Below are 106,727 nucleotides of genomic sequence, written 5' to 3'. Positions count from 1 at the left end.
TGTTGCTAAAGTTTAATTGTCTATTGATCAAAAATGCACATCAATTAAGGAGATAAATTTAAAAAAACCAAAAAAAAAACCATCAAGCAATCACTCCATTTCCCCCTTGTGGTGACGTCATCTGTCAGCACCGCCTGCACTTTTTAACATGACACATATTTTTTGTCGAAGACCTTCGATGCCGCTTTAACGATTATTTTTATTCGTTCTGTCTTGTTTTTTGTCTGTTCTGCACAGTTGACGATGTATGCTACAAATATGACAATTGTATCTGTACTTGGTTGCTGTAATTGCTGACTCTTGTGTCGTGTCCGCTTGGTTGCTGTCACAGTTACATTTTCCTCTTTATATCTGCATGTGTCATATTTCGCTCTACTTTCATTCACAATCTTGCTTTATATCACTTCCTTTCGAAAAATTACTTTAAGGTTCATTGCTGCTTCTTTTTCTTCTTATTATTTAAAAATGTTTTTATTTTTATTTTTTGGAATTTTATAAATCTTTAATTATATCTTCTTCTTCTTCGTATACGTTCTTACGTGGGTTTGGTCTGCGTCCTCTTGGACGTGATGACGTCATCATGCGTGATGACCTCACAGCGCGAAGGCGTCCCCAGTTCCACGTGCTTCTGTTATGACCGTTGGAGGTAAGTTGCAGTTTTCGCTCCTGTAAGTTGATTTAAATCATGTAAAGTTACTATTAAAGCTGAGAGACTTTAGGTTGCTGGAACTAAAGGTTCCCGTAGAGAATAGTTCATACAAATCAAGCTACGGTATATTTCTACGTTGTGAAACAGACATATTTATGATACTAAGGTGGAAGTAAATAACAGACAAATCAGTATAGATACTAAACGATGTTATTTCAAAAAAGTGTACCGAATTTGACATGAAAAGTCCGACTTTAGTCCACAGTGTAACATAAAGAGTACATGTCACTACACAAACACATTAGATTTAGCGTTAGTCTGTTAGCATTAGCTTGGGTTCACTGCGGTTGAGGCTAATAACTACACACATTGTGACACACGTTGTGACACACATTGTTACACACGTTGTTACACACATTGTCACACACGTTACACATATTGTTACATACATTGTGACACACATTGTTACACACGTTGTTACACACATTGTGACACACTGTGACACACATTGTGACACACATTGTTACACACGTTGTTACACACGTTGTTACACACATTGTTACACACGTTGTGACACACATTGTTACACACGTTGTTACACACGTTGTTACACACATTGTTACACACGTTACACATATTGTTACATACATTGTGACACACATTGTTACACACGTTACACACATTGTGACACACTGTGACACGCATTGTGACACACATTGTTACACACGTTGTTACACACATTGTTACACACTTTGTTACACACATTGTTACACACGTTGTGACACACATTGTGACACACATTGTTACACACGTTGTTACACACATTGTTACACACATTGTTACACGTATTGTGACACACTGTTACACACATTGTGACACACACTGTGACACACATTGTTACACACATTGTTACACACACTGTGACACACATTGTTACAAACATTGTGACACACATTGTTACACACGTTGTGACACACATTGTTACACACGTTACACACATTGTTACACACTGTGACACACATTGTGACACACATTGTTACACACATTGTTAGACACACTGTGACACACATTGTGACACACATTGTTACACGCATTGTGTGTAATATGTGTCCCTGTAATGTTACTTATTAATATTGTAGAATTTGGCACAATCTGTTATTGTTGTAGTTGTCCTGGCTTCACATGGACCAAATCTTTATGAGTTTTTTTATTTTATTTTTTTAATTTTTTAATTTTATTTTATAAACCTTTATTTATAAACTTCAACATTTACAAACAATTGAGAAATAATAATAAGTAAGATAAGTACAAAAACAGTAAAAATCTGCGGCAGGGAGTCCAAGTCTATGAGTTTTTTGTTGTTTTTTTTATTTGAAATGAACTTTATATAAAAGGCAATGATTGCTTTTGCATAATAAGATGATAATAATTAGAATCATTAATGATTGTAAAGTAATTAAATTGTGTAACAGTGATTATGCTATTATTATTATTTTTATTTTTTTAAATTTTATAAACCTTTATTTATAATTTTCAACATTTACAAACAGTTGAGAAGTAATAATCAAAGTAAGTACAAAACTGCGCCAGGGGGTTGTAAATTCAAAGTAACTAAAATACAATGCAAAATATTCAAGATTCAAGAAGTCCTTCATTCCACACTCCATCCAGCTGTATAATCACTCGCCATACAGCAATAGATGATATCTGCCTATTACCTGACACCTGACATGTTAGCTACTTCTCTTTGTTTTTAAAGTCTATTTTCTATTTTCTGCTGGATCTACTCTCTATTTTATGCTGCTGCTGTGACATATACTGTAATATTGTACATGGTAATTGTTATATATTGTATATATGTTATAGACATAATTAGGGATGTCCGATAATGGCTTTTTGCCGATATCCTATATGCCGATATTGTCCAACTCTTTAATTACCAATACCGATATCAACCGATACCGATATCAACCGCTATATACAGTCGTGGAATTAACACATTATTATGCCTAATTTGGACAACCAGGTATGGTGAAGATAAGGTACTTTTTAAAAAAATGAATCAAATAAAATAAGATAAATAAATTAAAAACATTTTCTTGAATAAAAAAGAAAGTAAAACAATATAAAAACAGTTACATAGAAACTAGTAATTAATGAAAATTTGTAAAATGAACTGTTAAAGGTTAGTACTATTAGTGGACCAGCAGCACGCACAATTATGTGTGCTTACGGACTGTATCCTTTGCAGACTGTATTGATATATATTGATATATAATGTAGGAAGCAGAATATTAATAACAGAAAGAAACAACCCTTTTGTGTGAATGAGTGTAAATGGGGGAGGGAGGTTTTTTGGCTTGGTGCACTAATTGTAAGTGTATCTTGTGTTTTTTATGTGGATTTAATTAAAAAAACAAAACAAAAAAAAACACGATACTGATAATTAAAAAAACGATACCGATAATTTCCGATATTACATTTTAACGCATTTATCGGCAGACCGATATTATCGGACATCTCTAGACATAATATAATATATCTGTATATATAATATACTGTACACATATGTATACATTCGTATATATGTTATATCGTTATATTTAGTCTATTTATACCTGCATTGTCCTTTCCATCCTTACACTTTCCATCATTGTAACTGAGCTACTGTGTTGAACAATTTCCCTTGTGGATCATTAAAGTTTGTCTAAGTCTAAGTCTATATATAAACAAAGTGCAAAGCCATAGGCTCACTCAATTTCAGTAAATAATTTTAAATTTGGAACACAGCATCATCGTTTTCACAGCTTTTTGCTTGTTAGAGGTAGAGAGTGTTTTAATGTAGAGTACTAATTATTTTTTAAAGGCACAGAAAACAGGTCGGGTATTGAGAAACTGACATTTGTGAATATAAAACTTAGCCAATAGTATAATGAGGTTGCAAAGGTCAAATTCCTTTTCACATTTTTTTTCATAGAGTGTAAATCCAAATAGCACATCTTTAAAACAAAGCACAAATGTGTCATGAATATTGTCCAGGATGAAGCCACAGATGCCTGCCATAGTGATGGAGTGCTTTCACAAGTCCAAAACAGCTGGTAAAAGTCTTTATGAGTTGTCTTTTATTTTGTAGTGGAGATGACGTCATCCTCAGTATTTGTCCAGTTCCTTGATGTCTTTGATAAGTTCATCTTCTCTCTGCCTGTGTCTGCCACACAGATGATGCGTCCAGGCATATCAGTGACCAAAGTCGGACTCCTTGCTTCTGAAGAAACCCAGAACACGTCGCAGAAATAAAAATGGATTCCACATGACTTTCAACATCCAAGTAACATTGGGAATTGCCATGACGCAGTCGGTTGTTGTCCAAGGTGAGTTTTCAATGGACCATTGTAATAAAATAACAACCTTTTTGCCAATATTGAATTAGATTTTGGATTTTTTTTTTTTATACAAAGTCCAATTTATATCTGTTCTAATAAGACCAAACTTTATAAAAAAAATTAAGAAGAATATTGCTAAGAGTAGTGAAGTGAATTATTACATAGCTAAAGTAAGATAAGAGTAAGATTCAGTGCACTACTAATGATTCGGGGCGGTATAGCTCGGTTGGTAGAGCGGCCGTGCCAGCAACTTGAGGGTTGCAGGTTCGATCCCCGCTTCCGCCATCCTAGTCACTGCCGTTGTGTCCTTGGGCAAGACACTTTACCCACCTGCTCCCAGTGCCACCCACACTGGTTTAAATGTAACTTAGATATTGGGTTTCACAATGTAAAGCGCTTTGAGTCATTTGAGAAAAAGCGCTATATAAATGTAATTCACTTCACTTCACTTCACTTCACATTCATCAAATTAAAGGGAAACTTGTTTGGAATTATCTCTTGTCATTTGTATTCATTGCTTTCTTTAAAAAGTAGGGAAAACATTTTTTGGACCAAAATAGAATTTTTTGGTCAAAAAATCTTGACAGTCCTAGTTTAACGTTTATTTTTCTCTTTTATTTCAATTGACATTTGTAATAATATTGTTACAGCTATAATCATAATACCATAGCATTATATCATGAAACCGGGATTTGTTTGCCTTAAGTTATACAAAGCCCAAAAGTAGTGAAGTTGTCAGGTTGTGTAAAAGGTAAATAAAAAGAGAATACAACAAATCCTTTTCAACTTATATTCAATTGAATAGACTGCAAAGACAAGATATTTCATGTTCACACTGAGAAACTTTGGTCTTTTTTGCAAATATTAGCTCATTTAAAATTTGATGGCTGCAACATGTTTCAAAAAAGCTGGCACAAGTGGCAAAAAAGAGTGAGACAGTTGAGGAATGCTCATCAATACACTTATTTGGAACATCCCACAGGTGAACAGGCTAATTGGGAACAGGTGGGTGCCATGATTGGGTATAAAAGCAGCTTCCATGAAATGCTCAGTCATTCACAAACAAGGATGGGGCGAGGGTCACCACTTTGTCAACAAATGCCTGAGCAAATTGTTGAAGAACAACATTTCTCAACAAGGAATTTAGGGATTTCACCATCTACGCTCCGTAATATCATCAAAAGGTTCAGAGAATGTGGAGAAATCACTGCAGGTAAGCCATGATATTACCCACCTTGGATCCCTCAGGCGCTACTGCATCAAAAAGCCACATCAGTGTGTAAAGGATATCACCACATGGGCCCAGGAACACTTCAGAAACCCACTGTCAGTAACTACAGTTGGTCGCTACATCTGTAAGTGCAAGTTAAAACTCTACTATGCAAAGCCAAAGCCATTTATCAACAACACCCAGAAACGCTTCGCTGGGCCCGAGCTCATCTAAGATGGACTGATGCAAAGTGGAAAAGTCTTCTGTGGTCTGACGAGTCCACATTTCAAATTGTTTTTGGAAACTGTGGACGTCGTGTCCTCCGGACCAAAGAGGAAAAGAACCACCCGGACTGTTCTAGGGTGAAAGGGTAAAAGGCAGCATGTGTGATGGTATGGGGGTGTATTAGTGGTCAAGACATGTTCTAGGGTGAAAGTGTAAAAGGCAGCATGTGTGATGGTATGGGGGTGTATTAGTGGTCAAGACATGTTCTAGGGTGAAAGTGTAAAAGGCAGCATGTGTGATGGTATGGGGGTGTATTAGTGGTCAAGACATGGGTAACTTACACATCTGTGAAGGCACCATTAATGCTGAAAGGTACATACAGCTTTTGGAGCAACATATGTTGCCATCCAAGCAACGTTGTCATGGACGCCCCTGCTTATTTCAGCAAGACAATGCCAAGCCAGGTGTTACAACAGTGTGGCTTCATACTAAAAGAGTGCAGGTACTAGACTGGCCTGCCTGTAGTCCAGACATTGAAAATGTGTGGCAGCTAAAATATGAGAAGGGAGACTGTTGAACAACTTGAGCTGTACATCAAGCAAGAATGGGAAATAATTCCACTTCAAAAATGTGTCTCCTCACTTCCCAAACCTTTACTGAGTGTTGTTAAAAGGAAAGGCCATGTAACACACTGGTAAAAATGCCCTGTGACCACTTTTTTTGCACTAAAGGGGGACCTATGATGATTTGAATCTACATTAGTGGTGGAGATATGATGTATTTGATGTGAGTGACAAGGTGAGTGACATTTTTCTCTGCTTCATAGTTGGACAGTGTGGAAACCAGATTGGTTGTCGGTTTTGGGATCTTGCTTTGCGAGAGTATGCCCAGTTCAACAAGGTAAGTGAATTTGTACATATTAAAATGGACTTTTCAGGTTGTTGAGTAAACTCATTAAGTCACCAGCTTCACTGTTTAGTGATGAAATATTAATGGGGGGACTTTATTCAAATACTTACTTAATTGCTGTATCTGATACCACACATGAACTATATTTCCACTTCAAAAAATATTGTGGTTGATGACTGAATCATTAAATAGACTTAGAGTGGCTTTAAAAAGTATTCATTATCCGTGAACTTTTTTCACGTTTCGACCACAAACATCAATGTATTTAAGTTCAAGTTCAAGTAGCAATGATTGTCACACACACACTGGGTGTGGCCAAATTATTCTCTGCATTTGACCCATCACCCTTGATCTATACAAAAATGATGTGATATATATTTACTCTCTTATTCAGAGTGCCTTATATGACGACGCCGTTGGTACATTTTTCCGTAATGTGGACTCAAGGTAGTAATGTTTGCTTTAATTCAGCTAGTGTTACTGTATTCATGTGCTGGCCATATGTCAACTAATGCACTTGTTCCCCCCAATTAACAGTGATGGAACACATCTGGCTGCTGGTGGAAGAATACAACTGCTGAAAGCTAGGGTAGGTTCCCAAAACTTCAAAAGATACTGTACTTTTTTTCTTTGGGGCTGTTTTCAGAGTGGCAGCAAAGGCCACTGACTTATACTACAGTACTGTACATTGCAAGTACAGTGTAGCCATTTGAGTGCCCATTTAAGTTCCATGTTTAAATGTCATAGAGCAGGGATGTCAAAGTGGTGTTCACTGAGGGCCACATGGCAGTTGTGGCTGCCATCAGAGGGCCACTTGTAACAGTGAATAAAGTAGGAATTTGACTCTGGATTTCATCATTAATTATATCAATTGTTCTAAGCAGATTGTCCACTTTACAGTAAAAACTTTACATTGACAACATTTTACAGTAAATATTGCGTATTTTGATTTTTTTTACAACATTTTACCGTAACTGGAAAAACAGTACCACTGTTTTTGGGGAGGTTGCCTAGTTGCCACAATTGTACTATTAAATTGACATAGGTTTTTCCAACATGATATTGTTCAACAGTACAAGTTCTTTTTTTGTTCTGGCAACTTAGCTGCCAGTTTTTCTACCGTTAAAAACAAATGTACAGTTTTTCCATTTACAGTAATACACCGTTAAAAACAGCAACCACAGATTTTACAGTCAAAAACTGGCAGCTCAGTCAACAGAATTTCAACGCAGAAAACAGTAGTAGTTTTTGTTCAATTTACAGTAATATGCTTTAAAGAACAACGTAAAATGTATTGTCATTTGTATTAATTTGATGGGTAGTTTGCTGTAAAGTTAAGTGTTTTTATTTAGACAAAAACATGTTTGGAAAGTATGATAATATACTGTAATATTTGTTGCAATATTGGATACTATTAAAGTTAGAAAGTGTTGTAAGGGCATAGGAAATGTTTATAAGTGTGCTTATAAAGATTTTAAATGCGTATAATATTCATATAAATCAAAAAATAGTGTCTCTACTTCAGGCAAATCCAACTGTGATACACATACCACTACAAAGAGAGTAAACAGAGTTGGTCCCCAACATGGCGCCCTGTAAACATGTGGGGGGCTATTGAACAATCATTTAGGAGATTGTCTGGCCATACTCTTCTCTGATTAGTCACTTGACTACAGTGCGCCATGTTGAACCAACTCTGAAAAGCAGGTGGCCATACTCTGGCTCTGCGACTGCTGGTACGTGGTCTCCATCTAGTGGTACGCCAGAGAAGTGTGAATATGTACCGTGTAATGGAGTATCATTGTTGATGATGTTTGTGTAATGTCACGGTGGCCAAAAATATTAAATATACTTGTTAAATAAAACCTCTGCTTTGTTTGTAATTCATACTTAGACCTCCTACACTATGTGCTTAGGCCTCCTTCACTACTGTAGTTTAGATTTGGTCATTATGGCGGTGCTTGGAGAGCCAGGTGTTTTCCGAGGTGACACTTATTGAAAACAGTTTGAGAAGCAGTGCACATATTTGTTAAGTTAGCTATTGACCTGTGCACCAGGAGTGTGAGACCCCTGTTAAGTTAGCTATTGACCTGTGCACCAGGAGTGTGAGACCCCTGTTAAGTTAGCTATTGTCCTGTGCACCAGGAGTGTGAGACCCCTGTTAAGTTAGCTATTGTCCTGTGCACCAGGAGTGTGAGACCCCTTTTAAGTTGGCTATTGTCCTGTGCACCAGGAGTGTGAGACCCCTGCGTCGTCACAAATGTTGTATGGTTACTCTTTTGCATTTTCTCCGCTGTTTTGAGACATTTTTGTTAATGGTATTTGTAGTGCAGATATTAATAACATTACATTTATTTCGCGTAGTGCCCTTTAAATAATTTTGATCACATCTAGGAATTGATATTGTGAAGATCTTGAGATTGTTTGCTTGGTGCTGCGATACATTGAACGCGTCATAATTTGCCGCCTCAGTAGTATGCATGTCCACCTCTGGCACAGTCACTAGAGAAAAACATGATGTGGGTTATGTATTATTCTAGGAAAAATGCTATGTGTGCTGGAATTTTCCAGCCTGGCGCTGGTTAGTTTTAGCTTAACTGACTCCTCACCCGGACTAACAGACTATGTAATTGCCTGTGACCGGGCTTGCTCTAGTGTAGTTAGTCAAGTGTGACTCAAACAATAATCTATGTTCCTAGGCAGGATGATGGCGTCTTCCTGGTTAGGGTGAAGGCCGTCCCTCCTCAGCAAGCCCGGTTTGCCCCAGAAAGAAGGCCAATTATCAATAAACGTTAGTCCCTGTTGTCTACAGAAACTAGTCAGCCACTTGTTAAGCGAGACTAATCTGCTATATTTCTCATCATTGCCTCTCGCAGGCAGGGGGCCAGAGGATGGCATCACTAGTTCTTGTTGAGAATCGATTTCTGGGGTTTGGATTCCTGGTAATCATTTGCCAGTTTTGTTAAAGATTCCCTTATTGATTCCTGTGGGCATAAACACTGGAGTACATGAAAAGTGGACATTCCATCAAGGGAGCAGCTCTGTGTAGAACAGGCAAGTGTTGACTAGATTGAGCACCTAGCTGCAGGTTTGTGGATGGTTCCAACATGAAAACTGAAGTGTAGTCCTCACCCATTATTTAAGAATTACTGTGTTAGCCACGTCATAAACGATGCATAAAGACAAATGCCCAATATTGTGTATTATATGATACTTGCAGGCAGTGCTGGTGGACATGGAGGAAGGTGTGGTCAGTGAGATCCTTCAGGGCCCTTTGAGAGATGTGTTCCACAGCACTCAGCTTCTCACAGATGTGTCAGGTGCAGGCAACAACTGGTGAGACACCCAATTTTATTCTGTAAACAAGCAACAACCAAATGGAGTTTGCATATTTCTACATATTTCTTCGGCTATTCCAGATTCCTCACACATTACAAAACATCCATGTTAGGCTAATAGGAGACTGCAGCTGGGATAGGCTCTACAGTAGCGAGGCCTGGGCCCATAGTCAATAAACCAATTCATCAAACAGTAAATGAAAATGAACTCAATAAATTTGTCGACGTCCATCATTTTTTACATTTTTTTTAAATGTTGTCCTGTCCAGCTACTCGGACAAATCATATAGTAGATGTAGATGATATATATTGGCTGTTCACATTTACTTCACACAAGAGAAGTGTGGGATACTTCTCTTATATTTGTATTTGACTTTATTAAATGTATTTATATTATCATTTGGTGCAGGAGGGGATAGAAAGAGGAAAAAAAGGAAGACCGAGGGGGTGTGGGGGGGGGGGGGGGGAATTGCGAGGGACAAGAGGGGGATAAGACAAAGAGACAACAACAGAACAACATCAGCAAATAGGGTATGTACAAACATGATGGTAAAAGTGATAGCAAAGAAGCAGTTAGTAAATATTACTAACACAGAAATGACAATGAACATTATTACACTACAAATGGAGCAATACAAATACCAATAGAAATAGCACTATTGATCATGAATAATAACAATAATTTACCTCTATTATCAACAATACAATTGTTCCAAATGCAACAATACAACAGTGGTGGTCAAAAGTGTACACTAGCGTTCAAAAGTTTGGGGTCACATGTAAATGTCCTTATTTTTGAAGGAAAAGCACTGTACTTTTCAATGAAGATAACGTTAAACTAGTCTTAACTTGAAAGAAATACACTCTATACATTGCTAATGTGGTAAATGACTATTCTAGCTGCAAATGTCTGCTTTTTGGTGCAATATCTACATAAGTGTATAGAGGCCCATTTCCAGCAACTATCACTCCAGTGTTCTAATGGTACAATGTGTTTGCTCATTGGCTCAGAAGGCTAATTGATGATTAGAAAACCCTTGTGCAATCATGTTCACACATCTGAAAACACTTTAGCTCGTTACAGAAGCTACAAAACTGACCTTCCTTTGAGCAGATTGACTTTCTGGAGCATCACATTTGTGGGCTCAATTAAACGCTCAAAATGGCCAGAAAAAGAGAACTTTCATCTGAAACTCGACAGTCTATTCTTGTTCTTAGAAATGAAGGCTATTCCACTAAATTGTTTGGGTGACCCCAAACTTTTGAACGGTAGTGTACATACACGTGTAAAGAACATCATGTCATGGCTGTCTTGACTTTCCAATCATTTCTACAACTCTTATTTTTTTGTGATGTAGTGATTGGAGCACATACTTGTTGCTCACAAAAAACATTCATGAAGTTTGCTTCTTTTATGAATTTATTATGGATCTACTGAAAATGTGAGGGTCAAAAGTATACATACAGCAATGTTAATATTTGCTTGGCAAGTTTACCTGCAATAAGGCACTTTGTATTGTCTATCAATAGTCTAAACTGAATGCAACTCTCACAAGCCCACACTTTCAATGACGCTTCGGTGGTGTATGTGTTGTTGAATCTCCTGGCAAAATATGAAGCGGTTACGTGCAGCGAGGCTTTGATACACGCTCCGTGGAAACACTCCCTGCACTACTCCACATACGCCTCAAAGCCTCCGCACATCTGCTCACGTCACTAACATTGGCACTTTAACTAACATTCAGCCATCCTTGGTGTTAATGACAACAGTGGCACTACAGGACTGGTTTCAAGGATGTTCTGGTAAACCAAGGTAGGGTTGTACGGTATACCAATACTACTATAGTACCGCCATACTAATGAATCATATTCGCTACTATATTGCCTTCAAAAAGTAGCGGTTACCCACACCCCTTTTTTTTAACGGGCATGATGGCGCGTTGTCACGTCGTGACATTGCTGGTTTTAGGAGCAGAGGAGCATGTTGGGCAGCGCACACACACAGAGTACTTACAAGCAGACACAGTGTGTAGACAGAAAAGCAGAGGAGCATGTTGGGCAGCGCACACACACAGAGTACTTACAAGCAGACACAGTGTGTAGACAGAAAAGCAGAGGAGCATGTTGGGCAGCGCACACACACAGAGTACTTACAAGCAGACACAGTGTGTAGACAGAAAAGCAGAGGAGCATGTTGGGCAGCGCACACACACAGAGTACTTACAAGCAGACACAGTGTGTAGACAGAAAAGGGAGAATTTTGGTGTAAAAAGTCAAGATAAAGGTGAAGTTATAACGCTGAAACACCCTCAGGAAGAGATGCTTTAACACATGGCTAACATCCATCCACAGTGTTTTAGCTACTTCTAAATCACTAATCCTGGTCTCCATGGCGACAAATAAAGTAAGTTTCTTACAAGTATTATTATCACTGGAGGAAGAGGAATAGCTAAACATGCTTCACTACACAGCGTAGGAGGATACAATAGCTCACCACCGTCACAATGTAAACAAATGCCATGGGTGGATCTACACCTGACATCCACTGTAATGATACCAAGTACAGGGGCGTATCTAGTCGATACTACTTTTTTTTTGTTAAAGTCATCGATATTTTTTAGCATCACAAAACCTTTTATCGTTTAAAAAAAAATCATATTATGTTTATAAACTCTGGACACATGAGGACTTTGAATATGTCAAGTATCAAAGAAGAGAAGAATAAGTGATTATTACATTTGAACAGAAGTGTAGATAGAACATGTTAAAAGAGAAAATAAGCAGATATTAACAGTAAATGAACAAGTAGATTAATAATGCATTTTTACAGTTTGTCCCTCATAATGTAGGAAAAATAATAGGTGTATAAATGACACAATATGTTACCGCATAGACTAATTAGGAGTCTTTGTTTGTTTACTTACTACTAAAAGACAAGTTGTCTAGTATGTTCAACATTTTATTGAAGGACTAAATGACAATAATAAACATTTGTTTCATGTACACTAACATTTTTTGTTACAATAGAGACAATAATGACATTTTTTGTGGTGCCCTTTATTTAGAAAAGTATCAAAGTATCAAAATACATTTTGGTACCAGTACCAAAGTATTGGTATCGGGACATCACTAGGCAGAGGTTGACTGAAACAATTGATAGCTTGACAAAAACAAAAAATAATCATGACTTCACTCACCGGAACAGCAACATTGCAACAATATCATTCATTTTTTAAATAATTCCGTTCATGAAAATGTCCAAAGCAGCTTTGATTGACAGCGATGAACACCAATCATTGCTTGCGCCTTCAATCGGGGGCTCCTAATTGGGTGGGGGCCTTTGGGCTTCAGCCCGGATAAGCCTGTGCATTAATGCGGCCCTGGGCATCATTTCTCTTTAATGCACGTTTCCAAAATGCAGAAACAATGTATTACTATCGACAACGTATCTACTCTTTTGTTCCTATCAGGGCCGTTGGACACATGACGTATGGGTCAACCTACAGAGACAAGATAGTGGACAAGCTGAGAAAAGCAGCAGAACAATGTGACTGTCTGCAGTCCTTTTTTCTTCTCAACTCTATGGGAGGAGGTAAGACCCTGAAACTCCCTGCTTGCCAACCACCACGTCCTGTCATGTGACTTAGAGGCCTACTGAAATGACATGTTCTAATTTAAACGGGGATAGCAGATCCATTCTATGTGTCATACTTGATCATTTCGCAATATTGCCATATTTTTGCTGAAAGGATTTAGTAGAGAACATCGACGATAAAGTTGGCAACTTTTGGTCGCTGATAAAAAAGCCTTGCCTGTAGCGGAAGTAGCGTGACGTCACAGGTTGTGGAGCTCCTCACATCTGCACATTGTTTACAATCATGGCCACCAGCAGCGAGAGCGATTCGGACCGAGAAAGCGACGATTACCCCATTAATTTGAGCGAGGATGAAACATTCGTGGATGAGGAAAGTGAGAGTGAAGGAATAGAGGGCAGTGGAAGCGATTCAGATAGGGAAGATGCTGTGAGAGGCGGGGGTGACCTGATATTCAGCTGGGAATGACTACAACAGTAAATAAACACAAGACATATATATACTCTATTAGCCACAACACAACCAGGCTTATATTTAATATGCCACATAACAAACACCTCCCCCCTCCCGTCCATATAACCCACCAATACAACTCAAACACCCGCACAACACACTCAATCCCACAGCCCAAAGTACTGTTCACCTCCGTAAAGTTCATACAGCACATATATTTCCCCAAAGTTACGTACATGACATGCACATAGCGGCACGCACGGACGGGCAAGCCATCAAATGTTTGGAAGCCGCAGCTGCGTACTCACGGTAGCGCGTATCCAACTCAAAGTCCTCCTGGTTGTGTTGCTGCAGCCAGCCGCTAATACACCGATCCCACCTACAGCTTTCTTCTTTGCGGTCTTCATTGTTCATTAAACAAATTGCAACAGATTCACCAACATAGATGTCCAGAATACTGTGGAATTTTGCCATGAAAACAGACGACTTAATAGCTGGCCACAATGCTGTCCCAATACTTCCGCACAATCCGTGACGTCACGCGCAAACGTCATCATACCGAGATGTTTTCAGCAGAATATTTCCCGGGAAATCTAAAATTGCACTTTACTAATCTAACAAGATCCCGGGTACAAGCGGCCCAAATGAGTTTCCTCCGCCGGGTGGCGGGTCTCTCCCTTAGAGATAGGGTGAGAAGCTCTGTCATCCGGGGGGAGCTCAAAGTAAAGCCGCTGCTCCTCCACATGGAGAGGAGCCAGATGAGGTGGTTCGGGCATCTGGTCAGGATGCCACCCGAACGCCTCCCTAGGGAGGTGTTTAGGGCACTTCCGACCGGTAGGAGGCCACGGGGAAGACCCAGGACACGTTGGGAAGACTATGTCTCCCAGCTGGCCTGGGAACGCCTCGGGATCCCCCGGGAGAAGCTGGACCAAGTGGCTGGGGAGAGGGAAGTCTGGGCTTCCCTGCTTAAGCTGCTGCCCCCGCGACCCGACCTCAGATAAGCGGAAGAAGATGGATGGATAGATGGATGGATGGATGGACTAATCTAACCTGGCCGTATTGGCATGTGTTGCAATGTTAAGATTTCATCATTGATGTATAAACTATCAGACTGCGTGGTCGCTAGTAGTGGCTTTCAGTAGGCCTTTAAGTAAAATATGTTGTGTACCATAAATGACTTCATATTCTTTACTGCTCACTAGTGTTACATATCTGAGTTATATGTGTAGAAATATGGGGAGATAAGTACAAAAGTACACTTCTTCACTTGGCATGTTAAAAGAAGAGTAACACATCATGAGTGGTACATACAGACATTACAAATACACCACACTTGACATACTTCACACAAAAGTCAAAATTTCTCTGTAGTTGTTGGTCCAAACCTAATACAGTTTCTGGCAAAATGAGGGTAATAAGTTGGTTTATTAGTTGTTTTGTTTATTTGTTTATTGGCCTGTCGGGTGCGTGTTAGAGTGTCTGCTAACTCTCTGCATGAATTCACACAGTGGATTGCATCAAATACAGCCGCAATATTATGTTTTGATGGAATAAAAGCATGTTATATTGTAAGTTTATAAGCTGGAGTATGTTTACAAATTATATTCAGACCTAGTATTATGGTTTATTTGGTCAGAACGACCGCAGTGGATGCTTCCAGGCACAGCCGCACGCATCCTTGGTAGCAAGGATGCGTGCGGCTGTTGTTTAGTTGGCTTAACGTTGCTCAAACGTTAATGTCACACAACACAACACACAAAATAAACATGTAAAGCTCACTTTATGAAGTTATTCCTCATCCACGAATCCCTCCAATTCTTCTTCTTCAGTGTCCGAATTAAACAGTTGGGCGGATACGGCATCCATGCCCGCTGCTGCTCTATTCCCGTGTTCTACTGCGTGACTGATCGTCTTAAGTTTAAACTCTGCGTCGTAAGCGTGTCTCTTAATTGGAGCCATTTTGGGGTCTTTACATAAACAAACAAATGGAAATGAAACGGCACGCCTCGCGCAGTCATATATCCCAGCATGCACCGCGCGCTTCTTCTACGGGGGAAACTTAAGACCATCAATCAATCAATCAATGTTTATTTATATAGCCCTAAATCACAAGTGTCGGGGGGAAAATGAAGTCGGCGGCTGCTTACCGTAGTTGCGATTGATTGAAACTTTTACCTGTTGGAGGCTCAATATTGGTCCATATATAAGGCGCACTGTCAGCTTTTGACAAAATTGGAGGTGTTTAGGTGTGCTTTATAGTGCGGAAAATACGGTAATTGAGAAGCACTGCTGTAATGTAACTAGATCAGACCTGGGCATTGTACGGCCCGCGGGCCGCATCCGGCCCTTTGCGCATCCCTGTCCGGCCCGCGTGAGGCCAATCATAAATTACAAAATAAATTTTAAAAAGTATCTATGTCGAGTGTGCAATACAACGGTGCTGCTTTTGTTTTGAAAAGCGTTATTTGTATTACTTCCGTGTGGACGTATGCGCGTGTGCGATTGTGAGTGAATTGAACGGCGCAATTACTAATTACAAAATAAAGTTTAAAAAACATCTATGTCGTGCGCGCAATACAACTGTGCTGCTTTTATTTTGAAATGTGTTATTTATGCCGTATGTCCGGAGGGAACCTGTGAGTGAAGGTGCATAGAGACAAGTGATGAGACGCTAAAAAATGAAAAGTTGATGAGGAATGGCGTGTTTCCAACAAGAGATGGACTGCCAAGTATTTCTTGACATAAATTAATGGTAAAGCCGTGTGCTTAATGTGTGGTACACAGCTTGCTGTGTTTAAATATCATTTTAATCGCCACTACACGAAGAAACACGAGGGAAAATACCGGAATGTGTCTGATGAAGCGCGCGCAAGGGAGGCTGATGCGTTGATGGTAAAACTGCAAACCCAACAAGGACTTTGTGCCATATTTCACAGCCCCAGAGATGCAGCCGTCAGGACAAGTTTCGTCATTTCTCACAAAAGCGCCAGAAAAAGTAAGGCGTTTTCTGACGGAGAGTTTATTAAGGAGTGCTTATTGGACTTTGTTGCGCTGATAATGCCCGGAGACTTGGACTGTTTTTCGCTAACTTTGGATGAGAGCTCTGATGCAGTCAATTAAAGAGACAAGCACAGGTAATGACTTGCTCACAGAGGTAAATGCGTGTTGGGACAAGCTGGCAGGTGTGACAATCCAATCCACTTTATTTATATAGCACATTTAAACAACAAAATGTTTCCAAAGTGCTGCACAACAATATTACAAACAATATTCAAATATTATCCTTAGCTCCACCAATGACTGAATAAAAAGAAAAAACAATTACATATAAAACCAATATAAAAAACAATATAAAATAAATATGATTAAAAACTATTTTTAACAACAGATGGTTGTCCAAATCTGATGGGGAAAAATGTTGGATAATGCAGGATAAAGTGACCATCAAAAGCAATCTGCTTTTGTATAAAGTTAAGTTAGGTTAAATTAAATTATTATTATTATTATTAATTATTATTATTATTATCATCATTATTATTTATCTTACGGTATATCAAAAATAATATTGAGCAAAATTTAGTTGAAATATTGTCGTGTGGCCCTCCAGCAGTGCTCGGGTTGCTTATGCGGCCCCCGGTGAAAATTAATTGCCCACCCCTGAACTAGATGGATCATCTAAGTCATTCAGTAGGTGATTCACTACACTAACTTCACAACTGTTTCAAAAAGCTACAGTAACTTGTAGTTACAACCTCTGTTTCTTTCTTATTTATTCCAACTTCTGCTCGTGTGTGTGTGTGTGTGTGTGTGTGTGTGTGTGTGTGTGTGTGTGTATGTGTGTGTGTGTGTGTGTGTGTGTGTTCGTGCGTGCGTGTGTGTGTGTGTGTGTGTGTGTGCTGATAAGTTTACACGACTGTTTTCACACGTGATCACAATGATTTCAGCTAGCATATTCATTTAATACCAAATTGAAGAGGGATGGGTCCCATATACAGTAATGCTAGCACAGGCCTGTATCAGATCAGCATACAGTGCAAAATGATCAGGAGAGATCCACGTAGGAATGTGGCCATATGAATCCCCTCCCAACTGTATGATTCATTAAAACATCAAGAAACCACATATTCTTTGTGACTCCAGGTACAGGTTCCGGGCTAGGGACCAAAGTGCTCTCCCTTCTCAAGGATGAATTCCCTGGAGTGTGTCGTATTGTCACCCCCGTCTACCCGTCCTTAGAGGACGATGTCATCATATCCCCCTACAACAGCATCCTGGCTATGAGAGAGCTCACAGAGAATGCAGACTGTGTCCTGCCTGTTGAAAATCAGGTTTGTTTTTAGACAAACATCACTTTATCTTGTCTGGTTTTTTAACCTGCTTCTCCTTCCTTCCTTCCTCAGGCACTGATTGAGATTTTGAACAAGATCACACATACGTGCCATGGCCAACAGTCCAGGTCCATCCCAAAAGGCGACGTCCTAGTGCCAAGAAAGGATGGGCTGACAGGGTCCGAGAGGCCTTTTGATGCCATGAATAACATTGTGGCTAGAATGTTGCTGGACATTACCAGGTACGTTTCCCCCAACACACTGTGCTGAAAGATAACCCTCTACACCAGAGCTGGGTGAATATTGGGACTTGGGGGCCACCCTGAGAGAAAAAATGTGTCTGTGGGGCCAATGTGTATGTGTGTATAAATGATATGTACACATTTAGCTGTAAAAACCTGCTGTACAGTATGTGTGTTTGGCTACCTTTTTTCCAGGAACACTAATACCAAAAGTCACAATGTCCCATAGAGTTCTAAAAACATTATGACAGACCACCTCAAAAAACCAGAATGGAATTTTACAGTTTTTTACTGAAATGTACATGAAAATAAAGAAAGTGGGATTTACAATATTAACTATGAACAATAAAAGAGTGAATATTAACAACATATTTGACTTCTCAGAGCAGCTCCTCCATAGTTGTGTATCTTTTACAATCAAGCAACAATGTAAGAACCAGCAAAATATGAATGCAAAGTGTAATAAACATCTACAATATGATATATTATGAAGTAAAAATGTGTTCCTGACACATGTGTTTGGGGCTGGCTGCTCTGCTTAGTTCCTGTGATGTACATTACAGTAATAACTCCTACAACACTCAAAAGTGCAGATTTCAACCATTGAAATACTTTCTAGAGTTCAAGACTTAATCATTTAAAAACATCATAATGGCAAATACACTTTTCATGTTAAAGCTGTAAAATATTGATGTAGAACATCCTGCGGGCCGGGTTGAAAATCTTAATGCGGGCCATATTTTGCCCAGGTGTGGTGTACAATTAATCATTCCTATCTTTGCACTTCTTGGCATGCACACATTTGTTGGTAATACCCAGCAGAAGTGGACAATAATGAGGTCAAGACGAAGAACTCAATCAAGCTCTTCTTTGATTCAAAAAAAAGTTTTGGGTGCAAAATTAAAATTACTGACTTTTGCTAGCATTTTTTTACTGATTAGAATGCATACAAAAACATTTGTTCTTGTCTTACATAGAGATGGTGATTAATAGGCAATGGAGATGTCTGATAATGTCTTTTTTGCCGATATTCCGATATTGTCCAACTCTTAATCACTGATACCGATATCAAGCGATAGCGATATATACAGTGGTGGAATGAACACATTATTATGCTTAAATTTGTTGTGATGCCCCGCTGGATGCATAAAACAATGTAACAAGGTTTTACAGAATAAATCAACTCAAGTTATGCCAACATGGCACTGCCATATTTATTATTGAAGTCACAAAGTGCATTATTTTGTTTAACATGCCTCAAAACAGCAGCTTGGAATTTGGGACATGCTCTCCCTGAGAGAGCATGAGGAGGTTGAGGTGGGATGGGGTAGCGGGGAGTTTATATTGTAGCGTCCCGGAAGAGTTCGTGCTGCAACGGATTCTGGGTATTTGTTGTGTTGTGTTTATGTTGTGTTACGGTGCGGATGTTCTCCCGAAATGTGTTTGTCATTCTTGTTTGGTGTGGGTTCACAGTGTGGCGCATGTTTGTAACAGTGTTAAACTTGTTTATACGCCCACCCTCAGTGTGACCTGTATGGCTGTTGACCAAGTATGCCTTGCATTCAATTGTGTGTGTGAAAAGGTGTAGATATTATGTGACTGGGCCGGCACGCAAAGGCAGTGCCTTTAAGGTTTATTGGCGCTCTGTACTTCTCCCTACGGCCGTGTACACAGCGGCCTTTTGAAAAGTCATACATTTTACTTTTTGAAACCGATACTGATAATTTCCGATATTACATTTTAAAGCATTTATTGTCCGATAATATCGGCAGTCCGATATTATCGGACATCTCTAATAGGCAATATTCCAAAAGAAGAGTGCATTTTCCCTTAAAGACTTGATCAGGTGGTTATTGATTGTGGCCATTCCTTATCAATGGCTGTGTGAAGTCCATAATGGTGTAAATGCCTCCACTTGACTTCCATATGATTTAGGGCTATATAAATAAACATTGATTGATTGATTGATTGATATGTATTTCATCTGAACATGACGAGTGTACTGAAGAACATGACGCAACATACACAACCATTTGGAGTTGATAAATAAGGTGCATGATTTGAAAGCAAAGTGAGATCCTAGCAGCTGAAAGGCAGTGGAGTACATCCAGGAAGTGTTTACACACACACACACACCAGTGTTACAGGCATAGCCTAGGACAGCTATTTACTTTTGGGGGCCCATGTGAACTTTAACATGTGCCGAGGGGAGGGAATACATGTTGTATAGTTCCAGACTGCACACTTCTTTTCAACACAGATGTAAGATCTTCACACTGTACCATGGCCACAAATACACACAAGATGTATGGAAACAAACACAAATATGTCCAGGGTGACACCCAAAAGGTGAAATACTCAATGAATGCTCGTGTCTGAGGACAACATACAAAAGGACTTTGACCCAAAACTACTCTTAATCTCAGAAACACTTCTCTCTAGTTTATGTCAACGGCAGATACAATGGCCAGTCCAAATATAAAATAGATCTGACAAATGTAAAGATACGTTAGCAATGTAGTATTGTAGCTGTATGTCAGGGGTGTCCAAACTTTTTCACCTGTGGGCAGCATGCATTGTGCTGGAAATTATTGTCTCTTCTTGACTTTACAATCATTTCTACAACTCTTATTTGTTTGTGATGTAGTGATTGGAGCACATACTTGTTGTGATGTAGTGATTGGAGCACATACTTGTTGTGATGTAGTGATTGGAGCACATACTTGTTGTGATGTAGTGATTGGAGCACATACTTGTTGCTCACTAAAAACATTCATGAAGTTTGCTTCTATTATGAATTTATTATGAGTCTACTGAAAATGTTAAAACAGCAATGTTAATATTTGCTTACTTGGCAAGTTGACCTGCAATAAGGCGCTTTTGGTAGCCATCCACAAGCTTCTGCTTGACCACTTGACCACTTTTGGTAGCCATCCACAAGCTTCTGCTTGACCACTAAATTGCTGCAGTTCAGCTAAATGTGTTGACATGGACTTGTTTCTTCAGCATTGTCCACACCTTCAAGTCAGGCCATTCTAAAACCTTCATTCTAGCCTGATTTAGCCATTCCTTTACCACTTTTGAGGTGTGTTTGGGGTCATTGTCCTGTTGGAACACCCAACTGCGCCCAAACTCCGATTTTAGCTTGTCCTGAACAATTTGGAGCTAATCCTCCTTTTTCATTGTCCCATTTAAAGCAGCAGTTCCATTGGCAGCAAAACAGGCCCAAAGCAGAATACAACCACCACCATGCTTGACGGTAGGCATGGTGTTCCTGGGATTAAATGCCTCACCTTTTCTCCTCCAAACATATTGCTGGGTATTGTGGCCAAACAGCTCCATTGTAGTTTCATCTGACCACAGAACTTTCCTCCAGAAGGTCTTATCTTTGTCCATGTGATGTCACATGAAACTACAAGTGAGCTGTTTGGCCACAATACCCAGCAATATGCTTGGAGGAGAAAAGGTGAGGCCTTTAATGGATGGCTACCAAAAGTGCCTTATTGCAGGTCAACTTGCCAAGTAAGCAAATATTAACATTGCTGTTTGTATACTTTTGACCCTCACATTTTCAGTAGACACATAATAAATTCATAAAAGAAGCAAACTTCATGAATGTTTTTTGTGAGCAACAAGTATGTGCTCCAATCACTACATCACAACAACAACAAGTATGTGCTCCAATCACTACATCACAACAACAACAAGTATGTGCTCCAATCACTACATCACAACAACAACAAGTATGTGCTCCAATCACTACATCACAACAAGTATGTGCTCCAATCACTACATCACAACAACAACAAGTATGTGCTCCAATCACTACATCACAACAACAACAAGTATGTGCTCCAATCACTACATCACAACAACAACAAGTATGTGCTCCAATCACTACATCACAAAAAAATAAGATTGTAAAGTCAAGACAGCCATGACATGATGTTCTTTACAAGTGGATGTACACTTTTGACCACCACTGATATATATATATATATATATATATATATATATATATATATATATATATATATATATATATATATATATATATATATATATATATATATATATATATATATGTATATGTGTGTGTGTGTGTGTGTTGAAATGTACATTGTAGAGGCTCCTGCTGTTTCCAATGTCAGATTAAAGTAAGTGTTTTTCTTATGTGTTCAACTTCATGACTCCTTGTTATTGTCTTGTCAAGGATTACATTGCAGGCTAACTCTGTTGCATGCTAGCTGATTTCCTGAGACCTTTATTTTGTTAGTGCAGGCAGGATGTAGCAGCACTTGTAATTATTTCTTGCACTTTTGTAGGTGTTAGGACAGAGATTCTGTTAAATAAGAACAGTTTCCTAGTCCCTGCTGGTCATTTCACACTGAGCTCACAGCAGCCAGCGGTCATGTGACACAATCCTCACCTGGCCGTGTTTGTCACTAGTGAAGACTGATAGTATTTGTGTAGTGGAGCCACACCCCCTTTGTATGTAGCTCATGATGTGTACATACTTACATGGTGAAATGTGCTGTAGGTGACACTATGATGTTGTTTGTCTCGTGCCTTCCAGCTTCCATGAAGATATATAATGCTGTCTCCCACAACAATTGTTTCTCCTTTTTCCAGTTCGGCACGTTTTGGGGGTACTCTAAACATGGATCTGAATGAAATCCCAATGAACTTGGTTCCTTTCCCTGGATTACACTACCTGGTACCAAGCCTTAGTCCGCTCTACTCGGATGTCAGTGGCCCTGGCAGAAGGTTTGCTTTTCCCCTTACTATAGATCAGGCATGGGACTTTTATTTCTATAGTCGGAAATCCAGCTTTTTTATCTCTGTAAAAATATTTTTAAATATTTTCAGTAGGGGTATGGGGAAAAAAATCGATTCGAATTCGAATCGCGATTCTCACGTTGTGCAAATCAGAATCGATTCTCATTTTTAAAAAATCGATTTTTTTCATTTTTATTTATTTAAAAATGCATTTATTTTTTAATTTTTTTTTTAATGAATCAATCCAACAAAACAATACACAGCAATACCATAACAATGCAATCCAATTCCAAAAGCAAAGCCGAGCCAGCAACACTCAAAAGTGCAATAAACACAGCAATTGAGAGGAGACACAAACACCACACACAACAATTGAGAGGAGACACAAACACCACACACAACAATTAAGAGGAGACACAAACACCACACACAGCAATTGAGAGGAGACACAAACACCACACACAACAATTAAGAGGAGACACAAACACCACACACAACAATTAAGAGGAGACACAAACACCACACACAGCAATTGAGAGGAGACACAAACACCACACACAGCAATTGAGAGGAGACACAAACACCACACACAACAATTGAGAGGAGACACAAACACCACACACAACAATTAAGAGGAGACACAAACACCACACACAGCAATTGAGAGGAGACACAAACACCACACACAACAATTAAGAGGAGACACAAACACCACACACAACAATTGAGAGGAGACACAAACACCACACACAACAATTGAGAGGAGACACAAACACCACACACAACAATTAAGAGGAGACACAAACACCACACACAGCAATTGAGAGGAGACACAAACACCACACACAGCAATTGAGAGGAGACACAAACACCACACACAACAATTGAGAGGAGACACAAACACCACACACAACAATTAAGAGGAGACACAAACACCACACACAGCAATTGAGAGGAGACACAAACACCACACACAACAATTAAGAGGAGACACAAACACCACACACAACAATTGAGAGGAGACACAAACACCACACACAACAATTAAGAGGAGACACAAACACCACACACAACAATTGAGAGGAGACACAAACACCACACACAACAATTAAGAGGAGACACAAACACCACACACAGCAATTGAGAGGAGACACAAACACCACACACAACAATTAAGAGGAGACACAAACACCACACACAACAATTGAGAGGCGACACAAACACCACACACAACAATTGGGAGGAGACACAAACACCACACACACAACAATTAAGAGGAGACACAAACACCACACACAACAATTGAGAGGAGACACAAACACCACACACAACAATTGAGAGGAGACACAAACACCACACACAACAATTGAGAGGAGACACAAACACCACACACAACAATTGGGAGGAGACACAAACACCACACACACAACAATTAAGAGGAGACACAAACACCACACACAACAATTGAGAGGAGACACAAACACCACACACAACAATTGAGAGGAGACACAAACACCACACACAACAATTGAGAGGAGACACAAACACCACACACAACAATTGAGAGGAGACACAAACACCACACACACAACAATTAAGAGGAGACACAAACACCACACACAACAATTGAGAGGAGACACAAACACCACACACAACAATTGAGAGGAGACACAAACACCACACACAACAATTAAGAGGAGACACAAACACCACACACAACAATTGAGAGGAGACACAAACACCACACACAACAATTGGGAGGAGACACAAACACCACACACACAACAATTAAGAGGAGACACAAACACCACACACAACAATTGAGAGGAGACACAAACACCACACACAACAATTGGGAGGAGACACAAACACCACACACAACAATTGAGAGGAGACACAAACACCACACACAACAATTGAGAGGAGACACAAACACCACACACAACAAACCAAAAGTAGTGAAACAAAAATGAATATTATCAACAACAGTATCAATATTAGTTACAATTTCAACATAGCAGTGATTAAAAATCCCTCATTGACATTATCATTAGACATTTACTTTATGAGATGCGATGCAAGTGTAAGTCACTGTGACACTATGACACTATGACACTATGACACTATGACACTGTGACACTATGACACTATGACACTGTGACACTATGACACTATGACACTATGACACTGTGACACTATGACACTGTGACACTATGACACTGTGACACTATGACACTATGACACTATGACACTGTGACACTATGACACTGTGACACTGTGACACTGTGACACTATGACACTATGACACTGTGACACTATGACACTATGACACTGTGACACTGTGACACTATGACACTGTGACACTATGACACTGTGACACTATGACACTATGACACTATGACACTGTGACACTATGACACTGTGACACTATGACACTGTGACACTGTGACACTATGACACTATGACACTGTGACACTATGACACTGTGACACTATGACACTGTGACACTATGACACTGTGACACTATGACACTGTGACACTGTGACACTATGACACTGTGACACTGTGACACTATGACACTGTGACACTATGACACTATGACACTATGACACTGTGACACTATGACACTGTGACACTATGACACTATGACACTATGACACTGTGACACTATGACACTATGACACTATGACACTGTGACACTATGACACTGTGACACTATGACACTATGACACTATGACACTGTGACACTATGACACTGTGACACTATGACACTGTGACACTGTGACACTATGACACTGTTACACTGTGACACTATGACACTGTGACACTATGACACTATGACACTATGACACTATGACACTGTGACACTGTGACACTATGACACTATGACACTATGACACTGTGACACTATGACACTGTGACACTGTGACACTATGACACTATGACACTGTGACACTATGACACTATGACACTATGACACTGTGACACTATGACACTGTGACACTATGACACTGTGACACTATGACACTATGACACTGTGACACTGTGACACTATTTTAACATGTAAAGCGACTTTGGGTACTTAGAAAAGCGCTATATAAATCCCAGGTATTATTATTATTATTATTATTGTTCATTTTTTGTATTTTTTTTAAAATTAATGTTTGTAATGATAATATCAATGAGGGATTTTTAATCACTGCTATGTTGAAATTGTTACTAATATTGATACTGTTGTTGATAATATTCATTTTTGTCTCACTACTTTTGTGTGTTTGTGTCTCCTCTCAATTGTTGTGTGTGGTGTTTGTGTCTCCTCTCAATTGTTGTGTGTGGTGTTTGTGTCTCCTCTCAATTGTTGTGTGTGGTGTTTGTGTCTCCTCTCAATTGTTGTGTGTGGTGTTTGTGTCTCCTCTCAATTGTTGTGTGTGGTGTTTGTGTCTCCTCTCAATTGTTGTGTGTGGTGTTTGTGTCTCCTCAATTGCTCTGTTTATTGCTATTCTGAATGTTGCTGGCTCGGCTTTTGTTTTGAAATTGTATTGCATTATTATGGTATTGTTGTGTATTGTTTTCATAAAAAATAATTAAATAAAGAAAAATAAAAAATAAAAAAATCGTTTTTGAATCGAGAATCGTGTTGAATTGAAAAAAAAAATTGATTCTGAATGGAATCGTGACCCCAAGAATCAGAATCGTGGAACACCCAAAGATTCCCAGCCCTAGTTTTTATATTGTTTTACTTTCTTTTTTATTTAAGAAAATGTTTTTAATTAATTTATCTTGTTTTATTTTATTAATATTTTAAAAAAGGACCTAATCTTCACCATGCCTGGTTGTCCAAATCAGGCATGTAGCGGCGACTCTTGCATTCAAAAAGTTTGAAAAAATAAATAAAGTAATGCAGAGTAGTCCTGAGGAGGAGGTCTTTCACTCACTAAATTCCTTACTCGCAGAGATATGTCCACATTCCAAATGATCACCATTTATTTTCACAAACAAAACATATTCTCCGTGGTTGACTTCAACATTATCAAAGTAACTTGTTTAGCGTGGCTTCAAAGTAACTTGTTTAGCGTGGCTTCAAAGTAACTTGTTTAGCGTGGCTTCAAAGTAACTTGTTTAGCGTGGCTTCAAAGTAACTTGTTTAGCGTGGCTTCAAAGTAACTTGTTTAGCGTGGCTTCAAAGTAACTTGTTTAGCAGTAAACAAAGTGTTTCCCTCCTTCAACATGATAGACAGACTAAGCTGTCCTGTCTTGTTAATCCTAGGAGGAGGAAGTGGCTGACCAGGAGCAGCTGAAAACAATCACAATGAAATCTAAAACATCCAATAATTCATCAACATTATCATTGGCATTATTTGATTTCATTGTCAAAACAATTCATAAATAAATAATATAGATAGGCTCATAATGTGTTCATTACACGACTGTATATATCAGTATCGGTTGATATCGGTAATTAAAGAGTTGGACAATATCGGAATATCACATATCGGCAAAAAGCCATTATCAGACATCCCTAGTAAATATATATATATATATATATATATATATATATATATATATATATATATATATATATATATATATATATATATATATATATATATATATATATATATATATATATATATGTCTATATGGAGAATGGGGAGTGCCCCATTATTTTAAATGGTTCTGAAGTGTTTACTTTGTGTGTGTGTGTGTGTGTGTGTGTGTGTGTGTGTGTGTGTGTGTGTGTGTGTGTGTGTGTGTGTGTGTGTGTGTGTGTGTGTGTGTAGCCTGGACCAGATGTTCACAGATGTGTTCAGTAAAGGCCATCAGTTGCTGAAAGTAGACTTAATGCACAGTCGCCATCTTGCCTGTGCCCTCATGCTGCGAGGGAATGTGCATGTGTCTGACCTGCGCAGGAACATTGACAGGTCAGGAACTTTACTCACTCTGCACAAATACATGTGGAACTTTACTCACTCTACACAAATACATGTGGAACTTTACTCACTCTGCACAAATACATGTGGAACTTTACTCACTGTGCACAAATACATGTGGAACTTTACTCACTCTACACAAATACATGTGGAACTTTACTCACTGTGCACAAATACATGTGGAACTTTACTCACTGTGCACAAATACATGTGGAACTTTACTCACTCTACACAAATACATGTGGAACTTTACTCACTGTGCACAAATACATGTGGAACTTTACTCACTCTGCACAAATACATGTGGAACTTTACTCATTCTGCACAAATACATGTGGAACTTTACTCATTCTGCACAAATACATGTGGAACTTTACTCACTGTGCACAAATACATGTGGAACTTTACTCACTCTGCACAAATACATGTGGAGAGTCAAAGTGTTATTGAAAGTGTGTACATGAAATTGACAAGGAGGTTAAATAAGTTAATTTTCCCCAAATTCCAGGAATTCCATAATACAATTTGTCAATTAGAAATGTTACTACTTCAACATTTCTCCACCCATTTGAAAAATTCCAACACCAACCAAAAAACCTCATTCAGAACATTCACTTTTTTTTCATCGTTTTCCCAAAAATTCCCCCTTTTCCCGAAATTTCCATCAAATTCCCATTTAAATTATACAAAAATTCCCGTATTTCCTAGAACTCCCAGTTTTTAGGGACATTTCCCTCATTCAAAATGAATGATCCATTTTTCAAAGTTCCACAACTCCCACATTCTTCAAGCCATTCTAAGCATTCCACCTTCAACACATTCAATTCATCCTGGAAATTCAAACAACCATTTTTCCACGTTCAACACATTTCCAGGAATTCCTGGGGTTTTTCTAACCTTATTTCCAACCTTTTTTAGTGTGATGACTCCTCTCACATTTTTCAACTGTCAAACATTCCTCTTAGTCAGGACAAAAAAACAAGTTGGTTTAAGAACTTGAAAAATTCCCTGTTTTCCCGAAATTCCGTAACACCATTTTTCAATTCAAAAAGTGTTACTACTTCAACATTTCTTGACCAATTTAAACCAATTCAGCTCATTCAGGACATCATGCTCCTAATCATTTCCAAAAACATTGCGCTTTTTGCAACATTCCCAAATTTCCAGGAAGTTTCCATTGAAATGAATGGAAAATTTTTCCAGGTTGCACAATTCCCACATTTGTCAAGCTATAGAAAGCATTCCAACATCAACACATTCCACTCATCCTGGACATTCTAACTAACACTTTCACAACTTACAAACCTAATTCTGCTTTTCCTGGAAATTCTAACTCTTCCTCCATTCATACTACATTCTGTCAGCATTCACTTCACCTTCAGCATTGGAGCATATATACATGGACCTGACTCATCTATATATGCTGTTGTTAGATGGAATCCTTTAAATGAGGGATAACCTGACTTAAATACTGATTGTATGTCCTAGGATGAAGCCTCTATTACCTTTTGTGTCCTGGAAGCAAGAAGGCTGGAAGACCAGTCTGTGTTCTGTTCCCCCTGTAGGTGGCAGCCAATCCCTGCTGGCCTTGTCCAACACCTGTGCTATAAAGTCCACATTTGTAGAGCTGAGAGAACGCTTCACCAAGCTTTACAAGAAGAAGGTACATGCCCACCTGCATCATTACCTGTATGTATGTATGTGTTGTGTAGGCACACCTGCATCATTACCTGTATGTATGTATGTGTTGTGTAGGCACACCTGCATCATTACCTGTATGTATGTATGTGTTGTGTAGGCACACCTGCATCATTACCTGTATGTATGTATGTATGTGTTGTGTAGGCACACCTGCATCATTACATGTATGTATGTATGTGTTGTGTAGGCACACCTGCATCATTACATGTATGTATGTATGTGTTGTGTAGGCACACCTGCATCATTACATGTATGTATGTATGTGTTGTGTAGGCACACCTGCATCATTACCTGTATGTATGTATGTGTTGTGTAGGCACACCTGCATCATTACCTGTATGTATGTATGTGTTGTGTAGGCACACCTGCATCATTACCTGTATGTATGTATGTGTTGTGTAGGCACACCTGCATCATTACCTGTATGTATGTATGTGTTGTGTAGGCACACCTGCATCATTACATGTATGTATGTATGTGTTGTGTAGGCACACCTGCATCATTACCTGTATGTATGTATGTATGTGTTGTGTAGGCACACCTGCATCATTACATGTATGTATGTATGTGTTGTGTAGGCACACCTGCATCATTACATGTATGTATGTATGTGTTGTGTAGGCACACCTGCATCATTACCTGTATGTATGTATGTGTTGTGTAGGCACACCTGCATCATTACCTGTATGTATGTATGTGTTGTGTAGGCACACCTGCATCATTACCTGTATGTATGTATGTATGTGTTGTGTAGGCACACCTGCATCATTACATGTATGTATGTGTTGTGTAGGCACACCTGCATCATTACATGTATGTATGTATGTATGTATGTATGTATGTATGTATGTGTTGTGTAGGCACACCTGCATCATTACATGTATGTATGTATGTATGTGTTGTGTAGGCACACCTGCATCATTACATGTATGTATGTATGTATGTGTTGTGTAGGCACACCTGCATCATTACATGTATGTATGTATGTGTTGTGTAGGCACACCTGCATCATTACATGTATGTATGTATGTGTTGTGTAGGCACACCTGCATCATTACCTGTATGTATGTATGTGTTGTGTAGGCACACCTGCATCATTACCTGTATGTATGTATGTATGTGTTGTGTAGGCACACCTGCATCATTACATGTATGTATGTATGTGTTGTGTAGGCACACCTGCATCATTACATGTATGTATGTATGTGTTGTGTAGGCACACCTGCATCATTACATGTATGTATGTGTTGTGTAGGCACACCTGCATCATTACATGTATGTATGTATGTGTTGTGTAGGCACACCTGCATCATTACCTGTATGTATGTATGTGTTGTGTAGGCACACCTGCATCATTACATGTATGTATGTATGTGTTGTGTAGGCACACCTGCATCATTACATGTATGTATGTATGTGTTGTGTAGGCACACCTGCATCATTACATGTATGTATGTATGTATGTGTTGTGTAGGCACACCTGCATCATTACATGTATGTATGTATGTATGTGTTGTGTAGGCACACCTGCATCATTACATGTATGTATGTATGTGTTGTGTAGGCACACCTGCATCATTACATGTATGTATGTATGTGTTGTGTAGGCACACCTGCATCATTACATGTATGTATGTATGTGTTGTGTAGGCATACCTGCATCATTACCTGTATGTATGTATGTATGTGTTGTGTAGGCACACCTGCATCATTACATGTATGTATGTATGTGTTGTGTAGGCACACCTGCATCATTACATGTATGTATGTATGTGTTGTGTAGGCACACCTGCATCATTACATGTATGTATGTATGTGTTGTGTAGGCACACCTGCATCATTACATGTATGTATGTATGTGTTGTGTAGGCACACCTGCATCATTACCTGTATGTATGTATGTATGTGTTGTGTAGGCACACCTGCATCATTACATGTATGTATGTATGTGTTGTGTAGGCACACCTGCATCATTACATGTATGTATGTATGTGTTGTGTAGGCACACCTGCATCATTACCTGTATGTATGTATGTATGTGTTGTGTAGGCACACCTGCATCATTACATGTATGTATGTATGTGTTGTGTAGGCACACCTGCATCATTACCTGTATGTATGTATGTATGTGTTGTGTAGGCACACCTGGATCATTACATGTATGTATGTATGTGTTGTGTAGGCACACCTGCATCATTACATGTATGTATGTATGTGTTGTGTAGGCACACCTGCATCATTACATGTATGTATGTATGTGTTGTGTAGGCACACCTGCATCATTACATGTATGTATGTATGTGTTGTGTAGGCACACCTGCATCATTACCTGTATGTATGTATGTGTTGTGTAGGCACACCTGCATCATTACATGTATGTATGTATGTGTTGTGTAGGCACACCTGCATCATTACATGTATGTATGTATGTGTTGTGTAGGCACACCTGCATCATTACATGTATGTATGTGTTGTGTAGGCACACCTGCATCATTACATGTATGTATGTATGTGTTGTGTAGGCACACCTGCATCATTACCTGTATGTATGTATGTGTTGTGTAGGCACACCTGCATCATTACATGTATGTATGTATGTGTTGTGTAGGCACACCTGCATCATTACCTGTATGTATGTATGTGTTGTGTAGGCACACCTGCATCATTACCTGTATGTATGTATGTATGTGTTGTGTAGGCACACCTGCATCATTACATGTATGTATGTATGTGTTGTGTAGACACACCTGCATCATTACATGTATGTATGTATGTGTTGTGTAGGCACACCTGCATCATTACATGTATGTATGTATGTGTTGTGTAGGCACACCTGCATCATTACCTGTATGTATGTATGTGTTGTGTAGGCACACCTGCATCATTACATGTATGTATGTATGTGTTGTGTAGGCACACCTGCATCATTACCTGTATGTATGTATGTGTTGTGTAGGCACACCTGCATCATTACCTGTATGTATGTATGTATGTGTTGTGTAGGCACACCTGCATCATTACATGTATGTATGTATGTGTTGTGTAGACACACCTGCATCATTACATGTATGTATGTATGTGTTGTGTAGGCACACCTGCATCATTACATGTATGTATGTATGTGTTGTGTAGGCACACCTGCATCATTACATGTATGTATGTATGTGTTGTGTAGGCACACCTGCATCATTACCTGTATGTATGTATGTGTTGTGTAGGCACACCTGCATCATTACATGTATGTATGTATGTGTTGTGTAGGCACACCTGCATCATTACATGTATGTATGTGTTGTGTAGGCACACCTGCATCATTACCTGTATGTATGTATGTGTTGTGTAGGCACACCTGCATCATTACATGTATGTATGTATGTGTTGTGTAGGCACACCTGCATCATTACATGTATGTATGTATGTGTTGTGTAGGCACACCTGCATCATTACATGTATGTATGTATGTGTTGTGTAGGCACACCTGCATCATTACATGTATGTATGTATGTGTTGTGTAGGCACACCTGCATCATTACATGTATGTATGTATGTGTTGTGTAGGCACACCTGCATCATTACCTGTATGTATGTATGTGTTGTGTAGGCACACCTGCATCATTACCTGTATGTATGTATGTGTTGTGTAGGCACACCTGCATCATTACCTGTATGTATGTATGTATGTATGTGTTGTGTAGGCACACCTGCATCATTACATGTATGTATGTATGTGTTGTGTAGGCACACCTGCATCATTACATGTATGTATGTATGTGTTGTGTAGGCACACCTGCATCATTACATGTATGTATGTATGTGTTGTGTAGGCACACCTGCATCATTACATGTATGTATGTATGTATGTGTTGTGTAGGCACACCTGCATCATTACCTGTATGTATGTATGTATGTGTTGTGTAGGCACACCTGCATCATTACCTGTATGTATGTATGTGTTGTGTAGGCACACCTGCATCATTACCTGTATGTATGTATGTGTTGTGTAGGCACACCTGCATCATTACCTGTATGTATGTATGTATGTGTTGTGTAGGCACACCTGCATCATTACATGTATGTATGTATGTGTTGTGTAGGCACACCTGCATCATTACATGTATGTATGTATGTGTTGTGTAGGCACACCTGCATCATTACATGTATGTATGTATGTGTTGTGTAGGCACACCTGCATCATTACATGTATGTATGTATGTGTTGTGTAGGCACACCTGCATCATTACATGTATGTATGTATGTGTTGTGTAGGCACACCTGCATCATTACCTGTATGTATGTATGTGTTGTGTAGGCACACCTGCATCATTACCTGTATGTATGTATGTGTTGTGTAGGCACACCTGCATCATTACCTGTATGTATGTATGTATGTGTTGTGTAGGCACACCTGCATCATTACATGTATGTATGTATGTGTTGTGTAGGCACACCTGCATCATTACATGTATGTATGTATGTGTTGTGTAGGCACACCTGCATCATTACATGTATGTATGTATGTGTTGTGTAGGCACACCTGCATCATTACATGTATGTATGTATGTATGTGTTGTGTAGGCACACCTGCATCATTACCTGTATGTATGTATGTATGTGTTGTGTAGGCACACCTGCATCATTACCTGTATGTATGTATGTGTTGTGTAGGCACACCTGCATCATTACCTGTATGTATGTATGTGTTGTGTAGGCACACCTGCATCATTACCTGTATGTATGTATGTATGTGTTGTGTAGGCACACCTGCATCATTACATGTATGTATGTATGTGTTGTGTAGGCACACCTGCATCATTACATGTATGTATGTATGTGTTGTGTAGGCACACCTGCATCATTACATGTATGTATGTATGTGTTGTGTAGGCACACCTGCATCATTACATGTATGTATGTGTTGTGTAGGCACACCTGCATCATTACCTGTATGTATGTATGTATGTGTTGTGTAGGCACACCTGCATCATTACCTGTATGTATGTATGTGTTGTGTAGGCACACCTGCATCATTACATGTATGTATGTATGTGTTGTGTAGGCACACCTGCATCATTACATGTATGTATGTGTTGTGTAGGCACACCTGCATCATTACATGTATGTATGTATGTGTTGTGTAGGCACACCTGCATCATTACCTGTATGTATGTATGTGTTGTGTAGGCACACCTGCATCATTACCTGTATGTATGTATGTGTTGTGTAGGCACACCTGCATCATTACATGTATGTATGTATGTATGTGTTGTGTAGGCACACCTGCATCATTACATGTATGTATGTATGTGTTGTGTAGGCACACCTGCATCATTACATGTATGTATGTATGTGTTGTGTAGGCACACCTGCATCATTACCTGTATGTATGTATGTGTTGTGTAGGCACACCTGCATCATTACCTGTATGTATGTATGTATGTGTTGTGTAGGCACACCTGCATCATTACATGTATGTATGTATGTGTTGTGTAGGCACACCTGCATCATTACATGTATGTATGTATGTGTTGTGTAGGCACACCTGCATCATTACATGTATGTATGTATGTGTTGTGTAGGCACACCTGCATCATTACATGTATGTATGTATGTATGTGTTGTGTAGGCACACCTGCATCATTACCTGTATGTATGTATGTATGTGTTGTGTAGGCACACCTGCATCATTACCTGTATGTATGTATGTGTTGTGTAGGCACACCTGCATCATTACCTGTATGTATGTATGTGTTGTGTAGGCACACCTGCATCATTACCTGTATGTATGTATGTATGTGTTGTGTAGGCACACCTGCATCATTACATGTATGTATGTATGTGTTGTGTAGGCACACCTGCATCATTACATGTATGTATGTATGTGTTGTGTAGGCACACCTGCATCATTACATGTATGTATGTATGTGTTGTGTAGGCACACCTGCATCATTACATGTATGTATGTGTTGTGTAGGCACACCTGCATCATTACCTGTATGTATGTATGTATGTGTTGTGTAGGCACACCTGCATCATTACCTGTATGTATGTATGTGTTGTGTAGGCACACCTGCATCATTACATGTATGTATGTATGTGTTGTGTAGGCACACCTGCATCATTACATGTATGTATGTATGTATGTGTTGTGTAGGCACACCTGCATCATTACCTGTATGTATGTATGTGTTGTGTAGGCACACCTGCATCATTACCTGTATGTATGTATGTATGTGTTGTGTAGGCACACCTGCATCATTACATGTATGTATGTATGTGTTGTGTAGGCACACCTGCATCATTACATGTATGTATGTATGTGTTGTGTAGGCACACCTGCATCATTACATGTATGTATGTATGTATGTGTTGTGTAGGCACACCTGCATCATTACCTGTATGTATGTATGTGTTGTGTAGGCACACCTGCATCATTACCTGTATGTATGTATGTGTTGTGTAGGCACACCTGCATCATTACCTGTATGTATGTATGTGTTGTGTAGGCACACCTGCATCATTACCTGCAAGTAGACGGGATGGAGGCCAGCTTGTTCTCAGAGGCCATGACTTCCCTCAACTCTCTGATAGATGAGTATCAACATCTGGACTCAGCAACATTCCTACCTGACCCACCAAGACTTAACATCGCTCAATAAAATAAAGCAAATCATTCCAAACAACAATGCATTCATTCATTCATTCATTCATTCATTCATTCACACTTGTCAACAATTGGAATGTACCTCTGTTGAAATCCACCATTTGTCATTAAAAATACATCATTTGACATTTGGAAGCATTTCAAAGGATGTTTTTTAATCATATTTGTCTCCTGAAGCAGCATATTTCCCCCACTAAAGAGTGTATAAGGCAGCTGCATGTTGGGGGGAAAACTATTTGTACATATATTAGCTGCACCGGACTATAAGGTGCAGATATATACGTTGTGAAATGACTTATTTACACAGGAATATTATGTAAATGTTTACATTAATTGTTTCCAAATGAAGCAATGTAGTATCTGTTAGTCTACAAAATAACATGCCCCCCCCCTATTTGGTGGAAGATTTCTGTATTTTCCAGACTACAAAGTGCACCGGTTTATAAGCCACGCCCACAACATTTTACAAGAAGCTGCACTGGACTATAAGGTGCAGATACACTACCGTTCAAAAGTTTGGGGTCACCCAAACAATTTAGTGGAATAGCCTTCATTTCTAAGAACAAGAATAGACTGTGGAGTTTCAGATGAAAGTTCTCTTTTTCTGGCCATTTTGAGCGTTTAATTGAGCCCACAAATGTGATGCTCCAGAAACTCAATCTGCTCAAAGGAAGGTCAGTTTTGTAGCTTCTGTAACGAGCTAAAGTGTTTTCAGATGTGTGAACATGATTGCACAAGGGTTTTCTAATCATCAATTAGCCTTCTGAGCCAATGAGCAAACACATTGTACCATTAGAACACTGGAGTGATAGTTGCTGGAAATGGGCCTCTATACACCTATGTAGATATTGCACCAAAAAGCAGACATTTGCAGCTAGAATAGTCATTTACCACATTAGCAATGTATAGAGTGTATTTCTGTAAAGTTAAGACTAGTTTAAAGTTATCTTCATTGAAAAGTACAGTGCTTTTCCTTCAAAAATAAGGACATTTCAATGTGACCCCAAACTTTTGAACGCTAGTGTATATATGTTGTGAAATGAGTTATTTACACAGGAATATTATGTAAATGTTTACATTAATTGTTTCCAAATGAAGAAATGTAGTATCTGTTAGTGTACAAAATAACATGGTTTCCCCCCCATTTGGTGGAAGATTTCTGTATTTTCCAGACTACAAAGCGCACTGGTTTCTAAGCCATGGCCACAACATTTTACAATAAATAAATGTTTTTCCATATATTAGCTGCATTGATCTATAAGGTGCAGATATATACGTTGTGAAATGACTTATTTACACAGGAATATTATGTAAATGCTTACATTAATTGTTTCCAAATGAAGCAATGTAGTATCTGTTAGTCTACAAAACAACATGTTCAATAATTGTGATTCAATAAATAAAGTGTGTATGTTGTCTATATCCAACATGATGTATTATTATAAGTCATCTTTTCATCAATTATTTCCCATATTTCTACACAATGAGTCAGATATGTAACACTAGTGAGCAGTAGACAATATGAAGTCATTTTCGCTCTAGAACATGTTTTGCTTTATTTATTATTGACGTGTTTCTTGTTACTTTATGTTGTATATTTTTTACATGAGATTTCATTTGATCATCTATTATTACACCCAAGATGTGTTTTATTTGACCTTTCAATGTCTACTCCGTCTATTTGTGTTTCTGTTTGACTTTCTCTTCTACTCTTACCAAATAGCATTATTTTACTTTTCCTGAGATTCAAAGATAGTCTCTTTTTGTCAAAGCATCTTTTTCATTTGTTATTATTAGTATTATCTTCTGTTCATTTCTTCTGTTATTATTAGTATTATCTTCTGTGTGTTCTCTCCTCAACAAAACACAGTTGTATTATCTGCAAATAAAACTAACTTGAAGTCCTTTGTAACTTTACAAATGTCATTTATATAAAGATTGAACAATTTTGGTCCAAGTATTGATCCCTGAAGGAGCCTCCTCATTGGCTGACACCATATATGGTGAAATGCGTACACAGTGTGAACTCGTTTGCCGAAAATCAGGCCTGGGCAATTATTTGGACTCAGAAGGCCACATTTAGAGAACAAATATCTATGTTTACTAATACAAAACCTCACAATAATGTCTGATTGAATGCTAACAACGTCATGACAGACCAACTTAAACGGAATGGAATTTTACATTTTTTTTACTGAATGACACCCAGAATGTACATGAAAATAAAGAATGTTACAATATTAACTATGAAGGATAAAACACTGAATATTGACAACATATGAAGGTCACACCCCCTCTCCATACACATATTTTACAGTTAACAAACACAGTGAAATATGAACGTGAAGGGACTTACGCTTTGAATTCTGCCCGGCGACACAAGATTGACGTAGCCCAGCTTGAATAAATATAACATCTTGAATCATTTGAGTGTGAAAGAAGACATTCCAAATAAAGGAGGACATAACGAGCACAAGTGTGAATCCTCAAGACAAACAAACACACACTTACTTTGTTGTGGTGTGTGACTCGGACTTACCCCAGCAGGACTCATACGTTGTGTTAGTCCTGAAGGTGGACCGCTTACATCAGGGGTCCACTAACTTTTTCACCCATGTTGGATTAATATCCATCCATTTTCTACCACTTGTCTCTTCTGGGGTCGCGGGGGGTGCTGGAGACTACCTCAGCTGCGTTTGGGCGGAAGGCGGGGTACACCCTGGACAAGTCACCACCTCATCACAGGGCCAACACAGATAGACAACATTCACACACTAAGGAGCATTTAGTGTTGCCAATCAACCTATCCCCAGGTGCATGTCTTTGGAGGTGGGAGGGGCCTATCCCCAGGTACATGTCTTTGGAGGTGGGAGGGGCCTATCCCCAGGTGCATGTCTTTGGAAGTGGGAGGGGGCTATCCCCAGGTACATGTCTTTGGAGGTGGGAGGGGCCTATCCCCAGGTGCATGTCTTTGGAGGTGGGAGGGGCCTATCCCCAGGTGCATGTCTTTGGAGGTGGGAGGGGCCTATCCCCAGGTGCATGTCTTTGGAGGTGGGAGGGGCCTATCCCCAGGTGCATGTATATGGAGGTGGGAGGGGCCTATCCCCAGGTGCATGTCTTTGGAGGTGGGAGGGGCCTATCCCCAGGTGCATGTCTTTGGAGGTGGGAGGGGCCTATCCCCAGGTGCATGTCTTTGGAGGTGGGAGGGGCCTATCCCCAGGTGCATGTCTTTGGAGGTGGGAGGGGCCTATCCCCAGGTGCATGTCTTATATATATATATATATATATATATATATATATATATATATATATATATATATATATATATATATATATATATATATACAGTTGTGCTCCTAAGTTGACATGGGAGAATGTATGATTTGTTGGCCATTCTTCAGAGAATATGAATGATAACACAACAACCTTCCTTCCACTCATGCTTAATGGTTGTGTGAAGCTATTTATTGGCAAACAACTGTTTACTCTTTTTAAATCAAAATGACAAAAGAAAGTACCCAAATGACCCTGATCAAAAGTGGACATCTCCCAGTGACTTTGATGTGATAACAAGCACACAAGTTGACACAACCAGGTTTGAATGACTAATCAAGGTTTCAATCCTCACCTGTGACATGTTAGTTTGTAATGAATGTGTGTGTATAAAAGCTCAGTGACTTTCTGACACACCATTGCATCTTTCATCCAGTGCTGCACACATGCTTCTGGATTCTGAGTCATGGGGAAGGCAAAAGAATTGTCAAATTATCTGCGAGAAAAGGTAATAGAAGTGCATAAAACAGGAAAGGGGTATAAAAAGATATCCAAGGGATTGAGAATGGCAATCAGCAGTGTTCAAACGCTGATTAAGAAGTGGGAAATGAGAGATTCAGGTAGACCAGCAAACATTTCAGCCACAACTGCCAGGAAAATTGTTCAAGATGCAAAGAAAAATCCACAAATAACTTCAGCTGAAATACAGGACTCTCTGGAAAATGGTGGTGTGGCTGTTTCAAGATGCATTTGAAGAAAAATGGGCTGCATGGTCGAGTGGCCAGAAGAAAGCCATCACTCCAAATGACTTTGTTCCAGAAGTTTTGAGGCTTGTCTCTGTGCTGTTTGGCGAAATGTAAGCGGGATACTTGGTGACATTTGCGCAGAAATGGCTTTCTTCTGGCCACTCCACCATGCAGCCCATTTTTCTTCAAGTGCCTCCTTATTGTGCATCTTCAAACAGCCACACCACCATTTCTCAGAGAGTCCTGTATTTCAGCTGAACTTATTTGTGGATTTGTCTTTGCATCTCCAACAATTGTCCTGGCACTTGTGGCTGACATCTTTGCTGGTCTACCTGAATCCCTCATTTACCACTTCTTAGTCAGCGTTTGAACAATGGCATGACGTGATGATGAGGTGAGGTGAAGGTCAGATGAGATGCAGGTGAGAAAACATGTCCCCTGACTGAGCACAAGTCTTGAGACACACACAGGAAGTGATCCACTGCATCTTCCACTCCACCCGAGTGCCACCTGAGCAGGTGAAGGTGACCTTGATGATGCGAGACTTGTTGGGTGAGCAGCATCGGTGCAGGTGTGTGCAGGTGCCACAGTAGGTAGGTGTGAACTTCCTGGTGCTGGTGCAGCCTGACAGTCTCAACACTTCTGCTCTTGTGGCCTGGAACTGAGCCTGGCATCTCTTACCTTTTGCCACCTGTGTGCCACAATACACTCTTACTTCACTTCTACTCCCACAGGAGACTTTTATTTTGCTAAGCACCTTAGTGCCGCTCCTGGTGTTCTTCCTGCACGGGCGCAGCTGACACAGGCGCCGCTCTTTGGTCATCTCACATTTGCGGTTGTCGTTGGTGACGCGCACAGAGATGCCCAGACCACAGGACTTGGAGCAGGGGCTCCAGATGGTGGTCTGGATCAGGCAGTTCTTCTTCCAGGCCACGTTAGGATCCCTGTAAGCTTCAGTCACAATTACACAACATCTTATTTGGGACTCATCTAAATAACAATGGAATAAAGTTACAAAAAATAAAAATGACAGTATTTTCTGGACTATAAAGGGTTCTGGTATATAAGCCACGCCCACTACCTTTTAAGGAGAACAATTTGTTCCATACATTACCCGCACCTGACTATAAGCTGCAGAAATATACCTTCATTGTTTACAAAGTGTCTGTAACAAGGCAGTAAAACGGCTGATCAGACAAAACAGAAGTCATGGTCATGGACCCACTAGCTGCGCAAGCTAGCTCTCTAATCAGCTAAACAGACTCAATAACTCCACGCTGACGTTTTGATGAATTTACTGAGGAATTTGTGAAACTGAAACAATACAAAAAGAATGTCAACGTACAAAAGCAGTGAAGTTGTCAGGTTGTGTAAAAGGTAAATAAAAAGAGAATACAACAAATCCTTTTCAACTTATATTCAATTGAATAGACTGCAAAGACAAGATATTTCATGTTCACACTGACAAACTTTGTTACTTTTGGCAAATATTAGCTCATTTGGAATTTGATGGCTGCAACATGTTTCAAAAAAGCTGGCACAAGTGGCAAAAAAGAGTGAGAAAGTTGAGGAATGCTCATCAAAGACTTATTTGGAACATCCCACAGGTGAACAGGCTAATTGGGAACAGGTGGGTGCCATGATTGGGTATAAAAGTAGCTTCCAGTCATTCACAAACAAGGACGGGGCGAGGGTCACCACTTTGTCAACAAATGCCTGAGCAAATTGTTGAAGAACAACATTTCTCAACAAGGAATTTAGGGATTTCACCATCTACGCTCCGTAATATCATCAAAAGGTTGAGAGAATGTGGAGAAATCACTGCAGGTAAGCCATGATATTACACACCTTGGATCCCTCAGGCGCTACTGCATCAAAAAGCCACATCGGTGTGTAAAGGATATCACCACATGGGCTCAGGAACACTTCAGAAAACCACTGTCAGTAACTACAGTTGGTCGCTACATCTGTAAGTGCAAGTTAAAACTCTACTATGCAAAGCCAAAGCCATTTATCAACAACACCCAGAAACGCTTCACTGGGCCCGAGCTCATCTAAGATGGACTGATGCAAAGTGGAAAAGGCAGCATGTGTGATGGTATGGGGGTGTATTAGTGGTCAAGACATGGGTAACTTACACATCTGTGAAGGCACCATTAATGCTGAAAGGTACATACAGCTTTTGGAGTAACATGTTGCCATCCAAGCAACATTACCATGGACGCCCCTGCTTATTTCAGCAAGACAATGCCAAGCCACGTGTTACATCAACGTGGCTTCATAGTAAAAGAGTGTGGGTACTAGACTGGCCTGCCTGTAGTCTAGACATTGAAAAAGTGTGGCAGCTAAAATATGAGAAGGGAGACTGTTGAACAACTTAAGCTGTACATCAAGCAAGAATGGGAAAGAATTCCACTTCAAAAATGTGTCTCCTCACTTCCCAAACCTTTACTGAGTGTTGTTAAAAGGAAAGGCCATGTAACACACTGGTAAAAATGCCTTTTTTGCAATGTGTTGCTGCCATTACATTCTAACTTCATGATTATTCACAAAGTTTGTCAGTGTGAACATGAAATATCTTGTCTTTGCAGTCTATTCAATTGAATATAAGTTGAAAAGGATTTGTTGTATTCTCTTTTTATTTACCTTTTACACAACCTGACAACTTCACTGCTTTTGCCTTTTGTAAGCTAATAACACACACTTGTAAATGTGTTAGCATATTAGCTAATGCTAACGACGCTAGCAGGTACAAATATGCATGAAAACACTCCTACACACACCACACATGGGACGCTTTAGTAAGTAAGAATGGTTTTAGTTATATTGTAAAACTTACAAATGTTGCTTGGAGGTATGAATGAAGAATCTATAGGAGTAGAAACGCTATGGACGGCTAGAAGACTAAACGGCACTGAGTTGGAGTCCAAAGCACTAAATGGAAGGACACTGTGCAAAGGATGGCACCATAGCACAAACAATAACACTTTTTTTTTTTTAAAGCAAAGAAAAATCCATCCATTTGCTGCACTGTTTTATAAGCCGCAGAGTTCAAAGTGTAGGAAAAAGGTTGTGGCTTATAGTTTGCAATTTACAGTAGTGCTTTTTTGACAGCAATGTGATGAGTCATTGACAAGTAGAGCAAAATAAGCCGTCTACATGAGCTCACACTGACTGCTACTGCTCTGGGTGCTGTTGACTATATTTGGAGGTCACCTGGAGCACACACCTGACATGTAGACAGTATCCTGGGCATGTTTCGCTGCTTTGTTTCCTATCAGCGGGGCGGGTCCCAGAAGAGCTGCAGGCTTCTGCAAGAATGCCGGAGTACATCCGATGGCTCCTGCGATGCACGTGCACTTGTACAGAGGACTGGGCTGGAACGCTTCTCCATTCTCATACTGGCCTCCATTCAGGTCACATCCAACCCCCATCAGGTCTACAACACAGACACATTCTCATCCAACCCCCATCAGGTCTACAACACAGACACATTCTCATACTGGCCTCATCAGGTCTACAACACATACACATTCTCATACTGGCCCCATCAGGTCTACAACACAGACACATTCTCATACTGGCCCCATCAGGTCTACAACACAGACACATTCTCATCCAACCCCCATCAGGTCTACAACACAGACACATTCTCATACTGGCCCCATCAGGTCTACAACACATACACATTCTCATACTGGCCCCATCAGGTCTACAACACAGACACATTCTCATACTGGCCCCATCAGGTCTACAACACATACACATTCTCATACTGGCCCCATCAGGTCTACAACACATACACATTCTCATACTGGCCCCATCAGGTCTACAACACAGACACATTCTCATCCAACCCCCATCAGGTCTACAACACAGACACATTCTCATACTGGCCCCATCAGGTCTACAACACAGACACATTCTCATACTGGCCCCATCAGGTCTACAACACATACACATTCTCATACTGGCCCCATCAGGTCTACAACACAGACACATTCTCATACTGGCCCCATCAGGTCTACAACACAGACACATTCTCATACTGGCCCCATCAGGTCTACAACACAGACACATTCTCATACTGGCCCCATCAGGTCTACAACACATACACATTCTCATACTGGCCCCATCAGGTCTACAACACAGACACATTCTCATACTGGCCCCATCAGGTCTACAACACAGACACATTCTCATACTGGCCCCATCAGGTCTACAACACAGACACATTCTCATACTGGCCTCATCAGGTCTACAACACATACACATTCTCATACTGGCCTCATCAGGTCTACAACACATACACATTCTCATACTGGCCCCATCAGGTCTACAACACAGACACATTCTCATACTGGCCTCATCAGGTCTACAACACAGACACATTCTCATACTGGCCTCATCAGGTCTACAACACAGACACATTCTCATACTGGCCTCATCAGGTCTACAACACAGACACATTCTCATACTGGCCCCATCAGGTCTACAACACAGACACATTCTCATACTGGCCTCATCAGGTCTACAACACAGACACATTCTCATACTGGCCTCATCAGGTCTACAACACAGACACATTCTCATACTGGCCCCATCAGGTCTACAACACAGACACATTCTCATACTGGCCTCATCAGGTCTACAACACAGACACATTCTCATACTGGCCTCATCAGGTCTACAACACAGACACATTCTCATCCAACCCCCATCAGGTCTACAACACAGACACATTCTCATACTGGCCTAATCAGGTCTACAACACAGACACATTCTCATACTGGCCCCATCAGGTCTACAACACAGACACATTCTCATACTGGCCCCATCAGGTCTACAACACAGACACATTCTCATACTGGCCCCATCAGGTCTACAACACAGACACATTCTCATACTGGCCCCATCAGGTCTACAACACAGACACATTCTCATACTGGCCTCATCAGGTCTACAACACATACACATTCTCATACTGGCCTCATCAGGTCTACAACACATACACATTCTCATACTGGCCTCATCAGGTCTACAACACATACACATTCTCATACTGGCCCCATCAGGTCTACAACACAGACACATTCTCATACTGGCCTCATCAGGTCTACAACACAGACACATTCTCATACTGGCCTCATCAGGTCTACAACACAGACACATTCTCATACTGGCCTCATCAGGTCTACAACACATACACATTCTCATACTGGCCTCATCAGGTCTACAACACATACACATTCTCATACTGGCCCCATCAGGTCTACAACACAGACACATTCTCATACTGGCCCCATCAGGTCTACAACACAGACACATTCTCATACTGGCCCCATCAGGTCTACAACACAGACACATTCTCATACTGGCCCCATCAGGTCTACAACACAGACACATTCTCATACTGGCCTCATCAGGTCTACAACACATACACATTCTCATACTGGCCTCATCAGGTCTACAACACAGACACATTCTCATCCAACCCCCATCAGGTCTACAACACAGACACATTCTCATACTGGCCTCATCAGGTCTACAACACATACACATTCTCATACTGGCCTCATCAGGTCTACAACACAGACACATTCTCATACTGGCCCCATCAGGTCTACAACACAGACACATTCTCATCCAACCCCCATCAGGTCTACAACACAGACACATTCTCATACTGGCCCCATCAGGTCTACAACACATACACATTCTCATACTGGCCCCATCAGGTCTACAACACAGACACATTCTCATACTGGCCTCATCAGGTCTACAACACAGACACATTCTCATACTGGCCTCATCAGGTCTACAACACAGACACATTCTCATACTGGCCTCATCAGGTCTACAACACAGACACATTCTCATACTGGCCTCATCAGGTCTACAACACAGACACATTCTCATACTGGCCCCATCAGGTCTACAACACAGACACATTCTCATACTGGCCTCATCAGGTCTACAACACAGACACATTCTCATACTGGCCTCATCAGGTCTACAACACAGACACATTCTCATCCAACCCCCATCAGGTCTACAACACAGACACATTCTCATACTGGCCTAATCAGGTCTACAACACAGACACATTCTCATACTGGCCCCATCAGGTCTACAACACAGACACATTCTCATACTGGCCCCATCAGGTCTACAACACAGACACATTCTCATACTGGCCCCATCAGGTCTACAACACAGACACATTCTCATACTGGCCCCATCAGGTCTACAACACAGACACATTCTCATACTGGCCTCATCAGGTCTACAACACATACACATTCTCATACTGGCCTCATCAGGTCTACAACACATACACATTCTCATACTGGCCTCATCAGGTCTACAACACATACACATTCTCATACTGGCCCCATCAGGTCTACAACACAGACACATTCTCATACTGGCCTCATCAGGTCTACAACACAGACACATTCTCATACTGGCCTCATCAGGTCTACAACACAGACACATTCTCATACTGGCCTCATCAGGTCTACAACACATACACATTCTCATACTGGCCTCATCAGGTCTACAACACATACACATTCTCATACTGGCCCCATCAGGTCTACAACACAGACACATTCTCATACTGGCCCCATCAGGTCTACAACACAGACACATTCTCATACTGGCCCCATCAGGTCTACAACACAGACACATTCTCATACTGGCCCCATCAGGTCTACAACACAGACACATTCTCATACTGGCCTCATCAGGTCTACAACACATACACATTCTCATACTGGCCTCATCAGGTCTACAACACAGACACATTCTCATCCAACCCCCATCAGGTCTACAACACAGACACATTCTCATACTGGCCTCATCAGGTCTACAACACATACACATTCTCATACTGGCCTCATCAGGTCTACAACACAGACACATTCTCATACTGGCCCCATCAGGTCTACAACACAGACACATTCTCATCCAACCCCCATCAGGTCTACAACACAGACACATTCTCATACTGGCCTCATCAGGTCTACAACACAGACACATTCTCATACTGGCCTCATCAGGTCTACAACACATACACATTCTCATACTGGCCCCATCAGGTCTACAACACAGACACATTCTCATACTGGCCTCATCAGGTCTACAACACAGACACATTCTCATACTGGCCTCATCAGGTCTACAACACAGACACATTCTCATACTGGCCTCATCAGGTCTACAACACAGACACATTCTCATACTGGCCCCATCAGGTCTACAACACAGACACATTCTCATACTGGCCTCATCAGGTCTACAACACAGACACATTCTCATCCAACCCCCATCAGGTCTACAACACAGACACATTCTCATACTGGCCTAATCAGGTCTACAACACATACACATTCTCATACTGGCCTCATCAGGTCTACAACACATACACATTCTCATACTGGCCTCATCAGGTCTACAACACAGACACATTCTCATCCAACCCCCATCAGGTCTACAACACAGACACATTCTCATACTGGCCTCATCAGGTCTACAACACAGACACATTCTCATACTGGCCTCATCAGGTCTACAACACAGACACATTCTCATCCAACCCCCATCAGGTCTACAACACAGACACATTCTCATACTGGCCTAATCAGGTCTACAACACATACACATTCTCATACTGGCCTCATCAGGTCTACAACACATACACATTCTCATACTGGCCTCATCAGGTCTACAACACAGACACATTCTCATACTGGCCTCATCAGGTCTACAACACATACACATTCTCATACTGGCCCCATCAGGTCTACAACACATACACATTCTCATACTGGCCCCATCAGGTCTACAACACAGACACATTCTCATACTGGCCCCATCAGGTCTACAACACAGACACATTCTCATACTGGCCTCATCAGGTCTACAACACATACACATTCTCATACTGGCCCCATCAGGTCTACAACACATACACATTCTCATACTGGCCCCATCAGGTCTACAACACAGACACATTCTCATACTGGCCCCATCAGGTCTACAACACAGACACATTCTCATACTGGCCCCATCAGGTCTACAACACAGACACATTCTCATACTGGCCTCATCAGGTCTACAACACATACACATTCTCATACTGGCCCCATCAGGTCTACAACACATACACATTCTCATACTGGCCCCATCAGGTCTACAACACAGACACATTCTCATACTGGCCTCATCAGGTCTACAACACAGACACATTCTCATACTGGCCCCATCAGGTCTACAACACATACACATTCTCATACTGGCCCCATCAGGTCTACAACACAGACACATTCTCATACTGGCCTCATCAGGTCTACAACACATCAAACCTTCATTTTAGCTCTCCTGCCCTCAATCACTGACTGAACACACACATACACTATATATGTGTATATATATACATGCAAACACATACATAAATGTGTATATAAATATATACATACATATACTGTACATATGTACATTTATACATGCGTGTATATCTGTTTATGTATATATATATATATATATATATATATATATATATATATATATATATATATATATATATATATATATATATATATATATATATATATATAGTATATATGTGCAATGTACAGCAACATGCTGGATGACAACCACCATCCAACCTGATAGAGGGAAAGATGAATGCAGCAATGTACAGAGACATCCTGGATGAAAAACCAACACTTCCCATCCAAGCTGATGGAGCTTGAGAGGTGCTGCAAAGAGGAAAGAGAGAAAGTGCCCAAAGATAGGTGTGCCAAGCTTATGGCATCGTATACAAAAAGACTTGAGGGTGTGATTGCTGCCAAAGGTGCACCAACTAAGTACTGAAGAAAGGGTTTGAATACTTATGTACATGTGATATTGGAGTGTTTAATGAAGGACTGTGCAGCAAAGTGTACATTTGTGTCAATAATGATGCTGAGTGTCAAAATGGCTGCAATGAAACATTGAAAGGTGAGTGAGGACTTACCCTACCAACATTATATGTGACAGTGTGTGTGCTACTATGCAGGTGTGACTATTACTTGTTGTAAGTACACCTCTGCATAACATTGTAGTAACACTGAAGGTCTCCCAGCATGGTTCCAGTGAAGCCACCTCATGTTTTTAAAAGTATGTCTCCTATCTATCTATCCATCTTCTTAACCTCCAACTGCTCTGCAGCTTTTATTCCACACATTTATTACATTTATCTATGACAATCTCTGTCTGTTTGCTTTTGTCTGCTTCAACAGCCACTGTAGTTAAATAAGAAGACTAAGTACTGATCCTGCCTCTTCTACTTATTACAGCTGGACTCTAGTGTTGTCCACATACCAATATTTTAGTACTGCTACCAACATGTATTTACATACTTTTATAAATAAAGGGACCACAACAAATGTCATTATTGTCTTTATGGTAACAACAAATGTTAGTGTACATGAAACTTGTGTTTATTATTGTCATTTAGTCCTTCAATAAAATGTTGAACTTGTCTTTTAGTAGTAAGTAAACACACAAAGACTCCTAATTAGTCTATGCAGTAACATATTGTGTCATTTATACACCTATTATTTTATACACATTATGAGGGACAAACTGTAGAAATGGAGTATTAATCTACTTGTTCATTTACTGTTAATATCTGCTTATTTTCTCTTTTAACATGTTCTATCTACACTTCTGTTCAAATGTAATAATCACTTATTCTTCTCTTCTTTGATACTTGACATTAGTTTTGGATGATACCACACATTTAGGTATGGATGTGATACCAAGTAGTTACAGGATCATACATTGCTCATATTCAAAGTCCTCATGTGTCCAGGGACATATTTACTGACTTTATAAACATTATATACATTTTTTTTTTTTTAAAGGAAAAAAGATTTTGTGACGATAAAAAATATGGATGTAATCATAGTAGTATCGACTAGATACGCTCCTGTACTTGGTATCATTACAGTGGATGTCAGGTGTAGATCCACTCATGGCATTTGTTTACATTGTGACGGTGGTGAGCTATTGTATCCTCCTACGCTGTGTAGTGAAGCATGTTTAGCTATTCCTCCTCCTCCAGTGATAATAATACTTGTAAGAAACGTACTTTATTTGTCACCATGGAGACCAGGATTAGTGATTTAGAAGTAGCTAAAACACTGTGGATGGATGTTAGCCATGTGTTAAAGCAGCTCTTCCTGAGGGTGTTTCAGTGTTATAACTTCAACTTTATCTTGACTTTTTACACCAACATTCTCCCTTTTCTGTCTACACACTGTGTCTGCTTGTAAGTACTCTGTGTGTGTGCGCTGCCCAACATGCTCCTCTGCTTTTCTGTCTACACACTGTGTCTGCTTGTAAGTACTCTGTGTGTGTGCGCTGCCCAACATGCTCCTCTGCTTTTCTGTCTACACACTGTGTCTGCTTGTAAGTACTCTGTGTGTGTGCGCTGCCCAACATGCTCCTCTGCTTTTCTGTCTACACACTGTGTCTGCTTGTAAGTACTCTGTGTGTGTGCGCTGCCCAACATGCTCCTCTGCTTTTCTGTCTACACACTGTGTCTGCTTGTAAGTACTCTGTGTGTGTGCACTGCCCAACATGCTCCTCTGCTTTTCTGTCTACACACTGTGTCTGCTTGTAAGTACTCTGTGTGTGTGCGCTGCCCAACATGCTCCTCTGCTCCTAAAAGCAGCAATGTCATGACGTGATGACAACGTGCTGTCATACTTGTTAAAAAAAAAAAGGGGGGGAGCGGTACTTTTTAGAGGTGGTATAGTACGGAATATGATTCTGGACATACAGATTATTGTAATGTTTCAAACCTTTGGGGTTGTTTGTTGCTGTGGATGTGCAGCACTCTTTTTTATACATTCTTTTCAAGCATGTGGCCTAAAACAAGGACATGTAGGACTAAAAGTTTACTAGAAGAAGGACATGTAGGACTGAAAGTTTCCTAGAAGAAGGACATGTAGGACTAAAAGTGTCCTAGAAGAAGGACATGTAGGACTAAAAGTTTCCTAGAAGAAGGACATGTAGGACTAAAAGTGTCCTAAAACAAAAACATGTAGGGCTAAAAGTGTGCTAGAAGAAGGACATGTAGGACTAAAAGTGTCCTAGTAAGGCTGAAAGTGTGCTAGAAGAAGGACATGTAGGGCTAAAAGTGTCCTAAAACAAGGACATGTAGGACTAAAAGTGTGCTAGAAGAAGGACATGTAGGACTAAAAGTGTCCTAGTAAGGCTGAAAGTGTGCTAGAAGAAGGACATGTAGGGATAAAAGTGTCCTAGTAAGGCTGAAAGTGTCCTAAAACAAGGACATGTAGGGCTAAAAGTGTCCTAGTAAGGCTGAAAGTGTGCTAGAAGAAGGACATGTAGGGATAAAAGTGTGCTAGAAGAAGGACATGTAGGACTAAAAGTGTCCTAGTAAGACCGAAAGTGTGCTAGAAGAAGGACATGTAGGGATAAAAGTGTCCTAGTAAGGCTGAAAGTGTCCTAAAACAAGGACATGTAGGGCTAAAAGTGTCCTAGTAAGGCTGAAAGTGTGCTAACACAAGGAGATGTAGGGCTAAAAGTGTGCTAGAAGAAGGAGATGTAGGACTAAAAGTGTCCTAAAACAAGGACATGTAGGACTAAAAGTGTGCTAGAAGAAGGAGATGTAGGACTAAAAGTGTGCTAGAAGAAGGAGATGTAGGGTTAAAAGTGTGCTAGAAGAAGGAGATGTAGGGTTAAAAGTGTGCTAGAAGAAGGAGATGTAGGACTAAAAGTGTGCTAGAAGAAGGAGATGTAGGACTAAAAGTGTGCTAGAAGTAGGAGATGTAGGACTAAAAGTGTGCCAGAAGAAGGAGATGTAGGACTAAAAGTGTGCTAGAAGAAGGAGATGTAGGACTAAAAGTGTGCTAGAAGAAGGAGATGTAGGACTAAAAGTGTGCTAGAAGAAGGATATGTAGGGTTAAAAGTGTGCTAGAAGAAGGAGATGTAGGACTAAAAGTGTGCTAGAAGAAGGAGATGTAGGACTAAAAGTGTGCTAGAAGAAGGAGATGTAGGACTAAAAGTGTGCCAGAAGAAGGAGATGTAGGACTAAAAGTGTGCCAGAAGAAGGAGATGTAGGACTAAAAGTGTGCTAGAAGAAGGAGATGTAGGACTAAAAGTGTGCTAGAAGAAGGAGATGTAGGACTAAAAGTGTGCTAGAAGAAGGAGATGTAGGACTAAAAGTGTGCCAGAAGAAGGAGATGTAGGACTAAAAGTGTGCTAGAAGAAGGAGATGTAGGACTAAAAGTGTGCTAGAAGAAGGAGATGTAGGACTAAAAGTGTGCTAGAAGAAGGAGATGTAGGACTAAAAGTGTGCTAGAAGAAGGAGATGTAGGACTAAAAGTGTGCTAGAAGAAGATGTAGGACTAAAAGTGTGCTAGAAGAAGGAGATGTAGGACTAAAAGTGTGCTAGAAGAAGGAGATGTAGGACTAAAAGTGTGCTAGAAGAAGGAGATGTAGGACTAAAAGTGTGCTAGAAGAAGAAGATGTAGGACTAAAAGTGTGCTAGAAGAAGAAGATGTAGGACTAAAAGTGTGCTAGAAGAAGGAGATGTAGGACTAAAAGTGTGCTAGAAGAAGGAGATGTAGGACTAAAAGTGTGCTAGAAGAAGGAGATGTAGTGAGACTCACAGGCACAGAGTCCAAGTTGAAAGGTGGGTGTGTCAGCAGAGAAGTCACAGTACATGCCCTTGTGAGGGTCACACACATCCCTCTCGTTGCACACATCTCCTATTTGTTTGGCACAACTCTTGCAGCAGCCACAGCCGTCCAGCACAGAACTCACCTGTGGAAACATTAGTGCACCAAACATCAACTCACCTGTGGAAACATTAGTGCACCAAACATGGATCTCAATATGTGTGTGTGTGTGTGTGTGTGTGTGTGTGTGTGTGTGTGTGTGTGTGTGTGTGTGTGTGTGTGTGTGTGTGTGTGTGTGTGTGTGTGTGTGTGTGTGTGTCTGTATTATGACTTGTCTGTGTGTAAAAATATATTTGTCTGTCCGTATTAAAAAAAAAGTCAAAGTAGCAATGATTGTCACACACACACTAGGTGTGGTGAAATTATTCTCTGCATTTGACTCATCACCCTTGCTCACCCCCTGGGAGGTGAGGGGAGCAGTGAGCAGCAGCGGAGGCCGTGCCCGGGAATCATTTTTGGTGATTTAACCCCCAATTCCAAGCCTTGATGCTGAGTGCCAAGCAGGGAGGTAATGCCTCCCATTTTTATAGTCTTTGGTATGACTCGGCCGACCTACCCATCTTTGCTCAGCGTGTGTGTAAAAAAAAAATCTGTCTGTCCGTATTATGATTTGTCTGTGTGTAAAAATATATTTGTCCGTATTTTGCTCAGCGCGTGTGTAAAAAAAAAATGTCTGTCTGTCCGTATTATGATTTATGTGTGTAAAAAAATAAAATATCTGTCTGTATTATGATTTGTCTGTGTGTAAAAAAAAAAGTCTGTCTGTCCGTATTATGATTTATGTGTGTGTAAAAAAAAAAGCTGTCTGTATAATGACTGGTCTGTGTGTAAAAAAAAAAATATTTGTCTGTCTGTATTATGATTTGTCTGTGTGTAAAAAAAAAAAAAATCTGTCCGTAATATGATTTGTGTGTAAAAAAATAAAATATCTGTCTGTATAATGACTTGTCTGTGTGTAAAAAAAAATATTTGTCTGTCTGTATTATGATTTGTCTGTGTGTAAAAAAAAACGTCTGTCCGTATTATGATTTGTCTGTGTGTAAAAATATATATATATGTCCGTATTATGATTTATGTGTGTAAAAAAATAAAATATCTGTCTGTATTATGATTTGTCTGTGTGTAAAAAAAAAAGTCTGTCTGTCCGTATTATGATTTATGTGTGTGTAAAAAAAAAAAGTCTGTCTGTCCGTATTATGATTTATCAATCAATCAATTATATTTTATATAGCGTTTTTCTCTAGTGACTCAAAGCGCTTTACATAGTGAAACCCAATATCTAAGTTACATTTAAAGCAGTGTGGGTGGCACTGGGAGCAGGTGGGTAAAGTATCTTGCCCAAGGACACAACGGCAGTGACTAGGATGGCGGAAGCGGGGATCGAACCTGCAACCCTCAAGTTGCTGGCACGGCCGCTCTACCAACCGAGCTATACCGCCCCAGATTTATGTGTGTGTGTAAAAAAAAGCTGTCTGTATAATGACTTGTCTGTGTGTAAAAAAAAAATATTTGTCTGTCTGTATTATGATTTGTCTGTGTGTAAAAAAAATGTCTGTCCGTATTATGATTTGTCTGTGTGTAAAAAAACAAACATCTGTCTGTATTATGATTTATGTGTGTAAAAAAATAAAATATCTGTCTGTATTATGATTTGTCTGTGTGTAAAAAAAAAAAAAGTCTATCTGTCCGTATTATAATTTATGTGTGTAAAAAAAAAAATCTGTCTGTATAATGACTTGTCTGTGTGTAAAAAAATATATTTGTCTGTCTGTATTATGACTTATCTGTGTGTGAAAAAAATATTTGTCTGTCTGTATTATGATTTGTCTGTGGGTAAAAAAAAATATCTGTCCGTATTATGATTTGTGTGTAAAAAAAATAAAATATCTGTCTGTATGATTTGTCTGTGTGTAAAAAAAAAAGTCTGTCTGTCCGTATTATGATTTATGTGTGTAAAAAAAAATATCTGTCTGTATAATGATTTGTCTGTGTGTAAAAAAAAAATATCTGTCTATATTATGATTTGTCTGTGTGTAAAAAATATATTTGTCTGTCTGTATTATGATTTGTCTGTGGGTAAGAAAAAAAAAAGTCAGTATTTTGCTCGGCGCGTGTGTAAAACATAAAAAAACCAAAGTGTGTGTGCGTATTTAGATGTGTGTGAAGCAGGAAGCCTCTTCTGCCGTGTAGGACTTGTCTGTACAGCCATTTGAACGCAGACAAGTCGTACACGGCAGCTTCACACACATCTAAATACGCACACACACACACACACACACCGTTTAAAGTACGGACAGATTTTTTTCCACACACAGACAAGTCAAAACACAGACGCATGACATAAAACACACACATGGATGTAGTTACACACACACACAAATGTTATTACACACGCACAGATTGAAATAGAGGTTTATAAATAATGTTGCTAGAATAAGAGTTGCAGACTCACCCCAGGCTGACACTGCGGGCGTTGGCCACACTTACAGGGCCAGTGACAGAACTGAAGCCTCTTAGCCGGACTCTTCGCCCCTCCTCGGGCCAGTCTCTGCCCATGGACCTCAACCCTGCTCACACCCTGAAGGAACATCATCTCTTAAATGCACACTTTCCTTCATGAACAGCAGGGGTCCAAACATTGGACTTGGGGGTCGCATTGATTGGAAAATTGGGCCGCAGCCCGAAAGCTAACTGCATGTAAAATAACAAACACACACACACACATATATATATATATATATCCATCCATTTTCTATCGCCTATCCCTATATATACATATACATATATATACATATACATATATACAGTACATATACACATATATACATAGACATGTTGGTCACAAAAAACATTCATGAAGTTTGCTTCTTTTATGAATTTATTATGTGTCTACTGAAAATGTTAAAACAGCAATGTTAATATTTGCTTACTTGGCAAGTTGACCTGCAATAAGGCACTTTTGGTAGCCATCCACAAGCTTCTGCTTGACCACTAAATTGCTGCAGTTCAGCTAAATGTGTTGACATGGACTTGTTTCTTCAGCATTGTCCACACCTTTAAGTCAGGCCATTCTAAAACCTTCATTCTAGCCTGATTTAGCCATTCCTTTACCACTTTTGAGGTGTGTTTGGGGTCATTGTCCTGTTGGAACACCCAACTGCGCCCAACCTCCGGGCTGATGATTTTAGCTTGTCCTGAACAATTTGGAGCTAATCCTCCTTTTTCATTGTCCCATTTAAAGCAGCAGTTCCATTGGCAGCAAAACAGGCCCAGAGCATAATACTACCACCACCATGCTTGACGGTAGGAATGCTGTTCCTTGGATTAAAGGCCTCACCTTTTCTCCTCCAAACATCTTTTGGACGAATTTGCTCACTGCAAGAGCTGCAGTGTCCTTCCATTTACTGCTTTCAACCGGAAGTAGAGTGTGGTTCAGATTTCTAGCTGTTCATAGCGTTTCTACTCATTTACAAGTTTCTGTTAGTATAATTACCGATTTTTTGCACTATAAGGTGCACTTAAAATCCTTTCATTTTCTCAAAACTCGACAGTGCGCCTTATAACCCGGTGCACCTAATGTACGCCATCATTCTGGTTGCGCTTACTGACCTCAAAGCTATTTTATCTGGGACATGGTGTAATGATAAGTGTGACCAGTAGATGGCAGTCACACATAATAGATACATGTAGACTGCAATATGATGGCAGTCACACACAAGAGATACGTGTAGACTGCAATATGATGGCAGTCACACATAAGAGATACGTGTAGACTGCAATATGATGGCAGTCACACATAAGAGATACGTGTAGACTGCAATATGATGGCAGTCACACACAAGAGATACGTGTAGACTGCATTATGATGGCAGTCACACATAAGAGATACGTGTGGACTGCAATATGATGGCAGTCACACATAAGAGATACGTGTAGACTGCAATATGATGGCAGTCACACACAAGAGATACGTGTAGACTGCATTATGATGGCAGTCACACATAAGAGATACATGTAGACTGCAATATGATGGCAGTCACACATAAGAGATACGTGTAGACTGCAATATGATGGCAGTCACACATAAGAGATACGTGTAGACTGCAATATGATGGCAGTCACACATAAGAGATACGTGTAGACTGCAATATGACGGCAGTCACACATAACAGATACGTGCAGACTGCAATTTGATGGCAGTCACACATAAGAGATACGTGTAGACTGCAATATGATGGCAGTCACACATAAGAGATACGTGTAGACTGCAATATGATGGCAGTCACACATAAGAGATACGTGTAGTCCGCAATATGATGGCAGTCACACATAAGAGATACGTGTAGACTGCAATATGATGGCAGTCACACATAAGAGATACGTGTAGACTGCAATATGATGGCAGTCACACATAAGAGATACGTGTAGACTGCAATATGACGGCAGTCACACATAAGAGATATGTGTAGACTGCAATTTGATGGCAGTCACACATAAGAGATACGTGTAGACTGCAATATGATGGCAGTCACACATAAGAGATACGTGTAGACTGCAATATGATGGCAGTCACACATAAGAGATACGTGTAGTCCGCAATATGATGGCAGTCACACATAAGAGATACGTGTAGACTGCAATATGATGGCAGTCACACATAAGAGATACGTGTAGACTGCAATATGATGGCAGTCACACATAAGAGATACGTGTAGACTGCAATATGATGGCAGTCACACATAAGAGATACGTGTAGACTGCAATATGATGGCAGTCACACATAAGAGATACGTGTAGACTGCAATATGATGGCAGTCACACATAAGAGATACATGTAGACTGCAATATGATGGCAGTCACACATAAGAGATACGTGTAGACTGCAATATGATGGCAGTCACACATAAGAGATACGTGTAGACTGCAATATGATGGCAGTCACACAAGAGATACGTGTAGACTGCAATATGATGGCAGTCACACATAAGAGATACGTGTAGACTGCAATATGATGGCAGTCACACATAAGAGATACGTGTAGACTGCAATAAGATGGCAGTCACACATAAGAGATACGTGTAGACTGCAATATGATGGCAGTCACACATAAGAGATACGTGTAGACTGCAATATGATGGCAGTCACACATAAGAGACACGTGTAGACCGCAATATGATGGCAGTCACACATAAGAGACACGTGTAGACCGCAATATGATGGCAGTCACACATAAGAGATACGTGTAGACTGCAATATGATGGCAGTCACACATAAGAGATACGTGTAGACTGCAATATGATGGCAGTCACACATAAGAGATACGTGTAGACTGCAATATGATGGCAGTCACACATAAGAGATACGTGTAGACTGCAATATGATGGCAGTCACACATAAGAGATACGTGTAGACTGCAATATGATGGCAGTCACACATAAGAGACACATGTAGACCGCAATATGACGGCAGTAAACACCAAAACTTTAAATATTCCTTAGAAAATATAGAACTTTACAGTGTGGTGAAAATGTTTTAGTAGGACTTTGAAAGCACAGTGCTTGTACAAACAATTAAGGCTTACATAGCAAACTGTCAAAGTTAATGATGAGTAAAAAGAGAAATGTAAGAAATGTTTAGAGATTACAATGTAGTGAATGTAAAAAGGTACCTGTAGAGTGATATGTAAAAAGGTACCTGTAGAGTGATATGTAAAAAGGTACCTGTAGAGTGATATGTTAAAAGGTACCTGTAGAGTGATATGTAAAAAGGTACCTGTAGAGTGATATGTAAAAAGGTACCTGTAGAGTGATATGTAAAAAGGTACCTGTAGAGTGATATGTAAAAAGGTACCTGTAGAGTGATATGTAAAAAGGTACCTGTAGAGTGATATGTAAAAAGGTACCTGTAGAGTGATATGTAAAAAGGTACCTGTAGAGTGAATGTAAAAAGGTACCTGTAGAGTGATATGTAAAAAGGTACCTGTAGAGTGATATGTAAAAAGGTACCTGTAGAGCGATGATGAGCAGGAGCACACGGCAGTGAAGAGCGATCATGTCCTGGCTAATTTAGCTAGTGATGTGCTGGAGGAGGACTGAAGGAAGTGAAGGAGTAGAGTGCAACATTTAAGGTGCAGGACGTGGACAAAGCATCCCTCTGTCTGCTGTGCCTCCACTTCTCTGCTCATAAGAGGAATATTCATGTTTCAAACTGCTGGAATGCTCAGAGCCCCGCCCACTTGTTTACTCTGCAAACCTCATTCCTGTGTGGCAACATCTCCAGCCGGCTTCACAACACCTCCAATACTGGACATACATTTCATCTTCTCACTTTAATTAATCATGCAGACAAAAACGAGTGAGTCAGATAGAAAGAAATATTAAAGAAAAGTTATTTCTGCCAGATTACTCTTTTGACTTACCCCTTGTACCTTTTTTGCCTCGGTGGCACACAAACTGTGCCAATTAAAAACAACTTTACTGTAAAACTTTCAACACAATACAGAATAAATAATCAACATGAGGTTGAAATGTGTATTTTTGATCAATTAAACCACAATAAAAAACATCAAGACATGATTAAAATGTGGATTTTTGCATTTTTCCCATCATGCATTGTAATGGATTGAAATGGGTGTAATTTTGTATTTTTATGGTGATTGGATGTATTTATGATATAATACACATTTCATTGAGCAGGTTGTGTTATGTGTGACCGTGTGTGTTGTTGCGCCATGACTAGGGAAGGTTGTTTGGATTGGGTCTAGAGATGTCGAAAAATGCTTTAAAATGTAATATCGGAAAATATCGGTATCGTTTTTTTTATTATCGGTATCGTTTTTTTTGTGTTTTTTTGAATTAAATCAACATAAAAAACACAAGATACATTTACAATTAGTGCACCAAGCCAAAAAACCTCCCTCCCCCATTTACACTTATTCACACAAAAGGCTTGTTTCTTTCTGTTATTAATATTCTGCTTCCTACATTATATATCAATATATATCAATACAGTCTGCAAGGGATACAGTCCGTAAGCACACATGATTGTGCGTGCTGCTGCTCCACTAATAGTACTAACCTTTAACACTTAATTTGACTCATTTCATTCATTACTAGTTTCTATGTAACTGTTTTTATATTGTTTTACTTTCTTTTTTATTCAAGAAAATGTTTTAAATGTATTTATCTTATTTTATTTTATAATTTTTTTTAAAAAGGACCTTATCTTCACCATACCTGGTTGTCCAAATTAGGCACAATAATGTGTTAATTCTACGACTGTATATATCGGTATCGGTTGATATCAGTATCGGTTGATATTGGTAACGGTAATTAAGAGTTGGACAATATCGGAATATCGGCAAAAAGCCATTATCGGACATCCCTAATTGGGTCATATAGGTAAATTGTGTGCCATTTGTCCTAGCCCCAAAAGCAGTGAAGTTGTCAGGTTGTGTAAAAGGTAAATAAAAAGAGAATACAACAAATCCTTTTCAACTTATATTCAATTGAATAGACTGCAAAGACAAGATATTTCATGTTCACACTGACAAACTTAATAATCATGAAGTTAGAATGTAATGGCAGCAACACATTGCAAAAAAGGCATGTTCACCAGTGTGTTACATGGCCTTTCCTTTGAACAACACTCAGTAAAGGTTTGGGAAGTGAGGAGACACATTTTTGAAGTGGAATTATTTCCCATTCTTGCTTGATGTACAGCTTAAGTTGTTCAACAGTCTCCCTTCTCATATTTTAGCTGCCACACATTTTCAATGTCTGGACTACAGGCAGGCCAGTCTAGTACCCACACTCTTTTACTATGAAGCCACGTTGATGTAACACCTGGCTTGGCATTGTCTTGCTGAAATAAGCAGGGGCGTCCATGGTAACATTGCTTGGATGGCAACATATGTTGCTCCAAAAGCTGTATGTACCTTTCAGCATTAATGATGCCTTCACAGATGTGTAAGTTACCCATGTCTTGGCCACTAATACACCCCCATACCATCACACATGCTGCCTTTTACACTTTCACCCTAGAACATGTCTTGACCACTAATACACCCCCATACCATCACACATGCTGCCTTTTACACTTTCACCCTAGAACATGGCTTGACCACTAATACACCCCCATACCATCACACATGCTGCCTTCTACACTTTCACCCTAGAACATGTCTTGACCACTAATACACCCCCATACCATCACACATGCTGCCTTTTACACTTTCACCCTAGAACATGTCTTGACCACTAATACACCCCCATACCATCACACATGCTGGCTTTTACACTTTCACCCTAGAACATGTCTTGACCACTAATACACCCCCATACCATCACACATGCTGCCTTTTACACTTTCACCCTAGAACAGTCCCCATGCTTCTTTTCCTCTTTGTTCTACAGTTCCCAAAAACAGTTTGAAATGTGGACTCGTCAGACCACAGAACACTTTCGTACTTTGCATCAGTCCATCTTAGATGAGCTCGGGCCCAGCCAAGCGTTTCTGGGTGTTGTTGATAAATGGCTTTGGCTTTGCATAGTAGAGTTTTAACTTGCACTTACAGATGTAGCGACCAACTGTAGTTACTGACAGTGGTTTTCTGAAGTGTTCCTGAGCCCATGTGGTGATATCCTTTACACACTGGTGTTGCTTTTTGATGCAGTAGCGCCTGAGGGATCCAAGGTGTGTAATATCATGGCTTACCTGCAGTGATTTCTCCACATTCTCTGAACCTTTTGATGATATTACGGAGCGTAGATGGTGAAATCCCTAAATTCCTTGTTGAGAAATGTTGTTGTTCAACAATTTGCTCAGGCATTTGTTGACAAAGTGGTGACCCTCGCCCCGTCCTTGTTTGTGAATGACTGAGCATTTCATGGAAGCTGCTTTTATACCCAATCATGGCACCCACCTGTTCCCAATTAGCCTGTTCACCTGTGGGATGTTCCAAATAAGTCTCTGATGAGCATTCCTCAACTTTCTCACTCTTTTTTGCCACTTGTGCCAGCTTTTTTGCAACATGTTGCAGGCATCAAATTCCAAATAAGCTAATATTTGCAAAAAGTAACAAAGTTTGTCAGTGTGAACATGAAATATCTTGTCTTTGCAGTCTATTCTATTGAATATAAGTTGAAAAGGATTTGTTGTGTCCTCTTTTTATTTACCATTTACACAACCTGACAACTTCACTGCTTTTGAATATAGGTATACATTTTCTGAACATAGCACACAATTGCCTATGCATTTGATTATTATTTTTTACAGACAGATTGGTGGATAACGTGCCTTAAAATCATAAGTCATGGAGACAGATATTTAAGTAGTTTTCATGATGTAATTGCATGCAGTACATTTTTGTGTCCAAATTTAAAGAACAACTACATTTAGCCAGAAAGATAAAGTACTTTATTGAGGCATACTACTATGTCTAGGCTTTTGCAGGCCACATGAAATAATGTGCAGATTTAGCCCCAGGCCTGGACTTTGACACCTGTGCGCTAGAAGAAGGGCCACTACCCAGGAGGCGGAAAAGCACCACCACATTACACATGTGGTGGTGTATTGGCTTGGCAGATCGGAGCTTAAGAATGCAGCATCTTCCCGCCAACAGAGCAACTAAGCATATTGATACATATTGTTTATTAATCTGTTGTGGACAGAGCAAAAAGTAGGACCATATGTATACACAAGTACCGTATTATTCGGAGTATAAGTCGCTCCGGAGTATAAGTCGCACCGGCCGAAAATGCATAATAAAGAAGGAAAAAAACATGTATAAGTCGCACTGGAGTATAAGTCACATTTTTTGTGGAAATGTATTTGATAAAAGCCAAAAGCAAGAATAGACATTTGAAAGGCAATTTAAAATGTCTAAAGAATAGTGAACAACAGGCTGAATAAGTGTACGTTATATGAGGCATAAATAACCAACTGCTATGTTAACCTCACATATTATGGTAAGAGTCATTCAAATAACTATAACATATAGAACATGCTATACGTTTACTGTCACTCCTAATCGCTAAATCCCATGAAATCTTATACGTCTAGTCTCTTACGTGAATGACATCAATAATATTATTTCATATTTTACGCTAATGTGTTCATCATTTCCCACATAAGTCGCTCCTGAGTATAAGTCGCACCCAAACTATGAAAAAAACTGCCACTTATAGTCCGAAAAATACGGTAAATGTCAGCATGCCTAATTTAAGCACACAACCATATTGCAGCAGTTTTTGTTTTGGTGGTCAATAATAAATCAAATATAGGATTATTAAATAGCAATAAGGACACTTCAATAAATATTTACTTTTTTAATAGGAAATAGAAACATCCATTTTTGATCTTATTTCAAACGTGTTGATTAGTGATCTACTCCTGCACACCTTCTACGTACTGTCTTACCTCCATTCCGAGTCAGCCTGCTTCTACTGCTCAAACTTCTCCACCTTCATTGGAAGCTTTACATCAGCGTTAGTATTGGTAATGTCACCATTGTCAGAGCAAGGCAAAGCTTGGCCCTCGGCCTTGTTCTTGACCAAGTCTGCAAGTCTGACTTGTCCACTGGCCAGGGATTTCAGCAGGATCTGCTTCTCAGCCAGGCGCAGCTGGACAGCTGCACGAGCATGAGGAGATAGACCGGCTTCCTCCAGCATGACACTGTCCTCCTGGAAGAGATGGAAGGATATACTAATGTCATCTCAAGTGTTGCATTTATACTCTCAGCAAGAACGCTTCACCTTGGTGGAAGTCTTATAGTTCTTGAGCAGGAGGGTGAATCTGGTCTCCAGAAAAGTCCACAACTTGATTTCATTGTCCCAGCTGACTGGATAGTCACTGTTGCCCAACTGGAAGACTTTATTGACAGACTCTCCAACAAGGTAATCTTTCAGTTCTTCTGCAATTACACAAAAACAGACACATTATTAGGGATAATATAATATAATATATACAGTATATATATCTCAGGAGCAAGGGTGAAGTATCTTGCTCAAGGACACAACGGACATGACTAAGATGGCCTTTAAAACAATAGCTGCGGGCCACAAATGGCCTCTGGGCCACACTTTTGACTCCCCAGCTATAGATGATCAAAAATGACATCTGAGAAGTCTATGGATGAGTGTTTATCATAATGCACAGTCAGCATCTCTGCTTCAGTAAACAATGAAGGTGATGACACTTGCTAGCTTGTCAGCCACTTCTTCAAGAGACTCCTTTTCAACACTCCTCGCACATTAACACTTCAAAAGGCACATATTTGTTGACCTACAAAGTATGTTTTTGGGATGGAGGAGTCTGGTCGGGTGCTGGTTAACTTGAAGCTAACAGCTAGCCTGTCTCCATCCTTGAACAATGACGATACAGAAGTTTCCATGGACTCACAAAGACTAAAACAAGTCATTTATTGGAGACATGGCACAGGATGAAGTTAAAAAGGTCGACTTTACACTCACCTTAGTGTTTACCATCAAGTCTTTCTTTTGACAGCTCCTGAGGCAGTATTTGTCATTGATAAAACTTTTGGCGAATCAAAATTTACGACCAATAAAAACGCAATAAACGGGGATGTAAATAATTCACGGCAAATATAAACAAAACAAAACACCAGCGGAAAGCGATAATCGATCAAATTAAAAAAACAAGCAAACTGGGTGTAAAAAAAAATAAAAAAATCTGCGTCCAGGTGACACGCGGGCTTCCGGAATTGTATTCGTAAAAAAACACAAAGTGCGTTAACGCCGACACTGTGTATATATTTATACATACGTGTGTGTGTATATATATACACATATATACACTAGCGTTCAAAAGTTTGGGGTCACATGTAAATGTCCTTATTTTTGAAGGAAAAGCACTGTACTTTTCAATGAAGATAACTTTAAACTAGTCTTAACTTGAAAGAAATACACTCTATACATTGCTAATGTGCTAAATGACTATTCTAGCTGCAAATGTCTGCTTTTTGGTGCAATATCTACATAGGTGTATAGAGGCCCATTTCCAGCAACTATCACTCCAGTGTTCTAATGGTACAATGTGTTTGCTCATTGGCTCAGAAGGCTAATTGATGATTAGAAAACCCTTGTGCAATCATGTTCACACATCTGAAAACACTTTAGCTCGTTACAGAAGCTACAAAACTGACCTTCCTTTGAGCACATTGAGTTTCTGGAGCATCACATTTGTGGGCTCAATTAAACGCTCAAAATGGCCAGAAAAAGAGAACTTTCATCTGAAACTCGACAGTCTATTCTTGTTCCTAGAAATGAAGGCTATTCCACTAAATTGTTTGGGTGACCCCAAACTTTTGAACAGTAGTGCATATACACACATATATATATATATATATACACACACACATGTATGTATAAATAAATACATGTATATAAATCTATATGGAATGATCTTCCACTTCATGTGAGACAGGCCCCTTCTTTGGCTATTTTTAAGACCCTTCTTAAAACCCATTTTTATTCACTGGCTTTTAACCCAGCATGAGACTTTAAACTGTTTTTAACTTTTAACTTTTTTAACTGCTTTTTATCTAACAAAATTGTTCTTAGGGTAATTTTGTATTTGCTTTTTTAATGTGTATTTTACTTCTGTTTTAAATTTTATTTTTTAGTCTGTCCTTTGCCTTTATTTCTTTGTGGTGTACAGCCCTTTGTTTTTCAACTGTGGTTGTTTTTAAAGGGCTTTATAAATAAAGTTGGTATGGTATGGTATGGTATATATACACATGTATTTATATACACATGTATATACTGTATTTGTACAGAAGGCGGGGTACACCCTGGACAAGTCGCCACCTCATCACAGGGCCAACACAGACAACATTCACACTCTAGGGACCATTTATTGTTGCCAATCAACCTATCCCCAGGTGCATGTCTTTGGAGGTGGGAGGGGCCTATCCCCAGGTGCATGTCTTTGGAGGTGGGAGGGGCCTAACCCCAAGTGCATGTGTTTATAGGGGAGTGCCTGTATGCATGTTGAGCATTGTGGAGATGCTGTTAAACAAGCACCATCACCAAGAACTGTGGTTGACATTTCACTTTCATCCCTCCCTCTCCTTCCTGCCTGGTAAATCTGGGTGGGCACGTTGGCGATTTCCCATCAAATTCATTGCACATATAAGTTTTTACAAATATCCACATTTTGAATTGAACAAAACAACAAAAACAGACACGTCAGTAAATGAAATTCAGGAGGGACTAAAACAAGTTGTATTTAGACTCAATCTTACCCTCGGTCATGCAGAAGACTCTTAAAAAAGCTAGTAGCTGGGGTGAAACTGGGAATTCATTGGCGTGCAGAGCAAATACATGAGACCTGCAAAGTACAAAAGAAAACATTTCAAATCAATGTCATTAAATTCATGTTTTGGAAGGACAAACACGGTTATTATAATCATTTATATGAAGCATTATAACGTCACATTTCAAACTTGCTTTTACTCTAGAAAAGAAAAATACTTGTAGTGTTGCCTTATTTGTATTTGACTTTATTCAATGTTTGGGTAGAATTTTATTTAACAAAAACTGTTTTCTTTCAAGTAATATAAAAAATGTTCAGAGCCGTTTATTTTTTGTTTAGTAGTTAATCATAGAACCGGCACCCAGTGTTATTTAAACTGTTTAGATTTTGAACTGAGAATCGTTTTGAATCGAGAATAGATTCTGAATGGAATCAGTACCACCAAGAATGGAATTGAATCAAGTGGCGCCCAAAGATTTACAGTCCTAATTGCACCCATGTGACCTGGAGGCACTTATGTGTTAGACTTGGTGGTCAACTATTCAGTATACTGTTGCTACTATTTACCTTTTTTAGCATATAAAAAAAAGGTGTGATTCAGTGAAATAAAAAAGTAGTTTTTTCAAATCACATATTTTGTCACTGCAATTTTCTTTAAAGTTATGTCAAAATATCATCTCGTTCCTGTGAACCTCATATTGTGTATCGCCTCATCAACTACGTGTATCGTCACACCAATACTGTATACGCCTACAAAAGCCTGCATAGTGCAAAGCGTGCAGTCAAATTATATTTAAAGGCCTACTGAAAGCCACTACTAGCGACCACGCAGTCTGATAGTTTATATATCAATGATGAAATCTTAACATTGCAACACATGCCAATACGGCCGGGTTAACTTATAAAGTGACATTTTAAAATTCCCGCTACACTTCCGGTTGAAAAACTCCTTTGGATATGATTTATGCGCGTGACGTCACAAAATCCACGGAAGTGGTTGGACCCCATCGACCCGATACAAAAACCTCTTGTTTTCTTCGACAAAATTCCACAGTATTCTGGACATCTGTGTTGGTGAATCTTTTGCAATTTGTTTAATGAACAATGGAGGCTGCAAAGAAGAACGTTGTAGGTGGGATCGATCGGTGTATTAGCGGCTAAGTACAATACTTACAGCAACACAACAAGGACTACTTACTACGCCTAGCCGATGCTTGCCGCCAAACCCACGGATGAAGTCCTTCGTCGCGCCGTTGATCGCTGGAATGCAGGTGAGCACGGCTGTTGATGGGAAGATGAGGGCTGGCTGGTGTAGGTGGAGCGCTAATGTTTTATCATAGTTCTGGGAGGTTTCAGGCACAACACCGGTTGCTAAGTTGCTAAATTAGCCTTAGCGTCGTTAGCAACAGCATTGTTAAGCCTTACCAGGCTGAGAATTTTTAACCGTGTAGTTACATGTACATGGTTTAATAGTATTGTTGATCTTCTGTCTATCCTTCCAGTCAGGGGTTTATTTATTTTGTTTCTATCTTCATTTGAGAACGATGCTATCACGTTAGCTCAGTAGCTAAGTGTGTCACCGATGTATTGTCGTGGAGATAAAAGTCACTTTAAATGTCCATTTCGCGTGCTCGACTCTCATTTTTCAAGATACGTCCATCACTGCCTCTCAAGTCCTTCACTGTAACGTTCCTAATCTACGAATCTTTCATCCTCGCTCAAATTAATGGGGTAATCGTCACTTTCTCGGTCCGAATCTCTCTCGCTCCATTGTAAACAAAGGAAAATTGTGAGGAATACTAACTCCTGTGAGGTCACGCTACTTCCGGTACAGGCAAGGCTTTTTTTTATCAGCGAGCAAAAGTTGCGAACTTTATCGTGGATTTTCTCTACTAAATCCTTTCAGCAGAAATATGGCAATATCGCCATATCAAGTATGACACATAGAATGGATCTGCTATTCCCGTTTAAATAAAAAAAAATTCATTTCAGTAGGCCTTTAAGTTTTATTTCCAATGGTATTATCTCCTGAGATGATGTACGGCTGCACTGTGATTTGAGATCTCCTTCAAAGTTGGTATAATAGTCAAGAAATAAGGGATTTTGGAAAGCAGTAGCAAAAAGGACAACATCAGTTGATGGATTATTTGATCAGTACAAATGTTTCTGAAACATGCTGTATTCTACTGGATTTATTGCCAGCACTTACAGTCATGACTGTATAATAGTGGCCTGATTAAAAAAAAGCGTATGCCATCTTTTTTCAGGAACAAAGATCAAATAATGACATATAAATAAAGTCAGATGCTTCCACAAAGCTTACCATAATGTCAAAATGCAATGTTATTCATGTATTAACTTTTTGTTTGGTAGTTAGATTTGGCCAAAGCGTGCTGTTTCATGTAGTCAGTGAACATAAACACTGAGTTCTAGGTATGGGTCAGCTGAAATGTAATTGTAAACATGACAGTAGTAGAACATTCTTAGACAGGACCTGAATCAGAACTGGGTAGAACATAAGTTTAATAAGAGACAAAAGGAAGTTCCACCTACGCTGGTAGACCAGCACGTGCCAGCATCTCTGCTTTCATGGCGTAGAGCCGCTCACTTTTACTGATGCCCAGCTTGATCTTCACCCGGTCATGGACGTTGTCTTGGAAGAAGAAGCCGTTATGGACCACAAATTCGGCATTGGATCTCGTGCCATAAAAGATGTAAATCTACATGGACAGAACACCAGTATCAGACTTCACTACTGTATCCAAACAAAGGAAAATAACTTGTCAAAGGTTCAGACTAGGATGGTTAGATCCAATATTGAATAGAACCCTTTAGTGTCATTGTCTGTTTTACAAACATCAGTGGTGCAACTCCACAAGGTGCGTAAAATGTCCTTGAGTCTGGATGTACGCCATCTGATGGATCAGTAGCAACCTGCCAGAGGGTAACATTTGGAACCTGTGGTCTCCCAGGTGAATGGAGTCTTTAGTAATATTCCTAGCTTTGCTAAAGAAACAAGTCTATGTCAGAAAAGCAACACATTTAGCTGAACTACAGCAATTTAGTGGTCCAGCAGAAGCTTGTGGATGGCTACCAAAAGTGCCTTATTGCAAGTCAACTTGCCAAGTAAGCAAATATTAACATTGCTGTATGTATACTTTTGACCCTCACATTTTCAGTAGACACATAATAAATTCATAAAACAAGCAAACTTCATGAATGTTTTTTGTGAGCAACAAGTATGTGCTCCAATCACTACATCACAAATAAATAAGAGTTGATTGTAAAGTCAAGACAGCCATGACATGATGTTCTTTACACGTGGATGTACACTTTTGACCACCACTGTAGACGATGCTAACTATATGAGTCTCAATGTGAGTCTCAAAAAGTAGCGTGGAAACACAAACGCGAACACACGGTCTTGTCTTCCCCCTCCCCTCCCCTCTGTCTCAAATCTGACCTGCTCCAGTCAGCTCCACATGTGCAGACAAGGTCAAATGGATTTGAATTGTTTTAATATTTATTATTGTAGCAATATGGTTATTCAAATTAGGGATTTCAGATCATTTGTGAGGGCACTAAAGGGACTTTCGTGTGTGTGTGCACACAGGCAGAGCTGCACATACTGGACAGTTTAACTTGTTGTGGTTTTGGATTGTCTAACCTTGTAACCTTGTATCACTGTCTATTAATCAAAAACTTCAAACCGGTCTATATTAGAGAGCTAATTGTCCCGAGACTTCAAACCGGTCTATGTTAGAGAGCTAATTGTCCCGAGACTTCAAACCGGTCTGTATTAGAGAGCTAATTGTCCCGAGACTTCAAACCGGTCTATTTTAGAGAGCTAATTGTCGCGAGACTTCAAACCGGTCTATTTTAGAGAGCTAATTGTCCCGAGACTTCAAACCGGTTTATATTAGAGAGCTAACTGTCCCGAGACTTATAACTGGTCTATGTTAGAGAGCTAATTGTCACGAGACTTCAAACTGGTCTATTTTAGAGAGCTAATTGTCGCGAGACTTCAAACCGGTCTATATAAGGGAGCTAATTGTCCTGAGACTTCAAACCGGTCTATTTTAGAGAGCCAATTGTCGCGAGACTTCAAACCGGTCTGTATTAGAGAGCTAATTGTCGCAAGACTTCAAACCGGTCTATATTAGAGAGCTAATTGTCGCGAGACTTCAAACCGGTCTATTTTAGAGAGCTAATTGTCCCGAGACTTCAAACCGGTTTATATTAGAGAGCTAACTGTCCCGAGACTTATAACTGGTCTATGCTAGAGAGCTAATTGTCACGAGACTTCAAACTGGTCTATTTTAGAGAGCTAATTGTCGCGAGACTTCAAACCGGTCTATATAAGAGAGCTAATTGTCCTGAGACTTCAAACCGGTCTATTTTAGAGAGCCAATTGTCGCGAGACTTCAAACCGGTCTATGTTAGAGAGCTAATTGTCGCAAGACTTCAAACCGGTCTATGTTAGAGAGCCAATTGTCGCGAGACTTCAAACCGGTCTATGTTAGAGAGCTAATTGTCGCAAGACTTCAAACCGGTCTATGTTAGAGAGCCAATTGTCGCGAGACTTCAAACCGGTCTATGTTAGAGAGCTAATTGTCCCGAGACTTCAAACCGGTCTGTATTAGAGAGCTAATTGTCCCGAGACTTCAAACCGGTCTATTTTAGAGAGCTAATTGTCCCGAGACTTCAAACCGGTCTATATTAGAGAGCTAATTGTCGCGAGACTTCAAACCGGTCTATTTTAGAGAGCTAATTGTCCCGAGACTTCAAACCGGTTTATATTAGAGAGCTAACTGTCCCGAGACTTATAACTGGTCTATGTTAGAGAGCTAATTGTCACGAGACTTCAAACTGGTCTATTTTAGAGAGCTAATTGTCGCGAGACTTCAAACCGGTCTATATAAGAGAGCTAATTGTCCTGAGACTTCAAACCGGTCTATTTTAGAGAGCCAATTGTCGCGAGACTTCAAACCGGTCTATGTTAGAGAGCTAATTGTCGCAAGACTTCAAACCGGTCTATGTTAGAGAGCCAATTGTCGCGAGACTTCAAACCGGTCTATGTTAGAGAGCTAATTGTCGCAAGACTTCAAACCGGTCTATGTTAGAGAGCCAATTGTCGCGAGACTTCAAACCGGTCTATGTTAGAGAGCTAATTGTCCCGAGACTTCAAACCGGTCTGTATTAGAGAGCTAATTGTCCCGAGACTTCAAACCGGTCTATTTTAGAGAGCTAATTGTCCCGAGACTTCAAACCGGTCTATATTAGAGAGCTAATTGTCGCGAGACTTCAAACCGGTCTATTTTAGAGAGCTAATTGTCCCGAGACTTCAAACCGGTTTATATTAGAGAGCTAACTGTCCCGAGACTTATAACTGGTCTATGTTAGAGAGCTAATTGTCACGAGACTTCAAACTGGTCTATTTTAGAGAGCTAATTGTCGCGAGACTTCAAACCGGTCTATATAAGAGAGCTAATTGTCCTGAGACTTCAAACCGGTCTATGTTAGAGAGCCAATTGTCGCGAGACTTCAAACCGGTCTATGTTAGAGAGCTAATTGTCGCAAGACTTCAAACCGGTCTATGTTAGAGAGCCAATTGTCGCGAGACTTCAAACCGGTCTATGTTAGAGAGCTGATTAATGTTAAAGTTAAAGTTAAAGTTAAAGTACCAATGATTGTCACACACACACTAGGTGTGGTGAAATTTGTCCTCTGCATTTGACCCATCCCCTTGATCACCCCCTGGGAGGTGAGTGGAGCAGTGGGCAGCAGTGGTGCCGCGCCCGGGAATCATTTTTGGTGATTTAACCCCCAATTCCAAGCCTTGATGTTGAGTGCCAAGCAGGGAGGTAATGGCTCCCATTTTTATAGTCTTTGGTATGGTAGGGGAGGGGGTGTCGCACTAATATACAATGAAAATTTCAACCTTACCCCTAACCTAAATAATAAATATAAATCGTTTGAGGTGCTTACTATGAGGTCCGTCACACCGCTACCTCTCGACCTGGCTGTTATCTACCGCCCCCCTGGGCCCTATTCGGACTTTATCAGTGAATTCTCAGAGTTCGTTGCTGATCTAGTGACGCACGCCGACAATATAATCATAATGGGGGACTTTAATATCCATATGAATACCCCATCGGACCCTCAGTGCGTGGCGCTCCAAACCATAATTGATAGCTGTGGTCTTACACAAATAATACATGAACCCACGCATCGCAACGGTAATACAATAGATCTAGTGCTTGTCAGGGGTGTCACCACCTCCAAAGTTATGATACTTCCATATACTAAAGTAATGTCCGATCATTACCTTATAAAATTTGAAGTTTTGACTCTTTGTCAACAAGCTAATAATAATAATAACTGCTATAGCGGCCGCAACATTAATGCTGTCACAACGATGACTCTTGCTGACCTACTGCCTTCGGTAATAGCACCATTCCCAAATTATGTCGGCTCTATTGATAAACTCACTAACAACTTTGACGATGCCTTGCGCGAAATTATTGATAGTATAGCACCGCTAAAGCAAAAAAGGGCCCCTAAAAGGCGCACCCCATGGTTTACAGAAGAAATTAGAGCTCATAAATTATCATGTAGAAAACTGGAACGCAAATGGCGCGCGACTAAACTTGAGGTTTTCCATCAAGCATGGAGTGATAGTTTAATAACTTATAAACGCATGCTTACCTTAGCTAAAGCTAAATACTACTCAAATCTCATCCGCCTCAACAAAAACGATCCTAAATTTCTGTTTAGTACAGTAGCATCGCTAACCCAACAAGGGACTCCTCCCAGTAGCTCCACCCACTCAGCAGATGATTTTATGAATTTCTTTAATAAGAAAATTGAACTCATTAGAAAGGAGATTAAAGACAACGCATCCCAGCTACAACTGGGCTCTATTAACACAAATACGACTGTATATACGACGGACACTGCCCTCCAAAATAGTCTCTCTATTTTTGATGAAATAACATTAGAGGAATTATTACAGCGTGTAAGTGGGATAAAACAAACAACATGTTTACTTGACCCACTTCCTGGGAAACTTATCAAGGAACTGTTTGTATTATTAGGTCCATCAGTGTTAAATATTATAAACTTATCACTTTCCTCCGGCACTGTTCCCCTAGCATTCAAAAAAGCGGTTATTCATCCTCTGCTCAAAAGACCTAACCTCGATCCTGACCTCATGGTAAACTACCGACCGGTCTCCCACCTTCCGTTTATTTCCAAAATTCTCGAAAAAACTGTTGCACAGCAGCTAAATGAACACTTAGTGACTAACAATCTCTGTGAACCTTTTCAATCCGGTTTCAGGGCAAATCACTCTACGGAGACAGCCCTCGCAAAAATGACTAATGATCTATTGCTAACGATGGATTCTGATGCGTCATCTATGTTGCTGCTTCTTGATCTTAGCGCCGCTTTCGATACCGTCGATCATAATATTTTATTAGAGCGTATCAAAACACGTATTGGTATGTCAGACTTAGCCTTGTCTTGGTTTAACTCTTATCTTACTGACAGGATGCAGTGCGTCTCCCATAACAATGTGACCTCGGACTATGTCAAGGTAACGTGCGGAGTTCCCCAGGGTTCGGTTCTTGGCCCTGCACTCTTTAGTATTTACATGCTGCCGCTGGGTGACATCATACGCAAGTACGGTGTTAGCTTTCACTGTTATGCTGATGACACTCAACTCTACATGCCCCTAAAGCTGACCAACACGCCGGACTGTAGTCAGCTGGAGGCGTGTCTTAATGAAATTAAACAATGGATGTCCGCTAACTTTTTGCAACTCAACGCTAAGAAAACGGAAATGCTGATTATCGGTCCTGCTAGACACCAACATCTATTTAATAATACCACCTTAACATTTGACAACCAAACAATTAAACAAGGAGACTCGGTAAAGAATCTGGGTATTATCTTCGACCCAACTCTCTCGTTTGAGTCACACATTAAGAGTGTTACTAAAACGGCCTTCTTTCATCTCCGTAATATCGCTAAAATTCGTTCCATCTTGTCCACTAGCGACGCTGAGATCATTATTCATGCGTTCGTTACGTCTCGTCTCGATTACTGTAACGTATTATTTTCGGGCCTCCCTATGTCTAGCATTAAAAGATTACAGTTGGTACAAAATGCGGCTGCAAGGCTTTTGACAAAAACAAGAAAGTTTGATCATATTACGCCTATACTGTATATACCTTTATATACATATATACATATATACCTATACTGGCTCACTTGCACTGGCTTCCTGTGCACTTAAGATGCGACTTTAAGGTTTTACTACTTACGTATAAAATATTACACGGTTTAGCTCCTGCCTATCTCGCCGATTGTATTGTACCATATGTCCCGACAAGAAATCTGCGTTCAAAGAACTCCGGCTTATTAGTGATTCCCAGAGCCAAAAAAAAGTCTGCGGGCTATAGAGCGTTTTCTATTCGGGCTCCAGTACTCTGGAATGCCCTCCCGGTAACAGTTAGAGATGCTACCTCAGTAGAAGCATTTAAGTCCCATCTTAAAACTCATTTGTATAATCTAGCCTTTAAATAGACCCCCCCTTTTTTAGACCAGTTGATCTGCCGTTTCTTTTCTTCTCTCCTCTTCTCCCCTGTCCCTTGCGAGGGGGAGTCGCATAGGTCCGGTGGCCATGGATGAAGTGCTGGCTGTCCAGAGCCGGGACCCCGGGTGGACCACTAGCCTGTGCATCGGTTGGGGACATCTCTGCGCTGCTGACCCGTCTCCGCTCGGGATGGTTTCCTGTTGGCCCCGCTGTGGACTGGACTCCCGCTGATGTGTTGGATCCACTGTGGACTGGACTTTCACAATGTTATGTCAGACCCACTCGACATCCGTTGCTTTCGGTCTCCCCTAGAGGGGGGGGGTTACCCACATATGCGGTCCTCTCCAAGGTTTCTCATAGTCATTCACCGACGTCCCACTGGGGTGAGTTTTTCCTTGCCCGTATGTGGGCTCTGTACCGAGGATGTCGTTGTGGCTTGTACAGCCCTTTGAGACACTTGTGATTTAGGGCTATATAAATAAACATTGATTGATTGATTGAGGTATGACTCGGCCGGGGTTTGAACTCACAACCTACCCATCTCAGGGCGGACACTCTAACCACTAGGCTTTGTCGCGAGACTTCAAACTGGTCTATTTTACAGAGCTAATAGATAGTTAGATAGTACTTTATTGCTTCCTTTCAGGAGAGTTCCCTCAGGAAAATAAAAAAATAATTGTCGCGAGACTTCAAACCGGTCTATTTAAAGAGCTAATGGCGTCTCGGCCATTGCTTCCGGGTTGGTGCTGTATATCTCCGCTATCGTTGTGAACCTTTTTGAACTGTTGATTGTGATTCACAGCAGTGATTTTTGTTTATAAATAGGACATGATGAGCGATTATCATCACACTTCAACATGCTGCTTCTTGGTCAGGTTCACATTGCAAATGACAATCTGTTCTTAAATGCCTTTCATGGCAAAAAAAAAAAAAAAGAAGTTAAATACGCTAGATAAAAAAATAAGTGTGTGTGTGTGCTAAATGTTTATATACTACATTACTCAGAAGGCTTAGCTCTGTGGAAGTGGGTCTAAGCTACTAGTTAACAACAATTGTGCCGTTTGAGCTATGGATAATTGATCTATTGTTACACCCTTCTGTCCTGGCTTCATTATTACAAAAAACAAAGTTTTGATTAGACAGTTTAAGCGCTGCTCCGATACAAATTCAATTGGCGAAAATGTGCGGGGCATCAGACACGGCCCACATAATTGGTAGGCATTGGGTGAATTGGCATAATTGCAACATTGCAAATTCCTCAGGGGTCTGATCAATGCCTGGTTTAAGATTGCATATTATCAAGTACATAGGAAGGAATGTTTCTGCTGCATATTCTTCTTGTTCATCTCTACGCACGCCGAGACCAGTTCTTTTGGCAAGATTGACACTCAAAAAAAAACAACACATGCAGGTTAATGTACCCAAAGTTCCGGAAATATCCGCTACTGTCCCAAATGACGTCATGCCCATTGATCATTTTACCATACAGGTGTACAACAACTTTTGAGGTATAATACATTTAGTATCAATTGTGCACATTTTATGGAGTAACCATTTTGAGGTGAAAGATTTCAAATGTTTGTTTTGTTAGTCCATTACTGAGGTCATGTGAAGATGCTGCTTGAAGACCATCATCATTGTTATTGCACAGATGGCTTACAATTCCAGGTTATTGTAGTCTTTGAGCCAAATAAACTTCTGGACCTCTCCCGTACCAGGTGAATGAATGCAAAGTCATATCCATTTTCGACGAGACTTGAGTGAAATGCAGATTAGTTAAAGATCAGTTAGCGTACACCTTACTTCATACTATGAAAACCAATAGTGAAAGCAAAACTCTTGTCTTTATAATGTTGTTGAGTAAATATGTAGATGACAGAACTATGTCTTCAACAAGCATGTGTAAAACTGTTGCTTAATATAAAAATAAAAAAACTTTGAGCAGAGGCCCTTTTCGTACCTGTTCACTCTCTTTACAATCTTGCAGTGCCACACATTCACAACGGTCATCCTCCAAGTTGTAACCAGTGGTTATCTGCAAATAATCAGACGTTAAATACATTTAGATTGTTTATTTTATGCTTTCTCTCCTCTTTCAGGAATTAAAAGAATGCATACATTGTCAAATATGATATATATTAAATTTCCCATTCAACAATATTCCCCTATATGCCTGTATGTTACCTTCTAAGGGAACACTCAAAACGGACTCTTTCCCCCAGACATTAGGCAATGTCCACACAAAAATATCAATATTTTCAAAAACGCACATTTTACTCACTCCGATTTGTATTTGTACCAGCAGAGTTCAAATACATCTCTTTCCACATATAAACAGAGAACCTGTAATAGCTGTCATGCACATTTGACCAATCAGAAGTCTGATAAGAGAACCACAGCTAACTTGGACGTACACTACAACACTTTTGTTTGCCAATAGCCCCTTTTCCATCAAAAACCAGGAATGTTACATTCATGGAAATAAAAGGTCCCCATGACCCTGTGTGGTTGGTGTTTCCACCACAACTTCAGTGTCATTTATTCTAATCACGCTGATGATGTATGGCTGGCTTACTCAACTGGCGGCCGGTGGGGCACCTCCGGCATGCCGAATCTTTTCATTTGGCTCACCAAACATCACCCAAATAGGCTTAATGGAGCCATTCTGTCAGACTAAGGTGACTCATTCACGCTAAAAGAGGACATGAATTCCATCGATCACTTTATTATGCAAAACTCTTTATTGTCGGCCATAAAAACATGACCAAAACATTGGTAAAAAGTTTTTATCTAGCATAACTGCTCATTTTCTGCCGTACAAACCAAAACCAACTTTGTCACATCAACAGCACCCGCTCGCTCTTTCTCACGTGCGCCAACACATGCACATAAGGCACTTAGCCAGTGATGCGTTTACAGTCACACAAAAAGTCAGACAACTCCAACACCACACATTTTGTGTAATTCCAGGTCGTTACACAATGATTTACCAGTCAAATGTGTGCTTATTCTACTGTCATTTGTTAAGAATCTTAATTGATAAATATTAATCATGACATGCTGTTAGAATATTAAAGAAATACAAATAAAAATATATATTTTGCAAACAGAAAGTTACAGGAATGTACACATGATCCAAAGCTTACATCTCATTGTGCAACATGTGAATGTTTTAATGGGAACTAAATTCGATATCTGAAAGGGTACACATTATTTCCAAAGCAGGATCCCCACCCAGACATACAATTCTAGTACACAGCTCATGAAAAACTATATTTTGTGTTATTGTCATTGTAAGTGGACCAAAACACTTATTAGAGAATAATCTCATGGAAATGACTGCTGTCATTTGATTATAATAATAAGAAATGTAACTTATTTAGTCAGCTTTGGGACAGGTGTGCTGCAGGTGTGGTCACAGTGTGCACGTCTGATGTCACTCACATGTGCTCCACTGAAGGCTCAGGGAGTTTTTGTGTTTGCTCACACACATGCACAATTAGAGGGAACATTGCTATAGACTCTAAAAAAAAAAAGACAAATATGAAAACAAGACAGTGACATTTCTTTGACTTTTTTTTTAACCTGTGCTGTCCAACCGTGTGGGGAAATAATATTGTTACCGTATTTTTCGGACCATAGAGCGCACCGTATTAAAAAGCGCACTGCCGATGAGCGGGTCTATTCAGGTCTTTTTTCGTACAAAATGCGCACTGGATAAGGCGCATTAAAGGAGTCAAATTGTTATTATGATTATTTTCTAAATGTAAAAGACTTCCTTGTGGTCTACATAACATGTAATGGTGGTTCTTTGCTCAAAATGTTGCATAGATGATGTTATACACATCATCTTCAACTCACTTTCTGACAGTCTCTTCAGGATGCGTCTTATTTTCGTGCCTCCACTTGGACAGCGTCATCTTTGTCGTAGCGGTGTAGCGTGCAAGGACGGGAGTGGAAGAAGTGTCAAAAGATGGAGCTAACTGTTTTAATGACATTCACACTTTACTTCAATCAACAACGGAGCAGCATCTCCTCATCCGGAAACAACAACACAGGAAATGTGTCCCGGGAAAAACTGTCCGACCGGAACTCTCTAATAACTGAAGTTCCGTGAGTGCATTATGTAAACCCACTACAGTTTTTAGTGCTTGGATAGCTAGTCTACTGACAGATATAAGTAAGAACTAGAGATGTTCGATAATATCGGCCTGCCGATATTATCGGCCGATAAATGCTTTTAAATGTAATATCGGAAAATATCGGTATCGTTTTTTTTTATTATCGGTATCGTTTTTAAAAAAAAAAAATTATTAAATCAACATAAAAACCACAAGATACACTTACAATTAGTGCACCAAGCCAAAAAACCTCCCTCCCCCATTCACACTCACTCACACAAAAGGGTTGCTTCTTTCTGTTATTAATATTCTGCTTCCTACATTATATATCAATATATATTCAGTGTTTCCCATAAACTGCCAAGATACCTGTGGTGGTAGGGCGTGGCTATGGGCGTGGTCACCATGACATCATCGAGTAATTTGCATAATTTACTACAATATGATTTTCTCTAAAAAGGCTCAAAAAATATATACTTACTAATTAATAATAACAGTTTTGTTTTAAACGTCCATCCATCCATCCATTTTACAATATAATTACAACACTTTATGAACATATTTATATACAGATTTGAACAATAAGTTATTCACTGAAATATATTTATTAATTGTGGTTCTTACAAAAAATATATCTTATAAAATATAAAAGCTAAAATGTCTCTTAAAGCTCTGCCCCTTTAATTAGTGCATACTAAATAATTTAACTTTAGCCTACTACTACAAGCATATTATTTACCAGCAACATAAAGTGAAACAGAGGCAGAGGTGTCCTGCCACAGTCAGTAACAAATAAACAGAAAACAGTAGTGGTCAAATACAAATAAGGCAACAAGAGAAGTATCCTACACTTAAATGATAAATGATAAATATTCTCTTTTGTAAAGTAAATCTGAACAGCCTATATGGGCATCTACATCAACTATATGATTTGCCTGAGAAGCTGGACAGGACAAAAAAATAAAAAAAAATAAAAATAAAAATAAATTTGTGGCGGATGTAATTCTTTCGTGGCGGGCCGCCACAAATAAATGAATGTGTGGGAAACACGGTATATCAATACAGTCTGCAAGGGATACAGTCCGTAAGCGCACATGATTGTGCGTGCTGCTGCTCCACTAATAGTACTAACCTTTAACACTTCATTTTACTCATTTTCATTAATTACTAGTTTCTATGTAACTGTTTTTATATTGTTTTACTTTCTTTTTTATTCAAGAAAATGTATTTAATTTATTTATCTTATTTTATAAATTTTTAAAAAAAGGACCTTATCTTCACCATAACTGGTTGTCCAAATTAGGCATAATAATGTGTTAATTCCATCGGTTGATATCGGTATCGGTAATTAAAGAGTTGGACAATATCGGAATATCGGATATCGGCAAAAAGCCATTATCGGACATCCCTAGTAAGAATTTTACACTACTTTATATTAGAAATGGCAACAGTGGAGGATGAATGTCACATAAGAAGATAGAGAAAAAAAAGAAGATTATCGACTACAGCGTTGGCACGGACTACAATGGCAAACCCGCGCACATTTTCAGGACTTATGCAGATCCCAAATATAGATCAGCAGGTACCAGAAGGTAAGAAAAGTTGGTTTTGCATAATATTGTGAAACAAAGCGCCAGGTAATATGCCTGCTAATAGGTGCCATTTTGCGGTCCTTTATATACTTGTATGTTTAATGCGCCAACAATTTATCAAGCGGTGTGGCTTCATAGCTAACCAAAGTCCAACTAAAAACATTTTGACAGATTTTTGAGCGCCGTGTGCAATGTTCTATATTTTCAATGGAACATTTAAAGTTTTGGTATTGTTTACTGCCATCATAGTGCAGTCTACACTTATCTCTTATGTGTGACTGCCATCTACTGGTCACACTTATTACACCATGGACCAAATAAAATAGCTTTGAGGTTAGTAAGCACAACCAGAATCATACCGTACATTAGGTGCAGCGGGCTATAAGGTGCACTGTCGATTTTTGACAAAAATAAAAGGATTTACGGTAATCTGATGCCTTGTCTCCTTACAAAGGAGAGTGCAAGTGTGTATGCGCGTATGTGTGTAGTGTATGTCACTGAGTATGTGAGGAAGGTGGGGACTTCCCCCACGATGCAGAGCAAACCCCGCCCCAGACAGCAGGCACCAGAGAACCCCTCTCTGCCCCCAGGGAGACCCGGGCAGTGGATATAGGACACCCAGCACCTGCTCTGCCATAGAAACATGCATACAAACAAAAACAAACATACCGTATTTTTCAGACTATAAGGGGCACTTAAAATCTTTTTTACCCTCAAAACTCGACAGTGCGCCTTATAACCCGGTGCGCCTAATTTACGGAATCATTCTGGTTTTGCTTACCGACCTCGAAGTAATTTTATTTGGTACATGGTGTAATGATAAGTGTGACAAGTAGATGGCAGTCACACATAAGAGATACCTGTAGACTGCAATATGATGGCAATATGACTCAAGTAAACAACACCAACATTGTATATGTTCCATTGAAAATATAGAACATTACACAAGGCGCTCAAAAATCTATGAAAATGTTTTAGTATGACTTTGGTAAGCTATGAAGCCACACCACTTGATGGATTGTACTGTGCTTCAACATAGGAGTATTACTATGCTGTGTGTATAAGCTAAGACATTATCTGGCGTTATGCAAAACCAACTTTTCTTACCTTCTGGTACCTGCTGATCTGTATTTGGGATCTGCATAAATCCTAAATCCGCCTTTGTAGTCCGTGGCGACACCATAGTTGATAATCTTCTTCTTTTTCTCTATCTTCTTGTTATGTGACATTCATCCTCCAATGTTGCCATTTCTAATATAAAGTAGTGTAAAGTTTTTACTTATATCTGTCAGTAAACTCACCATGAAAGCACTAAAACATACCGGTATAGTGACTTTACATTATTCACCCAAGGAACTTTACTTATTAGAGGGTTCCGGTCGGACGGTTTTTCACGGGACACATTTGGGGTGTTGTTGTTGCACTAGTGAGCCACGGATGAGGATATGCTGCTCCGTTATTGATTGAAGTAAAGTGTGAATGTCATTAAAACAGTTAGCTCCATCTTTTGACACTTCTTCCACTCCCGTCCTTGCACGCTACACCGCTACGACAAAGATGACGCTGTCCAAGTGGAGGCACGTAAATAAGACGCATCCTGAAGAGACTGTCAGAAAGTGAGTTGAAGATGATGTGTAAAACATCATCTATGCAACATTTTGAGCAAAGAACCAGCATTACATGTTATGTAGACCACAAGGAAGTCTTTTACATTTAGAAAATAATCATAATAATATGACTCCTTTAATGCGCCTTATAATCCGGTGAGCCTTATATATGAAAAAAGATAAAAAATAGACCATTCATCAGCAGTGTGCCTTATAATCCGTTGCGCCCTATGCTCCGGAAAATACGGTACTATGAATACGATAATTTTAATAGTTTTATGGGTAAAATGCCTATTTCATTCCTCTTTAAATTTCAAAATAATGTAAATCAAAACTATTTGGCTAAACAATGTTACCATGTGATTATCCAGGCCTTGGTATGTACAAGTGAGTTTGAAAAGCCCCTACCAGTCCATGTATGTGGTTGCACATGTCCCAAAGAGGAATGAGGGCCTGTGTGATCTGGCTGCCATCCTTAGTGGGGATCTGGTTCTGACGGGTCATGACAGAAGACACAGCCCACCTGTAAACAAATCCCTGTTATTGTTTATACACTGCAAACAATGCTTAGCAGATGTATTACACCACCTGGCATAACAACAAGAAAACACATTATACAAATATTTGAAAAACGGAAAAAAGGAAAGGAATTAATTTAAAATGATATTGCTTTTTCATACCCACTAGGAATGCAACAATACACCGTACAGGACAATACACTTTATGGACCGCAGTTCTTCAGTTTGTGTGTGTGTGTGTATTTGCTCGTGCACTTGATCCAGGGTGGCGAAAAGCCCTCCCTTGACATAATGTCTCCGCCCTCACATTGTTACAAATGGAGCAAAGACATCCATCCATCTTCTTCTGCTTATCCGAGGTCGGGGCACGGGGGCAGCAGCCTAAGCAGGGAAGCCCAGACTTCCCTCTCCCCAGCCACTTGGTCCAGCTCCTCCCGGGGGATCCCGAGGCGTTCCCAGGCCAGCCGGGAGACATAGTCTTCCCAACGTGTCCTGGGTCTTCCCAACGTGGCCTCCTACCAGTCGGATGTGCCCTAAACACCTCCCTAGGGAGGCGTACGGGTGGCATCCTGACCAGATGCCCGAACCACCTCATCTGGCTCCTCTCCATGTGGAGGAGCAGCGGCTTTACTTTGAACTCCTCCCGAATGACAGAGCTTCTCACCCTATCTCTAAGGGAGAGACCCACCACCCGGCGGAGGAAACTCATTTGGGCCGCTTGTACCCGTGATCTTGTCCTTTCGGTCATAACCCAAAGCTCATGACCATAGGTGAGGATGGGAACGTAGATCGACCGGTAAATTGAGAGATTTGCCTTCCGGCTCAGCTCCTTCTTCACCACAACGGATCGATACAGCGTCCGCATTACCGAAGACGCCACCTGTCGATCTCACAATTCACTCTTCCCTCACTTGTGAACAAGACTTTCAGGTACTTGAACTCTTCCATTTAGGGCAAGATCTCTTCCCTGGCACTCCACTCTTTTCCGGGCGAGAACCATGGACTCGGACTTGGAGGTGCTGATAGGCCCCATGTAATAAAATTAAATAAGAGACTTCCAAAAAGCTAGCAAATCTATTCTGATCGCTTTAATTTGAGACACCTGGAAACCTCCAGACTAAAGCACCATAATGCCAGTCTGAATGAACTATCAATAAGATCATTAAAGATGTCTGGAGAACAAAGGAGGCATGCTAGTTCACTGTCTCAGCTCCCTCACACACAAACTGGTCAAAACAACTCTAGACAAGCAACTTGGGGAACTCCTCACGGACTATCACAAGCAGTTCAACATCAGGGTGAATAACATCACGGTGGCTCAGAGTAGAGGTTGAGATCATCACAGGCTGCATGATCTCTGTGACCATTTGTGCCTTGATGATGGACTATATTTCAAAGTCTGTTGAAACTAAGTGCGTAGTTTGTCGTGACATGCCTGAAGAAGCTCTGGCTTAAGCAGTGCCACTTCAATCGTAAGCTAAATATAACACATTCGCATGATACTCATGTATTATTTCACAATTTGATTGACAAACTCGTGTATTTTATATCCTCACAACAGCGCCTGGGAGATGTTTAATTCAGTGGGAAGGTCAGTAAAGGAAGTTGGCAGCTATAATGTCTTTAAACCTGCTCACACACATTATTATGACACATTTGAGCAAAATGAGCCTGTTGTGTACATAGAAAAAGTTTGAGATCTTTCTTTTACGCTCATGAAAGATGGGATAAAAAACAAAAGTGTTGAGTATATCATTTAAGATGAAGGTTGAATAATTTCGAATGCAACAGTATACTGTTTATACTTCTGTCCGCCACATTTGGAACTGAATTAATTACAAAGCATCACTGAAACTGGCAACAAAAAACTATTTGACATGTTACTTTATTTCCCAACAAAGATCCAAACTAACCTGTAGTCATCAAATGTGAAGCTGTCCTTCAAAGGCAGACCACTGGCAGCAGGATGAGTCTGTCAATAATGGCAACAAGCGGTGGTTAGGCCATGTCCTCCACACGCCTGTCTGATTGGTACATCTGAGCTTTTGTGTTTGTTATTGACATCAATGAACGCTGTAGAATAATGAGTTATGTGGTCTAGGTTTACACTTTCAAAAGTTCATTCTACAGCATGCAGTATTATGAAGAAAATGCAGTGTCTTGGTAAAAAGCATTTCCCCGCTGTCATGCTGGATGTAACAGGAAAGAAGAACATACTACCGTATTTTTCGGACTATAAGGCGCACTTAAAATCCTTCCATTTTCTTAAAAATCGACAGTGCGCCTTATAAACCATGTGCCTAATGTACGGAATAATTCTGGCTGTGCTTACCGACCTCAAAGCTATTTTATTTTGTACATGGTATAATGATGATTGTGAAGATGGCAGTCACACATAAGAGATACATGTAGACTGCAAGATGAGGCCAGTAAACACCAAAACTTTAAATGTTCCATTGAAAATCAATCAATCAATCAAAGTTTATTTATATATCCCTAAATCACGAGTGTCTCAAAGGGCTGCACAAGCAACAACGACATCCTGGGCTCAGATCCCACATCAGGGCAAGGAAAAACTCAACCCAATGGGATGACAATGAGAAACCTTGGAGGGGACCGCAGATGTGGGGACCCCCCGCCCCCCTGGGAGACTGGTGCAATGGACGTCGAGTGGATCTAGTTAATAGTGTGAGAGTCTAGTCAATAGTGCATCTAGTTAATAGTGTAAGAGTCCAGTCCATAGTGGATCTAGTTAATAGTGTGACAGTCCAGTCCATAGTGGATCTAGTTAATAGTGTAAGAGTCCAGTCCATTGTGGATCTAGTTAATAGTGTGAGAGTCCAGTCCATAGTGGATCTAACATAATAGTGTAAGAGTCCAGTCCATTGTGGATCTAGTTAATAGTGTGAGAGTCCAGTCCATAGTGGATCTAGTTAATAGTGTAAGAGTCCAGTCCATAGTGGATCTAGTTAATAGTGTGAGAGTCCAGTCCATAGTGGATCTAGCATAATAGTGAGAGTCCAGTCCATAGTGGATCTAACATAATAGTGTGAGAGTCCAGTCCATAGTGGATCTAACATAATAGTGTAAGAGTCCAGTCCATTGTGGATCTAGTTAATAGTGTGAGAGTCCAGTCCATAGTGGATCTAGTTAATAGTGTAAGAGTCCAGTCCATAGTGGATCTAGTTAATAGTGTGAGAGTCCAGTCCATAGTGGATCTAACATAATAGTGAGAGTCCAGTCCATAGTGGATCTAACATAATAGTGTGAGAGTCCAGTCCATAGTGGATCTAACATAATAGTGTGAGAGTCCAGTCCATAGTGGATCTAACATAATAGTGAGAGTCCAGTCCATAGTGGGGCCAGCAGGAGATCATCTTGAGTGAGACAGGTAAGCAGCACAGAGATGTCATCAACTGATACACAGATGAGTGGTCCACCCTGGGTCCCGACTTTGAAAAGCTAGCGCTTCATCTGTGGTCACCTGATAACCTCTCCACGCAAGAGAGGGTGGCAGAGCAGCGCTCACACAACCTGGGCTGAAAAATCTGTCAAAATGTTTTAGTACGAATTCGGTAAGCTGTGAAGCCACACCACTTGATGGATTGTGGGAGCATTACGGCTACTGTAGACAGATGAATTGTGCTTCAACATACAAGTAGTATTATGGTGTGTGTATAAGGACCACAAAATGGCACCCAATAGCAGACATTATCTGGCGTTTTGTTTCGCAATATTATGCAAAACCAACTTTTCTTACCTTCTGGTACCTGCTGATTTGTATTTGGGATCTGAATAAGTCCTGAAATTTGCGTGAGTCCGCCTTTGTAGTCCGTGTCGACACCGTAGTTGATAATCTTTTTTTTCTCTATCTTCTTGTTATGTGACATTCATCCTCCACTGTTGCCATTTCTAATATAAAGTAGTGTCAAGTGCTTACTTATATCTGTCAGTAAACTCTCCATGAAAGCACTAAAACATACCGGTGTAGTGACTTTACATTATTCACCCAAGGAACTTTACTTATTAGAGAGTTCCGGTCACGGGTGTTGTCGTTGCACTAGTGAGCCACGGATGAGGAGATGCTGCTCCATTATTGATTGAAGTAAAGTGTGAATGTCATTAAAACAGTTAGCGCCATCTTTTGACACTTCTTCCACTCCCGTCCTTGCACGCTACACCGCTACAACAAAGATGACGCTGTCCAAGTGGAGGCACGTAAATAAGGCGCATCCTGAAGAGACTGTCAGAAAGTGAGTTGAAGATGATGTGTAAAACATCATCTATGCAACATTTTGAGTAAATAACCAGCATTACATGTTATGTAGACCACGAGGAAGTCTTTTAGAAAATAATCATAATAATATGACTCCTTTAATGCGCCTTATACTCCGGTGCGCCTTTTGTATGAAAATAGACCTGAATAGACCTGCTCATCGGCAGTCCGCCTTATGATCCGGTGTGCCCTATGGTCCGGAAAATACGGTAATTCATTCAAATGTGTTGAATGCATTTTCTTACCTGAAAAAGTCTGTAGAAGTAGGCGTACTGACGGGCTGTAATTCTAAACTGACTCAGGACATCCTGAATAGCCTGCGTGCCAAGGAGCAGGCGCACCTCATCTTGCTGGTAATACAGTGGGGTGCTGTAATCCTGAGGAAGACTTCGGATGTATGGCAGCCAAAACGATGCAGAGTCGGCCCGCTCGCAAAGCAGGTGGAGGGCCAGGGAAACATTGCCCATGGCCTTAAGAATACGATCCTGGCGGAGCAATGGTCCTGAAAAGCAGAAGTTTCATTATTCATCATTTTCTCAGTGCTGCTTTGATAGTGGCTTCATTACTCCTGTTTTAGCCTCCCTCCACTGGCTGCCTGTGTCTTTTAGAGTCCATTTTAAAATGATCTTACTTGTTTTTAAATCCTTACATGGTCTTGCCCCACCTTACCTCTCTGAGCTGCTCCACCTCTATGCCCGCACCCGGTCCCTCAGGTCAGCTGATCAGCTGATCCTGGAGGTACCCAAATCCAAGCGTAAGCTCAGGGGGGACAGAGCCTTCTCTGTTGCGGGCCCCAAACTCTGGAATGATCTTCCACTTCATGTCAGACAGGCCCCTTCTTTGGCTATTTTTAAGACCCTTCTTAAAACCCATTTTTATTCACTGGCTTTTAACCCAGCATGAGACTTTAAACTGTTTTTAACTTTTAACTTTTTTAACTGCTTTTTATCTAACAAAATTGTTCTTAGGGTAATTTTGTATTTGCTTTTTAATGTGTATTTTACTTCTGTTTTAAATTTTATTTTTTAGTCTGTCCTTTGCCTTTATTTCTTTGTGGTGTACAGCCCTTTGTCTTTCAACTGTGGTTGTTTTTAAAGGGCTTTATAAATAAAGTTGGTATGGTATGGTATGGTAAAGACAATAATGAGCATATTGATTAATTGGATGGTGGAAAATTCACATTCTAATACACCTTCTTTGAGTTTGGCTCAGCAGTATTAACATTGATCAAAATAGTAATATTTACCTCTATTATTGCCATTACTATTAAGTCCAATGAAACAATTATCAATCAGCCTTTTTTTAATCCAACAGGCCCATTTAAAACTGGTTATTTCAAATGGAGCCGCGCCTGTTTGTCTCTAGCATTGTGCCGCCCACGGTGCCATTTAATTGGTTAGGCAAAACACACACGGGTAAGAAGCAGAGCCAATCAGAAGCTTTTGCAGAGAAAAGTGGAGAGAAACTGTACGGATGTGTTGAAACACAAATAACTCTTCTGAAATTGTACAAAAGGCAAAAGCAGTGAAGTTGTGACGTTGTGTAAGTGGTAAATAAAAAGAGAATACATCCTCGTCACGTCTGTTGTGTCCTTGGGCAAGACACTTGACCCACCTGCTCCCAGTGCCACCCACACTGCTTTAAATGGAACTTACATGTTGGCTTTCACTATGTAAAAGCGCTTTGAGTCACTAGAGAAAAGCGCTATATAAATATAATTCACTCACTTCACCCTTGCTCCTGATGGGTCTTGGTTAGGGCCTTGCATGACAGCCATCAGTGTGTGAATGTGGAAATAGTGTCAAAGCGCTTTGAGTACCTTGAAGGTAGAAAAGCGCTATACAAGTATAACCACAACTAGTTTCCCATCGCAAAATCTAGGTGTGTTGATTCCATTTCAAAAAAAAAAAAAGAATCACAATCAGATTAAGGTGCTTCCATGTGTTGTAGAAACTTTATTTGAAGCCAAATTATTTGAGAAATCTGACCAATTTGGTGCATGGAAAGGTTTGGCAGAGAGGCACTCTAATACAGCGCCTACAGCTTTATTTATGGTCCCAAAATCTAAACAATGATTCCACATTAAAAACATTTAACAGGCTGTACATTCTTCTTCTCTGCAAACATTTTGGCGACATGGTGATGACCAGCCAGTAAGCCACGCCCCCCAGCCTCTTCAACTTCCAGACAGACAGGCAATAATGAGGGGCGGCACAAGACCCGTGTTAGCTTTGTGTGGAAATTTGGGGATTTTTACTCAAGTAAATCGAAACAAAATTGTAATTATAGAAAAAATAAAATTATGACACAATTTAATGGACTAATATAAATATGTATTATTCCGTTTTTTTAATTTTTCATGACAAGTGAGGCTCTGCCTTACCCGCCTACTCTGATTGTCCCTGTGAGCGGTCTTCAAAAGTAGTATATTACTGTAATTTGGGATGTAACGATTTGTTGTGACAAGATTTGTGGTTGCCGATACGATTCAGGGACCATGTTTTTTAGAGCGATACGATCTGAAATGATTCAGTGAGTTTAAATCAATTCAGTAACTTCTTAGCAAAAATGAGTGTGACTTCGGAATAAATATGGATACTGTACACTGCAAGTGAAGTTTCCTTTAGTCCTGTTATTTCTTGTAAGGGAATTACATATAAATGAGTTATGGATACAAACAGGCAAGTAAACAACTAGCAATGGCCAATGCATTCACATCTTATTTCAATAAAGTGAAACCAACACTTTAGGTTGAAACAGGAGGAAACACTTTTCAATTTTCAATAAAAGTACAGTAACCAACATGTTAACAATAGATTTATTCACCTGCTACTCTTGCTGCTGTTTTTCAACATGAAAGTAATACAATATCAATATAAAAAATAAACATATCTTCAGGTTGAATGAGCAGTAAGGAGAGAAATTAAGTGCAGGCATTTTTCCCCCAGATTAAATTAGCAGTGGTTTGATCTGCTACTACTCTCATTTTAATAAACACGGATCATCATAAAGACGTGATGGAAGTGACAGCGGACAAGTTTCGGTGACAGACGAACCAAATGGCAGAGGGTTTGATAAACGAAGTTGGAAAACTAGGTGAAGTGTGACCACTTTTTCAGTCATAAATATTCATATACATTTTGTCCGTCTCGTCCTTTGTGGCTTAAAGTTAAGTTGTGGCTTTATATTATTGTGTTGTTTTTATTTGTGGTGGCTTCTGCAATAGTGCTGTAGCTGAAAGTTTGTGTGTTGTAATTAATGATATTGTCTTGTGGCGTTTGCAGATTTCACGTCCTTATCATTCAAAATGCTAAACTTCATATAAAGTCTGCCATTTTTAAATCCAATGTTTGCATTTTTCTGGTATCCATAAAATCAATATATTGCCTTTTAAAAGGATGTTGGATTGACACCTATCTTCCGGAAAAGTTGCCAAGCACAGATTGATATCAATTTAGGAATATAAATCATTTAGGGCTGCAACAACTAATCGATTAAATAGATTAAAATCGATTATAAAAATAGTATAGTATAAATAATCGACAGATTAATCGATTATCAAATTAATCGTTAGTTGCAGCCCTAAAATCAATCTATCGATATATTGATCAGTTAATAATGTGACTGGATAATACAAAGCTGTTTCAACTATTACACCATTGACAAAAATATTTTATTAAAGGAATACAGAGTCCTTACCCAGAATAGAATTATGTGCCGATTCCACTGTCATCAGCATCTTCCTCGGAATGCACAAGAACATTTCTTCTGCCTACATTCCAAAAGAAAATACTGAGAGATTAAGTTGCTCAACCAGTGTAATCCAACAGGTAATACAATGCATAATCTTATCATTAAAATGTTTGCCTATTATACAAAGCCCAAAAGCAGTGAAGTTGTCAGGTTGTGTAAATGGTAAATAAAAAGAGAATACAATAAATCTTTTTCAACTTATATTCAATTGAATAGACTGCAAAGACAAGATATTTAAAGTTTGAACTGGAAAAGTTAATTTTTAGCAAATTTGATTGCCTGCAACATGTTTCAAAAAAGCTGGCACAAGTGGCAAAAAAGAGTGATAAAGTTGAGGAATGCTCATCAAAGACTTATTTGGAACATCCCACAGGTGAACAGGTGGGTGCCATGATTGGGTATAAAAGCAGCTTCCAGTCATTCACAAACAAGGACGGGGCGAGGGTCACCACTTTGTCAACAAATGCCTGAGCAAATTGTTGAACAACAACATTTCTCAACAAGGAATTTAGGGATTTCACCATCTACGCTCCGTAATATCATCAAAAGGTTCAGAGAAGTTCTGTGAAGGCAGCATTAATGCTGACAAGGTACATACAGGTTTTGGACAGTGTTGGCGTTAATGCACATTTTGTGTCTTTTTATGCATTGAAATCAGAAAGGAATTTCCGGAAGTTCGTGCGTGCCCTGGACACAAATTTTTTCTTATTTTTTGACCGCCCAGTTTGTTTTTTATCGATTATCGCTTTCCGCCAGTCTTTTGTTTTGTTTATATTTGCCGGGTTAAATTATTATTAATTATTGGTCGACTTCAAAGCATTGCACTTTCCGGTACAGTTTCTTAAATTGCGATTCGCCGAAAGTTTTATCGATCACAAATACTGCATTTCCGGTATTAGGACACCCGCGGGTTATTGTTGGTCATGGAGAGCAATAAACCCAAGAAATGAAAAGTGGCTTCAGGAGCCAGTTTTCAGCTGTACGTCAAGCAAGAATGCGAAAGAATTCCACTTCAAAAATGTGTCTCCTCAGTTCCCAAACCTTTACTGAGTGTTGTTAAAAGGAAAGGCCATGTAACACACTGGTAAAATGCCTTTTTTGCAATGTGTTGCTGCCATTCATTTCTGAGTTAAAGGCCTACTGAAAGCCACTACTAGCGACCACGCAGTCTGATAGTTTATATATCAATGATGAAATCTTAATATTGCAACACATGCCAATACGGCCGGGTTAACTTATAAAGTGACATTTTACATTTCCCGCCACACTTCCGCTTGAAAACGTCTCGGTATGATGACGTATGCGTGTGACGTAGCCAGTTTAACAGAGGTATGGCTTCCCCATTGAAGCCAATACGAAATAGCTCTGTTTTCATCTCATTATTCCACAGTATTCTGGACATCTGTGTTGGTGAATCTGTTGCAATTTGTTCATTGCATTATGGAGAAAGAAGCTGAGCAAGCAAAGAAGAAAGTTGTCGGTGCGAAGCGGAGTATTTTGCGAGGGAAGTCAGCAACACAACACAGCCGGCGTTTCATTGTTTACATTCCCGAAAGATGCAGTCAAGATCGAAGAACTCGGACAACAGAGACTCTAACCAGGAGGACTTTGACTTCGATACACAGACGCCTGTAGAGAACTGGGACAACACAGACTCTTACCAGGATTACTTTGATTTGGATACACAGACGCAGACGCGGTACCGTGAGTACACAGCTGCGCTTCCAAACATTTGATCGCTTGCCCGTACGTGCGTGTCACGTACGTAACTTTGGGTAAATATATAAGCTTTATGAACCTTGGGTTAGGTGAATGGTCCTTTGGGCTGAGTGAGTGAGTGTGTTGTGCAGGTGTTTGAATTGTATTGGCGGCTTATATGGACGGGAGCTAGTAGCTAGGAGCTAGGAGCTAGCATAACAAACACCTGTTTTTATGCAGGATTAATTTGTGGCATATTAAATATAAGCCTGGTTGTGTTGTGGCTAATAGAGTATATATATGTCTTGTGTTTATTTACTGTTGTAGTCATTCCCAGCTGAATATCAGGTCCCACCCGCCTCTCACAGCATCTTCCCTATCTGAATCGCTTCCACTCCCCACTAGTCCTTCACTTGCACTTTACTCATCCACAAATCTTTCATCCTCACTCAAATGAATGGGGAAATCGTCGCTTTCTCGGTCCGAATCTCTCTCACTTCTGGCCGCCATCACTGTAAACAATAGGGAACTTTGCGGAAATGTTCAACTGACTACGTCACGCTACTTCCGGTAGGGGCAAGGCTTTTTTTTGTCAGATACCAAAAGTTGCGATCTTTATCGTCGTTGTTCTCTACTAAATCCTTTCAGCAAAAATATGGCAATATCGCGAAATTATCAAGTATGACACATAGAATAGATCTGCTATCCCCGTTTAAATAAAAAAATGTCATTTCAGTAGGCCTTTAATTATTATTTGCAAGAAATAAGAAAGTTTCTCAGTGTGAACATGAAATATCTTGTCTTTGCAGTCTATTCAATTGAATATAAGTTGAAAAGGATTTGTTGTATTCTCTTTTTATTTACACAACCTCACAACTTCACTGCTTTTGGGTCTTGTGCATAATTAGGGTTGTCAAAACCTAAAACTTTTAATACAATTAATCAGTTAACAAATTAATTGATTATTCACAATGTGCAAATATGTCTGAAATGTGAATGAATGTTTAGAGTTTGTCTATTTGGAAAGACAATATAAATATAATCGTATTGTGTCATTGAACACACTGTGGGCCTGATCTACTAAGATCCAAATACCAAACGCTCAACAGCGTGTGCAGACTTGGGATGTAAGGACATGAAAATGTCATATCAGGGCTATTGTCAACAAAATGATCACGGTGTTGTTGAATGTGCTCAAATACTAATACGCTTATAAGTAAGTTGTATTTAAGGAATTAAATCAAACAAATAAATAGATATACTTTCTTAGGAGAAGTAATATGTTATATAATACTATTGTTCTGGCTACTTACTGTATATATAGATCTATGCTGACAGCAGTGTTTTGCTCACCTTAATGTCTCTGGTGGCTTGGAGGCCATAGCCTTCTTTTCCAAAGTTGGCAATTCTGAAAGCATCACAGGAGACGCCATTCTCTTTTGCCCAGGACACCAGATCCTGGAAATGGTCGTTTCTTGAACCGTCAAATAATATTGTCATACCTAAGAAAAGGAAGTTTATAATTGTATTTTTATGTACCATCCCTTCACAGACAGACATGAAAACACCATGACATTAAGTTCAATTATCTTTCAGGACTTACAATATTCATAGTAATAATAATGATAACGAGATGAAGACATTTCTGTAGAATGATGATGCAATGTAGAACAAATGTAAGAATAGTTTGAATGTTGAAGAGCTGACGCCGAACTGACACGCTATTTCAATGTATGATGAATGTAGAAATGGTTTGAATGATGAAATGATGTAAGTGTTGAAATGGTTTGAATGATGAAATGTTTAGAATGTTGAAGAGCTCACGCTGAACTGAAATTCTAGATGCAATGTAAAAATGGTTTTAAAGAAGCTGTACTGAAATGTATTATGAATCTTGAAATGGTAACTGTTGGTATAGTTAGAAGAGTTAGCATACCTCTAGAGGTTACATAATAACAGAACCTAGAAATGTTTGCTCTAAACGCTGGCATAAAAAAAGTTAGCATGCTAACAGGGAAACAGCTAGCATACTTCTAAGATTCCACCAAGTAACAAAATCTATGATTAGGTTCAAACGTACACATTTGCTAGCATAAATATGTTAACGTGCTAACACTAAAAAAGTTTGCATACATCTAAGATAGCGCCATGTAAGAAAATTCATGAGCTGCTGTTAGAACTAACTGAATCAGTCGAGAAATGTTGCAATTGTACAACTTTGAAAACATTTTCCAATCATTTCAATGGAGATTTCCTGGTTATTTGAAAGTTTGGGGAAAAGCGGAATTTATTTTTTTAAAATGATAAATAGCATGAATGTCCTGAATATGCTGAATTGGTTGGTGTTGGAATCATTTGACTTGGTTGAGAAATGTGGGAATTGTGGCGCTTTGAAAAAATTCCCATTCATTTTAATGGGGATTTGCTGGTAATTTGGGAATTTCAGATAAATTGGTCATTTTTTTAAGGTGATTAATAGCACAAATGTTCTGAATGAGCGGAAAAGGTTGGTAATGGAGTGTAATCGGTTGAGAAATGTGTTGATAGGTACAATTTACATTTCAGAATTAGTGTTAGAAATTTTCAGGAATTCCAGAAATTCCAGGAAAACCAGAATTTGGTTTGGAACTTGGGAAAGTGTTCATTTGAATGTCCTGAATAAGTGGAATAGGTTGGAGATGGAATGTTATAAATGGCTTGAGAAATGTTGTAATCGTGGCACTTTGGAGAAATTCCCACTCATTTCAATGGAAATGTGCTGGAAATTTAGGGATTTCAGGAAAAGTGAGACTTTTTTGAAGGCAATTAATGGCATAGATGTCCTGAATGAGCTGAATTGGTTGAGAAATGTGGGAAATGTGGAGCTTTGAAATATTTCCCATTCATTTTCATGGGAATTTCCTGGTCATTTGGGAATTTCAGGAAAATCTAATTTTTTGAAGGTGAATAGCACAAATGTCCTGAATGAGCGGAATAGGTTGGTGATGGAGTGCAATCAGTTGAGAAATGTGTTGATAGGGACAATTTACATTTGACAATTAGTGTTACAGAATTTGAGGAATTCCAGGAAAACCAGAATTTGGTTTGGAACTTGGGAAAGTGTTAGTTTGAATGTCCTGAATAAGCGGAATTGGTTGGCGCTGGAATGTTGTAAATGGCTTGAGAAATGTTGTAATCGTGGCACTTTGGAAAAATTCCCACTCATTTCAATGGGAATTTCCTGGAAATTTAGGGATTTCAGGAAAATTGAGACTTTTTTTGAAGGCGATTAATGGCATAGATGTCCTGAATGAGCTGAATTGGTCGGTGTTGGAATTGTTTGACTTGGTTGAGAAATGTGTTAGTAGTTACAATTTATATTCGAGAGGTCACTGGTGTGAAAACTCTTGAGACAGTTAAAAAATGCATTTTTTAAATAAATTAAATATGAATATTAAAATAAATACAGTAAATATATTTTATGAATATATGTAATATATATAATACAATATAAATACTGAAAATAATAAATACATCAAAAATAAATCAAAGTGAAGTACAATAAAAAAAACACTTGCACTTGGCCAAGGTTACCTTTCTGCTTCTTTCGGATCTTCTCCACTAAACTTTTAATTTGAACATATTCCTCCCACTCTTCACTGGCAGATGGCGCTTCCCCGCTGCACTCTGGAAAGACAGATGCCATTAGAGTATAGCAAGGCCCTACACTTAGCTTTTGCATTGGGAGCACAAGGTTCCCCCTACATGAAAAAAATGAGGAGCATGATTGACATCAGGGGAAATCTCCATATATGGTCGAGATCTACCAGAGAGCTTTGCGGGAGTCCGGCATTGTAGTCCCATGATATAGTCAATAAGTTCCTTATTTCTGTGTGAAATCAAATGTAATAACATGTTTGTATATTAAATGCAAACATCCTCACATTTATTGGTGCAATACATCTTTGGACAATTTTGAGCAGTATTTTAGGTCAAAGTATAATCATTTTGTAAATGTTTCAATAAGTGCTTTATGTACGTTATGCTTGTGTAAGCTACTTTATTAAACCCTTTATTTTGTTAGCACAGTCAGACCGGATGTAGCGCACCGCGCTATTATTGTGAAGGGGACAAAGTGTGCTGTGCTGTTCTCAGCTTGACGAGTAAGGAGGCGACTCACTTGAGGTTAGGGTTGTCCCAATATTTTAGTACCGCTACCAAAATGTATTTAGATACTTTGTAAATAAAGGGGACCACAAAAAATGTCATTATTGGCTTTATTTGAACAAAAGAAACATATGTTTATTATTGTCATTTAGTCCTTCAATAAAATGTTGAACATACTAGACAACTTGTCTTTTAGTAGTAAGTAAACAAACAAAGACTCCTAATTAGTCTGCTGACGTATGCAGTAACATATTGTGTCATTTATACACCTATTATTAGCTACCGTATTTTTCAGAGTCTAAGTCGCTCCGGAGTATATGTCGCACCGGCCGAAAATGCATACTAAAGAAGGAAAAAAACATATATAAGTCGCACTGGGGAAATGTATTTGATAAAAGCCAACAGCAAGAATAGACATTTGAAAGGCAATTTAAAATGTCTAAAGAATAGTGAACAACAGGCTGAATAAGTGTACGTTATATGAGGCATCTGCGATGAGGTGGCGACTTGTCCAGGGTGTACCCCGCCTTCCGCCCGATTGTAGCTGAGATAGGCTCCAGCGCCCCCCACGACCCCGAAGGGAATAAGCAGTAGAAAATGGATGGATATATGAGGCATAAATAACCAACTGGTATGTTAACGTAACATATTATGGTAAGAGTCATTCAAATAACTATAACATATAGAACATGCTATACGTTTACCAAACAATCTGTCACTCCTAAATCCCATGAAATCTTATACGTCTAGTCTCTTACGTGAATGACATCAATAATATTATTTCATATTTGACGCTAATGTGTTCATCATTTCCCACATAAGTCGCTCCTGAGTATAAGTCGCACCCCCGGCCAAACTATGACAAAAACTGCCACTTATAGTCCGAAAAATACGGTATTCCTCGTCCTCCAGTGATACTGGTACTTGTAAGAAACTCACTTTATTTGTCGCCATGGAGACCAGGATTAGTGATTTAGAAGTAGCTAAAAACACTGCCGACTGCAGATGGACTTTAGCCGTTAGCTCGCTAGCCATGTCTTAAAGCAGCTCTTCCTGAGGGTGTTTCAGTGTTATAACTTCACCTTTATCTTTACACCAAAATGCATCCATTCTCCCTATTCTGTCTACACACTGTGTCTGCTTGTAAGTACTCTGTGTGTGTGCGCTGCCAAACATGCTCCTCTGCTCGTAAAAGCAGCACGTGACGACTACGGGGGGGACGGGGAATCTGTACTTTTTAGAGGCGGTATAGTACCAAATATGATTAATTAGTATCACAATACTATACTAATACCGTACAACCCTACTGTGGACATTGTATTCAATGCTTTTTCATGCCATTTGCAAAATCCATTTAATGACTTTTAATGTATTTTAATGCCCTGTGGAAACCCTGAATAATCCATTTTTGAATGATAACTTCATGTGCAATCACCACTTCTAATTTACTTTTGACACATGCAAAATCCTGTGTTGTTTTATTTAAATAGCCATGAAAACACATTGTTATATTTGATATTGCGTGTTTTTTGTTTATATTACAAAGCAAGCAAATTGACAGAGCCTTTGCAGTTTTGTTTTGGGTTCAGCGTGTTTTGTTGTTGTAAAATAACAATACAACTTTCTATTATCCACCCATCCATTTTCTACCGCTTGTCCCTATCATACTTCATGTGCAATAGTAGAAAATAAAACTGTGCTGTATGCTAAAAGTAAATGCACTTACTTTGCAGCAGTTCGGAAACGAGGTTCATCATCTCTTTTGGAGAAGCCATGGCACTAGCTCCTGACAGAGACTTCCTTGATCGACTCTTCTTTCCCATGGTCCAGGCTATACAACAAGGCTGAAAGAAAAAGAAAAAGGCTGTTAGTATTTGTACCACTAATTATGTTTAATTGCATCTCTATTGCTTCACAAGAACCAAATGAGTTGTGTTATACAAGGGTGAATGATTCTGTCTGGGTAATGTTACTATGAATTGATTAACGTGGACCCCGACTTAAACAAGTTGAAAAACTTATTGGGGTGTTACCATTTAGTGGTCAATTGTACGGAATATGTACTGTACTGTGCAATCTACTAATAAAAGTCTCAATCAATCCATCCAGACTCAAAGCATTCATTTACAGGCTGTGAAATGATTAAAATATTGAATCTATTGAATGGCATCTGTTGGAGCGACACTTCACTTCCATCACGTCAGTCAATGTTGACGACTCATCGACTATTTTAGTCTTATATTAGTCCACTCATCGGATTATGAACCGCACTCTTATGCAGTCAATGGCTTTTAAATTCATCTTGAGATATTTTTTAGGCGTGTGCTAACAAGGGATGTATTGATATGAACATTGTATCATACAAATACATTTGGTAATGTAGTGTATTTATATACATTATTTGAAGCCAATGTGGCCTCCAGTCAAAAAGTGTGGGCACCCCTGGCATGAGGAACTTAAATGAGATGATCTAACCCTATTATTAGCACATGATTGGACTTTTACAATGAAGTGAGTTATTTGAAGATGTAAATTAGGCCTTAATGGGAATGTTATGCCCAACTAGCACCAGAGGTGGGTAGTAACGCGCTACATTTACTCCGTTACATCTACTTGAGTAACTTTTGGGATAAATTGTACTTCTAAGAGTAGTTTTAATGCAACATACTTTTACTTGAGTATATTTATAGAGAAGAAACGCTACTTTTACTCCGCTCCATTTATCTACATTCAGCTCGCTACTCGCTACTGATTTTTATCCATCTGTTAATGCACGCTTTGTTTGTTTTGCTTTGTCAGACAGACCTTCAAAGTAGGATCTATCGCATGCCTGCGTTTCACCAATCAAATGCAGTCACTGGTGACGTTTGACTCCGTTTCACCAATCAAATACAGTCACTGGTGACGTTTGACTCCGTTTCACCAATCAAATGCAGTCACTGGTGACGTTTGACTCCGTTTCACCAATCAAATGCAGTCACTGGTGACGTTTGACTCCGTTTCACCAATCAAATGCAGTCACTGGTGACGTTTGACTCCGTTTCATCAATCAATTGCAGTTACTGGTGACGTTTGACTCCGATTCACCAATCAAATGCAGTCACTGGTGACGTTTGACTCCGTTTCACCAATCAAATGCAGTCACTGGTGACGTTTGACTCCGTTTCACCAATCAAATGCAGTCACTGGTGACGTTTGACTCCGTTTCACCAATCAAATACAGTCACTGGTGACGTTTGACTCCGTTTCATCAATCAATTGCAGTCACTGGTGACGTTTGACTCCGTTTCACCAATCAAATGCAGTCACTGGTGACGTTTGACTCCATTTCACCAATCAAATGCAGTCACTGGTGACGTTTGACTCCGTTTCACCAATCAAATGCAGTCACTGGTGACGTTTGACTCCGTTTCACCAATCAAATGCAGTCACTGGTGACGTTTGACTCCGTTTCACCAATCAAATGCAGTCACTGGTGACGTTTGACTCCGTTTCATCAATCAATTGCAGTCACTGGTGACGTTTGACTCCGTTTCACCAATCAAATGCAGTCACTGGTGACGTTTGACTCCGTTTCACCAATCAAATGCAGTCACTGATGACGTTTGACTCCGTTTCACCAATCAAATACAGTCACTGGTGACGTTTGACTCCGTTTCACCAATCAAATGCAGTCACTGGTGACGTTTGACTCCGTTTCATCAATCAATTGCAGTCACTGGTGACGTTTGACTCCGTTTCACCAATCAAATGCAGTCACTGGTGACGTTTGACTCCGTTTCACCAATCAAATGCAGTCACTGGTGACGTTTGACTCCGTTTCACCAATCAAATGCAGTCACTGGTGACGTTTGACTCCGTTTCACCAATCAAATGCAGTCACTGGTGACGTTTGACTCCGTTTCACCAATCAAATGCAGTCACTGGTGACGTTTGACTCCGTTTCATCAATCAAACAGAGCCAAACAAAGTTTCAGCGGCAAAACAACAACAAGCTTAAGCTTACATGAACTCAACGTCAAATTTGAGGAAGCACATGGCGGTAAGTAACGTTAGTAGATATTTTGGCTGTCACCGTAGGCTGATGTTAGCTTCCCTGCTATGAATCACTGTCAAATGTACATCGTGTGGGGACATTTATTAACGCCTCATAGATAGACAGACAGAGACACACACACACTCACACACACAGTCGGACACACACTCACACATGCATAGAAACACCAATCAGAAGTGCACAGTGTGTTCCCAGGTGCAGCCCACACCTATCAGTTTATGGTTTGCGTAAAGGCTAACTTGTTATTTTCCTTTGTAATCTCTGCCTACTGAGCCTATGGTGCTGTTAAGTTATTGTGGCTCAATTTGCCTTCATTTTTTTTATGTTAATGTATTATTATTTAATATATATTATTGTTTTAGTTGCTTAAGAGATATTCCTGGCTCTGAATTTGCTCATTGCTATTTTTATGTTGTTGTGCATTATTTGTTGCCGTCATCATTAAAGGAACAGGTTACTCATCAGTTACTCAGGACTTGAGTAGTTTTTTCACAACATACTTTTTATTTTTACTCAAGTAAATATTGGGTGACTCCTCCTTACTTTTACTTGAGTAATAAATCTCTAATGTAACAGTACTCTTGAGTACAATTTCTGGCTACTCTACCCACCTCTGACTAGCACACACACACACACACACACTCACACACACACACACACACACACACACACTAAGTCTAAATCAAAGAAGGACTTAGTTTATTTTTAGCAGATGGTATTGGTGCAGCCCACTTGCCAGCTAAAAGGAGGCAGACAGGCCTGACTTCAGCTTCATGTGCTACAAGACGGAGTCAGGACGACATGAAAACAAGACAGAGGAGTATAAATAGTGTTTACAGATAAGCAGCTGGTGTAAAAGTATATCAAGTTAGCAGTTATTAGTACACACAAGCTACAAGTTGTGCTAGCTGTTGTTAGCTGCTGACAACACATTGGTCTTCAGAGGGAGACAAACAAGGCATTATTAAAAGTGGATGAAAGCGTCAATGTGTTAGGAAGCATGTTTTAAATCCCTCCATGAAGTCTTACCTTCAATTATTACAACTCTGCTCTACCACCTTCTTCTTCTTCTTCTTCCTTTTCCTCTTTTCCGTCTTCTTCTTCGCCTCTTTTCAGCGGTTGTCATTTAGTTTCATGGAGCATTACCGCCACCTTGTGTTGAAGTGCGGAGTGACTTAGACACTACTTCACTATACACTCTGCATCTTTAGCATCTTTAACATCTTTAGCATCTTTAGCAGGCTTATTGAACGGCAGTATTAGCAATATAGCTAATATAGTCACTTACATCATGTGTTGTCTTCATTATAACACTTATATAAGACTTTTAAAGTCATTTTGATAGTAGGCTAATATAGACACTTACATCATGTGTTGTCTTCATTATAACACTTATATAAGACTTTTAAAGTCATTTTGATAGTAGGCTAATATAGACACTTACATCATGTGTTGTCTTCATTATAACACTTATATAAGACTTTTAAAGTCATTTTGATAGTAGGCTAATATACGTTTGTAGCTAATATAGACACTTACATCCTCAAACCGTCGGGGGGTAGGGGGGTGGACGGAGACAAAGAGATGGCCAATGAGCTAAACTAGTTCTTTAACAGGTTTGACAAAGTGGCTCCAACAAGCTCCTACCTGGGAAGGAGGAGGAGTACCTGTTTCCATCAGGGGGGTGGATGTGGACATGGTTGAGGATTATAAATACCTGGGTGTACACATGGACAACAAGCTGAATGGGTCAAAACACGCTGAGGCACTCTACAAGAAGGGACACTCTACTTCCTCAGGAGGCTAGGATCCTTCAACATCTGCACAAAGATGTTGAAGATGTTCTACGAGTCGGTGGTGGCGGGCGCCTTCTTGTACGCCGTGGCCTGCTGGGGCAGCGGCTGAGAGCGAGGGACGCAAACAGACTGGACAAGTTGGTAGAGAAGGCCAGTAACGTGGTGGGAGTGGAGCTAGACTCTCTGGTGGTGGTGTCAGAGAGGAGAAGTCTAGCAAAGCTCCTACACCTCCCACCCACTACACTCACATTATGGACAACACCTCCCACCCACTACACTCACATTATGGACAACACCTCCCACCCACTACACTCACATTATGGACAACACCTCCCACCCACTACACTCACATTATGGACAACACCTCCCACCCACTACACTCACATTACGGACAACACCTCCCACCCACTACACTCACATTATGGACAACACCTCCGACCCACTACACTCACATTATGGACAACACCTCCCACCCACTACACTCACATTATGGACAACACCTCCGACCCACTACACTCACATTATGGACAACACCTCCCACCCACTACACTCACATTATGGACAACACCTCCCACCCACTACACTCACATTATGGACAACACCTCCCACCCACTACACTCACATTATGGACAACACCTCCCACCCACTACACTCACATTATGGACAACACCTCCCACCCACTACACTCACATTATGGACAACACCTCCCACCCACTACACTCACATTATGGACAACACCTCCCACCCACTACACTCACATGATGGACAACACCTCCCACCCACTACACTCACATGATGGACAACACCTCCCACCCACTACACTCACATTATGGACAACACCTCCCACCCACTACACTCACATTATGGACAACACCTCCCACCCACTACACTCACATTATGGACAACACCTCCCACCCACTACACTCACATGATGGACAACACCTCCCACCCACTACACTCACATGATGGACAACACCTCCCACCCACTACACTCACATTATGGACAACACCTCCCACCCACTACACTCACATGATGGACAACACCTCCCACCCACTACACTCACATGATGGACAACACCTCCCACCCACTACACTCACATTATGGACAACACCTCCCACCCACTACACTCACATTATGGACAACACCTCCCACCCACTACACTCACATGATGGACAACACCACCCACCCACTACACTCACATGATGGACAACACCTCCCACCCACTACACTCACATTATGGACAACACCTCCCACCCACTACACTCACATGATGGACAACACCTCCCACCCACTACACTCACATTATGGACAACACCTCCCACCCACTACACTCACATTATGGACAACACCTCCCACCCACTACACTCACATTATGGACAACACCTCCCACCCACTACACTCACATTATGGACAACACCTCCCACCCACTACACTCACATTATGGACAACACCTCCCACCCACTACACTCACATGATGGACAACACCTCCCACCCACTACACTCACATGATGGACAACACCTCCCACCCACTACACTCACATGATGGACAACACCTCCCACCCACTACACTCACATTATGGACAACACCTCCCACCCACTACACTCACATTATGGACAACACCTCCCACCCACTACACTCACATTATGGACAACACCTCCCACCCACTACACTCACATTATGGACAACACCTCCCACCCACTACACTCACATGATGGACAACACCTCCCACCCACTACACTCACATGATGGACAACACCTCCCACCCACTACACTCACATTATGGACAACACCTCCCACCCACTACACTCACATTATGGACAACACCTCCCACCCACTACACTCACATTATGGACAACACCTCCCACCCACTACACTCACATGATGGACAACACCTCCCACCCACTACACTCACATGATGGACAACACCTCCCACCCACTACACTCACATGATGGACAACACCTCCCACCCACTACACTCACATTATGGACAACACCTCCCACCCACTACACTCACATGATGGACAACACCTCCCACCCACTACACTCACATTATGGACAACACCTCCCACCCACTACACTCACATGATGGACAACACCTCCCACCCACTACACTCACATGATGGACAACGCCTCCCACCCACTACACTCACATTATGGACAACACCTCCCACCCACTACACTCACATGATGGACAACACCTCCCACCCACTACACTCACATGATGGACAACACCTCCCACCCACTACACTCACATTATGGACAACACCTCCCACCCACTACACTCACATGATGGACAACACCTCCCACCCACTACACTCACATGATGGACAACACCTCCCACCCACTACACTCACATGATGGACAACACCTCCCACCCACTACACTCACATGATGGACAACACCTCCCACCCACTACACTCACATTATGGACAACACCTCCCACCCACTACACTCACATTATGGACAACGCCTCCCACCCACTACACTCACATTATGGACAACACCTCCCACCCACTACACTCACATGATGGACAACACCTCCCACCCACTACACTCACATGATGGACAACACCTCCCACCCACTACACTCACATGATGGACAACACCTCCCACCCACTACACTCACATTATGGACAACACCTCCCACCCACTACACTCACATGATGGACAACACCTCCCACCCACTACACTCACATTATGGACAACACCTCCCACCCACTACACTCACATGATGGACAACACCTCCCACCCACTACACTCACATGATGGACAACGCCTCCCACCCACTACACTCACATTATGGACAACACCTCCCACCCACTACACTCACATGATGGACAACACCTCCCACCCACTACACTCACATGATGGACAACACCTCCCACCCACTACACTCACATTATGGACAACACCTCCCACCCACTACACTCACATGATGGACAACACCTCCCACCCACTACACTCACATGATGGACAACACCTCCCACCCACTACACTCACATTATGGACAACACCTCCCACCCACTACACTCACATGATGGACAACACCTCCCACCCACTACACTCACATTATGGACAACACCTCCCACCCACTACACTCACATTATGGACAACACCTCCCACCCACTACACTCACATTATGGACAACACCTCCCACCCACTACACTCACATTATGGACAACACCTCCCACCCACTACACTCACATTATGGACAACGCCTCCCACCCACTACACTCACATTATGGACAACACCTCCCACCCAGTGAGGCATAAACACAAACATATTAAACATAACAACTAGGAAGGTTTGTGTCGTGTTTGTCCTCCTACACAAACCTTTTCACAACAAAAAATATATTTATCACCCCATTTCTTTGTCTTTTTCCATACATTTTTGAAGACGCTCCAAGTAGCCACCAGGGCGGCACTGCGGCGAGTCAGTCAGCATATTTTATGAATCAAAGATGATTTTACTGTATTTATGCACATCAGCGAAGATGTTGCCAGCTCGCTATAACATGAGTTTACAAAGTTAGGATGATTCAACGTGCCGACACTTCATCACGCCTGTCAGCAGGTGGAGATGTTGCCCCTTTCAAGATGGCGGCACCAATGTGGTGGCTCCACTCAGGAGTCAAGTCTAGGTAATGAACGCGAGTACAAACAGGAAGCTACTCGCCAAAATAAGAGCGCAGGAAACCTAACATCTTCAAACTGTGATAAAGATCAAAGTCTAACACTTTCCAACCATGCCAGTTGTGCTTAGAATATTCTGAAAGTGTGAAAGGAGCAACAAAAATCTCGTTTCAAGGATAAGTCTTGAAGCAAAGATGCCAAAGTTGCAGGCAACTTTTTTAAAATGTCAAAATTAATTATAGTGTGAGCCATTATAAGCTTTAGGCTTTTAAAACTGTAAAATACCTTAAAAAGTGCGTTACCGCTTGAGTTTGTGAGCAAATGATGGTATTTATGGGGAAACATTCAAATATGAAAGCTTCAGGTGCACTTTAGAATGTTATTTATGTTAATGATGCACTGACAGAAACAAATATCTGTGGTATGAAGTTTAAAAGGATGATTTTATGTTGTAAATGATTTCATGTTCATT

General features: G+C 40.1%; 3 protein-coding genes across 5 annotated transcripts; 1 reads left to right on the top strand and 2 right to left on the bottom strand.

The window, feature by feature from the left end:
- Positions 1-535: 535 nt before the first annotated feature.
- tube1 (tubulin, epsilon 1) lies at positions 536-38,185 on the top strand. 3 transcript variants are annotated; one of them, XM_062034056.1, is made up of 14 exons: positions 592-646; positions 3,689-3,747; positions 3,869-4,020; positions 6,294-6,367; positions 6,771-6,823; positions 6,914-6,965; positions 9,597-9,712; positions 13,185-13,306; positions 17,901-18,088; positions 18,161-18,330; positions 22,963-23,097; positions 27,891-28,031; positions 29,606-29,703; positions 36,245-38,185. In XM_062034056.1, exons 3-14 carry the CDS (start codon positions 3,960-3,962, stop codon positions 36,331-36,333), a joined length of 1,299 nt encoding a protein of 432 aa, XP_061890040.1. In that variant the 5' UTR covers positions 592-646; positions 3,689-3,747; positions 3,869-3,959; the 3' UTR covers positions 36,334-38,185. The 3 variants fall into 3 exon arrangements, with proteins under 3 accessions (XP_061890039.1, XP_061890040.1, XP_061890038.1); XM_062034054.1 differs by having other exon boundaries at positions 593-646; positions 29,529-29,703; positions 36,245-38,180; XM_062034055.1 differs by lacking the exon at positions 3,689-3,747 and having other exon boundaries at positions 536-646; positions 29,529-29,703; positions 36,245-38,180.
- A 2,599-nt stretch (positions 38,186-40,784) lies between these two features.
- ccn6 (cellular communication network factor 6) lies at positions 40,785-60,151 on the bottom strand. The gene is made up of 7 exons (XM_062033845.1): positions 59,432-60,151; positions 59,185-59,355; positions 55,632-55,757; positions 53,111-53,264; positions 43,651-43,860; positions 41,179-41,372; positions 40,785-41,112 (listed from the first exon to the last, which is right to left on the bottom strand). Exons 2-7 carry the CDS (start codon positions 59,230-59,232, stop codon positions 40,828-40,830), a joined length of 1,017 nt encoding a protein of 338 aa, XP_061889829.1. The 5' UTR covers positions 59,233-59,355; positions 59,432-60,151; the 3' UTR covers positions 40,785-40,827.
- Positions 60,152-62,440: 2,289 nt separating this feature from the next.
- On the bottom strand, positions 62,441-101,999 carry setd3 (SET domain containing 3, actin histidine methyltransferase). Its single transcript, XM_062034924.1, has 13 exons — positions 101,851-101,999; positions 98,491-98,608; positions 96,192-96,284; positions 93,972-94,120; positions 90,867-90,939; positions 87,413-87,669; positions 84,805-84,863; positions 82,782-82,896; positions 77,014-77,088; positions 69,008-69,174; positions 66,444-66,529; positions 63,934-64,091; positions 62,441-63,861 (listed from the first exon to the last, which is right to left on the bottom strand). The coding sequence occupies exons 2-13, from the start codon at positions 98,585-98,587 to the stop codon at positions 63,622-63,624; spliced, it is 1,569 nt and encodes a 522-aa protein (XP_061890908.1). The 5' UTR covers positions 98,588-98,608; positions 101,851-101,999; the 3' UTR covers positions 62,441-63,621.
- Positions 102,000-106,727: the final 4,728 nt, after the last annotated feature.

The sequence above is a fragment of the Entelurus aequoreus genome, linkage group LG23, assembly GCF_033978785.1.
Source record: "Entelurus aequoreus isolate RoL-2023_Sb linkage group LG23, RoL_Eaeq_v1.1, whole genome shotgun sequence".
NCBI lineage: Eukaryota > Metazoa > Chordata > Actinopteri > Syngnathiformes > Syngnathidae > Entelurus > Entelurus aequoreus.
The sequence above is the reverse complement of the archived record's forward strand: the minus strand, read 5'-3'. Positions and strand labels throughout refer to the sequence as shown.

Coding starts and splice junctions, on each gene's coding strand:
- tube1 (XM_062034055.1), top strand. CDS start 3,960: ATGACTTTCAACATCCAAGTAACATTGGGAATTGCCATGACGCAGTCG. Junction 6,966..9,596: donor TACAACTGCTGAAAGCTAGG/GTAGGTTCCCAA, acceptor TGATACTTGCAG/GCAGTGCTGGTGGACATGGA. Junction 29,704..36,244: donor CCAAGCTTTACAAGAAGAAG/GTACATGCCCAC, acceptor TGTGTTGTGTAG/GCACACCTGCATCATTACCT.
- setd3 (XM_062034924.1), bottom strand. CDS start 98,587: ATGGGAAAGAAGAGTCGATCAAGGAAGTCTCTGTCAGGAGCTAGTGCC. Junction 87,670..90,866: donor GGCACATAATTCTATTCTGG/GTAAGGACTCTG, acceptor TCTGCTTTTCAG/GACCATTGCTCCGCCAGGAT. Junction 77,089..82,781: donor GCAACCACATACATGGACTG/GTAGGGGCTTTT, acceptor GATTATTTGCAG/ATAACCACTGGTTACAACTT.
- ccn6 (XM_062033845.1), bottom strand. CDS start 59,232: ATGATCGCTCTTCACTGCCGTGTGCTCCTGCTCATCATCGCTCTACAG. Junction 53,265..55,631: donor GCCCGCAGTGTCAGCCTGGG/GTGAGTCTGCAA, acceptor ATGTTTCCACAG/GTGAGTTCTGTGCTGGACGG. Junction 43,861..53,110: donor TCAACTTGGACTCTGTGCCT/GTGAGTCTCACT, acceptor TCTGTGTTGTAG/ACCTGATGGGGGTTGGATGT.